Source organism: Polyodon spathula, chromosome 11, assembly GCF_017654505.1.
Source record: "Polyodon spathula isolate WHYD16114869_AA chromosome 11, ASM1765450v1, whole genome shotgun sequence".
Classification (NCBI taxonomy): domain Eukaryota; kingdom Metazoa; phylum Chordata; class Actinopteri; order Acipenseriformes; family Polyodontidae; genus Polyodon; species Polyodon spathula.
In genome coordinates this window covers 39892144-40036322 of record NC_054544.1, presented here as the reverse complement: position 1 = coordinate 40036322, position 144179 = coordinate 39892144, and the positions used below count along the sequence as shown (strand labels likewise).

At 37.9% G+C, this 144179-nt stretch overlaps 2 protein-coding genes and 1 long non-coding RNA gene across 8 annotated transcripts in view; all 3 read left to right on the top strand.

Annotated features, from left to right (window-relative positions):
• The window catches only part of LOC121323039 (transferrin receptor protein 1-like), a 24763-nt gene extending 2396 nt beyond the window's left edge, over positions 1-22367 (top strand). The window contains exons 2-19 of the mRNA XM_041263758.1: positions 2513-2561; positions 3348-3564; positions 3978-4197; positions 5067-5204; positions 5491-5578; positions 6706-6828; positions 7203-7301; positions 7872-8011; positions 9101-9267; positions 10225-10344; positions 10437-10522; positions 10842-10905; positions 11082-11149; positions 13557-13627; positions 14351-14432; positions 14529-14756; positions 18984-19124; positions 19643-22367. Of these exons, the coding sequence (XP_041119692.1) occupies positions 2529-2561; positions 3348-3564; positions 3978-4197; positions 5067-5204; positions 5491-5578; positions 6706-6828; positions 7203-7301; positions 7872-8011; positions 9101-9267; positions 10225-10344; positions 10437-10522; positions 10842-10905; positions 11082-11149; positions 13557-13627; positions 14351-14432; positions 14529-14756; positions 18984-19124; positions 19643-19885 (2328 nt within the window). The 5' untranslated portion in view covers positions 2513-2528 and the 3' untranslated portion in view covers positions 19886-22367. The remainder of the gene's footprint in view (positions 1-2512; positions 2562-3347; positions 3565-3977; positions 4198-5066; positions 5205-5490; positions 5579-6705; positions 6829-7202; positions 7302-7871; positions 8012-9100; positions 9268-10224; positions 10345-10436; positions 10523-10841; positions 10906-11081; positions 11150-13556; positions 13628-14350; positions 14433-14528; positions 14757-18983; positions 19125-19642) is intronic.
• A 10851-nt stretch (positions 22368-33218) lies between these two features.
• On the top strand, positions 33219-131814 carry LOC121322920 (activated CDC42 kinase 1-like). 6 transcript variants are annotated; one of them, XM_041263530.1, is made up of 17 exons: positions 33219-33450; positions 64927-65148; positions 103874-104051; positions 105634-105704; positions 111156-111383; positions 111680-111832; positions 112320-112597; positions 113712-113838; positions 114524-114670; positions 115780-115874; positions 116610-116804; positions 121794-121885; positions 122839-122883; positions 126228-127675; positions 129549-129644; positions 130653-130780; positions 131518-131814. In XM_041263530.1, the coding sequence occupies exons 3-17, from the start codon at positions 103889-103891 to the stop codon at positions 131522-131524; spliced, it is 3273 nt and encodes a 1090-aa protein (XP_041119464.1). In that variant the 5' UTR covers positions 33219-33450; positions 64927-65148; positions 103874-103888; the 3' UTR covers positions 131525-131814. The 6 variants fall into 6 exon arrangements, with proteins under 6 accessions (XP_041119464.1, XP_041119461.1, XP_041119467.1 ...); XM_041263527.1 differs by lacking the exons at positions 33219-33450; positions 64927-65148 and adding an exon at positions 79301-80970; XM_041263528.1 differs by lacking the exons at positions 33219-33450; positions 64927-65148 and adding an exon at positions 79302-80970 and having other exon boundaries at positions 111177-111383.
• A 12036-nt stretch (positions 131815-143850) lies between these two features.
• LOC121322642 overlaps positions 143851-144179 on the top strand; it is a 2400-nt gene continuing 2071 nt past the window's right edge. The window contains exon 1 of the long non-coding RNA XR_005951066.1: positions 143851-144179. This exon is cut by the window's right edge and continues 77 nt beyond it. This is a non-coding gene — a long non-coding RNA (uncharacterized LOC121322642).

Below are 144179 nucleotides of genomic sequence, written 5' to 3'. Positions count from 1 at the left end.
TTCTTCTTCTTCTTCTTCTTCTTCTTCTTCTTCTTCTTCTTGTTATTATTCTTCGCAGTCACCCTTATCCAGGGTGACTTACAATTGTTACAAAATATCACAGTACAAAGTATCACATTAAATATCACATTACAGAATATCATATTACAGATAAGAGCAGAGTATGATAAATGGATGAGAATGATTTCAAATAAGAGCAATTGCAAAAAATAAAAAGTGAATATGGATCCCTATATGAGTAAAATCAAATACAAGATACAGGAAGTAGTTATAGTTGAGAGCAGTAGAAGAATACAGCAAGGTATGGAACAGTTCAGTGCAAGTACTGATACAACTGGGTACCATATAGTGCAGTATAGTTGAGAGTTGTGAGGTTTACAGATGCTGTTTGAACAAGTGTGTCTTGAGTAGTCCTGATGTCCGTGGGTAGGTCGTTCCACCACTGAGGGGCAAGGATGGCTCTGGATGTGGGAGAGTGAAGTTGGGTACAGCTAATATGTCGGTGGTGGAGGAGCGGAGGGGGTGAGAGGTGGTGTAGGGAGAAGTGATAGTCTGGAGATAGGAGGGAGCAGAAAGTTCAATTAAATTGCACAGGATTCTTGGGGTAGCTGAAACAGATACAACAGAAGCAATATTACAGATTACAAACATATGAGGAAAAAATTAATTCAGTGTAAAAAAAAAAAAAAAAATAGGATAATCTTTCTTAGTAAAAACAACAATGAAGAAATTGAGACTCTTCCTTGGGTCTATTCCATGTTACCTGTGTTACAGCTACATTAAGGACTGAAAATCACTCCTCATGGGTTTTTAAAATTGTAATCAAGAAAATGTTCCTTTAGGAATATCTTGGCTATACACGTATAACTTTAAAAATAAGTGTTACAACAAGTTTTCAGCCTACATTACAATGCAGGAGAGTGTGCTCCAAACTGTAACACAAACGTAACGTGGAATGGGCCTTTGACTGCATAGTGATGCTTTATTTGCATGAGTACAATCCGTGGGGTGGGGGGGCACTTTTGTGTGTTGTGCAGAGTTGCTAGTGTTTCATTTTGTTGTAAACTTTGAAATGTACACTGTCACACTATACTGGCTAAATACTTTTAAGTGTCAAGATGGAATGGGTGTATCATATTCATGTAATGCAGGTGTGGTCTGATCTACAGAGGATGTTGCACCATTGATAGTGGGACTTCCTGGTAAGAAAGAGTGTATGATGCAGTGCTACTGTATGCATTTCTTCAATCTAAAACAGACATGTGGTCTGTCGAGTTTCAACGCAGATATCAGGTCTGCCATTCGTTTTATTGAACAGACATTATTATCTAAATATAACTTGGCTCTTTGAGTCCAGTTTTTCTTTCTTTTACGGTAGGTTATTAGTGCAGTATCAGGATGCACAGTGCTGTGCCATGTGGTCACAAATTTGCTGCCTCAGCCTTTATTCTCCTTAAAGGAACATAAGCCTATTTTTTACATGTACAGTCTACATTTATTTTACGCATGTTCAGTATTCATCGTTGTAGAAATTAAGTTTAATATAAATACATGTAATTCAGTTTACCATCTTTTTATATATTTAGAGCAACTTTGAGTGAGATGTCAGGTTATTTCTTTTTTGTTTTAAATTATTATGGTAAATGACTTTCTGTTAAACTGCCATACATTTGTTCTCTGCTGACATTTACCAGTAGTATGATTTTCCTGGTGAGAAATGCAGCAGTTCTAATTGTTCTTTTTTATCATTTCTCTTTTGCTAAAATCATGCTTCCTCTTCAATGCAGAGCTAAATCTTACAGTAGTTCTAATGGTATAATTGCAGCAAGTACAGTATGAGTTTCCTGTTTTTAATACTTGGCAGAAGGATAAGGCTTGTTTGGGCATGCCATCTAGCTATTCATAAATGCCTTTACTTTTATTTTAATTGACATACCTGTTTAGCATTGTTTTTCACATTACCTAGGAATTTTGATAAGGTTATAAGAGGTGCAGAACATTATGAACTGCATTTCTAGCTGACTCTACCAATCTGACCAACGGATTTAATGCTACCCAGTTTGCAGCTTTGCTCTAATAGAAGCTGTGGTTGAAGTTGTCGTTCATACAGGTTGATCTATTTACCCTCAAAGCTATTTTTTATTTTAGGTAGTGGATTATTTTAAATAGAAGCTCACTATTGAGCTGAACTACAGGCACAATGTTTACTTCCAAGTCAGGTTACTTTGTATACTTTTGTTTCTTGTATGCAAAAGGACCGAGTCCAGCAGTTGCTCACATTGTGATTTAGCAAGCAAACCAAACTAGGTGCGCTTGCCAAATAGATCGAGACCACCTGTTACTTAGTTTCCCAAGCAGACTTTGTTGTTCACATTTCACAACAAAGGTACCGAAACATACTGAGTTCGGTCCAAACCCTCTAAACTGTCCCACTTTAAACACAGCCATAATATTACTGCTGCTTATTTTATTTATTTTTTTTTAATTAAGCTATAGCTTTCTTTTTTTTCAGATCCTGTAAGTTTATAATGGATACAGCACGATCAACCCTATCCAATTTGGTAAGTTCTTTTAATTTGTGTTTTTTTTTTTTTTTTTTTTTTTTTTTTATGTACAGTAAATGCACCTTGTGTCATGTAGATGAACCTTAGAGAAGAATATTGAATAATATTTGTGTTATCATATTATCGATATTGCAGATATCTAGAAATATTGTGTATCACCTGTGTTTTGCTATTACTTGTTTGTATTACATTTTCCGTTAATAGATCTTCTTAAAACTTTTATGTAGGGTTGCCACAATATCAAAATTACAGCTTGTTTTATTGAACCATTTTAATTGTACAATTTTATAGAGATTTTGATCTGTAAAATACAATATCTAAATTAGTTTACATTTTTGCATTACGAATGGCAGCACATTTTTTTTAATTTTATTTATATATAACGCATATTTATCTTGGTAAGGCTTAAATGCTCTCAGATAATTTATTATAGGTTAAAGTTACCAGGTAGAACTCACTTTGTTTTAAAACATTTTAAATGTGCTTATGTAATTAGTTATAAATGTATGAACCTACTGTTTAATATTTCCTGATGCGCAAGTGAATGAGTCCTGTGTTTGGGACCTGTGTCACCTCCAATTTCTACAAACCCTGAAACATTTAGGTAACAGTATAATTTGGATGGATAATGTGGCAGGAAATCTGAAAACAAATGAGCTCTGTAATGTTTTTAGACAGAACAAATCTGAAAGAAAAGTCTGTGCTAGCTTATATGGAAAAGTCTTGATGCCCTTTTTTTATTGACTCACAACATGGTGTTCTTTTGCCTTTTCTCATGTATAGTTTCGTGGGGAGCCAAGCACGTATACCCGCTTCAGCCTGGCCCAGAATATGGAAGGTGACAATAGCCAAGTGGAGATGAAACTGTCAAATTCTGAGATGGACGATGAGGTTGGAAACTCCATGGGAGGTCACAGGGAGTCTCGCATTATGAAGCCAAAGCGCAGCCCCAAAAACATCTTCTTTCTGATTGTTTGTACTCTGCTCATCTTCTTAATAGGTAACTTGTAGGTTCGGCAATTGATAAGTAGTTGTAAAATATGAGTTGAGATCAACATTTATTTTATACAGGAACTGCAATTTCACCATACTTAACAGTGTTCATTCCTCTGAACAGTATGTGTCGGTACACAACACTGTAAAAATAAAGAGTGTACTAGGATTACTAAAACTATGGTGGAAAAACAGTGTATATTACATTTGTAATTTTCAATAAAATGGTACCCCTATGCATACTGGGTGGACATCTACAATGCAATGATCCTACAGTTGAAAATCACCACAAAATTCTTCAAGATTAAGACACCACAGATGCACTGAAAAACCCAGAAATGGAATTCTTTAAAAATACATTTAAAAAATGATGGCCACAACATCTTAATAACACTTTTTTTTTTCCCTTTTTCATGCCAGGCTTTCTTATTGGTTATTTATCATATCGCGGGCGAATGCCAACAAAAGATCAGAGCTGTTCCAATGCGGACAGCGTTCCTTGTGGCACCGCTGAGGAACTGCTAAGTGAGGATGGTAGTGATACAACTCTGGAAGCCGCTCAGCCTGGCCTTGAATGGAAACAGCTGAAAGAACTGCTCAAAGCGAAGTTTTTAGAATCAGATTTTGAATGCCGCATCAGGTGAGCCACTGTAATTTCACTGGTATCTTTAAGTCGCTTAACCTTTACGTATACCTGTATACAGTTTAGATTTTATTTTATAGACTACTATTTTATTAATAATATACTTGTAGATTTAGAACTGACAAATGGCAATTCATTTACAACTTAATCCAGAATGTGTTTGCACTGCCCAATATTCTGCTTCTCTTTACAACTTTCTTTGCATTTAAGACTTAAGAAGTACTGTAACATTCTGCTAATTCATATTAAATAGTTCTGTTTAAAGAGAAAGGAATGCATTTTGTTAGCATTCTATTCTGATTAATTTTTTTTGTGTAAAGCATGCAGACTCCTGCCCTGACTGCCATTTGGGATAGTCATGTTGTCTTTTTGCTATAATCATATTGGAAGTTGTCTTCCAAGGTCATCCACTTGCGTGTTCCAGGATACCTGTTTTGACTAGATATTGGCAACTGGCAACATTTTATTGCAAAGTTAATATTCATGCATGTGACCATGGCCATATATTTCCTAGTGTCCTTTTATTATGAGCTAGAAAAATGTTGACACCACATTCAGAACTTCAGTCTAATTGCACAGCTGTTTCTCTGTGCTTCCTCATTATTAGGTGGCCTTTATGTTGTGAAAGCAGTTATAAGATGTGGCTCTAATTGTCCTGATCATGCCATTCCATTACCAATTGCATTGTTATTTCTGTTCATCCTTATGAGAGTCTCTTTACTATTGCTTCCAGTAACACCATTAAAAAGAGGAAGCACTGTAAGTATATGGCTCAATAGCATGTTATTGGGCATGTGTTTTGTTTAAAGAGAAAGCAATGCATTTTGTTAGCATTCTATTCTGATTAATTTTTATCTCTTTTCAAGGGCCTGTTCTGTAAACCGTGAGGCTGGTTCTGAAGGTGATCAAAATCTTGCTTTGACTGTATATAACGAATTCAAACGCTTTGGGCTGCATAGTTTCTGGAATGATGAACACTATGTGAAGCTTCAGTCCCTTGGCAGGTCAGTGTGAATGATGTTTTCAGTTACTTTGCATACACAAGGTATAATTCCAGTGATGAAGCTAATATTACTGTACATTTAAAAAAAAATCAGGGTTGAGATGAGGTATATTTTAAGAAAACTTTCAAAAAAGCAAATTGTCAAATGAGCTGTACCTTTTACTGATATGCATATGTAATATGTACCTTTGCATGTTCACTATGTTAATTTTGTTTGTTTTGACATGATAAAACCCTACAGTGACATAACTATTATTATTTTAATTTTTTTTTTTTTTTTTTTTTAGCACTCCAAACAGAGTAACAATTTTGGGTTCCGAAACAATTGAAGTTCCGAAGGGTTACCTGGCTTACAGTGCTTCAGGCCAAGCTACGGTAAACACACAGTTATATTAAGTGCTTGTCTTGACAAGAACTATACAATGTTTTTGAGTATTTAAAATATATAAGTTAAAATATATATATATATATATATGTTTTTTTCATCTTGAAATTGTTTTGAGAATGCCTGTAAATTCACAACTCGCAAAGATAAGCTTATATATACATGCATTTGTTTTCTGAAGAAATGTTTTTAAAATCCAACATGGCAAAGTGTATTAGCTTATTGCTTGACTCAGTTAAATTGTGAACAAAAGTATTGTGTGACAAATTCACACCCAGGCCTTATGAATTTTGGCTACTTTCATCAGATTTATTCCCACTGCCTCAGAAAAAAAAAGATATGCTATGATGTTTTGTCCCTACACACATTAAATAGTACCCCTCCTCTTTTGTTTGATGCATTCCCACCGCCCCGCCTCCCCCATTTCTACCCTTATCATAACCCCTTGAACCAACATATTCTTTTGCCTCTTCCAGTTGGCCCCAACACCCAAGTGAGTTCCAGGCAAATGATTACACTGTGTAACAAAAAAAAAAACATGTTTTTGTTCCTGGGTAGTAAGTGTTATTTCCTAATTGCTTATGCCTCAAAAGTATAGAAAATGGCTATTATTCCCCACAAACTTTGTTTTTGTGACCAGGACAGTGATATTTCAAAATATCGCTATTTCCAATGGGAAAATGGGCAAATGTGTGTCTTTTTGTTCACATAAAGTCAGAAAAAAACAACATATGAATCCAAATTAACATGTATTCATACTAAAGTAATACAAAGATGACTACAAAAGATTTAGAAGTGAGTAGTTTTTTGAGATTTACAATTATACTGTAAATACACTGTCCTGGTCACAAAAGCAAAGTTTGTGGGGAATAATAGCCATTTTCTATACTTTTGAGGCATAAGCAATTAGGAAATAACACTTACTACCCAGGAACAAAAATTGTGTTACATAGTGTTATGTAACATGAATAAGGAATTTATTGTATTTCAGATTTCCACTTTGTTCCATGTTTGTTTGTAACTTGACTGATCCAAGTTGTTCGACCACTGTCTTTATTTTACCCTGAATAAATGCTTTGCTGTGATGACAATTAATATTTGTGCATACCTTTTGCAGGGTAAATTGGTTTATGCTAATTATGGAAGGGAAGAAGATTTTAAAAAATTAACATCTATGAATATTGGTGTGAATGGCAGTGTTGTCATTGTTCGAGGTGGAAAAATATGCTTTGCCACTAAGGTGAGTTCACTTACCCTTTCCGTTGCATTTTGTAAAATAAATAATTTACTAATGTAATGTAACATTTGGTGTGTGTACACATCGTGCCAGTTTTTATGAAATTGTGTTACCTACCAAAATGATTTTGTAGATGACTGTGTTTTATGATTTATCAGTTAAGTTGTTTGACAGGTTATGTTGAGTAAAAAAATAAAATTAACCTCTGCACATTTCAGTGATAGTGGCAACACCCTTTGACCTAAAAGTAAAGATGCATTTCTCCTAACATCATGCTCTTGGTGAAAGCATTTTTAACAAACAAAAAAAAAGAATGATTTGTAGTTGGTATTATGACTTGAACTGACCAATGACTGTTCTATTTATTCCTATCTTAGGTTGCTAATGCCCAGAAAGTGAAAGCAGCTGCAGTTTTGATCTACCTAGACCCTGCTGACTATGACAACATGCCTGAGGACACAGATGTGTTTGGTCATGTGAGTGCATGTGCATGTTCATTATAGAGAACAATGTATGGGTTAAAATATATTATCACAGACGTGCCGACCAATGAGAGACATATTATAGTGTGATAATAATATTTTCTGACCTATTTATTTTATATATTCTAAGTTTCCTAAACTATACAAAAGTTAGTAACATTTACAAACAAACCACCACCATTATCAGTCTTGCTACAACAAGCAAGTAACAAAGGAGAGTAAATCATTCAAAATAAATTCATTGTTCAGTGTTACCCATTTAAGATGAAATTTAAAAGATGTTTGCCCAACTCTTATTCAGGTATCTGTTGTTGTCTTGTTTCTCCCACTGAACACAAGTAAGGCTTTGAGGTTTATATTAGCAAGTGTTTTTCATTGTTTTTAAAAGAGCAAGACAATGAAATGGCATCTCCTTAAACTCTTCTGTTATTGGACTGAACCTCATTGTTTCCGATTTCTTGTCTTTTATTTTAAATGTATTATTTCTTCTCAGCTGTTCTACTTGTTGTAGCGAGTCATAGTGAGCAAGCGATCAAGGAGATCTTTTAAATTTCTTTGTTACAGGTTCATTTGGGCACTGGTGACCCATATACCCCAGGATTTCCTTCATTTAACCACACTCAGTTCCCTCCTGCACAATCCTCAGGGCTTCCCAGCATCCCAGCTCAGACCATCACAACAAATTCAGCTCGTGTGCTGTTGAGGTAATGCTGCATTTCTTCACATTTCTCTTGTAGTGTTTCAACTGGTACTATACACCGTTTTTTTTACAAAACTCCACGAGGTGTACTGAAACTATTACCTTTAAGAAATTTGAAGTTGGTAGTAATTAAATGCAACATAAAACAATGTGGCCTCTCAGTGTCCTTTGTTTACACAATTATTGAGTGTTGGTCAATAACAATCTGACAGCGTTATTTTTTATATAACCTGTAATGATCAAATAAAATAATGTATGGATATGTGTGCAATTGTATTTTTTTTAAACCCGACCTCCTTATGTTGGACAAACGTCTAGTTTAGCGAGGGACTATTGAATGATTATGAAGAGCTTTTTGATATACACATATTTGAATCTGATGTGATTAAACTGCCTTTCATTATTTATTCGAAAAAATGAAGCATGACTCTCGCAATGCTAGATATCTCGCTAAGATGACGCAACAAATATATAACTTGGTATATTGCGGCTCTCTTCATTAACATATTTTCTCTTCGTGCATACGACGAAATGTATACTTTGCGAATTGTCTCAACAAATATTCAATTATATTTGTGCTGCGACTGGCCCATCTTAGTACATCTACCCCTCAGTGCGGAACTTAATTGTGTCTTTGATTTATTAAATACCTGCCGACAAATACTTCTTAAAGTATCTGAAAATACAAGTATCAGTATACCCATACTAAACACTATATATTGCCTGTTATTTTACTTTCACTTGTTACAGAAGTAGGTACAGGGATTGAACACATGTGCACACATGACATTATACTCAGTAATATAGAACATTTTCTTTATTGTTCTACTCAGCACTCAGGTTCCGACCATATGTGTGGTGGACTATTATCTGCTGAGGTGGGGGCAAGCTAATGTTGCTTGTAATCATGCTCATTTTTTAACCAGGCCTCCAGGGACAAAAGAGTATTGGCCTACTGCACTATCCCTTTGTCACTGGTTGTTTATAATTGAAGAGAGCAGTGCTGTTATCAACCTGGTTCTTTCTCCCTCAATCTTCTGCTATTGCTTTTGCTTCATGGCTACTTTTATTCTTTTATTTTCTTTCTCAACAGTAAAATGAGAGGACAGTCTGCCCCTTTGGAATGGAAAGGAACATTATCTTCGACCTACAATTTAGGAGGTGATGAAAATGTCCAGGTGAAAGTGGAGGTGAACAATGTCGTTGCTGAGAAGATGATCCACAATGTATTTGGAGTGATTAAGGGACTTATTGATCCAGGTAAAAAGCTTTTTATAAAGCTGTCAGTTGTTTCAAGTAGCAACATGTTATCTCTGAAATAATTACACCTGGCCAGTGCCTTCGGCCAGTGTTTACTGCTACTGGCCACGTGTAAAACTTCCCTGGTAACAAGACAGTGCTGCTTCATCATTACATGTATACCATTAATTTATACAAAATTGGTTTAAAAGTTTGTATAGGCCTAGATGTACTAGTATTTCTTAAAAGCAATTTTGGGTAACCTACTATGACAATGGTGCAGTTTTGGGTGGCCAGTGAAAAATTAATGTTTGTAAGTTTTATTTCCTGTGCAAAAAATGGTCTGTAAAGCATGCAGACTCCTGCCCTGACTGCCATTTGGGATAGTCATGTTGTCTTTTTGCTATAATCATATTGGAAGTTGTCTTCCAAGGTCATCCACTTGCGTGTTCCAGGATACCTGTTTTGACTAGATGTTGGCAACTGGCAACATTTTATTGCAAAGTTAATATTCATGCATGTGACCATGGCCATATATTTCCTAGTGTCCTTTTATTATGAGCTAGAAAAATGTTGACACCACATTCAGAACTTCAGTCTAATTGCACAGCTGTTTCTCTGTGCTTCCTCATTATTAGGTTGCCTTTATGTTGTGAAAGCAGTTATAAGATGTGGCTCTAATTGTCCTGATCATGCCATTCCATTACCAATTGCATTGTTATTTCTGTTCATCCTTATGAGAGTCTCTTTACTATTGCTTCCAGTAACACCATTAAAAAGAGGAAGCACTGTAAGTATATGGCTCAATAGCATGTTACTGGGCATGTGTTTATTGGGCAGAATCTGAAGTGAAGGAAATGACTAGGCTGTTTTTTTCAGATGTATTTTTTTTAATGGAGACTTGTGCACAATATTGCTATCGGCAGAGTTAAAACCCTCACTTAATAAAAGCATTTTTTTAAATACATTTCTTTCCAGACCACTATGTTGTAATTGGAGCTCAGCGTGATTCTTGGGGTCCAGGTGTTGCCAAATCAGCTGTAGGAACTTCTTTGCTGTTGGAGATGGCTAAAGCACTTTCAGACTTGGTCGTAAAAGGTCTGTAGAAACTAGCTCACAGGTTTAGTGTTATCTTGCCTTTGCTGTGTGTTTTGTTGTTATAATGAAGGTAACCATGAACAATTTTGCAGATGGATACAAACCCAAAAGAAGCATTATTTTTGCAAGCTGGAGTGCTGGTGATTTTGGAAGTGTTGGGGCAACTGAATGGTTGGAGGTGAGCATGCCTAGATCATTTATCAGTCTTGTGTTTTTAAAAAAGCAGTCCGATTTTAAAATGTCTTCATAATGGATCTTTCCTGCAAGTCCAGTTACAAGCTGTGCAGTTACACTCTTATTTATCATATTCCTTGAGAGAAAAAATGTCAGTTTTTGTTTTCAAAAGCACTGTTCAGATATGTAAGTTCTATAGGTGCATTTCTGGTCTCACGATACTGGGTAAAGATGCTGTGATCATAACTAGTATGTGAAGATGGCTTGAAGATAAACTTTTATATATATATATAACAATAACTTCATGCATGTTATATTTTTAGGGTTACCTGTCTATGTTGCACCTGAAAGCTCTTGCTTACATAAACCTTGATGCTGCAGTGCTGGGTAAGTTTAGAACATGAAATAGAAAGAGGTCATTTTAAAATAATTTAAGGATTGACGGTTTGCAACTGAAATATCAAATATATTTAAAAACCTATTGATTTTATATAAGGAATTATATTTATGTATTTTATTTTTATTTTATTTATAAAAAAAAATTGTATTCATTCTTTTTTTAGGATCTCAAACTTTTAAAGCATCTGCCAGTCCTATGCTGTACACACTTCTTGGAAACACCCTAAAAGAGGTAAATAAATTCTTTTAAAATAATTTTTTTTTTTTTTTAATTGAGACAAGTATTTGAATATTTTATCATTTGCAAAACATAATCATAGCCAACTATATGCAACATAGTAGAACCAAATCTGAAGGCCTTTATTCATCCCAGTGAAGTAACTGCAAAACAATGGTTACCATACATTACTATAACAAAAAATTAGTAAGTCTAGTGTGTATAGATGTGTATTTTACTTATGTCTTTTTTACCTGTTGGAGCTAACGAACATGCAAGTGAAAACTGTCAAATTTAATGAAAAAAATTACTATGAAAACAAATAGTTTACTCACCGTTTTTTCTCTTATTACATTCTACATAACAGAAATTAGGATCAAAACATAAAACAAAAGAAAATCATTTAACATTTCCATTGCAAGTTGGACCAGTGCTGGAAAGCATGAGGCTCTTTGGAGTGTCCTGCATCTGTATCACAGACAGAAGCAGACCCCCGACTCTAATCTGCTTCCCAGATCTGAAGCAGCACCTGCAACACTAGGTAGAAGTCACTATTTGGCAGCCTGGGTTGCATGTGCATCCTAATCTAGACTCTGATCTTACTTCTAGCTGTCACTGTAGAATTTTAATTAGGGGGTCAAAAGCTCATGTTTTGTTTTAATTTATTTTTATACATAGAAATCCTACATAGGCGGAGCTGTCTTTTTTTCATATGGTTTGACAAGGTGGTAAATCTGTTCAAGGCCAAACACGTGATACAAATTTTATAGTTCTGAAATACGTTATTTCTTACACATGATCAGTCTAACAATCTACACTGTTATAAAGGTAGCTTTGTAATTTTCTTAAGTAGGTCACGAGAAAATGGCTGCAGGTACCTTCCACATTTGTACTGTAAACGTCCTTCCATGGGCTAGGATATCTCAGGATTTAGATAGACCAGCGGTACTCAACTTTTCCCCTCAAGATCCATTCCAGTCCAGGTTTTTACTTCAAGCGGGTTCTAATGTAGTTAATTCAAGCTGCTAAGAGGCACCCCTGATATAGACTATAGAGACCTCATTGGCACTGACAAGGGAAATTGGATGCTTCTTTTGCAAGACTTGGGAATCCTTCCCAAAATGAGACCCACAATAAAAGTTATATGTTAAAGACTTTTTTTTAATAAAGATGGGCAGAGTGTTAAAGAACAAACAAAGTAGCTTAATTTAAAAATATATACATAAAAAAATACTATTTTGCTAGCAGGCAAAAAAATTAAAAACCCATTTGGCTTTTACACACAGAATGCAAATGTTATCCTTGCACGCATATTTTTTACACTTTTTATTATGCATCCTATTTGTGTAGCCTTTTATCCTTTGTTCATTATCCTTTTATCATTATTTTTGCTTTTTGTATCTTAACCCTTTCAGGACCAAGCATTTTTTAGTGGAATGCTCCCCCAGGACCAGGCGTTTCCTTTTTGGCCATAGTTATATAGGACTTTATTCCTATAAAGATTCACTAAAAATCTAATTTTTACAGTAGCATCTTGGAAATCGTGTCCTTTTTTTCAGAACACTCTGGGGGAACATTAAAAGTACTTCAGAAACCATATAAACTTTTCTCTTTTTTAAACACAATATTTCATAGTTTTTTTTTTTGCTTTGTTTTTTTGTTTTTTTAAGTTAAGTATTTTTTATTATGTGTTCTGTTTGGAGATGCATGTATAAGAAGTGTTATTCTATGACCCGAGGGACCTTACAGTACTTCCTGAAAGTTTTGTTAAAAAATATTGATGTTTGGGCAAATTACAATTTAGAGTGATTTCAATGACATAATACACATTTATAAACAGTAATGAACACTACTCTCTTTTTTCATTTTCTCAAAATAAATATTTATAAATAAAGTAAGAAAAAAAACTGTACCTGATACATTTAGCTCATGAAATAGTATATGCTTATATCCACTCAGTTCTTGATGTTTATAAATGTTGTAAAAACATATATATTAAAACACATGAGACGGAATAAATGTTCTAATATAATAAGTTAAATACGTCAGATTTACAGTGTTTTCCCTTTTTTTTATTAGCTCTAAACAAGTTCCTGTGATGTTTTGTTTCTGCTTTTGTCTCTGCCTGGGTGCAGTAAACTGCCTCCACCCTTAGACACTAAATGCCCCTAGGTGACATTACACAAAAAAAAAAAAAAAACATCAGGAAGTGAACATCAGTCCCTCTCCCATGCAGTGATATCTGTTTCAAGCTTGTACTGCAAAGTACGGTGGCCCTGTAAGTCATCAAAACAAAGTATTTTTTTTATTTTTTATTTTTATCGTGTTTACACGATCACGGTCCTAGAAGCCCACTTCAGTATGATTGTGTTAACGCGGTCCTGGTCATTAAAGGGTTAATGAAAGTTTGCTGTCTGTTTAGGTCAGCTCTCCGCTGGACAGCAGTAAGACGTTGTACCAAAAAGCTGGTGCTGAGAACTGGGAGAAGCAAACGTAAGATATTTAAAGTATATATAATATGTATATATGTATATATAATTGTTACAGCCTGTAGGGTTTTGCATATATACAGAGAACCGCTTGGCTAATTGTGCTTCTGGTTTATTCTTTAGCGCAAGTTATTTATAGTAGCATTATCTTGGCAGGTACGGAGGCAACCTTTGTCTGGCCTTAAGAAACACTTTTGGAACACAGCATTTTTTTTTTTTTTTTTTTTTTTTTTTTTTATTAGTTTAGAGAAGAGCTTGCTCAATTGTGATGAAACTTTTGTATGACAGTTCAGGACAGTATTAGAGCGTATGGGCCATTTGGAGGCACCTGTCTCATAAATCAGATATTTTTATTTGTGTATAACTAATATCCTGAATTGAAATACATCAGATTTGACATCTTTTTAAGAGAAATAGTTTTTAAGAGTGACAAATGGCAAAAATGAGCCAACAAGTTAACAAGATAAAGTGCTCACCCTTTATAACGCTATAGTGGGGAGCCATAGTTACAATACTGTTCTGTTTGTGTTCCATCTTATAACGAGTATAAAAGGGCTGCTGTAATGGCATTATGGAGCAAATGGGAGCCACGACCCGAACGTGTTATAACTGATTCCCAACTATAATGAGACGTGTTATAATGGGTGAGCATTGTATGTATTTAGTTTATTCTTTTCTTAAAACGTTCATTGTAATCTTAAACCAGATAAAAACATTGTTTTCATAGAATTGTCCCAATGACCATGGATGATACGTCATATGCCTTCCAAGCATTTTCTGGAATCCCATCTGTTTCATTCAAGTTTACGGTACATTTTGAAATGACTCCAAATTTTAAAATTCCCAGTTGATTTATTTTTCAAAGTTGTTTTCAAAAAACTTACAAGAATATTCAATATTTTCAGAATGATGGAGATTATCCATACTTCGGAACAAGAGAAGACAATTTGAACAATCTGATAACACGCACAGGAAACAAGGTAGCCGACATAGCCAGAGCTGCTGCGAATGTGGCTGGGCAGATGGTGTTAAGGCTGACCCACGATCATCAGCTGTCCCTGGACTTTGACAGATATAACGGGGAACTGTACTCGTCTGTATTTAAGATCAATCGATTTGCTAAACAGTTGAAGGTAAGAAATGCTCAGTAGCTAAGATCATTCATTTTTTTATTTTAATTGTACTGGAGAACAATGGAATGTATTTTTTTATAATACATTCAGTAATGTTTTAGTATAATTATATTGTCATAAACCACCCAGCTGCCCATTTATTTTGGCAATTTCCATGTTAAAAATGCTCTTTAATTTTTTTGATTTGCAGATTTTTCATTCTTAGCCCTCAAATAAGCAATTTGGACAGTTTTCAAAACAATTTTTGCTATGTTTTTTTTTAAATACACACTTTTTATTGTGATTTATGATAAACAGAAATACAGTATTTCAATAGAACTTAAATAACAAAATAAAAACAATGTGTTTACAATTGTAGCATTATCACAACACAACATAACATCAATGGCAGCATTATAATAACATTATAATACTTGTGCAGCATATCATTTTTTAGAAATAATTTTTTGTGTGATAGATTTCAAAGCACACGCACTTCAAACCCAAGGCTAACGGCTTTATCTAGCACATATACATCAGAAAACTTGCCTCGCAAATTTTTAGTCACGTCGTATACAGTGTCTTCCCTAGTTTCAGGCATGGATGTATAGCGCTGTTATATGAATTCTGTGAAGTGTAGGTACATAAATAAGTAGGTCGTTTTGACCAGTACCAAACCTGACAAGGCTTCTAACAAACTGTAACACCAACAAATAAATAATGACATCTCCTTGTTGTATTATCTGTAGATACACCGGTATAGTACAGAGAAACATCCTGTAATTGACAAACCCAGGACTGGTAGTCACAAAAAGCTGTCTAACAAGGATGAGCAATAGTTGAAGATAATATCCATAAGAAATAGAAAGAATACAACAGAACTGGCAGAAGGCACAGGTGTCATGGTCCATCAAATCAACAGTACGAAGGTCACTCTTGAAATCAGGACTTAAAGGATGTGTTGCAGTAAGAATACCTCTGTTAAGCAAGGGGAACAAAAACACAGAAATTGGACTGTGGAACAATGGTCAAAAGTGCTTTGGACTGTTGATGGATGAACGACGACACTTTTGACTTCTGCCAGTTCTGTTGTCAATTCAACGCTTATCTTCTTTCTGTTCCATAAGGATATTATCTTCAAGTATTGCTCATCCTTGTTAGACAGTTTTTGGGTCTTCCAGTTCTGGGTTTGTCAATTACAGATGATGGTTCTCTGTACTTGTTGATTATGCTTCGGATACCACACCTTAAAAATCGAGTGATACAAGCTATTTCACTCAGTGTTTTTCCTTTTTTTATTCAAGTCAAGATTGTTATAATAGTAGAAAACACTAGTGGAGGTTTGAATAAATTGTTGATGCTCATAATGCATGAGAGTAGAAAAATGCATCGTCTTAGACTTTTTCCACAACTCTGTCTGTCTGTGTGTGTGTGTGTGTGTGTGTGTGTGTGTGTGTGTGTGTGTGTGTGTGTGTAATATACAGTGGCTCTCAGAAGTATTCACCCTCCTTGGACTTTTCCACATTTTATTGTGTTACAACATGGAACTAAAATGGATTTAATTAGGAGTTTTTGCCACTGAACAACACAAAAAAGTCCATAATGTCAAAGTGAAAAATAAAATTTACAAATTGTTCTAAATGAATTACAAATAAAAAACAGAAAATAATTGATTGTATAAGTATTCACCCCCTTGAGTCAATATTACATGACAATTACAGCCATGAGTCTATTTGGATAAGTCTCTACCAGCTTTGCACATCTGGACACTGCGATTTTTGCCCATTCTTCTTTGCAAAATTGCTCAGGCTCCATCAAGCTGGATGGGGACCTTTGGTGAACAGCAATTTTCAACTCTTTCCACATATTCTCAATTGGATTGAGGTCTGGGCTTTGACTGGGCCACTCCAGGACAATGACCTTTTTGTTTTTAAGCCACTCCAGTGTGGCTTTGGCTATATGTTTGGGGTCATTGTCCTGCTGGAAGATGAATCTTCTCCCAAGTCCCAGGTCTCTTGCAGACTTCAGCAGGTTTTCCTCCAGGATTTCTCTGTACTTTGTTGCCCTCTATCTTCATGAGCTTTCCAGGCCCTGATACAGAGAAGCATCCCCATAGCATGATGCTGCCACCACCATGCTTCACAGTAGGGATGGTGTTCTCAGGATGATGTACGGTGTTAGGCTTGTGTCAAACATAGTGCTCAGCATTGAGGCCAAAAAGCTCTATTTTGGTCTCAACAGAATATTCTTCCACTTGGTCTCAGAGTCTCCCACATGCCTTCTGGCAAACTCTAGCCGAGATTTGATGTGATTTTTTTTTTCAACAATGGCTTGCTTTTTGCCACTCTCCCATAAAGGCCACTTTTGTGAAGCACCCAGGCTATTGTTGCCGTATGCACAGTGTCTCCCAGCTCAGCCGTGGAAGACTGTAACTCCTTTAGAGTTGCCATAGGCCTCTTGGTGGCCTCCCTGACTAGTGCCTTTCTTGCCCTGATTTTGAGGACAGCCTGTTCTAGACAGATTGCAGTTGTGCCATATTCTCTCCATTTTAGTAATGGACTTTTACTTTGCTCCGGGGGATATTCAATGCCAAGCGAACCCATGGGTGTTTATGCACGTTCCAACCAGCAACTCTCAAAAACAAGCCTAATTCTGCTTATTATAAGCGGACTTGGCAACTGTGTAGGTTACCTCAGCCGCCAGTTTCAATTGGACAGGAGCGATCTGAGGAGTCTCGTGCTGTCAGAAATGTTCTTCTTTCTTTTAAATTGTGTTGGATTTCCTGTTGTGTTAAATATTAATGATGCAACCAAATAAAACACAATCAATACATCAATTTGCAATTTTATTTGGTCAGTTCTGAGAGGGCATCAACAACTTGTTGGATGTTGTTGCGCTGTTTTTGTCGATTTAAGCTGGCTGATGACATCCAGTTCACCAACTATATTTACTAACATGGAGGGCAGACAAGCATTGTCTTTGGACATAGCTGGGATCAAAAAAGGACGGGAATTAAATTTTAGACATTTAAACAGCAAGGGTATTCTCAGACAGCTGCTTTAATACTATAACAAGGGCTTAACGCAGTTCATGGTAAGTGGTTTTATACAGAACTGTAAACCCACAAGAGATATACAACATGACAGTCCAGACACAGCAAAAAACAATAATATAAAAAAGCCGCCTGCATTATCATTAAGGTGAACTACACCACTGCTAACCATAAAATCAGCCATCAGCCACTACTTTCTGCCATCTTGGAATCCACAGTAACAACTGACCTGCTCCCTTGCAATATTTATAGTTAAGAATAAATACGCCCATTAACATTTACATTTGAAATGTGGGTTTCCACGCGAAACTGAGTGTGTATTTTTCGTCATTTACACGAGTAAATGAGATTTACCCTATCCCTCTCTTTGGCAGTTTTTTTCAGCCACAAAGCTAATTCTCTCAAACGTGCACGTGCATCGCCAGTTCACGTGTAAATTGACCCACGTGGAAACCCCATGTATGATGCAAGCAAAAATGCTGATGTACTTTTAAAAAAATATTTAAATTGTTATTGATTAGACATCACAACTTAATGCTGAAAAACTTGATATTTAGATTTCTCTAAAGTAAAACGTGAAAAAAGTGTGTTCTTTAACAGTTATCAAACACATTACTTAGTATTTTTTCCTCTCTCAGAAATGTGGTAAGGAGGTTTGGTTAATTATTAAATCTGATAAATCTGATCTCCCAGGAACTCTAGCTGATATACTGCTTTGTCTTTAAACTCAAACAAGTGGTGTACTACTTAGTGGTAAATAAATATAATTGATTTTCAACTGAATCTGCGTATAGATCTGAAATAGTTTCAGGTTTACTTTTAACCTTTTAAGTTAATAGCCTGAATAACAACTTGGGATGGAATAAACTAAACAGATTTGGATCATATAAGAGCATAAACATGTTATTAAATTATTTTAGTTTTGTACCCAAGAAACAAGACGGCAAAAATCCACTACTAGCAGATATCTTTTCTATATGTCCTTTAAATGTATACCAAAAGTTTTAATGAGCTTCCATGATCAATTTCAATCTTTAATAATAATCCATCCATATCTGGCGTTATTGTTCCTTAAAGACTTTGTCAACTGCTTGAAATGTCATGCAAGGATCCATAAAGCATAATGGTTCTACATTTGTAAATTCAAGCACTTGGTAGTTTTGTCTCATGGGGCTGTTCTCTCTTTGCTTTTCCAGAAAGCAGGCTTGACTATAAAGTGGCTGTTCTCTGCTCGTGGTGACTTTGACCGAGCTACAGAAACACTGAAAAACGACATTCTCAACAGCGACCTGAACGATGCAGGAATTTGTCGAGCCATAAACGAGCGGATCATGAGGGTACTTTTATCCCCCCCAATTCTGTTTTTTTTTTTTTTTTTTTTTTTAAATAACACAAATGTTAGTTATTTAGGTAATGTTAATGTGTTGGTACGTTTAGTTCAGTAGCAGTGTGTGCTTAGTTTCTTCAGTAACCAATGCTGCCCCAGACATTGTTGTGTATTTATATTTTTTAGTGTGACTGTTGTGCAGTTAACTCATTTGATTAATTGTTCCGCCACTCCAGTTCAACTTCAGCTCTTAAACTTTAGTCCTTGAATTTGAACTTGTGTTTTATTTTTTGTTTAATATTTTTTTTCTTGAGGAACCGGGACCGCTACTGTATCTAAGGACAGTGGCGGTATGGATTACTGATATATTGTGAAAACCCTTTTGTGCACCTTGTATATAACATGCAGAAACTAGGATTTGCAAAAGGGTGCAAGTTATATTCTGAAAACAGTTTTTGGCAATTGTTCTAGCCAATCTTCATCTGAGCCGATTTTAATTGAATTAACTATTATTTTTCTTTTGAATAGGTGGAGTACCATTTCCTCTCTCCCTATGTCTCGCCAAAGGATACCCCCTTCCGCCACATTTTCTATGGCTCTGGTCCCCACACTTTAAAGTCACTGCTTGAAAACCTTAACCTCCTGAATAGTAACCCCTCATACCTCAACATGGACGACTTGCGAAATCAGCTAGCCTTGGCCACCTGGACCATACAGGGGGCTGCCAATGCTCTGTCAGGAGATATCTGGGACATAGACAACGAATTCTAAATGCTTGGATTGGTATCCAGTGTTTTCTGTAAAGGCAACCCGAGATTGAACCCACATTAAAAAAAAAAAAAAAAGATAATAAGATAAAGTTAAAACTTCTTCTCCCTTTGGAGAAAATGCCGAAGTGTTTTTTTTTTTTTTTTTTTTTTTTGTATTTCTGTCAAAAAGAAACACTTACAAGAGCTAAATCCAACTATGCCTTTGAAAGAACACTGGAATTTAGACATCGTTAACATTCAGTACAGTGTGTGTTTTTTTTTCCCTTATAGTTTGTATTGTTTGAACTGTACACTGAAGAGTTAGCAAAGTTTTTAGCCAGAACTAGATCGAGGAAGAATCAGTAGCTAATATACGTAATTTAAACTTGCATGTGAATTGTTCAATTAGATTTGCATTTAAGATGTAGAAGATGCAGGTCAGTGTTGTAAAATCTGGTGCATTTTATATTGTATGAACAATCAATGTCTCATTGGCCACTGAAACGTTTGACTGTTTTGTTTTTGTTTTGTTTTGTTTTTTTAAACGTTAAATGTTTCAAATTGATATGCACGTAGCTGAGCAGTGCACTCAGCAGTTGGGTTTATTTTTGCCAGTGGGTTTGCATTTCTTGACAGCCTCTTTATCTACATGTTTCGTGAATAGCGAAAACATGCCTGGTGACAGCTATCTGTTAATAAGGATCGAAATGTAAGAAAAGTGTAAAATACACCTACCAAGTTAATGTGTGAAAAGCAGTTTTTGTTACCAAATTTACTGATACCGCATGTGAGCTTTTATTTCCTGTCAGCCAATGTCATTTGGTTAAAAAAAAAAAAAAAAAAAAAAAATCAGGAAACAAATTTCTTCACCGCCTGGCACTGAGATATTTATTTGTGTTCTTTATTTATCAGTGACAGGGTTCACTATAAATAGTATTTTTTAAAACTATTACTTTCTTATATAAGATAATTATCGGAAGCAGTGCCTTCCATAATTATGACAGTTATACTGTCGGTTTAATGAAAGCAGCATCTGCTATGGAAACACACTTGTTACCAAAATGTGCTGACCACAAACTGCAATTGCATGAAACATTTACAAATAACCACATTTAATTGAGTCTAGGTTTGTCTGTGAACTAAATGTAAACTCTTACATATATCTTCATTTTTTAAATGCTTTACCTGCTCAAAAGACACAACTGATTTGTACTGGAAAACACTTTGCTAGTCTTTGAACAGTTTACAAAGTTGAGAAAAATAATTGCAGTATTGCATTTTTTAATCCTGGTTTTAGGTCATTATTTCATTTTTTTTTTTTTTTAAATAAACAATAAGATTACACTTGATTATAAATTGTGTTGCTGGTTCCACCTTTTATACCTTGAACCCTAAACAAGGGAGTTTGTAAAAGAGCTGGCAGTTTCTGGTCAAGCAGTTTTGGTGCATTTATATTTCTAATCCTAAAAACATTATCGGTAGCAGTGTCTTCCATAATGTAAAAAAATTAAGGTAGTTTTTGCCTACCATTGTGTATATATCGGAGGCAGTGACCTTCATATTTCACACTGAAGGTGTTTGTAATTATCGGGAACAGTGTTTCTCACAGTTTTTATATATTGTTTGCATTTACAAACTATTGCAAGGCTTGAAATTGTTTGTGTCTCATCAACATTAACCTAAATGGGTTAGATTTTCCTCTTTATTTCTTTAGGACTCTTTAATTCTAATAAAGTAATCGACTTTTTTCCTTTCTAGATTTGTATGGCTAACCTGTGCCTTAACTAAACTCGTATTCTACAAACCATTGGCAAGAATCCTTGAGAAGCGCAACTTCTGCTTCACAGTGTTGCGATTCCTTTTAATTAAGAACCCCATTCATCTATTCATGTCACGTTTTGAATGCATGTTGGACAGTTTTAATTGAACAGTTTAATCTCCATTTAGACATTGGTTTAACTGTGGTAATTTTGTATCTAAATTGCTGAGGTTAAAGTATGCGGACACTTGAATAAATACTTAAGATTTTTTCTTTTTTTTAATGAAAAATCTGTTAAATGATATGGTATTTAACCACCTGTATCTTCACAGAAATAATTTTAATGTCTGTCACGGGTCAAAAGAAACAGTATTAACTTATGCCCATGTGATATTTGATTTGTAATTTTACATTGAAAATTACTGTTGCATACATGAACTGTAATATCTGTTCTATAATTGTTCTGTTTCTTGGATTAACTTTGTTCTTTGAAATTGTCCAACGGTTTTGCTCTTTGAGTGTTTGATCTATTTGTATGGAATGATTCTTACTATATCTATAAGCTCTGCTATTGCTTCAGTTAAAAATGTATCTGTTAGAGATAAGAGTGTTGAAATTTTAAGTTATGGTGTGAAATGAGGGGGAGTTGTTTTTTTTTCTCTTTTATAAAGTGGTGGTTGGGATTGTGAAAAGATGGGCAATGCTTTACTTCTTGTTTGCAATAAATGCAATATATAACAATTAACCGTGTGTGTTTTATTCTATTCAGGGTTGGGATTAATAATTTTAAAAGCCACGTTGAGGCGACGGGAATGCGTAATTAACATGGTAAGCTGCAGGCGTGATGGCTGCATTTACTAAATCCAACTCTGGTGCAGGTTAAGAGGGTACAAGTGTGACCCCTGCTGCATAAATGAGGTAATGAAACAGGTCTCAAAGTGGTTAAAAACTGGGGCTTCAGAGCACTAAGTACTGCGTTCGAGCCCAGCCTACCTGCTTATTATATATATATATATATATATATATATATATATATATATATATATATATATATATATATATATATATATATATGAAACTGAATTGTGAAATGTCACTTATGCAATGCAGCGTACTTTAAAAGATTTGCACAGCTACAGTAAGGGTGTCTGCTAATAAATAAATAATAATAATAATAATACAATGGCAAATGCTCTTTTTCCCACCCATTTAAACCTGTTAAACTACATAAATTCAAGGACCTCTTTCCACTGTAATTCTAGTGATGCTATATCAGAGGTGTCAAACACAAGGCCCACAGGCCAGATCCGGCCTACATATATTCCAAGGCAAAAAAAAAAAAAGTTCATGTCTGTCGGAAACTGTTTCATCTGTGTGAGATTGTATATGTATTGTCGCGGAGGCCAGCGGTAGGATTCAGATAAAATAAGCCAAACTGATGAAATCGTAGTTGTTGTTAACTGGAATGCAAAAAAATAAGTAAAACAGTGAGTAAATATTGTGGTTTTTTTTTTTTTTTTTTTTTTATTTTATTTTAAATGTTTATTCAAGTTAAAAACTTTATTACTTTATGAAAATGTGTCAATGGCCACTTTGTTTTTTGTGAAGACACAACAATGGCAAGGATTATTTTTAAAAAATGTGTTGTCTACTTTGTTTTAATTGAAATACACACAAGATGTAACCAGTGGCATAGCTAGGAATGTAAGTTTGGGTGGGCTGCAAAATATTATGGACAGGCAATATCTAAGAGGTATGATGTAAAAGCAAACTGGATTGTATCTAGACCATTTGTAAAATTTAATTAAAGTCAGTAGAGATAGGCTACTCACAGTCTCTTCTGCTCAGCTCTTTTACAGCATAGGTCTCTTTCAAAGTACAGGAGAGAGAGTGTGTTCATGTGACCGGTCAACACTGAGGCCCAAGCAGTCCTCTTCACAGTTGAGCTGGTCATTGGGAGTAAGTGTGTGCATATTTGGAAAGATATCCGTGTGGCGCTCTTCTAACACTTCAAGCAGTGTTGGAAATGTTTCCCCACAGTTCATTTTTGCTTAATTTGCTGAAAGAACACAAAATTCAGCTTCATATACATTTACACTGTACAAAGTATTTGAGGCTTTCTCTATGACCGAATGTGTCTGATTTCGGCAAGCATGCAGCCGCGGCTTTCATGAATCCATATATGTGGTTTTGAAAGCGGCAGTTCAATTCATGAAGTTGACAATCCAGAATCTTTCTCAGAGGGCACCCTGATTGATTTTCCCAAAGATGAATTCACATCTGAATCTTATAGATGCCTTGGTAATTTTCTCTTCTGAGAAACTTTCTCCATTAGTTCATCAGTTAACTTCAGCACCTGACTGAAGCCATTCATTTCGTTGCTTCTAAAATCAGAGAAACTCTTTCAGCCCTTCTATTAGATCAATGAAGTCAGTAATGAACAGAGTTGCGTTTTGCAATCCTTTAGTAGCAAAATCACTAACTTCAAACAATTTGCCAAAAGTTACTAATAAAAACAATAACTTTTTTGTTTGAATTTGTTGGAAAAAAGACTGAGTCTCCATTTTTGTTTGTCAACCACAATCTTCAAATTCCGCTAACGGTTCAAGAATGACATCATTTTGCTCAAGTATCTAGTATGTTGCTCACCGCACCAGACTTTGAACTCCAACGTGTGTCAACTGCCCATTCAAGCACAAGGCCCTGCCGCTTGGGATGTCGTTGTTTTTGAATCTCCATAAACAGAGCTTGCCTGTGAGTCCCAGTTATAAAGCTGTGCAGCGTGTTTGGAGTGTGAAAAAAATTGACAACATCTGTAGACATTTTCGACACTGCAGAAAGTACTAGGTTAAGACAATGAGAGTTACAATGGACATAAATTGCTCGTTGGAATTTGCGTTTCAAAATCACACATACTCCTTCTTTATTCCCAGACACCCCATCAAAACTGAAGCCAACACACAATTCGGGATTGAGTTCAAGCGTTTTTCAAAACTTGAAGTATTTTTTCTGATATTCCATTTGCAGACATGCCCGCTGTATTCACAAATCCTACCACTCTTTCTTTAATTACTCCACTGTGCAAGTATCTGACACACATTGCAACAAGCTCTCGTTTCGAAAAGTCTTTACATTTGTCTGCAAGAATTGCATAGTAAGTGTTCGGGGCTTCATGTAATTCTTGTCTGATTTTGCGTAGAATTAACTAAGCTGCAGCTTAGTTTTGTACGACAGGCCTCATCATTTTTCGGAAGCATTTCAAGTCTACTTTGAATTTCTTTGTTATATTTACTTTACTGTAAGTTGAAAAGCACCAGAAAGTTTGAAGCTTCCTGATCTCTGTGTCCACGTAAAGGTATTTGCTGTTTAGTACAGAAAAGTACAATATCACGCACCACTTTAATATGCTCCAGATTTTTATCTATTAAGCATGTGTTCATTGCTTCTTAACTGGTTCAAAATATTTCCACAGCCTGATAACTGACAGTTTGTAGCTTTACTAGACTCATGTTTGCAGCAGGTCTGGTGCACAAAAGCCACTCTGTGTGAAAGTGTCTTCAGAACAAGAGTCACCAAAATGTCTACACATTTTACAAAACACTACGTTTTTAGACGCACTATATTCCACCCACTGATGTTTCTCATACCAATGTGTCACGAAGCTTCGGTTTTTCCGACGATAACAGTAGAAGGGAATGAGTTTAGTTTCAGCTGAATCATTGGTTCATTGATAGTTGACAAATCAGAAGGCCATTTTGTAGTTTCAGTAATGTTAGAAACAGCATTAGCTGCAGCTGTACTGGTCCCTGGTTTATTGTACGTTACCTGTTCATTTGCTGAATCAGATGGAGAATTTTCAGATTTAGTGGAAGACAATGATACATTGGTTAGTTTTGTGGATTCGCTTTTTGTCTGTTGTCTTTTAAAAAAACTAAAGAGACTAGTTTATTTTGACATTTTGATTATATGCGCACGGCTCTGTGTCGCCTGGAGACCACTGTTCACAGCACACCGAATGCGGCAGGGGAAAAAGTGGGCGGTCTGTTGTCACAGAGCTGCATGTACAGTGACTTTTGCTTATCAAGCAGCAAACAGTATAATAACAGCGGGAAAGCGTACACATAGTGTAGTAAATAAAACAAAAAGAGGCAGCTGTAGCATTTGTTAAAATCATGTTTCTATGATAATGCTCAATAATATTCATGTATTTATCTTCACGTACCTTTCGTGTATATGTATCAGATTTCTTGCCATGGTTTGCGTCATAATGTCTTTTAGTGTTGTATTATTTCACAACAGACACATGCTGCTAACATATTCAGCACATTGGCTTTCCATTCATGCCCACAAATGAATACGAAATTCCCCATTTCTCTTGAACCACACGGCACTCTTGTTCCGCCTTTCTTTTCACGGATAAAGACACGATGACACTTGTCACTACAGAACTTACAAATTAGACCTGAAAACCTTTTTCTGGTATCACTGGTGTCAAAACTCGAACCAGCTGACACACTGCCATCTCACCCCCGTGGTCGTCGATTGACAGCAATCACAGCAACATGACAATTTGGGGAATTGATGTGGTGCCCCTGTTGAGTTCTCTTGCAGTTGCAGTAGGAGGAATAAGCATGTACAGTAATCTGCCCTTGACATGACAACATTTGTGAAATGGGATGTTGTGACAGAGAGCGAATGAATCTGAATCAACAATCTCCCTCCCAACCTGTGAGGGCACAATATAACAGGAACTTGACTCACACGGAGTCTGACTGGTACCAAACTCTCATTCCAGGGTCAGTCGGAGTTGGTCAGCCCATCCAAAAAGGGAGCGAAGTCATGGATTGGAAGGAGATGTGATTACACTGTCTACCAAAAGGGGCTTCCTGAACACTATATGTGACAGATGGTAATACGGCAGAGCGATCTGTCCCATATTGTTCTCGTTTACGAAAAGAACCTGTAAAGAAGTACTTTTCGAGAACAGAACCTGAGTTGTCTTGTCTAATATCTGTTGGCTTTCAACATAACAGAGTTGGCTGACAATGAAAACAGCTGTCATCTAAAATTGCATTAGACCCTCGACAGCGATTTTCGGTCAACCATTGTGGTCGCTGGTGAGATGTGGTAACGACAGCACCACATTGCACAATGCACTCGTGAGTTGGACTTGTGTTTGTCGTGATGTGAGCATAAAGTGTGTTTTCACACAGCCCTGTACACATTTTGGACAGTGTTACCTGTATAATAAAACCCTGAGACGGGAGCAAAAAATGGACTCGTCATGTGTAACAAGACATCTCGGTCTATGATAATAAATTCAAACGGTTTGGTCCCACTGGGTGACTAGCTGTGTTTCTCGACACAAAACTGTATTAGTGTCATAATCATTCCTGAGCTAAGACTCGACCTGCACGACGTGCGACGTTTTTGCCACACGATATCTCATACAGCAACATCGTTGTGGTCAAGTTCAGGATATAGCATGGCTGCATTTGAGAATTTGTCTTAAACAGTATTATATATAGAGGACTGGAAAAAAAAATTGCTGTTAATGACATGGTCATGACACCTGCCCTCGTGTATTTTCTGCATACAATCAGGGGCGCTGGAACTAGGGGTGCTGGGGTGCAGTAGCACCCCCTGGCTTTGCATGGTTTCCATCATATACAGGGATTACAGTTTTGTTTAATGGCTTTCAGCACCCCCACTTTAAAAATTGTTCCAGTGCCACTGCATACAATTGCTCGTTAGTACATAACATGTGACTGTTAGTGTGACAGACAGAAAGACATGCATCCCTGTAGCAGTGGGGAGATCTGTGCTGACTCTTTTGGTGCATTCATAGTGCTGCAGGAAGAGGGCAGCAACCTTACAATATCTGCCTGTCAGTCATGCCAGTGACATGGAGAGGTGGGAGAGGGTGTGTTGGCTTTCCCCCTCTCTGAGTGGCTGAGAGGCAGGTCTTGGGGGGATTGCTGGCCCTATAAAATAACGTTCTGTTGTTCCCGCAGATCTGCCCCTCTAGACCGACAACGAGCTAGTGGAAGCGCTGCTCTACTAAACTGTGAACGGACGGAGAAAGAAAATAAAAGAAATAACCCAAAGAGAAGAAAATAAAAATATAGAGAGCAGGGAACCCTTGGGCAGACCCCAACAGTGTATGAGAATAGGTGGAGGGAACAGAGGAGTGTAGGACAGAGATGACAGCTAGCGATGATTGGGGAAACGCTGCAGAGGGCAAGCACCTTTATTTTGTAGTTTTGATTAAAAGTTTTATTTTCTCTTTTTCTTTGTACCTTCTGTTTTTGATTATTATTTGGTTAGGCACCTACAAATGTCTATCCGGTCATGTCTTATTTACCATTGCATGTATCTGAGAACAGCGGACCTCTAGTGCCACCTGCCGGTGAACAATAAATCATGCACCTGAGTGGTGTTTATTAATACAACTTTCTGTCTCCTGTGTCAGTGAATTCCTCACCCTTCCACAATCCCATATTCGGATACTCTCAAAAACGTTCTCAGCAGGTTTCTTTGCTTTTGAAAAGTGGGGAAAGCTTATTTTGCATTGTTTCTCTGCGATAGTGTTTCCTCAGTAATTTTAGTTCCCTTTCAATGCAAAGACGACTACCAATGGCATTACATATGGGATATGCCTGCCCATTGGGTAGGTAAAACTGAGCTGTCTATACCAGAGCTGCCGATAGGCCCCTTCCTGGGATGATGTACTCAATCCCGCCCACCGAGGGGATAAAACTATCATCCAAAGGAAGCCATTTCTCTTTTTCCTTCTGAAGATGGTAAGACCTCTGTGTTGAGCTAAAAGCGTTGATAGAAAAGAGCTTCTCGAGTCGAATCAAGTTGATTGTATTTTCCTTGCATTTATGCTGAAAGCTGTCTCGCCGCTTTCCTGGAATCAATGACTTTTTGAGCCTTTCTGTCTTTCAGCAGCCTCCTTGCTTGCGTGGTAGGCCGCTCTTTGTATCTCTCTGTCGTGTGTGAGCGACTGCCTGTGTAGTCATCCACAAGTCTATTCTTTCTAAGAGTACACAGTTCCTCCACGGGACTAGTCGGGCCTTGTAGAAAAACAGTGTGCTCTCCCCTATACTATCTACTGTGTTTTTGCTGTCTGCTTCAACTCGCCCAAAATGGCTTCGGGTTTGTGTCCTCCTGGTACACACTATGCGCCGACCAGGTGCTACACAGTATGCAGTGCAAAAGGTGCCCATGCTACTCAGTGCGTGGTGCACAGTGTTTGGTACCCTCTTCTACAGCTCAAGTGGGTGAGCGCACGTCGTTCTCACTTAGTCAGTGCTTGAGCACAGTGCAAGCGGTGTTTAGTGTTTGGCCCATGCTCAACACCAGGCCCATATCAGGCAAGTCAGGGTTCCACCCCTGCACAGCCTGCAACACCAATGTGCAGCAAGAGGACAAACATACCCTCTGTGCATGATTCTTGGGCGTCCAACATGCCACCTTGGCCCTCGAGAGGGATGTAGTCTGTAGCATCTGTGAGGCCTTCTAGCCCCGGGTAAAAGAAGCTTGTTTGGAGAGGGCCACGAGAGCTAGCTCCGTGTCCTCTATAGCTGGACCGTCGGTGGCTCTTGGACCCCCAGAGCCCCTCCTCCACCTGTCCCAGGACTCCCTGCTAGGCATCCCTGATGTGCAGGCCTCCCGCAGTCGCTCTCCATCTCTGCAAGCGAGAAGGGTGAAGCGTTCCAAGCAGACGAGGGACATTATGGACCTCAAGGCCCAGATGGCCCAGGTCCTAGAGCTCTTGGCAAAACAGGCACTGGCGACCCTGGCCTCTGTCCAGCCCCTGTTGCAGCCCCAATTGCCATACCTCACCTCCCCCAGGGGAGTTCAAGGTTGATGGGAAGAGGCATCCCAGCTGGCGCAAGAGGACATGCTCTCCATAGCTCCATATTTTTTCTGACATACAGCCAAACTGCCCCGCCTCAGCCTCAACAGCCCTAGCAGGACCCCTGAAGGCTTGCAGCCTCAGACCTCCTTTTCGACACAACAGCTGCAGTAGTGGCGCGCTTGCACCTCAGACTCCTGGGTCCTTGCCACAATGCAAAACGGTTACGCACTTCAGTTTCGCTTGGGACCTCCTCCCTTTCGATGCATCACGAATACTTCCAGACAGACCCTCTCCAGTCCTCGGTACTTAAGAAGGAAGTGGCGGTCTTACTGCGCAAGCGAGCCATTCATCTCATAGACCCCACCTCCCACTGAGAGGGGTACTACTCAAAGTATTTTCTGGTACCCAAAAAGGACGGCGGCTTTCGCCCCATGTTAGACCTGAGGGTCCTCAATGGGTTCTTAAAAGAAAGGAGGTTCCAAATGTTGACGCACGGTCACATTCTCCAGTCTATCTATCCGGTCCACCACTGTGGACTTACGAGACGCATACTTTCACATTTCCATTCGTCCAGAGCACAGGAAGTATCTCCGCTTCTCTTTTCAAGGAAGCATTTACGAGTATGCTGTTTTGCCTTTCAGCCTCTCCCTAGCTTCTCGTACATTTTCAAAGTGTGTGAACGCTATCCTGACCCCCCTGCGACTGCAGGGGATCAGAGTAATAAACTCTGGTTGACGACCACTGGTTGATCTGTTCCCAGTCGAGAGAGGTAGCAGTGGCACACACAGCGGTCATGACAAAGCATCTGGCGAGGCTGTGCCTCACCATCAGTGATGCAAAGAGTCAGCTTACACCGGTACAGTGAACAACGTACTTGGGGCTCCAGCACTACGATGCTTGCATACCTGTCAGTCGACAGAGTTGCAGCTATCTAGGGCTGCCTATCCTTGTTTCAACAGGGATTGCAGGTCACCCTCCTATTGTGCCAGAAACTACTGGGTCTGATGGCTGCAGCCATAATGGCTTTTTAGCTAGGTCTGCTTCTCACGCATACTCGGCAGCTGTACGCTGACGGAGGATGACCTCTCAAGACAGATGCCTCCAGCTTGGGTTGGTGGGACGGATGGGAAGGCAGAGAAGTATGCATATCCTGGCCAGACCGCTGGACATCCCCGCACATAAACATGCTGGAGTTGCAAGTGGTCTCCCTTGCTCTCCACCACTTTGTCCCGGTGCTGACCGGTACTGACCAGTACACATGTGTTGATCCGGAAGGACAACACAACAGTGGTGGCGTATGTCAACCACCAGGGTGGCCTACGGTCCCTGAGGTTGTATCGCATGGCCTTCAGATATTAGCAATGGCTCAGAGGAACTTGCCTTCCCTGCGGGCGACGTACATTCTCAGGCGGTGAACTGGGCAGCGGACCTCCTCTCCAGGAACGGTCCGCATTCGTCAAAGTGGCGAGTCCACTGTCAGATAGTGGAAAGCATTTGGTAACTGTTCGGGAAGGCGCAGGTCAATCTCTTCACCTCGGCAGAGACGACGCATTGCCCCCTGTAGTACTCCCTCCATCGTTTATGCGGTTCACTCGGCCTAGACGCCCTAGCGCACTAATGGCCCAAAGCATTTTTGTACGCTTTCCCGCCTGTAAAGCAGCTCCTGGCTTTTCTCGAAAAGGTTTGGTTAGAGAAAGCATTAGTTCTCCTAGTGGCCCCCAAGTGGCCCAGGAGAGTCTGGTTTTCGACCTTGTGCCAGCTGTTGCTCGGTAAGCCCTGAGAGATTCCACTGTGCATGGATGTCCTCAGTCAGTTGAAAGGCTCTATTTGGCACCTGGAACTGGGCAGGTTCCAGCTATCGGTCTGGCCCCTGAAAGGGGCCGCTGGTTAGCCCTAGGGCTATCAATGCAGTTGTGGGTACGTTGCAGAGCACTAAGGCAGACTCCACTAGGTCCTTGTACACCTATAAGTGAAGGTATTTCCAGGCTTGGTGTCTGGGTAGAAGCCATGACACCATATCTTGCCCTATGCCAATCATACAGTTTCTGCAAGAACTGTTTAATGCTGATAGGTCACCTTCCACTTTGAAGGTGTATTTAGAAGCTTTCCATGCTTGCCATACCCCCGTAGATTCAATGTCTCCGGGAGTGGATTTTTAAGTTCACACCGCTAACCTCTGGGTTAGACAGTGCTTGTGCGTCCTTCATATGCCGCTGTTCCTTCTCCCTCGTGATGGCTGTGGTATGCATTATCCCATACGAAATGTCATTGGTGGTCGTCTTCAAATTAAAAGGGAACGTTACGTTACTTACCATAACCCTTGTTCCCTGAAAGAGAAGATGACCACCAACCATCATGACATGATTATTATGAGTGAATATAGTGCACTTTAAACAATACACTATACAATAATATCGAAATATGGCCACAAGGTGGAGCCACATTACAAACACTGTACATGCAAGCTTTCCTTAAATATTACCAAACACTACTGTAGTTTCATGTGATGCTCATATTTTAGCTCGTGAACTACATTTGCCAAAAATTACTGAAACGGGCTTAGTGGAGCAGGAGTTTAAAGGGTATTCACTGAAACTTGCAATGCCGTTGTAGCCACATTATCAAAAAGCTCAAGGTAAAGCTACAATATAACCTGAAGTAGACATTTTGACTCGTGCCTTTCTCAGTCTAAACAGTGATGATAGAAGAGTGGTATTTTAGTGTTCTTCAGTTTCCTTTATGCAATGTTATTGTTTATTTGTGCTTGTAACTTTTCCATTCATGATGTTTGCATTCATTGTTGTTTGCTATGTTATTGATATTTTTTCTCCGTTAATGCCTATACCGTGATATGTGCGTGAGAAACTTAACAGTCTCAACTAGTTCAGTGTATTATCTGCACCGTAGCAAAACGCAACGCAGCTAAAACAATGCCATTCCTGTGTCCTTCCAACGATCTGTTAGTCGTACACGTGCCTGTCCATCAAAAACACTTCACAGTGGCAGATCACTGTTTTGATTAATTGATCCATGATTCTGTATGAATTCATAATTAGATTATTTTGTTTTGTTTTTTCTTATATACGCGATTCATCAACGGATCATTTGATTTATTAACACAACAATCACACATGTTGAAACGCTCTTAAAGGTATAGTGCACTATGGTATAGTTACACAATACTCAGCTGTTTCTGAAACCGAACACCCATAGTTAAAAAAAAAAAGAAAAAAAGAAATGTAATCAGTAATTATATGTATCACAATTGTATGTGAAGATAGATGCTAGCGTGTTCTTTTTTATTTGTTTATTTATTTATTTGCTTACCAGAGATATGATGAAACTTGTATATACTCAGGTAATAGGAGGGCACGTTAATCGATGTAAACAAAACTGGAAAGCCAAGAAAAATATTTTAAAACAGTGAAAAGAAAAGTATTAAAAAGTCACTTAAAGGAATTCTATTTTAGTATACAGTAGGACACGAGGTCCAAATAAACACAAACGTTAATTAAATATTGGTTTTGCATACATATTGTGGTTGCTTACATCGCTCATATTATGATTGACAGTGGTCATGACAGAGTGATTGGCATTTGTTCTTTAACTGCGAGAATTCGTATGCAAGACACATGCTCCTCATTGCTCCACTCTTTTGAGAATGGAACTTGTTGTGTGGTTGGCACTGTCCCTTTAAGAGTGGGTTTGTGGTTTTAACATGGAGCATGTGCAGACATACTGCTGTGCCGAGTGACGCTTGTAATCCCTAACACGGGAAGAGAGCGAGTAAAGCAGGGAGAGTGGGGGAAACAGTGATCTGATAAGTGAAAATAAAGCAGTTCTTTGAAAATCGGGTCTTACAGGAATCTTTTGACAGGGGCGCGCACAGCAGAACCAAACAAGCAGAGCAAAAGCAATTCAGACGCAACAGAGAAAAAAGGATACGAAACACAACTGACAGGTATGTAGAAGGTAACAAACTGCCGTTGTGTTGTGAAGTGACAGCGAGTGTAGGTTCATATTTATTTTTTCACTATACCTTTACAGTTTATTTATTTCCCATCACTTCACGACAGACACAGCAGAAATGTCACGGTTTGCGTTCTATAACTATTTTTTAAATCGACTGGCTGATTAACAACAGACATCTTCATTTTATGTTTCTGTGTAACTTCTTTTCATTCTCAGGGACAGGTGGTTGCTGTATACACTGTGATAGTATTAGGATTGATATCGTATGTAATTTATGATGACCAAGAAAGAGATTGTATGCGTTCTACATCAACCTCAAGATACATCCTGCTCGTTGCTGGTTCTTCTGTTACTGATTCTTATGCACCTGGTCGAATCCAAACTGTCTTTCAGACGAAAACGCGGTTTTTCTGTCATCATATTTTACCACAGTTGATTATAAACTACCTTTTAAAGTTAAAGTAATATCTGTTGGGTGATGTAGTAGAGCTTTTCCTACGACTAGTATGTAGGCATTCTTGTTTTGGTGGTAAAAGAGGGTGACGCAAGTACGTTCCTCGACGCTGATGCAAACTTATTAATGATTGTCTTAGATGCAGGTATTGGCCACATTATTAGAAACAACTTCTACTTTGTAAAATAACTAATAATAATAATAAAAAACAACACCTTTTTTTTTTTTATGTGTTTCCTTAACGTAACAAAATAACTTGTACAAATAGCATCCCTGACAGATGGAAATCTGCTTGCTTGCCAATAATGGGAAAATACAGTATATGATTTTCTAGGGGGCTGTGCAGTACTGAAGGTGTTCCCTTGGCTGCTGCATCCAGGGATTCATTCTTGATATTACTATGATTTCGTTGTGGAGCTAATCAAGCATATCATATTAAAACCTGGAATGGGAGAAACTGCTATGCAATAGAAGTCTTATTTCCATCCCTGTGCTTCTGTGCCTATAATTGCATCATATTGACAGTTGTATGGCGGTGTGTCTTATACCTGTTGTTCAACCACAGTGAGTGTATTTCTTTCTTGCTTGCATAGTATCTTTCATTCACACTGAACCCATAGTTGTACAGCATTGCAACAAGTGCTTAAAAAATAAGTTGTGATAGACTTCTAATGTTTTGTTAGGGTTAAATTAAGTTTTTCCTGGTTTATAAGTTATAATTCCATTGTGAGTACTACAAAGTTTAGGTCTGGTGTTAAAAGTTCTGTAATCAAGTATGTAGTGAAATATGACTACTACTACTACTACTAATAATAATAATAATAATAATAATAATAATAATAATAATAATAATAATAATAAACAACATCTAAATAAATGTTTTGAATTTTTTCCATTACGTACAGTCAGGCATATATCCTGATCAAAACGTCAGATACCAGCAGTGAGTTGATTTAAATGTGTGTACGTAGGTTATGAAAACCAAGAATCTAATAGTGCATGTGAGTCTGTTTAGTTCATGTCTGTAAAAATATGTAAAATGCCAGGCTGGGGTTAAGTGCTTTTAATGGATGGCAGTATTTAGACCCATCACAGTTAGGTCAATTGAAAAGACACCCGTATGTTTGAATAAGAATTTTTCATTCAGATACCATTTTTATTGTTCTCAAATTTTACCCCCTCCCCATTTGAAATGGCCAATTCTACATGTAACCTCTTGCAAAGCCTTTAAAGATGCACACTGCTTAATTACTGCAATATTGGCGCAACACATAGGTGCTGAAAGCACATTTAAATGCTGTTTTTAAAGAAGACCTTTTCCCAATCCTTCCCTCTCACCAATTGGTTAAGACACAGCCAGAATGCTTAAACTTTCTCATTGTGTGGTTGCCAAGCTCCCGCCACCCCTTGAGTGATCAGAATATTGTAGTTTCTCTTAAAGCACTGACTTGCAAGCAACACTAGGATGCACCAGGGAAGTTATATACAGGCTGGACGAGATAATACAGAACAGAAAATGTATAGAGAGCCAATCAGCAGTGTTCATTTGATACAGAGCTGCAGCATGACGGAAAGAACATGGGAAATGACTAGCAACTGAACGATGATTCTGTACAACTGTTTTGTATTGCACTAGAACGCATTTATTGTATCCTAACCTCCCTGTCGTATAGGCCTAGTCTCTAACCTGGTATCTGGTAGCAGTACCGGGTTTAATTATGGCAGTCACTTTAAATGTGTATGCATGTGGAATACATTATTAATGTTGTAATAATACCTGTTCAGGTGCAGCTGGTGGAAAAATGCACCTGTTGTGCAGGTCTGTTGGTTGTTTTCTTTGGTATATAGCGGTGAAGTTTACTACTCAAACTGATTTTTTTTTTTTTAAACCGGCTTTAAGTTGGGATACAATGAACACATTTGACAAACATTTCATAAAAACTGTCATTGGCAAGAAGGGCAGGTCTCCTTCGTTATTTCACGATTTGATCATTTGCTAATATTGCCTATAAATAGCACATGCACTTCACTGTGCAAGGGACCTTCACTGGTATGAGATACTGTAAAGCCATAAATATTTGCGAACAAAATATCTGGGGAACCACACCCATCAAACCTATTTTGCTCCAGAAATGGTGGCTACCTGTTGCAATATACAATGTATGTATTGTTAGTGGAATTTGATTTTATGCCAAAAGTGTTTGCGTTTTTTTTCATACGCTAAAAACACATAATAAAGCCTTGCAAATATTGATGGCTTTACAGTACTTAACATATTTTGCCGTATAAGTGTGAGTTCTGTTGTAGCTGTCTCAGGCCTGATTGATCTTGGGTGGGAAACATGTTTACAGTGGGAAGCATGGGGAAAAACATGGTCTTGTCATATCGTTTTACTATTCCTTCGTAAGCCACCTCAAAACTGAAATATTTCTATACTTCACTGCGTACAGACTTTCTAGCCAATTCGGAAGTAATTGAATCTTCAACTGCTCTGAAGGTAAATGTTGACTCACGACACCTCTAATTGTATTAAGTAACGTGTCATGCTGAATTTTGCATTATTTTGATATCTGTTTTGATTCTTTAAAAGTACATCTTATTTATAATGCTGAAGGTTCACATTTTAAAAATACATTAATAATAGCGTAAGTAATCACAGAGACGAAATGCAATGAATCGCTGACACATGCGCATGGAAGTAAAATTGTAATTCTTGTGGTCCACGAGAAGCTCATCTGGTAAAGGTACTGGTGTTGTTCAGGGTGAATCATACTGTCAGACAAGCATATGTTTGTGCCCTGGCTGATCTGTTGATCTTCTCTGGACATTCCACACTAAGTATCTGGTTGTCTCTTGTGCTCTTGTGAGTTCGGGAGGCAGGTACTGTCTTCTTCAGCAAACTCAACAAAGAGGAAATTGCCATGGTGTTGTGATTGGAGGACAGGACACCTGAGCAATTGTGGCTAATGTCTATGTTTAGGGATTTACTGTAGTTCTAAAATTGTGCAGAGAAAATAGTGTAAATATTTGCGAACACTACTATAACCGTAATTTAAAAACACTCCATCTTTTCTAAAATATCTATCATTTCTCTCATGCAACCCTTTGACCGTCTAATTTATTAGAAAACTAGATTCAGTGTCATAATTTATTTATATTTTCAGTAAAAGGGTGACTACAGTAGCAATATTGCTTTTAAATGGAGAAAAAAACTCTGTAAGGCAGGACATAAAATAATGGCCCAAGTGGTACAATAAAACATAATGCATTGCATTTATTCCAGGTAATTGTCCTGTAACATTTTAATTACGTGTGTGTGTGTGTGTGTGTGTGTGTGTGTGTGTGTGAGTGTTGTGTGTCAGAGGAAACACATCATTTGATTTAGTATCCCCTTAGTTGTTTGCTTTTCAAAGTCTTACAGGGGCCTACATTTTATACCTTAGTGTTCATTTATTTATAACCCAGGGCTGACCTGGTAGCTTGACACAAGCAGGGATTGCGTTGGTATTTCACTTGTATCTTTAGAGCCTCGTTAACACAGGTTTTGTTATTTGGATTGGCTTTAAAAGATTTTCCACTACAGCCAGCTTGTCCTCTGCTCAGGACAAGAAATCTATTTTTTCGGGTAAACCTGTTTACAGCCTATACGCTAACTGTTTACTGATGCATCTTCAGAAATGTTTTTACTGTATCTACTGTAATAGAAAAAAAATAGGCTTTGGCAACTTTGACAACTCACCAGACAGTCGCACATGAGTCTAGAAATCGCCCTTAACAACAGTCGCACAATTGAAAAACGAACCAGCCTGTACATCACTATGACTGTAGGTCCACTCTACCATCTACGGTATACTGTTCATTAGTCATGGATTACTGATTTTATTGTTGGTGTTGCCCCTTTAAGGAACCCTGAACTCTGCTGCACTGTAGAATTAACTGTGTTGTTGCGTTTTAGCAGCTAGTTCTACATGGTGACAGTTCCAATAGAATCCTTGATTTATGACTGTTCGCCCTTAAACTTGCTGGGTTGAATGATCCTCACCCCATTAATAATGTTTATTTTTGGCAGCCCAGCTGGTGCTACCCTTGGCTTGCTCACATAAATCCATGTTCAAACTGATATTGACTGAAACAGTATTTGTGTTCCCATTCCTATAGGATTTTGATGTTTTGTGGTGTATAACTATGACAGTAGTGTTTATTAAAGAAATTGAACCTGATTCCTGTTGAGTCTGTAAAGTTATATTTAAACATGTAAAGCCTTTTCTGAGGAAATATGTTGTTTTAGGTTAAATCTCATGGAGAAATGTATTAATCATTGAAAGAAAACATGGAAAGACTGGATAACTGAAGCTGTCTTCAACTTAAGCAGAATTTGCAGAAATGTTTAATACAGAATTTAAAAAATGTTCTTGTTTTGTGCATAAGTACTGTAATTTACCACGTGACTTACAGAAGAAGCAAATTATTAATATAAGCAGTACAAACAGAAATATATTGACACATTAAGCACAGCTGTTTAAAAAAAAGAAAGTAACAATACATTTTATTTCAAAGTATTACATTCAAATCTCTGTATTTTAGTCTCAGACGATGTCTCGTTTCACTTTCAAGCACATTTCTGTTGGTGCAAAGGTGAATGCAGGGGAGTCGTTCAATTATCAACTTGTTAGTCAGCAGTAGCTTTTGTTTCTGTTTGTGGTTGAACTGCGCCCGGGCCCTGTATCTATGTCTGGTTTATGCGTAGGTGTGAAATGTGCAGTAACTGCTGCCTCCAGGCTTTGTATATGGGGGAAGGTTTGATAATCCTGCCTGTAAAGGCAGGCTCTGTTCTCGGGACCTTTTGTTGCAGGGTTTTTTTTTCTCAACAATTACTCTGTAACCTGTAAGCTCAAAGATTAATACATTTATACTCTAATATGATGTTGTTGCTGTTTATGAACTTTTCGGCTTATAAGATGATGATTGTGGACATGTCTCTGGAGGTTTGGAGGAATATTCCTTTTGTGATTCTATTCAGCTACAGTAATAAACTATCTTTACTGACACTGGGAAAAGGTTAACTTAGTTATGAGTACAGTTGAGTGATGCCTTAGCCCCCAATTTAAGAAAAAAAGGGAACATAACCCTTTTGAAGCACGTAGAGCCAACAAAATAATACACACACAGCCACTGTATAGGTCTCACAGTTTCTTACGTGAAAGATGCACACATTATTGTAAATTCAATTTTTCGGTGCTGCTGGTGAACAAAGAGATCGACACTTTTTGTTCAACTAATATGATTTCTTCAAAGCGATACTGTTACAAACCCATTTCCTGTTTAACATAAGGTGATTTTCTTTTACGAAAATGGTAGACCTACAGTACAAGATATACTGGAATTATTTTCTTTGCTCTGTTTAGTATAAAGTTTTTTATTTAAAGCAATTAAAAAAAAAAAAAAAAAAAAACGTACAGCTATGGCCAAAAGTTTTGCATTACCCCATGGAATTGACTAATTTTGCTTCATAAAGTTGAATGAAACCTGCTGAATAATGTTACGCTAACATATTGAATTATATACCGCTTTGTAGTTTTCTATATACTTAATAAAAAAACTGAAAAAAATTGACAATTCAAAATCTAACATGAAATAGTGTACTACTATTATGGCTTCCGGTAGATTTTTGCGATATCTTTTTGTCATTTCTTTGATTACACAAAGATAAGGGCACTTTCACACCTAGTTTACTAACAAGTGATTTCAATTGTAATCCACTTGCAAACAGACACACTTTTTGCAAGTTTGCTTCTGTTTGTTTCACACCAGAAAAATTCAATCAAACTTGAGCTTCTTTTAAAGTGTGTTTAAATTTGGTTGGTTGGTTCTCTTGCAGCTTCATCCAGACCTCAGTTCTTTTGGTTTTGCGTTCCACTTTCCAAACACACTCTGCTCTCTTGCTGATTACTAGAGTGTAAGTTCTCTCTGGAAAATGTTTTCCATCATTTTCAACATGGAGAGTAATTTACGTGATGTGGTTGTGCTTACAACATCTAATCATTGACGAAAGAGCATCAAGTATTTCTTAAAAAACACTGTTCTTTTAGAGGAAATTCCAGAAACAGTCATGATTATGAAAAACATGTATGTGTGCATTCAACCAACTTCAATTTAGCTGTTATTGTTGATGATAATAATAATAATAATAATAATAATAATAATAATACACTTTTCTTTGTTTTTGACAGTTTTGCTGTTATGCTTAAAGAACACACTTGCTGCAATACTAATTAAATCTGAGTCACTATTAGCGTCATTTCATTGAATACTACCCTGGATTGTGCCAGCTAGTAAATCTGCCCCATATTATTTTTTCTGTGATGTGCTGTTGTGTACATGTGTGTTGATGTGCTGATTTGTATGTGTGTTTTTTGACAAGCCCTGCGTTGCGTATGTGCAAAAGTTGCAAGACACATTCCTCACTTCCACGATTTGCTTCACTGTTTAGAGCGGTTCGTTTCCAAGTGAACTGGAATACGTTTTGTGTCACTTTGCAAAAAGTTGAAAGGCAGCAAAGTGGCAAATGTACCAAGTCCTTTTCCAAGCGAGCCAAGACCACCATTTCAAGTGGTCTCAGTTCACTTGTGCGATTACGTGGTGCTCAGAGATTTCACATATCACTCCAAGTGAACCGAACCACACTTCAGTCTCCATCAAAGGGTCAAACAAACTAGGTGTGAAAGTGCCGTAAAATTCTGGGTGATTCAAAACTTCAGGCCACAACTGTACAATAGTAGCACAATAAGCTAATTAGTACAGGCAGTGTTGGGTGATGCAATGTTATTGCGAAAACTGGTACACAAGGTATCAGGATATAAAAAATATATTCTTCCCTTAACTACCATATTTGCTTGAGTAAAAGTCGACCTAGTGTAAAAGTCGACACCACATTGTGAGGTCGAAATTCGGGTATATATATTTAGGAAAATGTATTAGATATTCTGACAGCTTTTGAGCGGCAGATTTGCAAAAATAACAATTTTATAAGCACTTCTACCTAGAACTGTCAGGCACGTCATTTTGAAGCATATTACAATATATGATTTTTTTTTTTTTTTTTTTTTTTTTTGTATAGCCTACAATAGTATTATTTTAGTATACAACCCCACCCCCACTTCTTTCCTAGCCCACATGGAAGTATGTATTTCAGTGGAATGTGTGAGGTGGTGTAGTCTGGCTGTAATTCAATGAAACTGCGTCTGTGCTTTACGTGACAGCTCCTTGATGTAAACAAACCTGGGATTCATTTTTTATATGTATAGACAATGTCACAGAACCTTTTTTTTTTTTTTTTTTTTTTTTCTCAAATCTTGAGTTGTTTACGTTTTGATTTGAGAGAAATTGGAAGCAAGCTCTGGCAACGAGAGCATCAGGGATTTGCCCACAACAATGGAGGTGCTGCTGTTCCCCACAGAAGCACTGTGCTGCACGGTCACGCAACAGAAAAAGTAACGTTGTTGTTACACCCCTCCATTGCATTTATGCTGCTGCCGGTCATTGCAATCAGTAATTGTAGGCGTTTACTATAAATTATAACTCTGTTCATGTGTTTGCTCTTGTATTAGTCAATCCCCCAACTTCTGGATTGTGTTTTGGGTTTAAATTTCTCGACTTATAGATGAGCAAATACAGTAGGTCTTTGCAGTCACACATTATTTATTACAGTAGCTGTAAAGCTGTATTTCAGGTACTTGAAAACCACAAGGTTGCTGGTTTGTGGCCAGCCTGTTACAGAGAGCACGAGTACATTGAGAGCACCAGTGCATTTCAACAGTTAACAAATTGCAATTCATTACTTTAACAAAAATGTGCTTCAGAGCAAAATACTAAGGCAGTCTTCCTACATTTACATACATCAATTCAGGTAACATCTTTTATCAGCATTTTGAGGAGCATGCTATCCCTGGAGCCCAGGCAATTTGCCAAGGAAAGCGCTGAGATGCAAAGGTACTATAACTGGACTAGGAGTGGGAGGTAGTGCTGGGTTTGTACCTTAGGCAGAACACAGAAGATTGTTAGGCAGTGTAACAGGGCGAGCAGCCCTGTACAGTGTTTATTTTAGAATGGGGTCTCCCCCTTTGCCCCTGTGTTATTTTGTATTTGCTTATTGATTTATATTTGTGTTTATAGATGACGGCGAACCACTGTGTGTTTTGTTTGTTTATTATTTTGTATGAAGGTGCAGCCATGCATTTTTGTTTTATTGTTTTAAAAATGTATTTGTGGATAAATGATGGCGAACCGCCGTGTGTTTTGTTTTGCAGCGTGGATGGGAAGCCCATCCACATTAATAATTAAAACCTGTGCATTAGGTGGCCATCTCCCGAATTAAGTGATTAATTTATTGCTAATCAGGAGATGGTCACCTGTATAAAAAGCCAGCAGCTCTCCGTGTTCAGAAGTGGAGAACGGGAGAACGAGAGGCGAGAGAGATCGTTAAAAAGAATATAAGGATCAGATAAGGCAGCTGCTCAGCCTGACCTTGGCGTTTATTTTTGTGTTCATGCTTTGTTTTATTTCAAACCTTTTATTTTTGCTCTGTGAGCAAGTGCTTATTTTTTGTTCAGATATTCTGTTTATTTTTTCTTTAATAAACAGCACACACGTCACTGCACCGTACCTTTGTTTTGATTGTGCTTCCTTCTGGTCTGGGTCACCGCAATGCCATTTCCTGCCACAGGCAGTAATGTTTGCCTGGATATACTGTAGTCATTGGTTGTGTTGGAGGCAGACGGAGGTTGATACCAAAGGAGTAGCTGTAAGCAAACAGGCATTAAGGCCTGCTTGCAGTATTAGTTAGACACTGGCTCTTATTGAAGTTTAACAAAACCTCTTTCAGTTTTTGCTACAGTAGTTTTCTCTTACTCTGATGCATTGCTTAAATTCAGTCTCATGGATGCTGTTTGAACAAATCTTTCAAAGTACTGTAAAGAGATGTCCAGGTTACTGGGCCAGCTGTGTGGAGGACTGCTTTTGAGGTATTTTGTTCACCATAAGAAAACTCTGTGGGCCCCAGTATTCATTTTTATTTAAAGTAGGAGGCTAGAAATCATAAGTAGAAGTCAGGGGGGTATGGGGGTCTTCCCCCAGAGGGCGTGCTGGGGTCAGCGCCCCTGTTAGGATGGCTGGGGGAGCAAAGCCCCTCAGCCGAAAAATAATTTAATGGTTTTGCAGGTGTCTAACCCTTAGCGGTCCATTTATTTTTTCAGAGTAAAAACAGGTTCAAAAGGCATTGATTCACAAAAAAAAAAAAAACAATCAGTACTGTATCTACAGCCAAGCCCCACCCCTTGTTCGCTGTATTTTTCACGTACCTCTTTATAGCGTTTTATCATCAAACTCCTCAATAGTGCGATCCAAGTCATTATTTTATTACTATAACATCTCAGAAAGCTCTGTAAATGTACATGCTACAGGATACAGAAGCAGCTACCTACTTTGTTATATCCTTGTTATTTCTGTAATGCATGGGGCTATGAGAAACGTCTTTGTTTTTTTTTTTCTCGGTTTCATTCGACTCCTATCGGTCTCACTCGGCCATTGAAAGGTTTTCTCTGCTTTTTCCGGGGAAAAAACGACTAGAAACCTTTTACTTCTTTTTGATGATGTCGGACAGGGTCCGACATAGGACCACAAAGGGCTAAAACTGCATTTCCTGGGCCTAAATATGTGCCTTAATAGGGCCCCAAAATTCAAAATAACTGTTAATTTTGTATAATTTTAGCGTCCAGATTTAAAGAGCAAGTAACAGTTGCTTATGTGTGTTTATGAAACCAGTCTTACGGTTTAGAGATCTAGTTAAGGTGTGTTTCAATCGAATTACCACAGGTCTGAGATTTAGTTATGAAGATGTAAAATCTCAGTTAATTACCACAGTTTTCGCAAAAAAAAACACAAAAAAACAAAACAAATTTTATGTTTCTAAAAATATTAATGAAACCAACCAGTCCTTGCGTTTGTTTCAACCTGGTCTCACTAAAAAAGCGTCGACTCAGTAGCGTTCCTGGGTGCCCGCTTTCTTGCCCCTACCACAACAGATTGCGGCTGTTTTTACCACAGAATCTTCCGATTTTAATAGGAAATGAAACGGAAATCAGCCATATTCCCCATCACATCTCACACTACTGGAAGCAATGACCTAACCCTAACCCTAAAATTTCTCTCACCTTCAATATACAATTTGATTTAAATCTTAAATACATTAAAAAGTCTTGCATTTACAATGCCATTGTAAAATCATTCATATAGCTATGTGCACCCCCACCCACTCTCACTTTCCAATAACTTATAATTAATGTTTTATTCACATTTGACATGACATGTTTTGGTCGAGCCTTGGTTAAAATGATACTGTAATATACAATTCTGAAAAGAACATGAACGAGATAATGAATTAAAATATAGCTACCTAGCAATTTCCAAAATCAGAAGCAGTTTTGTGAGAAGCAGCAGGGAATATGGCTGATTTCGTTTCATTTCGTATTAAATCTGAAGATTCCATGGTAGGAACAGTCGCGAGGCATTGTGCTAATGGCAGAAAGCGTGCACCCAGGAACGGAAACTGGAAGAAAAATTGCGCCATTGAGTCAATGCTTTTCTAGTGAGACCATGTGGGTTTATTTTTAGTCTTCCAAGATTCTGAGTATAAATACTTTCCCATGGCGCTGTTTCTCATTAACTACCGAGTCTGAGAATACGCAAGAGCATTAATAAATAAAATAATAATAGTTAAAAAAAAATGCACTTGCAAGAACTGCGATTTTGAACACTGTTTATTTTATAGTTTTCAGAAGTTTGTTTCTGTTGCAATTTCTCTAAACATTAACGCGATTTCTACAGTAAGTCGTTTTTTTTTTGTCTTGCGTTTTTAATATTTTTTCAATTCTGTTAACTGTTGCTTGTTTAAAATAAATACAAATAACAATAAATAATGTATTGGCATTTACTAGAACAAAGTAGCTTGAAAGTAAAAGTCCAGTAGATAAATATCAAGTGATAGGTATATGAAATGGAAAAACATGGAAATGACTTCTCAAATGGAAAAGAATAATGTTGAAACAGAAAATCATTTTGGTCTACAAATTACATTTATATATACAAATGGATCATTTTTACTCTTGAGCTTGACTATTTTCAATTATTACTACTATGAATATGATTTTTTCCAATTATGGTAGCTCATTTTACCAATTTTATTTGTAAGTGCTTTGGTGTCTTCAGCAACTGATAGGCATCAATGGGTTAAGACATACATATTGTATATATAATATTATATATAGTATAATATATATATATATATATATATATATATATATATATAGATATATATATATATATATAATATATATATAGTAAAATAAAAATCTGCACAGTTAAATCAGTAAAGAATCTGTCTTTTTAACAAAATTACATTTGACACAACTAAAAGGAGGAATCTAAGCTGCTGGCAACGGGATTCGAGTGAAGTCACAGAAAATGACTGGTGTGTACTGAACAAAACAGATTTTTTATGAAATGAAAAAACATTTTTTTACTATGGAAATCTGCTAACCCTAGTTTTGATGGCAATGAGAGACTGCACTCAAAGAAGAGTCAACGCATACAGTAAGCTTTCAGCTACTGAAAGTTTACAATAAAAATGATGACTAGCAATAAGTTGTGTAAAGAACACAGTCAGGCTGTAGAAATCCAAATTAATGAACAACATGTAAACGCTTTCTACACTTGTTTCTTTTAAACTGTTAAAAGATAATAGCGCTTTACAATAAAATACTAAATGGTTTGTATAGACTAGCTTCCTTTACTTTCCAGTCTAACATAAACACTTTCTTAAACTAATTTAACAATATACATTAACACTATTACAATTGTTATGAGGCTTTTCTGGCTGTCTTACCTGAAATGTTAAACATTAACAAAGGAAGATTAATTACCTGGCAAAAAGGCAATCTATGGGGGCTGTATAGTGACTATACCTGGCGCTTCTCTCTCTCGCTGTGCCCAGAAGACCTTGTACCCCATACACCCCCCCCTACACACACACACACACACACACACACACACGAGCGCTCGTTCTTTATGAAAACTGGGTCTATAAAGGTACGGAATTTGAAAGCAGATTAAATTTGCAGATTGTGGGGACAACATTAGCCCTTAGTTAGCGTGCCAATGGCAACCACTTTCCAACCATAAACCAACGTTTGGCCAGCCTATGCTGACTGGGAAGGCCCTAATAGCTAACACTTTGCTCTGTGTAAGACTACTTGTTTTTGGTGCGCTAGGTTTTTACTAGTTTTAACTACAGTATTATGTACATATTGTAAGGTGATGTGGGTGCTTCAGTGCCAAAGAGTTATGTCATTATGTTAATGTTAATCACTTTAGTAAAGCTGTGGATTTAAGGTGGAAATGCAATCTGTTTCCGGTTGCTTTCTGCACCTGACTGCCCCCCTTGTTCACTTTAATATTCTAAAAAGTGTTATGCTTTTAAATGTTCCTTATTAATTAAGGTGTGGGTGGTATTTTATGTTTCAATATGAAATTGAAAGCTCAGATAAGCATGCATAAGGAACAGAGACAGAGCAAGAACTTGTAACTAATGTACAGAAAATAAATGGTGCACTAACACATATAGCACATTGCCATAAGAATAAAGGTGCTTAGTTTCCTTACTGTGCTGTCAGAATTTATCAGTGCAGTCTTCAAACTGAAAAATAGGATTAGGAATGATTGTAGCTGGCTGACTTACAGAATACAGTAGTCTCTGTGTATAGGAACACCTCCAAAGAGAACACTTTGCTTTAAAGAACAATTCTTGGCACTGATAGCGATTTGTTCAGAACGAATACAATACTGTTTTGTAAAGTGTAAACTCATCATCATCAAACTTAAATTAAAATGGTTTATTCAGCCTTTTCAAAAGTGACTTGTAATCGCGAGAATGTGTCAATGCGCACTAATTGGCTTATTAAATCTTTTCAGAACTGCGATTGTATGTATTCTGATTTCCACGAGTGCACCTCATCGCTACAAAATGGCATGTAAACAAACTGCCACATGCGCTGCTGTATCAGTTGCTACAAAATGTTGGAAATTGTTCGAGCTCTTGAATTTAGTTTGACAGTTTATTAACGTAAGTTTGTCTGTTACTTTGTTTTTATCGTTTATTAACATACACTTGCCTATTGCTTTTCTCTTATTCACTTTATTTCATATGTTGGTGCACGTGCGTTATGACAAGTAATACATATTTATTGATTCATATTGCGTCTGGTGGCTAACTGTCTTAGAGAACACTTCGGCCATAAGAACGCTTTGCTTGCCTCCCAGGGTGTGTTTTCTAAGCCGGAGACTACTGTATAAATATAATAGCAATAATATAAGTTTCTGGTTGTTTTTATTGGCAGTGAAAGATTTCTCATCCAGAATTACACAACCACGGTAACTGTTAAGTTGTATATATAATACAAAATAAATGTAAGTCAACCCAATATTGACATATGCTTTTTTTGACTGTGGGTTCTCAGCTTGGTAAAATGATTTGCTTTACATTTTCCCTTATATCAAAGTGTTCTTTTTTTGTTGTACGGTAGCTTCACATGCAGCTGCAAATGTGAAACGGATACTGCTGGGGTAAGGTTTGGTTTCAAAATGCTTAATTAACTCAGTGTGAAATGTACCGTAATGCTTTGTATAACCCGCACCCTTGTATAACTGTAAGCATTGAGATGAGCAGTACACAGGATATATGTTACATATAGGTCTAAATCAAGTGATCGTACTTGCAACCTTAGCAAAGATCTTTCTGTGAACTGATACTGTATTTTGATAATGGTTTTGAAGGAAACTGTCAACGACACAGAACACGTTTCAATTGCTGCGTTCTGTTACCCAGAGCTTGCTGCTCCGGCTGCTCTTGGCTGCTGTCTTTCTGACCTGTCACTCAGCTTTTAGAGAAACGCCTTCTCCAAACCTTGCAGCTTAGCACACATTTTCAACATGCTATATTTGTCTGGATTATCAACAGTCAGTTTAATGTAATAGATAAACATTAACTTTATTGTAAAATTATACATCACTTATCGCGGATTTAGTACATAATGTTTTATTTTTTATTTTTTTTTATTTATTTAATATAGCGTGGGCAAGGCTGTTCACGGCTTCATTGTATAATGATAAAATGTCATTCTCCTCCGCTAATAAGGTGGCAGCAGTAGTTTTACTGGTTATTTGCATTACGATTAGTAGGTCACTCATGATCTTTGCATCGTCCCTTTGGTTCACAGCCGCAGCCAGCCTCCCGCAGTAACATTTCAAAGCTGCGCTGGGCTATGCAGAATCTGCACAGATCTCTTTGGGTGTTGAGTGACGTCTACAGCGCATCTCCGAGATTCTGTGCAGCACTGCACAGAACTGCGGAAATCTGTGTTATAAGAACACGACCGATGTCTCAAATAAAACTAGCACAGACCCGCAACTGCAGCAGGATAGCCTACTTATTATCAACGTAGTTTTGTTTAAACTAGTTGTAACAGTATTCCAATTTTCTTAGGTAAGTGAAGAAATCTTTTTTTTACAAACTCCACATGTGTAATAGTCATTGGAAGCTTACTTGTGCAATGTCGTAAATGTAAAGTCAGTAACACGTTTTAGTATTAAAATACTTTTTTTTGCTATACATATTTTATTTAGCCAGTTGAAAAAAAAGAAACGATCTCTGCTCTTAAAAAATAACCTTTGGTACATGGTACATATTAAGGTTACCGCGGTATTTTTTTAAATGGTTATCATACCGTGCAAATTTCATACCGTCCCATCCCTACATTGTTTACATAATTACTGCTAATGATTTATACACGTGGAAGGGTGGTGGGTGATTCACTGGCACAAGAGACAGAACAGTTGTACTTGGAACACCACCCAGGTGCCCAGTTTTATTTTCGGCACTTTTACTGTTTTACCCGCAGAGGGCACTGTTGTCCGTGGGCTGCCTATCAAAAATGATAAACAGCACCACGGTAATACCAAAGCTGGTAAATTGAATTAACTGCGGGTGCACTCGCAGGTGCTCAAAATAATACAGAGAACAGAAGGCGAAAAGAACAAGGGAAAATAAAACAGTAATAAACCTACAAATAAAAGGTGCTGCACTCGGCAGCGTTATCCCGGTCGCTGCTACCCGCCCGACCCGGATCACCAACCTACTCTAGCGGCTCCCTGCCTGCTCTAAACAATACTCCGGGTGTCTGCCCAACGGTTCCCCACTGTCACTCTCTGTCTTGTTCACCGCTGTCTTTCTCCCAGATGGTTTCTCGGTCTGTAGCGCTTCTGTACACACAGCGCATCTAAAAGGGCAGACCTGAGGAAACAGTAAAACATTATCTTATAGGGCTACCAATCTCCCCAAGACCCGCCTCCCAGCCATTCAGAGAGAGGGAAAGTCCACACACCCCCTTTCCCACCTCCCCGTGTCACTGCCATGACTCACAGGCAATTGTTGGACGACTGCTGCCCTCCTCCTGCAGCACTGTGAATACGCCAGAAGAGTCAGCACAGATCTCCCCCTGCTACAGCAAGTTATATTTATTTTGAATATAAGCATAAGTTGTATGGTGAAACTAAATCTTAACAGTGTGTACTGAACATCATAATTTTTTGATTGTTTGACTGCCCATCAGAAACTTTGTCACGACCCATATTTGGATCATGACCTCCACTTTGGGAAACATTGCTGTATGGAATTCTTGTTTTCGGTTAGTTTTCAAAATGCTTAGCGATTTTTTTTATTTATTTTTGTGTCACAATATGTATAGTAGTAACGTGACAGTACTTGCACACTTAAGTTGTACCTTCTTTCCTTTGCTTTCTTCCACAACAAAATCCCTTTTGAATTTGTGAAAGGGGTGAACTCAACGTGAACTGAGTAACCATTTCCACTGTTTTTCCATTGTTTATTGTTATACACCAATTTAATATTTTTGTATTGGGTGTTTTATTGTTTTTTATCAGTTAAAAAAAAAAAAGCCCTAGTTATATACAAGCTGTCTGGTATACCACTAGAACATGTTATACAATGGGGGTGCATTATATGAGGTACAGTATGTTAAATGACACTACAAAGTGTATTTTAAGTGTATTTTTTTTTTTTTTTTAAGTGTATTTTTAACACAACAGATGTTGGTATGTGGTCTAACTGTAGCGGACTACGACAGGAAATTACATCAGAGGTTAGGCAATTCATTGTGTCTAAATGCAGCCACTGTTAATCAAACGTTAATAAAACCAAGCATCCAACAGTGTATGTTTTTCTCTTTTCTGACTGTAAAAATATGAAAAAAACTCAAAGTTCATATTTTAATGGTTTAAATGGAAGTACTATTTAGATGCACTGCAATCTATTGAGCCCCAGGTTTTTGGTTTTTTATAAGTCACTGTGATTCGCCTACTTCCTATCTTTTAAGGTAGGCTGTGATAAATGTGAATATCATGCCGACTCACTGTGCAGAGGTGCAGAATCAGGGTGGCTGTCTTGATGAAGTTCTGGGAGCAGTCAGCTACTGGGAACCAGATGAATGGCCTCCTATGGGACTGCAAGCCTCTGTGTTGCTGAAGCAGACAGGTACTCCATTACTCTCTTAGCTGTTTAAAACTAGCATAAAAAGGCAGTTAAGCTTAATAATCACATAGACACAGTATTCAGTGCACTCAATGGAAATAAGGGATAGATTGTTTAAATATAAGTTAGATCAGTTTGTCAAAGAAAGTCCCTGGCTCCCGGTAACAGGAGAGAATTCTGTTTCATGCTGACAAGTTGAGACTGTGCAAATGAAATGATGTAGGAATTAGACTTTTTTTTTTTCTTCACAAGCAATCTCACTTGTCTTTATTTCCTGCATCGTGTGGATTCTTTTTGAGTCAGTTTCAGATAAGCTGCTTCTGTTGTAGCAGGGACGGCGAATGCAAATGTGTTTCATTATTATGGGAGGGAGGCAGTGCGGTGTGTGCAGGCAACAGCTTCTGTTCATTGAACTGCTGAACAAACAATTCTTTCTCTGATGGAAACCCTGGGCAGACTGCTAGGTTTACATTCAGATCTGGAGTTTTTGCTTCATGTTGCGTTATTGAATATCCAATGCAGGGGTCACTCTGTGTTTGTGTTTTATTATTTCCGTTCTGTGTTGAGGTTGTTTATTGGCTTGCTTTATTTGTAAACAGAAACAGATGCTGTCATGCTTCTGAAAAAGGGGATTCGTGATTGGCTCCATTACTATAGCTGACATCTGTGAAATCTGGCCCTTTTTTTTACATCTGTAGCAGTACGACATCCTTGCAGTTTGAATTGGGTTGAGTTTGGAATACAGGCTGGGCGAAATTGATGCAGCACCACTTGTTCTGGTGAAGGAAATTCCATTATGAGCGTCCACATGCAAAAAAGACTTACTGTATGGCTAGACTAAACATAACACAGCAAGGACTGCAGTGTTACTGGATGTGCTTTTATGAAAATGAACAAAGCAATTATTACTAGCAAGAAATATTACAAATTCTGTCAGAACTGACATAATGAAGTTTTTAGTTTGTTAAATTTTACATAACTGATTTAAACATGCTGTCGTTGACTGTAGGTATTTGAATGGAGTCCCTCAATAGTTAACATAAGCTTGTCACAAGTTATTATTATTGGCTGCTGTGTCACAAATTGTTACTGTGTATTGACTCATGGCGTGAAAACAGAGAAATCTCAAATACTTGGATAACACACTGGCATGAATGTTTCATGAAAAAAAAAAATTGGCTCAGTTTTCTTCAGTGGAAGAAATCCATGTTCCAATGATTTTGAAACCTAACTATATTTGGAAATGTTGGAAACTTCATCAGGGTTAGAATTAGTGCTGGGATGAACAAGGATTTTCATGTTTGGATATTCATTCATAACTTAAATATTCGTTCGGATATTCGTTTGTTTTTCAAAAAGTAATTAAAGCCATTATTTATTGCTCTGAGTGCAGGCAGAGACCACATAGCAGCAGGGGCAGGGGCCGTGGCCCCTGTGTGTGTGCCTTTATTTTACAGCAAGACCTTACAATATGTAACACCTCCATCATCTCTGCGAGTTGTTCAGGCTGCCGTGTCTTTCTCTGCCGTCTGCTCTCTGCCATGATGCTCTCTCCAAGTCTGTCTCTGCGTTCAGATTGTTTGTTTTTCTCCGGCTTTTGAAGAGATACTCAGCTGGTTACGCCTTCTTTCCGATCAGAGACACCCTCTGTCGGCTTTCTCCGCTCAGAGCCAACACATGACCTGTTAAGACTGGAACAGGATTTTTACAGTGTCAGACCAGGTCCGATAAAGGACCACAAAGGGTTAAAGAGATGTGAATAATGCAGACAAAATAATTGCAGACAAAATTTTTGGCAGCCTATTCTCTTAAATGTCTGAAAGCCGTAATACTGCTAAAGGAAGGCACACGAAATACTAAAGTAACTGGAAGTACTTCTGTCATGATCAAATACTTTAAATAAAATAATTTTGTTCATTTTATTGTTAAGATTATGTGTTAAATTACTAGCGATGGTGTATTTTGCTTTTTATTTTATTAAAACTTTTGCCTGCGACTGTGAATTGAAATTAGAGACTGCTTTTAATATAAAATATTAAACTGTTCCAATTTAAAGATGTACTGTATTAAATATTATGTTCTTTGGACTGGAATACAGACAGCACTCAGATATACGACACTCAGATACACGTCAGTCGTGCTTAACCCTTAGCAGTCCATTTATTCAGTGCTTGTCAGGTGAGTCAGGTCCAATTTATTTTCACACGCGCTGTTTATTTTACACACATACCTTTTTATAGACGTGCATACTGATAAATCCTCTCCTGAGTACTTGTTTTATCACCAAACTCCTCAACAATGACATCCAAGTCATTGTTTTATTACTATAACATCTCAAAAATCTCTGCAAATGTCTGTGATATTCTTTGAGCGCTGGATGCAGAAGCAGCTATCTCCTTTGTTTTATGTCCATGTTATCTCTGTGGTGCATGGAGCTATCGGATACACTCCTATTGGTCTCGCTCGGCCATTGAAAGGTTTCTCTGCTTTTTCCAGAGGAAAAACGACTACAGACCTGTGCTTTACGTCTTTTTGATGATGTCAGACAGGGTCTGACATCGGACTGGAAAGGGAAAATTGTAATTTAATGGGTTAATCGTGCTTGTATTGTGAGTAAAATCAACCCCCATATCTATCTATCTATCTATCTATCTATCTATCTATCTATCTATCTATCTATCTATATATATCTATATATATATATATATATATATATATATATATATATATATATAATGCACTTACCCATCACACGCAATTTCCAGCTCAGTCACCGTCTTTCTGATGCAAAGTGTTAAAATGTATTTGATTATCCGTCACAGCCCAGGGTTTTTTTTTTTTTTTTTTTTTTTTTTTTAAATCTGTGATCTTGCTTTTGTGCATTTTATTTACAAATGCACTGTGAAATTAGAGCCTTATTGAGCAGCACATGCAATTTTGAATACTGTTTCAATTCTGGATGATATGTTGTTTTTTTTTCTGAATCTTTTGATAAACTGCATTGCCTTTTAAGTTTTACGCAATTCTGTGCATGGGTAACATTTTGATTAATTTTTCTTTTTGGGTCATAATGTGGAATTTTACTGCTTCAAATTATGTGCCAGATTTAAAAGAATTTCTACAAGTCTACAGTCGTCTCTTTTGGTAAATGATATTTTCAGAATCATATCATTCTTAATTAAAATACTGTTGAAAATATAGTACTGTAACCAACTACAATACATCTAAATGAAAGCCTATTTATTTTAGAAACACAGTCCTTTCAGCTATTTTGTGTTTCCTTAAAAACGGACAAGGGTTGAAATGGGCAAAAATAAAATAATCAGATATGCGTCACACTCTTAACTGTCACCTGAAGTCAAAATGTTACAGGGTCGAATATGAGAGTGCTGACTGTAAGCTTATCAGCAAGATAAAAATGAAGAACAGGCCGTTTGTGTAACAAAGTTATAATCAAACGTGTTCAGTAGGTGCATTTTGGATATTTTTTTTTAATTAAATGATAGCCCTTTGTTTTCCAAGAACTTCATAACTGAAATTAACTGAACCTTTTTTTTGGTTATCTTAAAAAAAGCTTGCTATGCGGAACCTGGAAAACACACTAAAATGTGCTGATACAGTTTTCGCAATGATTAGTTGTCTGAGCTTTGCAGAGTTTATGAAATATTCTGTACCGCACTGATGGATTTTAATTGTAGCATTCTGAAAAGAAGTTTAAATTTTGGTGCACCAAAGTTAATATTCCTATTAAGTGTGTTTTGTATGATTCTGTATTGTTATTTCTAGATTTGCAATGCTTACTAAATAGTCCATCAAAAATTGGTTTAAAAAGATTACTCAAGGTTGATTTTCTATAGTGAGATGGGAAATCATATTAACTCAGCATGTGCACTCAAGCTTTTGCATCGATATTGTGTTTCCTCAAATCGTTTAAAAACAGGCATAATGTGATACTAAACAGGTAAGATATTACCTATTTTGAAGCGGTTGAGGATATTAACCCTAATGTTAAAATATTCCAGTAAATTATGTAGATATAGGTAGTATGAATGTGCTGTATTCCGGTTGAACTAGCCAGTTTGTGTCAACAATAGCTTTTCATTGTTTGTTAACATATTTGTTTCCTGTTTCCTGTTGCCTGTATAGCGTTTTTTCTAATTTGTGTTGGAATTCTGGAGGGACCTACTGTACAGTCCACAGCTAAAGTTTACAACGACCTGTAGACAGATTAATTTATTACAAACACTACATAATCAAAGACTGTCTGTCTGTAACTTTTGTGTAGTACAGTATGATCCGTACTAAGCCGATTTACTTAGTCTTTTTTCTAAGGGGTGTTTGCCATTCCACAAGCGTGACAATGTGATATCCTGGTTGTAATTCCACTCATGTTCCATGGAAATGCAGTTACTGTAGTTTTATGGGAGCAAGATAGTTTTTTTTTTTATTTGAATCATGTTACAGTACATAAGGATGTCAATTAAGGGGCTGTACAGTATATGATTCCCTGTTAAATGTCAGTGTTAAGGGCTTTCGAATATCAGTACCACACAAGCATGGAACCACAAACTTCATAGTTAAAATCAAGTAAGATATTTTTGTTTTCTCATACATATCTGATTTTTAACACTGCAGAAATGCAAAATATGATAAGTGTGGCAAATTTGTACTATACAGTCTCATACCACACTTAAACCACAAGTGTTTGCCATGCCCTTTAATTATCTGGGTAATTTGTGCTACATAGGATGAGTGGGGTTTGCAACAAAGACTGTGAGCAGCATTAGTTTCTGTGGTATTAGTGATTGCACAAATTGCTGCAAATAGCAACAATAGTCCAAAACAAAGGATCAACAATGATGATGTTGTAATGTCTAACTATTCATTTAAGATGCCTGTTTCTCAGTAGGTGTCCTGTTTATTTTGGTCAAAACAATTGCGTGTTATTTCTTGAACTAGTTCCTTGTAAAGCAGCAATAATTGTAATAGATTTGCAGCCTTATTCCATTATATTACAATTATAAAAAGACAGATTTTACAAGAATATGTCTGCTTGGCCTGTTTATAGTACAGTGTTAATTAGAAAGGGTGTATTTTATTTAAAAAAAAAAAAAAAAAGTTTAGTCTTAACTGCCCTTAACAAGTAGTAAACGTTGACATGTGTTACGTGACGAGTATTTTTTAAACTGTTTTCAAAGAGAAGCAATCAGGAAATGACAGATGTAAACAAACACAGTTCAGCTTGTAAAAGAAATGTCTCCCACTGAATTGTATATTCTTGTTTACCTTATTACAGGGTGCAATGGTCAGGCTACTGTACTGTTTGTGTGTGAGTGACTGGAGAGCTTCAATTCCTGTGAGCTGCCTGGGGAAGTGGCCTTTGCCAAAGCAAAACCATGGCACTCATTGAACAGCATGACATTGTTTTTACTATCAGGCAGACTCATTGAACTAGCTTCAGAGCTGACGAGTGAAATAGCAAAGTGTGGGTATTGTTCAGTCTCTCCCTTTGAACAGGCTTAAAAACAGTATCAAACAGATTGAAATCCTGCTCATGTTTTTGCTCATTCTTTGCTGTAGTGGAATAGAAAGAGTAGACTGTATTGTACATCAGCACCTACTGTACGATGACTTCACTAATTAGAGGTGTGTGGCCCAAGCAGTGTTGAGCTATACTCTTATGGTTGATCATATTACCAGAACCTCCAATTGGAATTGCAGCCTCATTTACTGGTATGTATAGTTGTACATTATTCAATACATCATTGTCACAAAGATGGCCGGAGTGGGGGACATCCGACCAGAAACAGGAAAATAAACAAAGAGAGAGGTGGAGTTTGGTGGAGCTGAGCGAATGGCTTCGCTCAGCGTTTAATGAGTGAACAGAACAGATAGAAAATAAACGGTGGTAACAAACAAAAACACAAGGACACGGCACATTCGCCAAAACAAAATAGATAAACAAAACGACTATCACTAAACAAAACACGGTGAGCTTCTTTAACGATTATTATTTCATTATTTATTCTCATTACCTCCGTCTCCAATCCCGTTCTCCACTCACTGAACACACAACCCAGAGTGGGTGAAAACATGCAGCTTTTATGCAGCTGTACCAAGACTCGATTGCTAATCAGTCATTCAATTGGAGTCTCGGTACAACTGCACGTGAATTAATAAAGTGCAATTCCCCTTGCTCACATATTATTTTACCTGCACGTGACGTGCTGTACAATCCTCGTGCCTAAATACAAATATGCATTTTAAACACTCGTGTTACACAGACCCGTTTATATCCCGTGTACCAATGACTGTACACCAACATTAACACACCACACGCAACGTATAACAGAAAATACACACAGGGGCGGGCACTTTGTCACAATCATCCATAGATTGTTCAGAACAATATTGTTAGGAATGACCCATATAATTTCAGTTTAAATTGTGCAAATACATTGTTGCTGTACATGCTATTATCATTGTTAATGGTATTCATCCAGTGTCTCTTGGTACAGATAAGTGTTATATGCTTAAAACAGGAATTTTGATTCAGTGAATATGTATGTTCTTCCTTCAGGCATATAAGAATGATTTATGTGGAGAGCGGCATGGTGACAGGCATTTTTCTTTTCTGAAGGAGCAAGGCCAGCCTTTCACTTTTCTGACATAATGTTTGTATTTGGGTTTGGAACACAAACTCTACAGCAGGAAGTCTACAGAGATTGCACTGAGGCAGTCTAAGAAATTGTGTACCGTCCTGACAAAAGCGGCATTGTTTTATGAAGGAGCTGTATCCAGTTTCAAGTGTCTGTCTGTGCTTGAGGTGGGTGTGTGGATTGAATCACCCCAATTCAGCAGCACAGCTAGGACATTCCTGTGAGACACTGGAGTCCCGAGCGCCCATTGCCAGGAAGTAATGCAAGGAGATTTGTAAGTAGGTGCCTCTGGCTAGTTCACCAAGTTAATGACTGCCACATACGGAAAGACTGATGTCATAGATTTCTTTTCAAAAACAAGTATAAAGCAAGGATTCTGATTTTCTTCACTGGAAAATTGCAGTACTGAACTGGGTTTTAATGTATAAAACATTAATAGCTAACGTACTGTAGCAGGCATTACCTGCTGGTTAATTGAATTTTGCAACAGATCGTTGTTTACTATGCTTACTAAATTGCTCCCTCTGCTACTGTTATTTTGTTTAGATGTATTTTTCAAATGTACTAATGCATAGTTGCCACACTAGCAGATGGAGCAGAATTACAATTGTGGTCATTTCTGAAATCACCAAATTCAGTTTTTAGAATTGGGTGAATAAAGAGAATTTTTGCTGGAATAGAAAGTGTGTTAAAACAACAATAGATACTCATTGCAGAGTATGAACTAGCTAGGATTGTGATGTTATTTCAGCCTTCTTGGTGGGCTTTTACATAGACAAATACACATTGTATTTCAAATAGTTGAAATAGAATATGCCTGCACTATACTGTACTAAAATATAGTGTGCAGTGCCATTTAAACGAGGGACCAAGTGAAGCAATGAAAAGATTCATGAACTAGCATTCAGGAACAGTGTAATTGAACTCTTACTTAAACTAATAAACTGCTCAAAGAACAGTAAAAACAAATTAATAAACTAATGCTTTTATGGGATATCTCTGAGTTTAGTCGACAGCTGTGAGCTCTTTTCTACATATAGGTTTGTACCGAATGGAGAATTTACGCGCACATTTAAACATAAACTTATTTTATGCAGTTTGGCACTGGAGGGATTTTTGAAAGCAGTTAAAATGAGTGTTTAATGTCAAATACAGACCAGATTTCATATACAAACACTGGGATAGGAGATGCTCATCGCGTTGCGGGAATCTTTAAACCTATCTTCCTTGAACAAACACCAGAAGCCATTCCAGTCTGTGGTTGTTGAATGCTAGTGGTATTTGATTGCAGATTGGGCAGACAGGGAATGCATCTCTTTCATTTACAAACCGCAGTAAGAAGCTGGGAAGTGGTTTAATATTGGACTGCAAAACAATTCAACAGTGTAGGCGCAATAATGGAGCGGAGTTATGAAGGGCAGCTCAGTCGGGTATAGAGAACACTGGATGGGCAATGAGAAATAAATGATGCATTATTTCTGAGGAGTCTTAAAACTGAAAAGGAAATTAGATTTTCACATGCTGAGATGCAGTGAAATAAATTCTTTAGCTCAAAGTTTGCACTGACCCAAAATATCTACAAGCTACCTCCTGCAGCCTATATGTGGTATCTAACGTTTTATTATTTATGCGTGATTCCGTTTATGGAAGGCTTCCATCCATACATAGAGGGAAGGAGGATGTTTTGGATTTATAGTTTCTTAATTAACATAAATAATGTAATTAATCCTTGAATTTTTGTTTGACCCTTCCCTCTATAAATATAAGATGCTTCAGTAGTTCCAGGGTTTTTTGCCATTGCATTCTATTTTATATGCTTTGGCTGTGATATAGTTTCCTCATGTAATTTTTGACCAATGCATATACATGTATAAAATGCATAGGATTTTGTGTTACAATTTTTATTTATCGCTTTGTTGGGATTTTTAGTTTGTTTTGTTGTCGCTGTCCAAAATGCAGTGTTTTACTGGGGCTTTTATTACCGTTCAAAATATTAACCTTTAGGAAATTCCAAATGTTATAGTAGCCCTACAGGCAAGCAGCTGAAATGTGCGCCCACGAAAGCCCTCCAAAGTGTAGCTTTTAACTGACAAGGAAAGAGGTGTGCTTTGGAGTAGGGCTGGACGTGCTCCGGCTTTGCTAGCTCTGGCTCCAGAGTGGCTCTGTTAGCTCAGCTCCAGCTCCAGGCTGGCTCCAGAGCTGATGAAGACCCCCAGCAGCCCCTGCTCCAACGAAGCTCCACACTGCTGTTCCAGCTGGCGCTGGTGCTGGCTCTGGCTCCAGAACCACTGAAACCTCTATTTGTGTATCTGTGTATTTTCTTGAATAGCATAGTAACCTCCTAATTGTTATTTTTGTAAGTGTTCAATCAGGTTAAACTTGTCTCCTAAAAAACTAAAATGCGAAATCCAGTTTTAAGACAGGTTTCTATGAATATATTTCCCTTGTAAATATGAGGCTGTCCAAAAATTAGACATTTTCTGAAAGCTTACAAAGCATGCTATGGGGTGGTCAAAATAGCCATAACAAAAATGTCATTGATTGCTTACCTGTGTTTACAAAATATGCCAAATAATTCTAAGAGGGTTGTAACATTTTGAGACCTTTTAAGTCTTATTAAGTTAAGTTATTATTATTATTATTATTATTATTATTATTATTATTATTATTATTATTATTATTATTATTCGTTTGTTATGGTACATTTTCTCAGTCTTGTGTGTAATAGTAATATACAATGCAATTAACTGTGCAGTAAAATACATTTTGGTAAGGAAAAAATATGTAGAATAACTGGGATTCATATCAGAACAAGAAATAATTCCCATGTATTCGAAGAAGAAAAAATGTCTTGTCAGTCAGAAATGACAGAGTTGACAGAAATGAGAAATACATATCACAACCTGTTTTGCCTTGCACCAATTTACCACCTTGCTAGAAGTTGCCAACAGTTTCTAAATTAGCAACAGGAAAAATATCACTGGGATGTCTATAGATATATAAAAAGCAGAAGATCAGCACAGCCACTATTGGTCCCGTATTTACTTTTGGCAGTCCAGATTAGGCTGCACATGCAGCACTACCTGCCAAATGGTGATCTCTACACACAATGGCAGGGTTATGCTTTGTCTGCTTTATCTGCCTGAAGTGCACACGTTTGTTGTTTGTTTGTTTTTTTAAACCGTAACTACTGTACGGCATCCTTTGTTTTGTAATTAATTAACAAGGGTAAAGTCAGACCTTTCTTACTGGGATATTTTTCAACATATAATGACTGGTAATATTTGAAAATACCATGTTTGTTCCAGCAGCACAATAAATACAGTGGTTTGTAGAAGTATTCGCCCCCAGGGCTCGCAAAATTTCGGTAATGGTACTTGTCCTTCAGGCAGTCCATTGTGGACATTTGGTTGTCCAAAAAAATATCAAGTTGCCCATAATTGACCAATGGACTGTGATTTGTACAAAGAACACTGTACTCAATATAGGTACAGTAACTCAAGGGTTCATATACTTTTTCAACATCAAAATTCCAGACTTTTTCCAGACTTCTATTTGTTTTTCCCAGACTTGCAATCTAGCAAGAGACAATGCAGGTATGCAAAAGAGTAATATACAATCTAAGAAATGTCCAATTGAGAACTATGTTGCATTATTTACAAAAAGAATATACAAAGTTGTATACTGCAAGTATACTTGAGCCAAAATAGGATAGTATAATGGTACCAATAGTATACTAAAACCAGACAATTTTTGGCAGAAGTATACTTTTTTTGTAAGCCCTCTATTAAATGTTGAACACTATGCGAGGTGAAAAATAACCAAAATGAAATAACAAATGTGCATGCATTATATATAAAAAAGTGCAAGTGTCGTGTATTAAGCATGTAAGTCAAATACTAAATACAGTACACCCTCACTATACAACCCTGTTTGTGTCTAATGCCTTTTGCTCACTCTAGTAAAAGGACAACCCAAAACGAACAATATAAGCGGCTGGAGTAAGTCAAGAAAGTCACCTTGGATAAAGGCATTAGCTAAATTATTAATAATATTAGCACTGTTTTGATTTTCTTCATTATTACATTATTTGTCACTACAACTAATAATATAATATTATTATTATTATTATTATTATTATTATTATTATTATTATTATTATTAATAATAATAATAATAGCAACAATGAGATTGTTAATAAAAGTAGAATTGCAAGTACAGTACCTATTGGTGGCATGCTGCATCAAGTATTCTGGTTGTGTTCTATTTGTTGAAGAACACAGTACAACCCCACACCCACACCCACACCCCCCCCACCCCCAAAAGAAATTTAAAAAAAGCACATCTACAAAGTTTCAGTTTTGTTTCAGTTGCAAATGTTAATTGAAATCTTGGTTCATTAACAAAAAAAATTAAAAAAATTAAAAAATCACACCGATGTTTCTTTGCCTTGCCGTTTGCATAGAGCTGTATGAGCCAACGTCAGTAGCAGGTTTTTTTTGTTTGTTTTTCTTAAAATCAGTACTTAATCATACAATGAAGGCCATATAGCGAGGATATAAATAGTATATCTACACTCGGCTGACGGTTTGGACCCAAAACTGTTGCTGCACTCAGTACTGTAAGTTACAAGAAAGCACCATACATTTAAAATAAAATTACCGGTAGATTTTGTTAATCACATTAAAGAAGTAAAAAAGCAATGTTAACATGATACGTGCTAAATCTCAGTCAGTGATAATAACTATCATATTCGATTATTATTCCTGGGTTGGGAAATAACGTTAAAGATTTAATAAAAGGTAACAAGAAGATAACATAATGTGAATCTTGGTGAGCTGAGTACTATAGCTTGTAATTTCAGTTTGTAACTGCTTAAAAAAATCCTAGCCTTCAGTATAAAAGTATATACTTTGACTATCGTAGTGTTCATTTTGCCCTTCGTTTCACTGGAGCAGACACAGTCACGTGACATCTACCAGTGCGCTGACTAGATAGGATTGCTTGAATTGTCAGGGGTGTTACACGGGGCAATCCTCGCAGGATTTGGTCACAATCAATGTGTACGTGTACGTCCCCCAGGAAATCACTCAAGCATTAACAATGAAAAACTTGATCCCTCTAACCGTGTTTTACCAGGATGATCTGTGAGCAGAATCTCGATTGGGAAACTGCTACTTGATTAAAGCACAGAACATTATCTTGTTATACAAACTTTTTTAATTCAAAGTTGTAGTGGTTAAACTGAACACTGTTATATGAGGAGGAGGTTAAATGTCAGCAAAACTTGCAAAGAAAATGTACAAAATGAAATTTACTGGTTGCATAAGTATTCAGACCCTTAAGTCAGTACTTGGTAGAAGTACCTTTTACAGCAGTTACTGCTGTGAGTCTTTTTGGATAGGTCTCTACTAATATTGCACAGTAGGATGGTGAAATCTTTGCCCATTCTTCATGGGAAAATTGCTCCAGTTCTGGTAAATTTGTTGGTTATCATCTATGGACCTGCAATCTTCAAGTCTCGCCATAAATTTATGATTGGATTCAAGTCAGGACTTTGACTGGGCCACTAAACATAAATTCTCTTCTTGTTCAACCACTCCATTGTGGCTTTGGCTTTGTGCTTTGGGTCATTGTCCTGCTGAAATGTGAATTTCCTCCCCAGTTTCAGAAGCTTGGCTGACTCAATCAGGTTTTCCTGAAGGATTCGCCTGTACGTTGCACCATCTATTCTTCCCTTTATCCTGACAAGCTTCCCAGTCCCTGCTGAAGAGAAGCATCCCCATACCATGATGCTGCCACCACCATGCTTGACAGTTGAGATGGTGTTGACTGGGTGTGGTGCAGTGTAGGGCTTGTGCCAGATGTAACGCTTGGAATTTAGAACAAAAAGTAACATTTTTGTCTCTCCTGACCACAAAACCTTTTTCCACATGTCTGCAGTATAATCTACGTGCTTTTTCGCAAGCTCCTTACGTGCTTCAAGATGAGGCTTTTTGAGTAATGGCTTCTTTCTTGCCACCCATCCATACAGGCCAACTTTGTGCATTGTTGATATGTGAACACTGACTATCATCTCAGACACAGAACTTTGCAGATCTCTCAAGGTCATTGTTGGCTTCAGAGTGACATCCCGAACAAGTTTTCTACTTGCCCGGCTACTCATTTTGGGAGGGCGACCTGATCTGGGTAGTGTCTGGGTTCTATGATGCATCTTCCACTTCTTTAATGATGGACTTCACTGTGCTGAGACTGATGATCCGCGCTTTTGAAATTTTCTTGTACCCTTCACCTGCTCTGTGCCTCTCTACCACTTTATCCCTGACTTGTTTTGAAAACTTCTTGGTCTTCATGGTTGCTTTGTTGGATCACTATGTGAGTTGCAGCTTGAAAGTCTTTACATACCTGAGGGAAATGATCTACACGTTAAACCACTTTGAGTAGACACAGGTTGAAACCATTTCACTAATTTTGTGACCTTTCAAACAAATCATTTGCACCTGAGTTGATTTAGGGCTGCAGTGGCAAAGGGGATGAATACTTATGCAACTAAGATTAATATGTTTTTCTCTGTAAATCTTACTTATTTATATTCTATATGCATTTTTAATATTATCAATGTGGAGTAGTTTGTGTAGATTCTACATGTAAAGTGTAATTTGAAAGCATAGTGGAGTACGCTCAGGTGCCAACAAAATGTGAAAACTTTGCAGGGGGGTGAATACTTCTGCAAACCACTGTATATGTTACACGAATGTAATCAGTGTTCTATAAAGTGCAGTATGTCTTATGATACCTATTGCTGTAACATAATACATTTCATTTAGTGGCCTGTCTGTCACACACTACATTGTAAATATGATAACTTCCTTGAGTTTGTACCAGTCTTCACCAAGCTTTTATTTTATTATTCAATCCTAGCCTCTTATATATGTTTTGGATTACATTTGACTATAATCTTTACCTCACTGTCCACTTTCTACGCAATTATGAGGACCCTCTCTATATGCCTGCACTGGTTTCCATAAAAGGTAATGACTGCAGATACCAGAATACATGATTCTAGCTGATAATTTTGGACTACTCCTTATGTCAATGTTATGTATTTACATTTAGTTATTTGATATACTTTATTTATTTTGTACATTCAAATTTTTTAACTAAATAATTCAGGAAGGAAATGTGCAAAGCAGCACCTGCTCCATGCTCCGGTGCACTCTAGAGCTCAGATCAGAAAGCACTGAAGGCTCCAGGACTCCAGAAAACAACACATTACATAACACTGGAATGGAGGATAGTATGAATGAACCAAACAAATTAGAATTCTTGAATTCTTTTAAAGCCTTTGGCTCCTTCAAAATACCATTCACGTATAGTAGAAGTTAAACTAAATGCTGACAAAACTTTGGTAAATACTGTATAGCTAAGTTATTGTAGATATTTCTCATATCGGTGCTGTAATGCACATTCTGTCCCTGTGAGTCACACTCAACTTCAGGCATTAATGACTGGGAGAGGCTGTTTAAATAATGCTTGATCCTGCAGCTGCTATTGTCGATAGGGTGACTACTCTCTGCAAATGATGTCAAGAATGCACAGCATCTGCTAATTTGTACACTTTATACCAATTTATACATTCTGGTCTGATTTCAATATTATAATAATATATATATATATTTTTTTTTTTCTATTCAGACGTCCTTTACAAGAGTGAAGAATTCTTCATGGACTGGGATATCCATATCACCCTGACAGACTAACACTGGAGGCAGTGGAGTTGCAATAGACCGCAATGGATCGGTGGACTCGGATCCTGATCCGTAGATGAACTTTAAACTGACAGAGAAATACTGCGAATTTGCAAGACGGATTTTGCATCTGGTTTGATTCCGAGACTGCTGAAGAGCTCGGAGGCTAGTAAGTGATCTGCCATTATTAGCAATTTCAGTTGTGAAGGATGAGCAAACAATAATAAATGTTCTCAGTTGTGCTCTTTATAATACAGTAAATATGCTCAAGCACTGCAGTGATGCAAGAGTCTTTGACAGTCACATGTGAGTGAGCGCCTGTTGAAAGCATGAATGTTGTTCAGTGGAGCTCAAAACATAGAGCTGCTATTGATTTGTGCTCTGTGGATGCCGTGCTTGTATGCATTTACTATACCACTGATTTGGTCGGAAGAGTCATTTTCACATAGGAGAAATGTGCAGTAGATGGTGATTTTTAAAAACAACACTTAATATAATTAGTTGGAGCCATTGAAGATGTGCTTTTTCCATGGTAAACTGTAATAAATGTCCATAGTGGTATACTGTTCTACATTATTAATAATAATAGTAATCTTTATTTTTATATAGCGCCTTTCATAGTGGACCACCATCACAAAGTGCTTTACAAGATATGACACCAGGGTGTGTGAACTACGCATCAGTTGCAGAGACACTTACAAGAACGTGTAACCTGAAAGACGGAGCACAAGGAGGTTAAGTGACTTGCTCAGGGTCACACAATGAGTCAGTGGCTGAGCTGGGATTTGAACCGGATACCTTCTGGTTACCAGCCCGTTTCTTTAACCACTGGACCAAACAACCTCCTATGTATATACTGTATTAGACACCACACTGTGTTTGTTGGCTTTCCAGTTTGTTTTTGCACTGACACTGTCCTGGATGATTCTTTAGTTATGCCATTTCTTTGTCTTTGCCTGATGGTGAGAGAAGTTTCCAGTTCTCTTTTACCAACGACAGGAGCCTCTTTCATTGGCACAGGGGCTAGCGGTAGGCCTCTGGGGTGGGAAAGTACCACATATACTTCAGTGACAGCAATGTCGCTTGCTGCTGCTGATCAATATCCGTCAGTGGCTGGCAGGCAGGTTTTATAACTGTACCTTTTAGTGTTTTAGAGAAGAACATGGGGGCAATGTAGGGATGGTTATGTTTTCTACTCCCGTTTTAATGTATAATGAATTACATTTTATTCAAAGTAAAGAAATCTGAATTGCAGAAGGAGGTTAGTGTCTTCACTTTATGATGTGATCATCTTTATTTCCCACATTCAGTCAAAGTTTTTAAATTCACACTTTCCTGTTACATAAGCCACTGTATATTGACTGCTCAGCCAAAAAAAGTGACTGGCCCCAACTGTTATTATTATGATGATGCAGAAAACAATTCAAAATGCTTCCCTGACATGCATGCTTTAACAATGTTTAAATAGACTCCAGTGCTAAGTTTGCATAAGTTTTGCAACAGTTCCAGCACTGGCAAGAGACATCTAGAGTGCATGTACAGTATGATGTCTTAACTCAAACTCCCAAGTTATTTGTTCATAACGTCAACGCTTTGTTTTCTTTTAAAGCTTTTGTGAGCTTTTTTAGACTATATGTTTTGCAGATATGGCTTACAGTACTGTACAGTACAGTGCACCTAGTGAAAAATGTGATCCAGTCTAACTGTCCGGCTGCTGGGTTGATAGAATAGGGGGCATGCCATCAGAGGAAGTGTAGCTATTCATGAACACAGGAGTGCGGATTGAGTTGCCCAAAATAGCAGCCGTGTGCTCGGATTGGAGTGTTGTTCCAAGTGCCTGGAGTTCTTTTAACTACGATTGCCAGCCTCCGAGGGCAACAAGGGATTGAGCCAGGAGGAAGGAACTGGAGGGGAGGGGGGGTGTTTAACCTTTTATATCCCCACCACTTGGCGCTATTGATATCATGGCATGACCCTGACAATGGAAAATGGAAATACTAGAAGACAACAATGTGATGTCAGAGTTCCTGTTTCTTTTGCTGCATGCAGAGTATATATTGGTGTGTGTGTGTGTGTGTGTACTTTTTTTACATGGCAAATTCCTGCCTCCAAAGTGCGGGTTCTGACTTTTTTTTGCTTTACAATTTTAGATTTGATTTGGTTATCAGGGCTTGACCACACACTGTCAGTAGAGTGTTGGGACACCGTGGGGAGACACAAAGTTTAGCGAGTTGTTCAAATTTTCTGAAGCAACAAATAACCATTCCTCGTGTTTAATGATTTAATGCATTGTTGCAAGGCTGTTACATTTGTTTATCTTAGACAATCTAAGTCTTTGGATTAATACATTGCAACTAATATGCTGTAAGATATAGTGTCTATATTGGTAGACATTTGGCAGCCTTTTAAAGGCTTAAACTGATTGAAATCAGCCCGTAATCAGTGATTGGCATAAATCATAAAATGACCTCAATTGCAATAAGTTATATGTGTCGTATGGCAACAGTCAAAATATACACAAAGTAATGGAATTCAGATCTATTTTTTTTCTTTAAATCATCTTCGTAACCCTCATAAACTGTTCCACGTTTGATTCTGGAACTGGAACTTGTATTTATGTGTCACTTTTCAGCCACACAGTATGATATTCGGAATTGCCTTTGAGAATGTACAAAAAACCACACGAAACACCTACCACCAACAGTTTGGTTGATCACCAACCACCAAACACCAAACGAACATCACAAACAAACCAACACAAAAAAAAAACACAGTGTTGTGACAACCACAAAAAACAAAAAATTCCCAAACACAAAACAAAAACCAACAGAAAAAAAAAACAGAAACCAACACAACACTGAACACAAAAACACCAATAACCAAAAAACCAAAAATGACACAACACAAAATTTAAACCTGCATCACTGTTGGCAAGCAACAAAAAGACAATATCCCAAAACAAACAAAAACAAAAAACAAAAAAAAAAACAAACACACACACACCAAAACGAAAAAAACACAAACACCAAAAAAAACACACAACATTTGTTTATCTTAACAACCACATCTAACAAAACCAAAAAAAGACACAAAAACCAAACTGCCTAAGATGCAACCACAGAATATGTCTATCCAATTGGTAACATTTGGCAACCTTTTACAAGCCAAACCAACACAAAATTTGAATCACCAACAAAAAAAACCAAACAAAAAAAACACAATCCAAAAAACCACAAAAAAAACACAAAAAAAAAAAAAAAAAAAAAAAAAAAAAAAAAAAAAAAAAAAAAAAAAAAAAAAAAAACAAACAAACACACACAACAACACGTTTTTTTTAAGTACATGATTTGAAAATAACACAAAAAATAAAATACAACCTCATCCAAACACCCACAAATCACAAAAAACAACAACTAACACACACACACAAACAAACAAACAACAAAACAAACCACACAAACACAAAAAAAAAAAAAAAAAAATCCCACAAAACAAAAAAAAACACCAAACAAGACAAACACACAGCAAACCCACAAAGTAAGCACCAACCAAATTCAGATCAACCCCAACAACACAAAGACACAAACTTGACCCAAAAAACCAAACAAAACCACACAAAAAAACCAACACACACACCAAAAACGAAAAAAACAACAAAACAAAAAAAAACAAAAACCTCAAACATACAACCCAACACCCATCAACGAAAAACAACAAACAAACCACCAACACAACCTCACCCCAAAAACACAACAGAGCCAACAAACCAATTTCAAAAAAAAAGCACTTTACCAAAAAACCTACCCCAAACCACACCATGAAACAAAAACAGAAAAAAACAAACAAACCATACAAAGAAAAGACCAAAACCAAACCCCCCCCAAAAAAAAAAAACACACCACACACCAAAAAAAAGCCCCCACAACCACAACAAAACACTAAAACAAAAAAAAACAAACCAACACCAAAAAAAAAAAACAAAAAAAAAAAAAAGAAAAACAAACAAAACAACAACAAACAAAAAACACAAACAAAACAAAAAAAAAAAAACACACAAAAATAAACAAACAAAAAAAACCAAAACAAAAAAAAATTGTCACTTTTCAGCCACACAGTATGATATTCGGAATTGCCTTTGAGAATGTATTTATCGGCAGATATTAAATAAATCCATTCGTTAATGTGTTGATTTCAGTCACAGCCTTGGTACAGCAATACGGCACTACAAATGTTAATGCCCTGGGTGAGAGGGAAAATAGCTTCCAGTCCACTTCTAAAACACTCAGAGTGGAAGTACTGTCCTTGATCAGCACCCAGTTGCAAAGGTGAGGGAAGGGGAACTTTTCTTTTTTTAAATCAAGACATTACGAATGCCTATACAGCACATAGTAGTTTTAATGACTTTTTGCCCAAGTGAGCGGTTTACCTAAGAGTGCTTCTATGGACCATGAACTACATTACAACCCAAATGGCAGATTTCATTGAGTGCTGTATCCCTCAACCTTCCACCTTAGACAGGGTTTGTGTTGGAAGTTGATAAAGGTGGTTCAAGTCATTTACTGAGAATGTCTTTTGACATAGCTAACAATATATCCTGCTTGGAATGAGTATAGAAGTTGATTAAGACCAGTTCTAGGAGTTCTATGAAAGGTTGCTGAGGAATAATGCGAACTACTATTGTATAGTTGTTTTGATGACAGTCCGGTTTGTTAAAAAGCCTTTGTTGACATCTTAATCCAAGAGAATTATCTGATCTCAGCCTACACCCAGATGCACATAACAGACTGTATAGAAGATACATAGAAGATAATTGGTGGCTTTGGGTGACGCAGAGTTAGAGGAACAGTACTACATGAATATATAGACTATAGTGGGTGCTGTATGATGGCCACTGCCCTTAAATTCATTTTAGTGTGATGTCATTTCCATCTGATACAAAGAAATTTCAGATGGCTGCATCACATCAATATCAATGTCTGCTAATATACTGTATTATAGACTGCTCATCAGAATTCACGTTTCGCCTTCTGTATTCAACCACACATTCACTGTTATATAACCCTGTATTATATTGTGTGTATTTTTCAAAATGTATCACTGTTGATATTTAAATAACATTTTGTTTTACAATTCTCTTTTTTTAGCCTTTTATTTTAATTGTGGAATAATGCAGATTTTTTTTATGGTAGAATTTAATTTTTTTTTTTTTATTGCGGAAAACTAGGATCCCTGTTGATATATCAGAAAAATCACTGAGACTAAAAATACTAAGAATATATCTCCCAATTTGTGCAAATGGCATTGCTTTGGCGAACATTGTTTACCATTGGTCTCAAAATTATTCTGCTAGTGAAGTAAGATGCAGTAAATTGAATTTCATTTTAAGATGGGGTACCCTGATGCAGGCTGCGGAATTGTGTTATATTCAGTCTGGTACTATTAAAAATGCCTCAGTCTCTGAGTGCTGTTGATGGCACTGGAGGATCTTCAGTTTCTGATCGCAACAAAATCCTGCCCTGAGCTCCAGGGTCCGTTCTCATAAACAGGTGTGGTTACTTTAACCTGTCTCTGAGAACTCCCTGGAGTTCCGCCAGACTGATTCATCCCACTCCGGTCGACTGTCCTTCCCAGCCTGCCGGAGTGAAAAGCCCACTGCAGTTCTTACTATTGGTCCCTTGCCAAAATGAGCTCAGAAAGGATTTGTACCTGCAAGTTCTCGATCCTTTAACTGGGAATCCCTTGTCTTGAGGTAGTACTTTATCACTTCTTTGGTCACTGTTTTTTGAAGGGACTAGATGCATGGTAACAAATAAATATGGATCAGGTTTAGCAAGCTATTGCCATTTCAAAGTTTACACCAATGTCCTTATTTTATATAGAAATAATTAACAAGTCCACACATAAGCTATAATATACAGTTAGACTCTTGTGGAATTTATCACACGCACACACACACACAAAAAAAATCCCTAGTAAATCTGATTAGGATACAGAAAATAGTAGATACCATCATCTATGATTGCACCCCTTTAGAACAGTGGCAGTATACGGTAGTAGCAATCATATCACTTACAGTGCAGAACATCCTGGGTGGAGGAAAGAATGAAACTGGAAGTGTTTTTCTCAAAGTGGCATGGAGGAGGAAGGGTGGACTGCTGGGTACATTGAATCATGAAATAATTATTGTGATTCCACCCTGTTCCCCACAAGTTTTACAATTCCTGTGGCTCTTAGTACTGTTAGCTGACTTGGCTTGAGTGTACAGAAAATCCACAATGTTGTATTGCAATCTCATGAGTTGCATGGTATACAAGTGGGAGGGTGGAAAATAGAAGCACCTGCCATACCACTGTCAATAGGGTGCATGGGTACCATGGACAATGTGAGTGTGATCCATTGAGCATTCTTTAATAATTTCCCCAAGTTGGGGGAGTCTCCAGAGTTAAAATCCTCCCTGCAAAAATACGTGGGAATAAAATAGGTGTTAACAGGTGGGAATGAGATGAGAGTGTTTATGTTGGTGTTAGTTGGTGAAGGTATGTGTTTTGAGGAGCTGTGTAAATATATGTCTAGAGATAGTTATCGTTGAGGTGTAGGGGAGTTTATGTAGCCGTGTTTATGTTTTTAAAGCGGTGGCTTGGACTATAACCGCAGAGTTAAAAATATACATATTTATAGTGTTTTGTTCAGGTGTTTGTTTTGGCCGTGTTGCTGTTTGTTTTTTGTTTGTATTGCTTTATTATTTATAATTTAAGTGCTCAAAAGTGCATTTAAACGTGTTGCTTTCTCGTGTCTGAGTTTCCTTCCTCGTAGAAACAGCTTAACAGTGACGTCGTTCTGTCACAGGCAGATAAAGTAAGGACATATTCCATTCACATTTAACACTGGAACAGTGCTCTGTCAGTGTTGCCCATCGTGAGTGTTTGCTACACGCATGCAGGTATTTCTAATGTATTCACAGTGCTATTACTTAAACGGCAGAGGGCTAGATCTAACAAGACAAGGCTCTTCCTTGTTATGGCTCTGGTTGATCAAGTACTAATTTAGAGGTTTGATTAGGACAGACGGCAGTAATCCTGATTATCTGCATCCTGTGATCGGAATTCCATGAAGCCATTTGCAGGGGTTGAAGTTGTTCCAATTTCTTTCATGGTATGGTCATTTAGTCAGTCATTATTCTACATTTCAAGCCAGTTGCAGTGTTATAATAAAAATAATAATAATGTCTTTATATATATAGCGCCTTTCATAGTAGTCTATCATCATAAAGTGCTTTACAGGGGCAGGCTGTGAACTGTGCATTATATGCAGAGTCACTAACAATAGGACATTGATTTAACATCTCATCTACAGGATGGAGCTCAAGGAGATTAAGTGACTTCTTCACGGTTACACAGTGAGGGCATAGGTGGGATTTGAACTGGTGACCTTGTGGTTATAAGCCCTGGTCTTTAGCCACTGGACCACACTGCTTCCTAGAATGGTTATGGTGTACTGTATAGAAAAATTAATACACAAAATAAACTGATATCTATGTTATTAGCCTGTTCTAAAGTATGGTATTCATTTATCATATGTTTGGTGGTGTGACTTTTATAGAGATTAAACTGTATGAATCTGTTGTTGAAAAGGTTCTTGAAAACTTTAATTATGGGCTGCCACCTGGTGGCTTTAGGTATGTCATAGCAGAAATTATTGTACTGTGTACTATATGGTAACATAAATGAACAGAAGAGGGGGCTTTACTGCACATTCTTGGTGCAGCTTTTCACATGGACTGTTAAATAAAAAATAAATAATGATACAAAAGTCAATAGGTCACTTTTTAAATAGTTGACATTTCTTTGTAAAGTGTTTCCCTTGTCACATAATTGTTCCTGCAACGTTGATTAACAAGATCGAGTAAAGTGGTTGTAGCGAATGAAACTTCATACGTCTTGCCTTCCATGCCCTTCCTCACCATGCAGCTTTCAAAGTAGAACATGTTACAAGGAACAGATTTTCATTTTAAACAAATGGTATCTGGCTGGCAATATACTAGGCTGAAAAAATAGCCTCACTTCCAGGAGGTAGGGTTTGACTTTAACTCTTTAACTTACTTTAAATTGTTTTTGAAAATATTTCTATATATATTGGCTTATAAATTTAGTTATTTTACCACCCTCAATTGGGCGACTAAGCCAATGGTTTCTTTACACACAGGAGCTCTACAGTGTATGTATAAAATCCCCATTGAAGATTGGCAACTTCGCACAAGAACACGAACCTACGCTGACTGTACGATTCACCCCGCAGACCACAAAATTGAGTGAATGCGCTAACCTGTTAACAAGACATCTGGTGTCAATCAGTTCTCAATCTGCAACCCAGAAAGCCAGGACAGGGCAGTTCGCTAATGATCTGTCACAGAGCACAGGGATATCATATTGTATTTCTATTTATAAGCATCTCATCCAGTTTTTTCCTAGAAAGTGAGTTGGTAAAGATTAAGGTGTAGGTATTTTTTTATTGACAGTTTTGTCTAGCAGATACATTTTCTAGTAAAAAGAAAACAGAAAAGTCTTACATGGAACAAAGGATATATATATATATATATATATATATATATATATATATATATATATATATATATATATATATATACACACACACACACACACACACACACACACACACACACACACGCACGCACACACATAGTGGCTCTCAAACGTATTCACCCCCCTTGGACATTTTATTGTGTTACAACATGGAATCAAAAGGGATTTAATTAGGGGTTTTTGCCACTGATCAACACAAAAAAGTCCATAATGTCGCAGTGAAAAATAAAATCTACAGATTGTTCTAAATTAATTACAAATATAAAACAGAAAATAATTGATTGCATAAGTATTCACCCCCTTTGCTGTGACACACCTAAATAAGTTCTGGTGCAACCAATTGTCTTTAGAAGTCACATAACACCGTGTAACAAATTATTATTTATTTTTTGGGACTTGGGAGAAGATTCATCTTCCAGCAGGACAAAGACCCCAAACATATAGCCAAAGCCACACTGGAGTGGCTTACAAACAAAAAGGTCAATGTCCTGGAGTGACCCAGTCAAAGCCCGGACCTCAATCCAATTGAGAATATGTGGAAAGAGTTGAAAATTGTTGTTCGCCAAAAGTCCTCATCCAACTTGACGGAGCTTGAGCAATTTTGCAAAGAAGAATGGGCAAGAATTACAGTGTCCAGATGTGCAAAGCTGGTAGAGACTTATCCAAATAGACTCGTGGCTGTAATTGCTGCCAAAGGTGCCTCTACCAAATATTGACTCAAGGGGGTGAATACTTATGCAATAAGTTATTTTCTGTTTTCTATTTGTAATTAATTTAGAGCAATTTCTTATAATCATTTTGTAAGTGTACCCTGGATAGTGTACTGCAGACATGTATTATGAATGACAAGTGCACTGAAGCACATAGCGGGCATTGCATACTGGAGTAAGTACTGTTAATGTATTATTTAATGGCTGTACATTACATTAATATGTCCCTCTTCTTGGGAAAAATCTCTGCTCTTTGATAATATCTGAATTGAGAAAAACAAATTACATTTTTTTACTATAGCAACAGCTAATTCAGTGTGCTTTTAGATTACTTATAACGCTTAAAAAAAAAAAAAAAAAAAAAACAGAAAATCTGTTTTGGTGAAAATGCTCGACTCTAACAAGCATTCCGTGATCCTTAACACATCCCACCCCTCTGGAAAATGTGGCTCAAGAACTGCAGCAAAGCAGGGTCATAAAGCAGCTACTGTATAGAAATTGAAACCACTGCGGTTTTGATTGGAATTCCAAGAAAGCTTGCCAGGTCATGAGGAGAGGAACGTGGCTGTGAGACCCCTTTCTTCTTAGCATATGGAGGGGATTTGAAAATGAAAGGCGATTACAGCTCAGATATTGCAGACACATAGAAAGAAACAGGGTTTGCCAGCCAGCTCAATGTTATAATTGTAATTAAGAATAAAAAAAAAGGTTAAATGAACCTATTTTAAGTGATTTTATATAATTTACATTCTACATATTTGCCAGTATAAGAAAACTGCCTGTCCTACTGTACTTACTGTATTGTAAACAGCTTCCCACCTCCACGTCTGACTCAGTCTTAATAGGACACATACCAGTTTATTACATGCAGTTGTGTTGATAGGATCCATTTTTTATCGGACACAATTCATTCCATTTCCTCACTTATTAGAGGTGATGACTGAACATGTCTTAATTAAACTAGCTGGTAGAAGTCAGCACTGCATGGTGTTGCAGTTGTCGAGCTGTTTGGGGTTTAAACATACTGTATCGGTAAGCAGCCTACAGATAAACATACAGTACCACTTGCACCAAAACTGACAATGTTAAGGGCAAGAAAGTGTTTGAAGCTGTTTCACAGATCTAGTAAACAAGTATTAAGGTCTCCCATACAGGTGTTCTATTTAGTGTTTTCATTATTGACGTATTGGTTCTTGCAGATGGTCATGTCCTCTCAGCAGTTGCTCACAGTTGTTGAATCACAATTTCATCTCCATCCTCCTTGCTCAGTAAATGTTTCAGTAAAAGAGTTACATCAGCCTTAAATCAACATGTGTCTCCTACTCAGAAATGAGTGGGGAAGTGACATCATTGTCATGTGACATTCCTATTGAAGAATTGTAGCACAGTTCTTGAGCTGAAAATGTTAATAATACCAGACAGAAATGCACATCATCTGCCATTGAACGGTAACTTTTGTTTTCTTTTTTCCCTCATGGGCAATATGTTGGTTGTTTTTTTTGTTTTGTTTTTTTTTAACATATTGGGTTTCAATTGATTCAATGAAGCTAACAATCAGACTTGATTAAAAATCCACTTCTGTGAGGTTTCTATCAATGCTATACTTTTGTAATGCATCATTGCTGTCATTGAATGAAGTGCTTTGTGGCTTTATTTTATTCATTCTGTAAAACAAAGTTGAATTGAACATAGTATGGGGCAATTATTGATCACAAGTCAGAATCTGGGATAACTCCATCCTTAAACTCGTTCTTAAGTTTTGATTGTATTTAAAAATATTAATCAAGAGGCTAGTGGAAATCATAAATTGGGTTAATATAGTTCAAGATTGGCCTTTTTAGATTCTAAAAACAGCCAATTTCCTGTACATGTGGAGCTTATGTGAAATTAAAGGCTTTGGAACCATTGATAATATGACGTAGTTAATTGTATTGCTTTTATTATCATTCTAGCTGGCAAGTCCACAGGTACTGTAGTAGAGGTACTTTGGCACTGTATTTTGTACTGAATATATATACACACAATCCTGACAGAAGAGCATTCTGTCTCTTCAGTGTAGTTTTTACAGAGCGCTCAATGCCTTTTAGGGTTTATATGCAGGGAACAGATTTTGCGCAAAAGATTAAAAGAAAGTTTAATTCAATATATATACTATATATATATATATATAATAGATATATATATATATATATATATATAGCACATGTATACTGTATACGCGTCAGCGCTTCTGTCAGTTTTTCATACATATTTATTGTTTCTGCGTAGATAACTATTTAGCATGCTTTATCCAACCAAATGATCTTTTTTCAACCATATTCATTTACGAGCTTCATCTCTGAAGTGAGGTGGTTTAATAAATGACCTTGCAATTGTAATTTCTCTGCAAATGCAAACATCTCAGTACAAAACCACAGTTTCAAAGGGGACAGATATTGCATTACCGCTGTGCAGTCTTTGTGGTTATTTTTCAAACCACCTCACTTCAGAAATTCCGTTTTGAGGTATGGTTGAAAAAGACATTTTGCTGGAACAGTTAATAGGCATGGTAAATAATAATCTAAGCAGAACAGTAAACTAGAAATGTAATTTATGAAGGTACTGTAGATGGTGTAGTATCCCTTTTGATATGGTAGCGCAGTACTGTATATTGATCAGAAAGTGCTTCATTCCATTGACATTCCATTTATTGAAACATTATCTCTGAGCTCTGGGAATAGGAGGTGGGTCATGTATACAGGATATCACAGACTGCTGAAGAATCAATTTTATTTTAGCTGCTTTGGTCAACAAGAACATCCTATTAACAGTTTGACCCAAATTGACGAAATGCACACCAGGCTGCCATGGTGTACATTTCATCTATTTGGGTCAAACTGTCTTACTGTATCAGTTTACAAACACATACATTTGCTACAGTATATTATGGCAGTTTCATTTTATGGTCAAGTTAGTCACTATTTATATACATTTTGCTTTTAGTCAGTACAGTTTTTAGCTGTTGCAAAAAATGGTACTGTGCAATTCTAAAAACACCTTTGGTTGAACTGGAAGTTTGAATATTTGTTTAAAGGGTAGATGTTATATTTTGTCTGTCTGTTACCTTAATTGCCATTGTAGTTCCTGTAAAATGACATCAGTACAAGCAGTACTGTATGTGGGAGTTCATGAATTTTGTTCCCTAAGCTTGCAGCAGGGTTCTGGTGTTAATAAACGGTTACAGCAACTGCTGTGTAGGGAAATAAGTTATCAGACTGTAAAATAGCTGAATTTTATTGTTCAAATAAAACAAACTGGGGAAGGCTAATGTTTTGGAAATGTCCTGTATCCCTTAAATTAGGCATTAATTCAACATCCGAAATGCAGTGGATCTTGTATTTTCAGATGACAGGGTAACGTTTAAAACAGGCGACCCACACACTTGTCTCTCCCTGGAAAGAACATTTAGTCTTTACAGTGGGGACATAACAGTAATCTCCAACTGATTTAGATTGCTGCCTGTCAAACAATATGACTTCTATCACATGTAGAGCATTGTGGGCAGCTGAGAAAAGGTATATTTGGCATCTTCTTGCTGTAGATGTTGACAGGGCAATGACAAATTAGTAAGAAGGCTTCAGTGAGGATGGAAAGGGGAGCTGGAATTCAAAGGAAGCTGAAATTACATAGAGAATGTAAACAAACTGGAAACCCAACACAGTTTAGGTTCTGATGGAGTACAGTACACAGGGTTAGTAAACAGACATCATATTGTAGTATAACATGATATTAAACCTGTAACACGTTTCCTTACAGCAGAGGCTCACTTTTCACCCTACACTTACCGAATCCGACACAGAACTTTATTTTAAGCACAGTTGCACACTTTTATTATTTACAATAATAAAAACAAACAAACAAAACGGCTAAGCCGTTTACCAGCCAAAAACAAAACACTTTCACACAGGTTCACACAGTAACTTTGTTGACCACACAGGTCTCTTCTGCAGCTGGCTCTTTCTCCTTCAGCCTGGCTGCATATGGCTGGTTCTACATCAGCCCCGTGAACAAGCTTTCCCCTGCTTTTATGCAGGAGCTTAATTAGCCTCAGATGCTTCTTATTTTATAATGGAGCCAGGTGACTCCCCTCTGGCTCCTATTACACCCATGGCATTCTGGGAAATGTAGTCCCTGTAACCCCCTCCTGGACTACAGTTTTTCTACTTTCCCATCTGCCACACATCCTCTGTCTTCTCTGCCACACTACATATATTTTTTTTTCTTTTCTACTTGTGGATTTTCTACTTTTATAATTTTTTACATGTCCTAGATTTGCTTATTATCAGCAGATGTGGAAATCATTTAGTCCTTAATCTTGCAGTTTTAAATGTAAACAGTGTTTAATTGTGAAGCGCAGTGCCAGTGGTGACAGCTCCACAGGGAACTGAAGGACTGTGTTGTACATGTCACCTGACAGCTGCAGCGAGCCTGACACCCTACACAATAGGCTTCAACCGTTAGACCAGCTATTGATTAGAACTGATCTATCCCTTTATTTATGTTGTGTAGTTATTATAAGTCAAGGATGCTTTATTCACCAGTATTTCTTTGAAAGGGTAAAGTCGTTATTGTTTACGTACAGGTACAGTACGTGTTTTTAAATAAATGAAACAGTATAATAAAATGGAAAGTATATTGTGAAGAGTACACAGTATAACACAGTACACAATTTGGGTACAAAAATGAAACCTGTTTTGCTTCTTTGTTTTTTCGTTTATAATTGTAATTGTAAATACTGTGCTAGTATGCTAGTCGTGTTGGTGTCTAGTCAGAAGCTCCACTATTTCCAGCCATGAAACGGTTAAGCAAACTGATTTTTTTTTTTTTTTTTTTTTTTTTGCTGGAAGGTTTTTTCATGGAGCAGGCTGTCCGCCCTCAATGTCCTGGCTAATGGAGCATGTTCATTTCATCAGGGAAACAGTGGGTAGCATGGACATTACCTCCCTGTTCTTTTGTGTGTGTGTGTGTGTGTGTGTGTGTGTGTGTGTGCGATTTGTTCTGTGCCTGTCTGCATGAGTCTGTTTCCATCCTTGGCAGAAGATCTCGTCACATCAGAGGAGAAACAAGTATAATGACATTGCGATACACTCCACAACCATCTGGAGAACCAAGTTGTGGTGGTCGTGGTGGGGGGGAGGGGGGTAATGGTAATGGTAGCGCAAGACAGTCATTAAGAAATTCAAATCATATGCAAAGACATGTTTAGTAGAACAGAAAAAACAGGACTGATGCTGTCGTCATGAGCTGGAAATGCACAGGAGATTTCAGGAGGCCGGGAATCAGCAGGGCTGCTGTTGCTGAATGCAATTCCACATAGCAGGATAAAAAATGATGCAGGTGAAGTGAGTGGTACTGCGGTAGCCATCGCCAGGCAATGCTGCACTGATGCGCTCTCTCTCTCTCGCTCTGCCTCCTTCTCCCTGTCTCTCTCAGTGTTTTGAACTGCTTAAAGTGAGGAGAGAACGAGAACGTGGAAGGGAAACAATAATAACATTTCAGCTATGAATTTAGTATAGTGCTGATGTGAAGCTCGGACTGGTTTTTAGTGCAGCTGTGTTTTCAGGGATGGGATCTGTTGTTGGGATGTAAGCTGGAGGAGCACAAACAAACGTCCAAACAAAAGGTTTTCTGACAGCAATTAAGGTAATTTTTTTCAGGAAATGGGATGCTGATAAAGACTGCAATCTTAACAGTAACAGTGATCAGCTTGAGAAATTACGTGATCAATAATAATTGTGTGCATGAATGTACAGATGTATTGCACGTACAGTATTTCAAGTAGTGTGAAAGCAACTATTTTGAACATGACTGTGAAGCTAAATGTGTATGGCAGCGTCTCATAAAGAGAAGCTTTTATCACAGCATCCTGTTCTTTTAATTACGGTTATGTGTAACAACAGTTTTAAGACCTTTGTATGTAGCAATCCTTTTCTAGTGACGGTTGAAGCAAGCTTTACAGTTAAGCAGTCAAGTTGCTGTCAAAACAGAAATCCTGTTGATAAAAACTGGGTCCAGATGTCTGCAATATTATTCACAGATGGCTTGCTGTTGGACTACAAGGAGGTGTTTTGGCAGACATGTTTTTCTCTCCAGACTAATAAAGCTTAACTAAATAGCCACTTTCCCAACTGTCATCTTTTTTTTAATGGTTGAAAGTGACTATTATGAATGTTTTGGAGTTTGCATGAGGCAACAGAAGATTATTGGTGCATTGTATTAGCAAATATAAAAAAGCAACCCCAGAACTCTTAGCCAAAACCGAGTAATAAAATAAAAACTACTGCTGGACAGTATTTGGACACAAATATTTTCTAGTGTTAACCATTTCTAATGATGGTACAATGGGACATTGAAGATTAAAAACTGAGCAGTCACATTCAAGTGTCTGCTTGAGGAAGAGGAAGGGGAGCATCCTAACCAAAGTGGTGAAATAAATCCTCCAATCTCTTCAGGAAGCAGAAAAACTTGAAAGAAAACAAATCCACCAAGGGTGACGGTGAGGACACTTTGCAACAAGAGGGATTGTGTTGTATTGTTTTTTGAATTGAGCATTGTTCGAACATTGTGTCAATTGGAAAAGGATTTGCAGCAGACATGGGGGACTGTTCAGAGTACCAGCGGCTACCAAACAAGGAAGAGGAGGTACAAGCATTATTTATTATATAGTTCAATTATTCAAAACAGTTCTGCTTTCAGTTCCCATTATGTTTTGGGGTTGATTTTAAGGTCTTAAGGCTCTGAAAGGTGTTTTTATCCTTGTGCAAAATCGTTCTCTCCATACTGTTACTGCATATGTATAGGGAAGCAGCTCCCCCATCTTTAAAATGTGTTCTGTGATTGTGCATTTTCTTGTTATGCTCCTAGGTTTTGAAAGTACTTACCAATGAGTCTCGTTAGTATATTTGCTGATATAGATTAAATTGGGTATAGGTTCATGTTTTTAAAAGTCACTCTTACAGTGTATTTTTGTTTTTTTAATTATACCCATGTGTTGATTGGTTTTATTGATTTGTTAAATTCCCCACAGTCTTGTTAAGATACAGTAAAATCTGATTGGTGGTAAATTTGTACTACATTTTTTTGTTTTAGCCTTCTGTGGACTTCCTGTAAGCAAGGCACTGTTGGCTTACGGGATTGTTTACTTTACTGAGGTAGTTTTAGATACAGACATACAAGCTTCTCCCTCCTTGAAGCTGTTTGGCCACTTTGACTGAACAGCCATTCTGCTGCTATCTGTAGGAGCAGGGTGTTAATGCTGTATGTAATCTCGGTTTTAGCTCAGGGAAACGAAACAAGAATTTAAACAAAGAAAAAAAATCATTCAGGTTTCTGACTTCTGAACATTTTACAAAGAAATATCTATGAAACTAGTACTTTCAACTTGGGCTTGTGAGTTGAAAATAATTTTGTGTGTGTGGCTCCCCACTATAAAGGGTAAGCACTGTAATTGTTACAGTTAGTGTATAATGGTATTTAAAACAGGATTCATTGATCCGTCATTTTACATATCCGCCCTTTCTCTGGTCCCACTGGACTATTGTAATACGTTTCTGTTCATTTCACAACGTTTCTGTATGTTTAACACACACACGTGTGTGTGGTTGAGTCAGCATGGACTCTGGTGTCTCCTACTGTAGATCCCATTCCTCGTCTTTGTGATACAGTGCAGTGTTTGTCACAAGGCTGAAAAAGCAGCTGCAGTTTTCCTGTTACTGGATTTCTGCTTAACACAGCAGTCTTCATGTGTGTCGTATTTCCTATTCCAATGGATTTTGCACAGGTACAGTATTTTAAAACAGGTGAAGCAGGTTGCTATTAATGCTGGGTGCCACACATTCTGTGGTGAGACTCGTATCCCGTATTTTGAATTGATTTGGTTCTTAGCCAAAATGTATACTTAGTTTGTGAAATACTGCTTTTTTTGGTAGTCTTGACTGAAACTCACTATAAAGGAAGTCGCACCAGACCAGGTGATATTGTAATTGTGTATTTGTACATGTATATAAGGGTGTCAGTAGAGGGGTTAATCTCAGTATGTCAGCACATTTCTAAAGCATGCTTCATTCAGCCAAAGCCTATACTGTAAAGGGCAGAGGCTTATCAGTTGAAGAACATTCTCCAAACAGCAGACTCAACAGTGACTCAGACCACCTGGGTCTGTTCAGTGGTGAATTAACTAAACCAATGCATTATGGTTTTAATTCAGCACTTGCCTCTCAGGGGTGAACACATGGTTTATTAAAATTTTAATTTGTTGGTGATAATAATAAACGCTGGGGAATTTCATTTAAAAACCAGCTAGTGTGATGTGCAGTTGGACTTCTCTGAAGTTGGTCTAAAGCTCTCCTTTGTGGATTTCATGTTAAAACAGTTTAATCCCACTTTTAAAAGAGTATTACAGTACCACTTTCCTGGGGTGAGCTGGTCTGTTTATGAAAACTCTTTTGCGCCTCTGCTGTGATTAAATGTGGTAGGGCGTAAACATTCTTCACCGTCTGTCAATCTCTGCTCCAATATGGCTTAGGGCGATTGGCTTAGCATCACAGGTTTACCCAAGCAACCATAGCAACAACCATAGCAACAACCATAGCTTAGAGAGTGACATTAGGGTGGACTCTTGTGGAGACCATGGCGCCCGCAGGATTTCCATGTGTGACAAAGTGCCCGCCCCTGTGTATATTATCTGTTTTATGTTGTGTGTGGTGTGTTAAATGTTGGTGTATAGTCATTGGTACACTGGATATAAACGGGTCTGTGTAACACAAGTGTTTAAAATGAATATTTGTATTTAGGCACGAGGATTGCACAGCACTTCAAGTGCAAGTAAAAAGTAATATGTGAGCACGGGGAATTGCACTTTATTAATTCACGTGCAGTTGTACCGAGACTCCAATTGAATGATTGATTAGCAATCGAGTCTCGGTACAGCTGCATAAAAGCAGCATGTTTTCACCCAATCTGGGTTGTGTGTTTGGTGAGTAGAGAACGGGATTGGAGACAGAGGAAATAATAAGTTAATAATAATAACGTAAAGTAAAAGAAGCTCACCGTGTTTTGTTTGGTCCGTTTTGTTTGTCTGTTTATTTTGGCGAATGTGCCGTGTCCTGTTTTTTGTATTGTTACAACCGTTTATTTTCTGTTTGTTTATTTATTAAATGCTGAGTGAAAGCATTCACTCAGCTCCACCAAACTCCACCTCTTGTTGTTTTTATTTCCTGGCTCTGGTCTAACGCCACCCACTCCGGCCGTCTTTGTGACACCATGGTACGGGAATACATTTCTCTTTATGTTTGCGGGAATGGATGGAAACGGAAATGAAACTGGCAGTAACGGGTGGAACTGGAAATAAAAAGTTTTAAATCTCACGGGAACGGATCGGAGACTGAAAAGCTGTGGGAAGAGCAGTACCAAATTAGTTTGTCAGATGAGCTACAAGAACTTTAGATGTTGTAATATTAAACCAATCAATACAAGATGTTGTAAAATTGAACCAATCAAATGTGTACTCAGACAGACAGTATAACTTCTGTATCAACGACACTCATTTTAATTGACACACCCCATTTAGTGATGTCACTAGCCCACCTATTCAATTCAAACTTGCTGAAAGGTATGTCATGCATCGAGAGGTTAAAAGAAAAAATATTTTTGTTTTCTTAAATATCATGGGACGGGAATGAAAAAAAAATCTGTATGGAACAGTACGGGGTGGGAAAAATTCTGGTGGGACAGGGTGGAACAAAAATTTAATTGAACATTTTTTCACGGGATGGGATGGGACAGGAACATTTATAATATTAATTTTCAGTTTTGTTGAAGGGGAGACTTGAAGGTTTGTTTAGTGTTGAGAATGTAGTCATTTTATTAGCCTACTTTACCAAGTACAGTACAGGTTCTATTATTACTACCCACATCATTTGTACAATAATTGTGTACTCATCTAACATAAACTAAACTGTACTTGTGGACTGGAAATAACAAAATACTGCCAGGTTTATGTTCTGTGTAGCCTACTGGATATTTATTGAAACATTTACAATTGAACAGATAATTGCAAAGCAATCCTGGCAGAATGCCAATGAAATGCTGTGGGAATCCTTTTGTTTATTTTATGTACAGTATATGATGTCATTGTTTTTGTAATAATAATAATATTTGGTGGCATTTATATTAGTTTATCCAGAGGTTCTTTTCAGTGCTTACCTTGGATATGTTTAGGGCTTCTGATATAGTAGCTCATCCACATGCTTGCTGAATGGGTTAACCACTGGAGAAGGGTTCTCTCCAGCCCACACTGCGGCACTGCGGAGATCTGTTTGTTTTTCTTTGGAGCTCCCTGCTCGTATAGCACTGCAATGAGCAGTTTCTCTGCATGGAACCAGTACAATCTCCAGCCGCCTGCCTGGTTCTCTCCGCAATGGGGAGCGTGGTGGATTTAAAGAGGATTCTAAAAGCAGCAAGGATTGGGGAGTTTAGCACCTGCTTAAATTTCAGTTACATAAACACACAGGCAGACAAAGGGAATGAAACACAAATATTGAATGCTTTGACAGCAGGTTTTGTATTCATTTTCGTCCTTTTGACCAAGGTACTGTAACCTGTTCTCCTATGTAGTCATGTGCTGTACTGTGTGCTGCAGCTGTGCGATGCCTTGTGGTCATTTAATGTCATTTTGCCCCCATTAGGGAGTAATATATGAATTGTTAAATATTTTATAAGGGATACTGTGTGTAAAATTTTAAGTTTCAGTTTAAGAAAAAAAAAAAAAATTTTGTACTGAGGATAATTGTAAGTGTGTTTTAAATTATTGTATTTGTTTTTGTTGTTATGGATGTTAATTGTTTAAGGTTTGCCAGGTGCTACAGTAAAAGTCTAGAATTCTGTTTGGTATATTGTCACCCATTCTTTATATTGTGCTTTGGATGATGGCTTAAACAAGAGACGTTGATTTTAGCAGGTCATTCTTTTGGCTGATTTCCACTATTACTACTATCACTCTTTTTTCTGGTATTTTATGAAGAGGTTTGCTCCCATCTAGGGGCAGGACTGGGTAACTACTCTTTATACAATTGTAACAAGACCACAGAGCAGGGCTTCCCCAACCCTGGTCCTTGGAACACCATGTGCTTCTGGTTTTCATTCCAACTGAGCACTCATAGTTAACTGACCTCTTAATTGAACCGATAATTTGCTTAATTAGACCATTTTACTTGTTTTAAGCTCTTAAACTGTTGCATGTTTCAAGTTAGCTGTAACATTTTATAAGTAACTTGAACTCTGAAGGTCTAATTAAGCAAATGATCAGTTCAGTTCCGGGTCTAGTTCAGTAATTGAGAGCTCAGTTGGAATGAAAACCAGAAGAAGGGGGTCCCCAGGACCAGGGTTGGGAAACCCTGCCATACAGGAATTATTTAATTTGAATGATTTATGTGATTTTGGAGGTACTGTACACCCAGTTACAAATAGACTCAATAGCAGAGTGTTCAGGTCAGTGGTAGCTTGTTGAGCTATAGTGTGGAATTGACAGGTTACATAAGGTTAACACAATGTCATTGTTTGAGTTGTGGCCCTCGGGAGAGAGTGGCCCCCCACTTGGCAGTAAACACTGCATTTGAAGAAGCCACAGTTGCAGGCTTCAGTGAAGGTCTCTATTAGATAGCCCCCACACAAAGCTATGGTAACATTTCCTAAAATCTGCATAGAGAGTGTTTTCTGCCAAATTCTGCGGCAATGACTTTTTAATGAAAAACAGTGTTAATGAGTATATATGAATAAGAAAAAGTAAGTCAGAGTTAGTCAAATTCATTTTTTATGAAATCACATTACTTAAATCTGAAGAAAAAAACAGAACAAACACATTTGCCATATTTTATGGAGATCAAAGAAGAAGAAGAAAAAAAAACACATACAAAAAGTGAGTTCACTTTAAAAAAAAAAAAAAAATCTCTTACAATACTGACTATTGGATGCCATTTTTTAAAATATACATAAAACATAACAATTCTTAAAATAAGTTAAATACAGTTATGGCCAAAATATATGACTATATTTAATCACATTAGTAATAATAACATTTGCCTAGCAGAATAAGATTGTAGTTGTGCACTGGGATTCAAATTAGCATTGGTACATTTTACAAATGCACTGTTTTACAAATGTGTACTAGGCCTGGAGCATGTTTGTACAAATGTAACAGGGTATTTTTAGAAACATGTCGTTCACCAAAATTTTGTAATTTCAAAATGTATCCACATCAAGACAGCACATAGAAATAGTTTGGAAGCTGTGACAAGTACACCTGATCTCCTGTGTCAGTGAATTACCCACCACCCTTCCACAGTCTTATTTAGCAAAACCCCTTTATCATATTCAACATGAGTGACATTCAATGTGTGATTTGTATAGTACTCACATATTGTCAAACTGTTTCTGTCAACAAACACGACGGGAGAGCTGTACGCCAAACTTTGATAACTATGAACAAATGGTGGCCCAACCTGACACTGGGTACAGGTCTTAATAAAGTGGTCAAGCAGTGTAGCCAAATTGAATACACTGAAATACAAAAGCAAAGTAAGTTGTTGTGACTAGAACAGTACTCTCCTTTTAATAAAACTGGGATTACAGAGAGAGAGAGAGAGAGAGAGAGAGAGAGAGAGAGAGAGAGAGAGAGAGAGAGAGAGAATCCCAGCATTAGGGGGCCCACAGGAAACAAACTCCCCATCCTGCAGTTAAATCTGACCTCTTGGCTCCTGATCAAATACTATTCCATCTGAATACCATAGCGTCTCTGTTTAACCAGCAAGCAAAGCATAGCAGACACTTGCAGTACAGTTCGGGACTGCTGGATGCAAAACCACATAGCTCCAGACAGACGTTCTTTAAAAGAAGTAACACTTAAGCTCCTCCATAACGGGCATGATATCTTTTTTTTTTTTTCCTCTCTATCAAAAGCTAGATCTCGTCTCAAAAGGGAAAAGGCAGGAATACGCTGTGGTTCTATTTATAGTGCATCGTGGACTGGATAGTTGAATTGTAGGAACAACATACTCTCCAGAAAGAAAACAAAAATCCTCAGGGAGAGCCAAACAGAGGTCTGTGTGTATTTAAAGTGGGTGTTGCAACCGCATCAGCCTCAGAACCAGAAGAATATTTAAAGAGTCTGGATTAGTTTAAAGAAAATAAGTCATCTTTGGCTCTTTTCAGCGGCATGGGAATGCAACTGTCAAAGCAGACAGGTTTTTAGTTATAGAAGCGTACATGCAATGATTGACGGAGGAATTTTACCAACGTTTGTGGAAGGAAGGATCAATTTTGTGGAAGTACGCTTCATGTATCCAGAGCTGGCTTCTCCGTTTGAACCATCGGAGAGCTCACTATCGTCAGTGGGGATTCTCAGGCCTGAGCTCTTTCAATTCTTATAGCAAGAGCTGAAACATCAGTTTTTTTTTTTTTTTTTTTTTTTTTCCACAAGACTACACTGCCCAGCAAGGATGCGTCGCTTCGATAAACTCAAGAAATCAATTCCTTTTTTAACACACTTCCATGTGTACAGAGTAAGTTCTCTAATGCATGGTTTACATCTTTTAAGAGATTATAGTCTCCATATTGCAGTATATTGCACAGAAAGTGCATTAGTCTTTAAGGTTACAGTGTCCAGAAATCTGATTTTAATTTTACTTGCAGCAAAATAGAAGGTTGCCATTAGAAAGAAGAACTTGAGTAACTGTGTTGTTATCAGGGCACAAACTTTCTTCCCTCCTTAAAACAGTTTTGATCACTATAATTACAATTTAAACTTAGGGTCTGTTACTGCTGCAGTAGGAGGTTATATATGACAGATTCTGTTCTATTTTAGGGGGCTTATAACGTAGCCTTAACTGTATTTATGAAACTGTATAATGAAAGTACATATTTAAAATAAATTGCCATAATAATAAACATGACTAGAACATGAGTACTTCCGAATAGTCACCATAAAGGTATGGTCTATTGAGGGATACATCTCCTCTCCATGGGATTGCACCTGTACATCACATCAGGTTACAATGCTTTAGACATTAAAGAAAGAACTACCTACTTGACCAAGAGTTTCATTTCCACAGCCTCCATATATACTTTAATTTGCTGCTGGTAGTGCATGACATGTGTGGATGCTACCGTAATGGTCAAAGATTGTTATTCCCCTCAGGGGGAGCATATATAGTGTGCGACCCTGTGACTAAAATTTGCTAAGGACCATAACTTATTGAGTGCATCATGTATTAATCTCGGGGTGTATGGAGACTGACTGGCTGTACTGCATGTCACACTTGCATTGTATACTGTTAAACAAGGGTGTAAAATGGAATTATAGGATGTTTCATTCTGTTTAGTTTCCTAAAACTTGAACATAATGAGATTTTTTTTTTTTGTCACCAAATGCAAAGCCATCATGATAAGCCCTTGGTTTGAGTGCCTTTTTATGATTCACTGCACCATTAATGTGTGATAGACAACATGTGCACCACATTTAAGTGCAAATTGAAAAGATTTTGAATTAATATGGAATAGATACTGGAATTTTACTGCTCACATCCTACTGTATATGCACTATAGCTGACATCTATGTTTGACATGCATATTTGTGATAATGGTTGAGCAGTTTGGAAAAATTCTGACTGTACACATGGAAAACATTTACATTACTTTCAGTACACAATTTCTGTGGCCTTGCCTTTAATTAGTTAGAACTAATTTAATAACATGCCCCACATGTCCCCCTGTGCTTTAAAACATTAATCTTAAATCAATAAACAAAGCTTTAACAGAAATCTAGCTTACATTGTATACATTGGTGTTTAGCAGCACTATTTTATGCTGGTAAAATCTGATTGACGTGAAAAAAAGTGGTCGTTCACTTTGCACTTCAAATAAATAATAACTTAACCAAGTTACTGGCGACTGCAAAATAATTGCATGTTGATTCACCGTACTTCATGATTATACAGAAATGAAATGGAAGTTAGTATTTGTTCATAGTGTTAATGAAACTCTGGGAGTATACCTTTAATACATTGAGCAGTGCACTAATTATATATAGATCAATGCTGCTCTACCATCTGATGAATGTAGACATTTTAACTGTAGTTAATTGCAGTTCATATGTACTTGGCCCACGTAATTACTATAAAAGCTTTTCCAAGAAAATTGCATCTACACTTTCATAACAGACACATTCTATAATTGCTCCATCTACTGTACTGACTGTGTCAAGATACAGCCTCAAATTACCAGTAATGTTTCAATGGCATTTTCAATAGATATACTGTTTCTGGTATTGTGAAAGTCTTCAAGATAATTATTACCCCCCACGGTGAGATAGTGAATAGATGAGCTTGTCACACTTGCATTTTTTACGTGTCTCGAACTAGTCTCATTGGAACGATTATGTCTGGAAATGGTGACCTACAGTACTGTGCAGTGGTTTGGCCTTGGTTTGGCTTTCTTTATCTATTAAAACATTAACGTCTGTACGGTTATCATACTTCCTATTTAGCTCTCTAGAACCGTTCTTTGGAGTCAGACGATGGAACATAATAAATAATAGGCATATTTCTGTCTTGTGATTGAAATGACAATGAAGGCTAAGTAGAAATCAGTTGACACATTCTGTAAGTTCCAACCCATAGTGATGAAATGATCTCCCCCATACTTGCTTCATTACTGGCTAAAAAAAAAACAAATTACCTCAGGTGTCAGACATACCCAAGATGCTTGCATTTCCTAATTGCCTCCCAAAGGGGCAGAGATCACCAGTATGTTGGCTCATGAGAGGTCAGGCGTTCCCAACCTTGCATTCCCCAAGTCAGCGTTAAAAGTAACACAAGCTAAATAATGTGTACAGCTTCCGTCACCACCAGTGAATTTCAAAGGGGCACACTGTACAAAGTCACTTTTTTTCAATTTTTTTAAAATGACAGTTCACAATAAAGACTGTGCCAACTTTTCTTTTGAAGAAAGCAAATGACTATGTTCAGAACATCTTTTCAGATTGACAGCACATGGTCTTTAGCATTGACTCGTTGTGGCTGATTTAGCAAGGTCTTTATGCCAAGTTGTGATTTTATAACAAAAGAAAAATCTAGCTTTCGATACAAAACTAATAACGAACAACTCAGCGGGTTAAGTTGAGGAGGCTGAAGTTTTTGTTACCAGTGTTACATTCACAGTTGGATTTTCCTTTCAGTTTCAAATGGCATGTTTGTGTTTTGTGCTTGGTAAATTTGGCCCATTGTTTCAACTGTTTTTTCCCCAGGATATTGATAAAAGAAGGAGCACAGAGGTGCAGGGAAATGCTGGGAAGCACTTTGGTTAGGAGCAGTTACAGCAAGGAAATGCCCTGCCAAATTAATCAGTTGTCTGTAAAGAAACTGTGAAAGAGTTTTGCTGTGGTACTAGCAGGCAAGTGCTGCCTTTCCTACAGCATAACGAAGTGACCGCAATCCTAAAAGATTGTATTCCTGGTTAAATATTTACAAATGCAGCCTCATTTCATCTGGTGTTTAATATCTTCAAATATCATTATTTATTTATTTATTTGTTTATTTATTTATTTTAACATTTATCTGCTGTTTATGATGTATGCAGAATGTATTCGTCCTATATCCCTATTAACCGTAGAAGGCAAGATTTTCTTCAGCATTATTGCTCAGAGATTGACAAGCTACCTATTAAAGAAATGCTTCATTTGACACGTCAGTACAAAAAGCAGGCATTCCAGGTTTCCCAGGATGCTTAGAACACATCAGCATAATCTGGCAACAAATTCAATCAGCAAAAAAGGAGAGGAAGGAGCTCCATGTGACATTCCTGGATTTGGCTAATGCATATGGTTCAGTGCCACATGAACTTCTTTGGGCAGCATTTGATTTTTTCAGTGTACCGATGACAATAACAAATTTAGTGAAAGCCTACTTTGGAGATTTGCAATTTTATTTTTCAACTTAAGAATTCAGCACTACATGGCAATGCCTAGAAGTTGGAATAATGGCAAGATGTACCATTTCTCCACTGGTTTTTACCATGGCAATGGAAGTAATTATTAGGGCATCAAAATGGGTAGTGGGAGGAAAGTGCTTGACTTCTGGAATGCGACTTCCATCAATTCAAGCATACATGGATGACATGACAACAATAACTACAACAGTAGTCTGCACTAATCGGTTATTGGGCAAATTAACCAATAACATTGAATGGGCACGAATATAATTAAAGGTAAAGTAGTAGATAAAAGGTTCTACATTAATGGTGAGGCAATAACAACAGTGTCCGAGAAGCCAGTGAAAAGACTAGGGAGATGGTACGACGGGGATCTAAAGGACAGATCTCATGTGGGAGAAGTTAGACAACAAGCAGTGGAAGGGTTGAAGAGCATAGACAGCAGCGCTTTACCAGGCAAAATAAAACTCTGGTGCTTTCAGTTTGGTCTACTGCCAAGACTGCTGTGGCCACTGACTGTGTACAAGGTTTCTTTGACAACAGTTGAGAAGCTGGAAGCTTTAATCAGTTCATACGTCAGGAATTGGTTGGGAGTTCCACGCTGCCTCAGCAGAGTGGCACTTTATGGTAAAGGAATACTGCAGCTACCAATCTCTGCTCTAACCGAGGAATTTAAGTGTGCCAAAGTCCGACTGAAAACAGACACGTAAGCGAGGCAGCACCTGTGGAAGAAAGCTGGAAGAAAATGGATGGAAATTGAAAACTGGAAGAGAAAGCTGTGGAAGATGCTAAGGCTGCCCTTCGAATCGGAGATATTATGGGGCAAGTTCAGCATGGAAAAGGAGGTCTTGGTCTCAGTTCAGCTCCTCCTACATGGCACAAGGCAACCCCAGCTCAAAAGAGGAAGCTGGTAGTCAATGAGGTGCAAAAGCAGGAGGAGAGGATCAGGTGTGTAAAGGCCATTTCCCAGGCCAAGCAGGGAGAATGGATGAGATGGGAGAGTGTAGAACAACGCAAGATCGGCTGGTAAGACCTGTAGACAGTGAAACAGAGCAGGATCAGTTTCCTCATCAGATCAACATATGATGTTCTTCCATCACCACAGAACCTAAACCTTTGGGTGGGTGAGGATCCCTCATGTCCTTTGTGTTCATCACCTGCAACATTAAGGCACATTTTGACAGGATGTAAGGTGGGTCTTAGCCAAGGACGGTTTACTTGGCGTCATGACCAGGTGCTGCGATGTTTGGCCTTAGCATTGGAAGACAAGCATAAGCTGACCAATAAGTTGCCACCAGTGACCTGACCAATAAGTTGCCACCAGTTCCATCAAAGCGTTACACACAAAATATAATATTCCTCTGTCCAGGAGAGCAACCACCAAGAAAAGGTGTTAAAACCAAAGCCCAGGACAACTGGAAGTTGCTAGAGACTGGAAGATGCTGGCAGATGTTGGTCAACAGCTTAATTTTCCACCTGAGATTGCCACCACTAACCTTCGACCAGACATTGTCTTGTTTCTGGATCAGTTCCTTGTACTGGTAGAGTTAACAGTGCCAAGGATGCTGTGGATAAGGCGTATGAGAGGAAGAAACTTCGGTATGCTCAACTAGCTGCTGAAGCGGAACAGCAAGTATGGAGAGTCTGAGTTTACCAAGTGGAGGTGGGTTGTCGAGGATTTGTGGCATATGCTACAACCCAGTTTCTCAAAGATATTGGATTCAGTGGCCAAGAGTTGTGTCGCACAGTGAAAAACTTATCTAAAGAAGCAGAAAGGTGCAACAACTGGCTGTGGTTAAGACAGAAAGATTCTGGATGGGGATCTCAAACACAATAGAAAGCAACGCTGATGTACAGGTAAGTAAGCTGGGCTGAGTTGAGTGGGGGGGATGCTGGGACACCAGAGGTGTCGTGAACTAGTCAACAGTGTCCGAGAAGCCAGTGAAAAGACTAGGGAGATGGTACGACGGGGATCTAAAGGACAGATCTCATGTGGGAGAAGTTAGACAACAAGCAGTGGAAGGGTTGAAGAGCATAGACAGCAGCGCTTTACCAGGCAAAATAAAACTCTGGTGCTTTCAGTTTGGTCTACTGCCAAGACTGCTGTGGCCACTGACTGTGAGCTGAGTGGGGGATGGAGGGAGGTTTCTTTGACAACAGTTGAGAAGCTGGAAGCTTTAATCAGTTCATACGTCAGGAATTGGTTGGGAGTTCCACGCTGCCTCAGCAGAGTGGCACTTTATGGTAAAGGAATACTGCAGCTACCAATCTCTGCTCTAACCGAGGAATTTAAGTGTGCCAAAGTCACGCGACAGACACGTAAGCGAGGCAGCACCTGTGTTGAAAACTGGAAGAAAATGGGTGGCAAAGAAAACTGTGGACGATGCTAAGGCTGCCCTTCGAATCGGAGATATTATGGGGCAAGTTCAGCATGGAAAAGGAGGTCTTGGTCTCAGTTCAGCTCCTCTTACATGGCACAAGGCAACCCCAGCTCAAAAGAGGAAGCTGGTAGTCAATGAGGTGCAAAAGCAGGAATCAGGTGTGTAAAGGCCATTTCCCAGGCCAAGCAGGGAGAATGGATGAGATGGGAGAGTGTAGAACAACGCAAGATCGGCTGGTAAGACCTGTAGACAGTGAAACAGAGCAGGATCAGTTTCCTCATCAGATCAACATATGATGTTCTTCCATCACCACAGAACCTAAACCTTTGGGTGGGTGAGGATCCCTCATGTCCTTTGTGTTCATCACCTGCAACATTAAGGCACATTTTGACAGGATGTAAGGTGGGTCTTAGCCAAGGACGGTTTACTTGGCGTCATGACCAGGTGCTGCGATGTTTGGCCTTAGCATTGGAAGACAAGTGTAACCTGACCAATAAGTTGCCACCAGTTCCATCAAAGCGTTACACACAAAATATAATATTCCTCTGTCCAGGAGAGCAACCACCAAGAAAAGGTGTTAAAACCAGGCCTCACCCAGGACAACTAGAAGCTGCTAGAGACTGGAAGATGCTGGCAGATGTTGGTCAACGGCTTAATTTTCCACCTGAGATTGCCACAACTGACCTTCGACCAGACATTGTCTTGTGGGCTGGATCAGTACGCCTTGTACATTTGGTAGAGTTAACAGTGCCATGGGAAGATGCTGTGGATAAGGCGTATGAGAGGAAGAAACTTCGGTATGCTCAACTAGCTGCTGAAGCGGAACAGCAAGTATGGAGAGTCTGAGTTTACCAAGTGGAGGTGGGTTGTCGAGGATTTGTGGCATATGCTACAACCCAGTTTCTCAAAGATATTGGATTCAGTGGCCAAGAGTTGTGTCGCACAGTGAAAAACTTATCTAAAGAAGCAGAAAGGTGCAACAACTGGCTGTGGTTAAGACAGAAAGATTCTGGATGGGGATCTCAAACACAATAGAAAGAAAGCAACGCTGATGTACGGGTAAGTAAGCTGGCCTGAGCTGAGTGGGGGATGGAGGGGGTGATGCTGGGACACCAGAGGTGTCGTGAACTAGTCAACGAAACACAGAGGATGGAAGGTGCCCACTTGAAGACCCCAGGGATGTAACCTCCTTAGCTCAATCCAGACGATTGTCATGCTGATGCGCTGGGGAGACCTCACTGGGTTGATCTCCGGAGCGAGCATCGCAGCCGTTGTGTGTGCTGATGCCCTGGGAAGGCAAAATAAGATGATCCCTGGAGCCCGAATTACAATTCAGCAATCAACACCGGACAGAAGGATATCTACATCATCAGATGCAAAGCAACGCAAATGAATGGAGATGCAGATGGATCACATTAGTTTACTGTAAAGCTACGTCTTAGTTGGTGCTTGTCTTTGCGAGAGCCGAGTTCAAATCAGCATGAAGTTTAACATCTACTCTCATGTAATGGAAATGAAAATCACTCATTCTGAGTGGTTCTGTTCCTCCACTACTAAGTTGTTAAAATGCTCGAAATCTTCCTTTTACATGGCTTTGAACTTGGTTTGAGCGTCAGGATTGAAACACCTTCATTCAAATAATGTACAGTAACAAGAGTTGCAAGGTCCTGTTATCACACGATTTAAATGGAATGAGGAAGGCTGTTCAAAGCCAGGTAAAAGGTTTTAAAGAAAGACTATAATACATACAGTACTCTATAAATGTTCATGTACAATTGGAGAACATTTCTTGGGTAGTACAATAGTTCTAAATAATTTTATTAGAGTGAAAAAAAAAACAGCTATTCCCCAGGTTCAACCTTCATGAATCCACAGATAAACGTGTTGGAAACCCCTATGATGTGAATTCTTCTGATATTATGATTTTCATGAGCCTTTCACGGAATGTGTTTCTCAGCTGCAAAGTTGAGTTACTACCTCTTCTTCTGCCACTTTTGTAAAACTGAAACTGACATTATTTCCTCAGTCATGGCTTGTACAGCTACATGTACATTAATCCAGGGCTCCATTTGAAAAAGAAAAAGGTAATATACATGTAGATTAAAAGTGAAGATTATTTGATTTATGTTTTTTTCAGGGTTAGCTGATCTAAATTGTTGATTTTAAACCACTGATTTAAATCACTTGAATTGTTTTTAAAAAATCATTGATTTAATTTATTTTTTCATGTACTAACTGTGACCATACATGAACAGTTTTAAAAACCTTTTATTAACATAAACATCTTAAACTCTTGCTGTCTATAAACTAAAACTCTTGGGGCTATATTCTGATCACAGCGCAAATGTGATTGTCAGTGCAAACAGCGCAAAGATGTAAAATATTGCACTGAAATGGTATTCTGAAGGCATGTCTTGCCCTGTGTGGCAGGGCAGGGCCCAGCTTGTAAAGTGTGGTGTTTTGGGTGTGGTTGGCAGGGATGGGGTTAATTCCTATCCCTGCCAAAAACAAATGACAATGTGGAAGTCCTGATTGGGAGCAGCCACGTCACATAAAAGGAGAGCAAAGGGCTCCATTTGGGTGAAGGGGGTGGGTGAGTTATACTGTGTTGTTGGTCATCTCTGTATTTTGTCAGTAGTGAAGGCGAATGCCCAGCCTACATTTTGTATCTGTTTAAACCTTTATGTTGGCGTGTGCCTTTTTGTTTTGTACTTTGTGTTATTTAGTTCATGAAATTGGTGCTTTAGCGCTGAAATTGCAGCTTCCCTGTGTCTGAGTCTCCTTCCCTGCCTATAACATCTGGGCCCACAAAGCTATCTTGTCACACCTCGTTATAGAGTGCCTGCCCCATCATTAACATGTTTGCCAAAGCGATTCTGATGACAGTGCAGTGGGGTCCCAAATAGACAATTGAGCACTGTGTTAAGACCCACTGAAACCAGGTTTATTTAGTGGTGCAATCAGGAACTTTAACAATTGAGCACACTATAAAAAGAGCAAAGTAGTTCCTAAGTAACAACTGCATGTGTCTGGACCGACACAGAAAGAGGAAATCAAAGAGAGAAAAGTAAAAGAAAAGAATGGCTGGGGGAATTTTTCTCTGATGTGCTCCATCGCTACATTCTTGTAGTTCACATATTGTAGTTCACATTTAGAGGATCCCACAACATAATTTGCTTTATTTGTGTATTCATTTAAGATTGAGTAATTTAGTTTGGTATGCAGTTTTTTTTTTTTTTTAAATCACCAACCCCGGTGTTTTTGATACCAATTTTAATTTTTCCCCAGAGGAAACGGCTATGACATTTTACTGTCTTATGGTAGAAATTCAAAAAAAGACAGCTGAACTGTCCATTTTACTTTTGTTTTTTCATTTAGTGTTATGGGATTGCTACCTTGTTGTGTTGCTGTACGCTGGTGTAGTACATATCAGTCAACAAGGGACATAACTATAACAATTTGACCCTGGGTTTCTGATTTATAGCAGCTCTTGAGTTATATAAAGCTGTCGTATACAGTTAACTAAATTAATCCTACAGTAAAGTGTTTTTCATGCCCATGCAGCACCTGTAAATCACAATATACGACCTTCTCATTTTCACTCAGGTTAGGAATTTTTTTTAAGTCTCCACAAAGTTATCTCAAGATTCCTAGAGGTTCAGTCAGTCAAAGACGTGACATTTTTATTAACTGCATGGGGGGGGGCAATCTTCTTACCCCATAACAATTAACATATAAACTGGAAGAGGGAGATCAAGTTCATGTTGACCTTGCCGACCCACTTGTTGCCCACAGGAACCATTAGAAAGAGGACCGGCCACAGTGTGCTCTTTGTATTCCAGTGGGGAAAGAAGGTGGTGTGCCACAGAGCACGGTTGTATCACCAGAACTTTGAGAAAGTGCTTAGTTGTGTACTTTTAAGGGAAATTATTTAGCACAGAATAAGGGGCTGGTATGCTGACACAAAGCCCCTTGTCTTAGTTTATTGACCTTCCTTCCTTTCCTACCATGAGTTCTGATATTACAAGATTGCAGCATGTTTCCTGGAACACTGGCTTGGGAATTGAATTTTCCTTGGCAGAAAGGGTTGGTCTGCCACAAAGTAAAAAACAATAAGCTCTTTTTCTGATCATTGCTGAGGTAGAGATGTGTCTACCTATTGGCGATTTTATGTAAAATGAAGAGTTAAGAACAGTTGCTTCAGGTTGGAAAGAAAATCCAGAACTAGAGAGATCCACTTGTAGTACAAAAATAGGCAGACGTCAGCATGCAACAACTGTGTTACAAAATACAACTGCCTATTCTCAGGAGCGTCACAAGATAAGAAAGAAACATCTGATTTATGTGACTGAATTATCTGTTGACCTGAGTGAGTGTTTGGCAATATGAAAAACTAAATATGGACTGTCCACCTTAAACAGAATCCGGTTGTACAACAAAAGGTTGTACTTGGGTTTTTTGTTGGCTTTAAGACATTGGTAAGTTCAACTGTGTAGAATGATGATGATGATGGTGATGTTTCATCTGTATTACATCCTACACAATGGAATATAGCAGATGTAGTAGGATATCACTGTTAGATGTGGTGTATTTAATTATATAATTTTATTGCATGTTGTTGCTGATAAGGACCGCACTGGCGCCACGCTGTCTCTGACTCAGGACCCGCCACCGTTCCGTCTGTGGAATTACTCCCTCATCGCGCACACGCTGGATCTGCTGCTTATTGTATTGAGTGCTATATTGCTAATGAGAACTACATCGCGTCACTCCGTCTCCGACTCAGGAATTGCTGCCTCACTGCTCACACGCCCGACTTGCTGCTGATGAGTTGCGTCGCCACCCATCCTATCTCTGCACACACGCTGGATCTGTACAACTTTTCATTCACATTTCCTAGGATTAAAGGCCCTTGTTCCACCCCTAGTCCCTTTAGCAGGCAACCTATAGAAGGTATGGCATCCTTATCAAAACTCTCTGATTGGTCAAAATCCTACAGCGCTTGGCTCCACTCAGTCTGGGCTCACGCTGTGACTACGTGGTTGTCAAGTGTACTGCAGTGTGTGTGACTAATGCTTTTGCGTTCTTATGTTCAGTCTTATTGTGCATAGTTATAACAAACTAGCATTCAATAGTATCTGATTACAACAGCATACAGTACATAAAAACTAGCATTCAAATGTGTTCAAGGATTACAGATAATACTGCATGTATTTGCCTTTTAATGCAGTGTTTTTACTGATTATTGTCAAGTGTGTAATTCCTGCAATATAATAATAATAAACCTTAGCTAATTTGCTTACAGCAGAGGTGTTCTGTATGTACTTCAGTTTTACTTGTAACTAGAGAACCGCTTTTCCAGTTTTACCAAAACTTTTGGCTATTCGGACCTTCTTAACTTTTTAAAAAATGTTGTTACCTGTAGGTCATGGTTTTTCTTGGTAGATGTACTAAAAGCTCTAATTGTGTAGTTAAAGACATGTCTGGGGATGTACTGTAGGCTAAATTTTCTTTTCATTAAAATATGGGTTTGTTTATTTTTGCTGGCCAAAGTCCTCACAGGAAATGAAACCATTGTTTTCCTGGTACAGTAACATTTTTTAACTACTGTACAATAAATACATCTGTTTTAATGACAGCTTCTATGGCTTTGTGTGTGGGTGAAATCCTTCCCCTTGAGGAAATTTGAAGAAAGTAAAGCTTCAATTCAATTAGCAGACTTGTTGGGGACAACTGTTGGGCACAAAACCTTGCATGAATGGCTGAGCTTTAGAAAGCAGTGTGAAATTGGGAAATGCAGTCTCCATGTGTGCTTATGTGAGGTTTTGAGGTGTTCTTTCTGTAATAAGTTACTTTGTGTGACAATGGTTGATGCCTTGTACCATTTAACAGTGTTTTTCAATGGAAAAAAAACGGTAGGCCTGGGAAGATTGCTTACCCACTACTGTATACTAACTGTACAGTAGGGTTGGATGGGATGGAGTCACAAGGTGACGTGGCCTTGGTTACACAGTAACTAAGGTGGCAGCTGAACCTACTGTAGCTAGGCTTTTAGTCCTTGCTATATGAATACGTTAATAAAGGTTGCAGCAGTTGTTTTTGGGTAGTTTTCAGTATTGGTAATGGCCAGGTGGAAGGAATGGGGAGGTTGAAGAATAGTACAGATAGTTCATTTTAGTGCTCTCCAGTGCTGAAAGGAAAGAAACTCACATTTAAAATAGGTATTTCTAATTAAATATATCTGACATGGTTACACCTGATTTAGTCTTGTGTTTAGTGTTTCCATGTACAATTGTGTATTTTTTTACAGTATGTTTTGTAAGGCAGCTAAATGTAACTTACATATTCTTCTGTATGATTTGTCCATTGCTTCCGTTGTACATAGAAATGCAACATCAACTGCTGGACAAGGTTGAGTTGCATGTAACTACAGTGGCTTGCGAAAGTATTGACCCCCCTTGGCATTTTTCCTATTTTGTTGCCTTACAACCTGGCATTAAAATGGATTTTTATTTGGATTTCATGTAATGGACATACACAAAATAGTCCAAATTGGTGCAGTGAAATGAAAAAAATAACTTGTTTAAAAAAATTCTAAAAAATAAATAACGGAAAAGTGGTGCGTGCATATGTATTCACCCCCTTTGCTATTAAGCCTCTAAATAAGATCTGGTGCAACCAATTACCTTCAGAAGTCACATAATTAGTTAAATAAAGTCCACCTGTGTGCAATCTAAGTGTCACATGATCTGTCACATGATCTCAGTATATATACACCTGTTCTGAAAGGCCCCAGAGTCTGCAACATCACTAAGCAAGGGGCACCATCAAGCAAGCGGCACCATGAAGACCAAGGAGCTCTCCAAACAGGTCAGGGACAAAGTTGTGGAAAAATACAGATCAGGGTTGGGTTATAAAAAAATATCCAAAACTTTGAACATCTCACGGAGCACCATTAAAGCCATTATTAAAAAATGGAAAGAATATGGCACCACAACAAACCTGGCAAGAGAGGGCTGCCCACCAAAACTCACGGACCAGGCAAGGAGGGCATTAATCAGAGAGGCAACAAAGAAACCAAAGATAACCCTGAAGGAGCTGCAAAGCTCCACAGCGGAGATTGGAGTATCTGTCCATAGGACCACTTTAAGCCATACACTCCACAGAGCTGGGCTTTACGGAAGAGTGGCCAGAAAAAAGCCATTGCTTAAAGAAAAAAATAAGCAAACACGTTTGGTGTTCGCCAAAAGGCATGTGGGAGACTCCCCAAACATATGGAAGAAGGTACTCTGGTCAGATGAGACAAAAATTTTGCTTTTTGGCCATCAAGGAAAAAGCTATGTCTGGCGCAAACCCAACACCTCTCATCACCCCGAGAACACCATCCCCACAGTGAAGCATGGTGGTGGCAGCATCATGCTGTGGGGATGTTTTTCATCGGCAGGGACTGGGAAACTGGTCAGAATTGAAGGAATGATGGATGGCGCTAAATACAGGGAAATTCTTGAGGGAAACCTGTTTCAGTCTTCCAGAGATTTGAGACTGGGACGGAGGTTCACCTTCCAGCAGGACAATGACCCTAAGCATACTGCTAAAGCAACACTTGAGTGGTTTAAGGGGAAACATGTAAATGCCTTGGAATGGCCTAGTCAAAGTCTAGACCTCAGTCCAATTGAGAATCTGTGGTATGACTTAAAGATTGCTGTACACCTGCGGAACCCATCCAACTTGAAGGAGCTGGAGCAGTTTTGCCTTGAAGAATGGGCAAAAATCCCAGTGGCTAGATGTGCCAAGCTTATAGATACACACCCCAAGAGACTTGCAGCTGTAATTGCAGCAAAAAGTGACTCTACAAAGTATCGCTCAAGTTTTCTGTTTTTTTTGTCGTATTTCTTGTTTGTTTCACAATAAAAAATATTTTGCATCTTCAAGGTGGTAGGCATGTTGTGTAAATCAAATGATACAAATCCCCAAAAAATCAATTTGAATTCCAGGTTGTAAGGCAACAAAATAGGAAAAATGCCAAGGGGGTGAATACTTTCGCAAGCCATTGTATTTCTACATAACAGTACAATACCATAGTCCCACGTGTATCAAATGAATGGAACATTTGAGTCGGATATTAAATAACCTAATTTTGCCTCGGGGAGCATCAACCAGTTTAAGGCCTTTTCCAAAATTACTTGGTCCTCCCTTATCTTAAGTCTGTAAGTGGGGTTGGGCCTTCTCTGTAGGGAAATGACCATCTGGCTATATCCCACAGGTATGGTAAGGTATGTCCTTTTTTAGAAAAAATCTGGTCTGTGGCCTTTATTCATGGTCTCATGGTGCTGAAAGAGCTGTGGATGGGGGGTATGACCTTCCCTGCAGTATCTGAAACAAGGATAGACTTATAAACCATGATTGACATTTGGTAAACTATGGTTGTTTTATGGTCAGTCACATGGTATAACATTGACCACTGCTACAGCTTTACTGTAGATTCAACAATCTTTATCTTCAATAGTGCTTTTCATAGTGGATCACCATCACAAAGCGCTTTACAAGATATGAGACTAGGTTTCTGATTACAAACCTGTTTCTTTAACCACTGGACCACACAACCTCCACAACAAATCTTGTTGTAGCCTAAAAAGTGCAGCAGTAAGGCAGCTCAGCACAGAACTGATTTGTACAGTTTATACAATCTGTGATTTAAAAATATTAACACAGCAAAAACAACCCCTGCCTACTTGACTTTAGCATCACCCCATTAAAAAGCATTAGGCTTTGTTACCATGTTTGCAGTTTCCATAGTGGATTCAGCTGTGTAACGCTGCGTTTAACAAATTACACAAATCTGTGCAGGCTCCACAACATTCTCAATCCTGGAGTTACCAGTGGGGAGGTAGTAATCAGAAGCAGCTGATGTCCTACACATACTGCTAATTTAAAAATAAGTAAATAAATAAATAGAATACTTTTCCCAGCAACTCCAGGATACAAGCAGAGTAATCCAAGCCTGAACGTTTTTCCAATGAATTGCTGGACATTAAATTAATCCTTAATATTTGAGTTGTTGCTGGTAAGTCTGTTTTTTTTTTGTTGTTGTTTTTTTACAGCTGCATTGAGGTTTTTAAATGTCTGCTTTGTTTTACTGAGCTATTTCCATTTCTATTTGCAAGTAGAAAATTTTCTTTGAAAACGTTATTACAAAAAAAAAAAATTGTAATTCTTAGACAGTTTCCACCTCTCTTCAGTCTTGTCCGAAAGCCATTCTCTGTTACATTACTACTGGCTATAAATACTACTTCAAGATATTTTATACATCAGAAAGTAAATCCTAAAATAACCTTAGTTTCTCTCAAAGGTTTTAATAAAACATATAGAATATGTAACAACTTGTTATTTAAACACATCTGTACACCTTTTAAACAAACAAGTAGAATTTCTGTAGCGCCTTTTATCGCAAGGGTCCTAAAGCACATGACACACACAAAAAAAAAAAAAAAAAAAAAATTAAACCATTCAGTGAAAAACAGTCTATAGCAATCTGGCAGTGTTATTTAATATAGAACCTGCAGTAATGAAACAAACTAAAATAATTTCTATTTTATAAGGGATTATTTGTCTTACCTTTCTTTTATCTTTTTGATATGAAACCTTTTTTTTTTTTTTCACTTTCCTTAGTTTCCTTAGAAAGGTGTCATCACTGCAATGTAATTATGGGATTGTAGTCCTGGTGTTATCTCTGATTGAACTTGACAAAGACATGCAGATCCCAGACTCCACAGAGGTAGCTCGAGTTTAAGGAAAGGAAAGGTCACGTTTATATGACGAATTGGTTGCACTGGCTAATTTATTCTTACATATTTTCATTGTCAGTTTGCAGCCTCGGTTTGGCAGTATGGTAGTAAAGATGTCAGCGCCCCTGATGAGAGGAAAATTTGCTTCCAGTCGGCTTTTAAAACACTCAATTCGGAAGTTAATTGCCATTGATTGGTGCTCAATTGTAAAAGTGAAGGAAGGTCAGATTTTCTTGTTTTGAAATCAACACATTAATACATAGGTGTGTTTTTAATTATTTAATACCTGTCAACAAATACATCTTAAAGGCGGTTACTCGGAAAATGTGAGTATCATCACACCCCTAATACACACAGTAATTATTTAAAGTTTCCTTGTTCTTGTGCATGTCTCTGCAGAAGCTTGGCAGTAGCATGCAGTCAGATGAGGGTACAGACTGGCTCCTGGAACTCCTGACAGAGGTGCAGCTTCAGCAGTACTTCCTGTGTATCCGCGACGACCTCAATGTCACCCGCCTCTCTCACTTTGACTATGTCAAGAATGAGGACATGGAAAAAATTGGCATGGGTCGACCTGGTAAGTATTGGACGGGGCTTGTGTCTGTAATGACCCCGGATTGACACTATAATAACTACAGAACAGTAAGGGCCCTGGCGTGGGTTGAACTGTAGTCTAAGCTACTAATGTGTGCATGTTACTGTATCAGCAGCCTTTATTGTTTTTGTAGTGTAAAGACAGATTTTCAGAAAGGAATAACACCATTTAAACAGTATAAACCTAGCAAGGTATTGCCCAGAATATTATCATTTACAAGCTTCTAGCAGCAAGTTGTTTAATTCTTAAAAAATATCTGTTTGATGGACATAGTTTTTCTTACTTAATTAACACTAACAGTTTATTTTAGTATCTCAAAATTGGAAAATCATTGGTCTGTGCATTTGAGAGGTGTTTAAACTGGAAACACATATAACAGTAAAGTAAAACATACTGAAAGCATAAATGATAATCAAATTCTGTCGAAATCTTATAGAATGAACAAGCAGTGTACTGTACGTGGATCTATACAGCACAGATAGGAAGAAATGGAGAGAACCTTGAAATCACATAAAACAGTTGTTCTGCTGCAGAAGCTTTAATAGAAAAAAGAGTGACTGCCCATGCAAACTGCTTTGTGATTGATATTGGAAGTCAGTAACTTCATTGCTGCATTAGAAAAAGAAATGAAAAATAGACAAACATCTATAAATGAATAATACATAATCATTGTGAGTCGCAGTACAGTAAATGTGGTATGTAGACAGACAGAATCCATATACCCCCTCGTCTGTACTGAAAATGGCCCTGTTGGGGGAAACCACCAACAGGATTAAAGGAGAGCTGAAGGTTGGCAGTATTTAGTATATTTTTTGTATTATTTTCTTGCAAACTTGTTCAACATTATGATTTGTACATGCAGAAATTGACAGATTTGAAGGTACGCATTTATGTACACAGGATTGGGGCAAAGTGCCCCACCCCTGGGCTATTTGTGTTGTGTTGTATGTTACGTATAGTGTGTTAAATGTTGGTGTATAGTCATTGGTACACGGGATATAAATGGGTCTGTGTAACACGAGTGGTTTAAACTGTATATTTGTATTTAGGCATGAGGATTGCACAGCACTTCACGTGCAGGTAAAATGTAGTAACATTCACGTGCAGTTGTACCGCGACTCCAATTGAATGATTGATTAGCAATCGAGTCTCGGTACAGCTGCATAAAAGCAGCATGTTTTCACTCACTCTGGGTTGTGTGTTCGGTGAGTGGAGAACAGGTGTGGAGAGGAGAACAGGTGTGGAGAAGAGAAAGTAAAAACTAAAGTAAATAATTGTGTTGACTCACCGTGTTTGTTTGTCTGTTAGTCCACTGTTTGTTTAAGTGTTAGTCCGTTTTGTTTCATCTCTTTATTTTGGCTACAGTGCCGTGTCCTGTGTTTTGTTTGTCTTGCAACCTTTTATTTTCTGCTTGTTTAATTATTAAATGCTGAGTAATAACAATCGCTCAGCTTCACCAAACTCCACCTCTCCATTTATTTTGTGTTGGTTGCTGTTTCTGGTCAGCCACTGCAGCCGTCTTTGTGACAAGGATTTATTTATGTATATGTTTATCTATCTTTAGGGCAGAGGCGGCTGTGGGAGGCAGTCAAAAGAAGGAGAGCACTGTGCAAACGCAAATCCTGGATGAGCAAGGTACTTATTAGTTTATAGTCTTTCTGGAAAAGAACATAACATGCCCTAACCTTAACGCTAACCCTAGTGCCCATGTAACTTTAGTTGCCAACAGTTTTGTTGCAGAGTAGTAAAAATGTAAATAAAAAAAAACATTTGTAACAAATCTTTCGTGAGGTTCCAACATAAAACCGTTATTTTAAAAAGTCTTGAGGTTGAATAACTTATAAGTCAGGTTAATTGCACTTACGAGATCCTAAAACACTCTTCATTACTAATATTTAAATCCAGAATAAATATAATAATCTCTTAATAATTAATATTATAAATAAATAAATATGTAAATCAGTGATACAATTATTTTTATTGGGGTGGGTGGGTGGGCGATTTACATTTCTAAATGCTGTGTGTTTAGAATTACCCAAATGATAGACTGAACAGCAAAAATGAGGTCATTGTCTTGCCAGAGCCTAAGAACCATTTAATTTCTAGGGCTGGCAGCCACCGGCCATAAAAAAAAAAAGTCTGGCTCTCTTCGCTCACACATCCTACTTACTATTTTCTCTTTTCAGAAGCTGGCATATCTAACAGTTTAGCAAGAGTGTACATTGTTACACCCCTCCAGAGATGGTATCCTCTGTGAGGGGGAGTGTAGTTGGCCAAACATGCTGTATGTACATTATTGCTTATATAGAACCGCTTATCGAATTGTCATGAAACTTGTTAGTAAGATTATTAGCTTAATTTATTGAGTATGTCAAGTTCTAAGGATATAGGGGATTGTTTGTATGTCTGTTCATCATGTATGTCACACTTATATGTTTGCATTAATGTGGAGAATTGCTCGTGAAATTGTGGTTAAACATCCAGATTGCTAATTTTTATTCTTTACTGTTCTGTTACACTGTTGATATATATCGTGGCCATCAAATTGATAGGACTAATTTGAATTGAAAGCCATGGAGGGGGATTTATATTACTGACATAGAATACAGTGCTCCCTCACTGTAACGTGGGTCTGTAACTGTAACACTGTAATGAGCGAAGAGCATTATAACAGGCGGTTGGGAGTTCAGTTCGAAACGACAGACAAGCAAGCCAAGTGCGAGAAGGAGAACAGGTCGGGCGAGGGGAGAAGGGAATGGATTGCCCCAGGTTCGGCTGCCGAAGCCGAAGCTCCTTATCTCCCGGTGAAAACTGCAGCTCCTCTCGCAGGAAAAAAGTAAATACATTAGGAAAGATAACCACATAATAAGCCAGATATTTATTTAGTTATAAAACACTGAATAAGATGTCTCTGTTATAAAGTGCCAGCGCAGCTTTTCTTCAGTTCAGATACGGTATCGAAAGGGAGAAACAGAACCGGAAGTTAGACTGAGAAGTTGTTTACAGTTTGAACAACACTGGTACTGTATTTACTGTAGAAATATTTCATGAATCACTAGTATAGGGAATTGGAGGACCTGCCATAGGAGTGTTATATCCAAGGTGTGTTATAATCGTGAGCCTTATAGTGAGGGAGCACTGTACCGAGCATTAACTGCGTGCAGTAAAAGGTGTCATTTTAGAGAGATACAGTGCCTTGCAAAAGTATTCAGACCCCTGACCAATTCTCTCATATTACTAAATTACAAATGGTACATTGAAATTTCTTTCTGTTCGATATTTTTTTTTAAAACACTTAAATTCATAATCAATTATTTGTAAGGTGACATTGGTTTTATGTTGGGAAATATTTTTAAGAAAAATAAAAAACTGAAATATCTTGCTTGCATAAGTATTCAACCCCCACACATTAATATTTGGTAGAGCCACCTTTCGCTGCAATAACAGCTTTAAATCTTTTGGGGTAAGTATGTACCAGCTTTATACACAGTGTCGGAGTGATTTTGGCCCATTCTTCTTGGCAGATTTGCTCCAGGTTGTTCAGGTTGGTTGGACGACGCTTGCAGACCGCAATTTTCAAATAGTGCCACAGATTCTCAATGGGATTGAGATCAGGACTTTGACTGGGCCACTGTAGAACATTCACCTTTTTGTTCTTGAGCCACTCCAATGTTGCTTTGGCCTTGTGCTTGGGATCATTGTCCTGCTGAAAGGTGAATTTCCTCCCAAGCTTCAGTTTTTTAGCGGACTGAAGCAGATTCTGTTGCAGTATTTTCCTGTATTTTGCTCCATCCATTCTTCCTTCAATTGTAACAAGATGACCAGTCCCTGCTGATGAGAAGCATCCCCACAGCATGATGCTGCCACCACCATACTTCACTGTAGGGATGGTGTGTCTTGAGGCATGGGCAGTGTTAGGTTTGCGCCACACATAGCGCTTTGAATTTTGGCCAAAAAGCTCTATCTTGGTCTCATCTGACCACAAAACCTTTTCCCACATCACAGCTGGGTCACTCTCATGCTTTCTGGCAAACTCCAGACGTGCTTTCAGATGGTACTTTTTGAGTACTTTCTTGTCACCCTCCCATACAGGCCAGTTTTATGCAGAGCTCTTGATATGGTTGACTGGTGCACCATTACTCCACTCCCAGCCACTGAACTCTGTAGCTCCTTCAAAGTGATTGTTGGCCTCTCTGTGGCTTCTCTCACAAGTCTCCTTCTTGTTTGAGCACTGAGTTTTGAGGAACGGCCTTTTCTTGGCAGTGCCTGGGTTGTGTGATGCAGCTTCCACTTCCTGATTATTGATCCAACTGTGCTCACTGGGATATCCAAACACTTGGATATTATTTTGTACCCTTTTCCCTAATCTATGCATTTGTATTACTTTATCTCTAACTTCTGTAGAATGCTCTTTGGTCTTCATTTTCTTTCAGATTCACAGCCTTACCAATGATCCTTCAACAGTGGGGTTTTTATCCAGAAAATGTGACAGCAACTTTAATGGTTCACAGGTGGAGGCCAATGGTAAGGTAATTGTGTCCTCGATAGGGCAATTTCTTTCATCGGTGCAAACTGGGAGCTTCCACAGCACAGGGGTTGAATACTTATGCAAACAAGATATTTCAGTTTTTTTTTTTTTTTTAATTTCCCAACATAAAACCAATGTCACCTTGCAATAATTGATTCTGAGTTTCATAGTGTTTAAAAATAAAATATCAAACAGAACGAAATTTCAATTTACCATTTGTAATTCGGTAATATGAGAGAATTGGTCAGGGGTCTGAATACTTTTGCAAGCCAAAGTATCTCGAATGATTAATGGCAGCCTTCCTTTTGCTTAGGAATGTTTCACCAGCAGCAGTAATCTCCTTGTAATTATAGTTTCATTAAGCAATTTTGGTTAAATCTGCTTCCCTGGAATCTCTAAAGATGATTTGGGTAGAGTTTAGTGGACAACATTTTAATAACATAAAAAATAGAAGGCAAGAGAAATACCAAAGAATATGCCGTTTGGTTTTAACATATTCTGCTGCTCCCTGTGCGCTCTTTTTCATTCCTTGGGTTTGTAGTAATATAACCCTTTGCACTCTCAGGCTTTATTATTTTTGGCCGAAGGTGAATTCTGTGAAAGGCTTCTAATTGCAGCATCTGCCATGACTGGCAGCGGGACAGACAAACAGGAAGTGAGACGATTGATAGGCTTCTAAAATTACATGTGTTTGTTTCCATTGCTGGCAAGGGTCTGGGACAGTGTAATCTGCACCCGCTCTTGTACTTCAACTTCAAACTGAACCAGCAGACTGCGGCCTTCAGCTGGGGGAGCCACACTGCATCTTTATCAGAATGCACTTCACGGTTCAAGGCTCGGACTGCACGTATTTTGTTTCTCACACCTAGCAAGAGGCTGGTCTTGTGTTATCGCCACTGCTGCATCCTTCAGTGCCTCTTCTTTAAAAATAGATGTGCTTTGAGCGCTCTGTACTGTGGGACCTGCTGTGTAGTTCTGGGACTCCTTGCTTCCTGCCACAGTGACCTTTTACTTGGAAAGTGCTGCACCTTGCTGACAATCCAGTATGTTTGCAGTAAAGCTGTTTTAGCTGCTGGGACACATGATTCCTTGAAAATGATCCTATCAGTATATATATATAACCAGTTTGGAACATTTCTGGAATGCTTTTAATGGTAATTGTAGATGTAGGCATAAACGCTGTTGTTAATTATTCAGTGCATTTTGCAATACTGTATGTTGAAGCAATAGTATTTGAAGACAGACTGTCTCACAAAAGACTGATTAGTGTAGCCATTAGAGATAATTTGAAATAGCAACACTTTAAGTGGCATTCAGATAATGCTTAGAGGGGGCATCCCCTTTTTAATCAAGCCAAGTGGGTCAATGGCAGTGTCGCCTAGTGGTTTGTGTATTTGCTTCTGGTTCCAGTCAGCCGGCACCTTAGCACCTCCATCTTGTGGGACTGCATCACCTCACCCTGCAGACTGTTCAGTACATGGATCTTTACGCTTTCTTACAGACAGGGCACCTTTTACAAAGAAACATCTGAAATACAGATACTATTCATTTTGTAACAGTGATTCATCTTATTAGCACTTGTAATTGCAATCTGATTATTGCTGAGGTTTTAGAGTTCAGAGCCTTTCCTGTTGTTCAAGCAAAGCACTTACATTGAACAGAATATTGTGTATACTGCCTCTCCTTGTAATACTGTTTTATTTTCAATTAAACTACACCGCTAAAATATATTTCAAAAGGAATAACGGACCTATTTATAGAAATAAAATACAAAATGGCCATTCCATGAAAAAGTACATTACACTGGTCAAGTCTATTCAAGACTTATTGATGGTCAGATGTCTGTATGGTAAGTTATATCACAAGAGATATCACAATTTATCAATGATTTTGACGAAGCAAAACCACTTGAGGGAGTGTCCTCACAAATTACAATTTAGTAAACCATGACATTCTTAAATTAATCATTTTACATACCAATGGTTGGCTTAGCCCATTAAATAACACTAAACGTTCATAATATCAATGAGGTGAGGTGTGCTCGGTCACATGGGAGCGTTTCCTCAATCTGGAGTAAAAATGAGCTCCCAGGTTCCCTTCATGCCAGCTATTAGATAATGTTGCAACTAGTGTGTTGATTGATTTAAGGAATCCACTAGGAGTATATAAAAGAAGCCAGAGAGGATTACTGGTCCACTCCAGAGGTTAGCAATATTTATTTATTGTCTTTGTTCCTGACTGTTTAGTTGTGTTTTATTTGTTAAACTAAATATACAGTTCATTGTGGGTGACTTCCTGCCTGGCCATCGTCTGTTCTGTCACAGTATTCATCCCACATGCAGAAAATATTGGACTACCAGCGATCACACTACAGTCTTTGGTCAATTCCTTGGTTATCACACCTAAGACAGTGTCATTGGGGGCTGTATGAAAGCATATTTGATTACAAAGCAAAACAAATAAGTTTAATAAGGATAGTAAAGATAGTAGGCTTCCCTACCACAGCTATGGCAAGCACCTGCTTTTGGCGAGGCACATGGAATTACTCTCAGCTGCAGCCTCTGTCTCGCGCTCCTCAGGTGTTCAGCGGGAAGCGGCCTGACTCAGAGTTCCAGCCTCAGCCAGCCACTACCTTCCGCAAGGTGTGCACCCCGCCACCCCAGGACAGTCAGCAGGCTCTCACCTGCCTGATCAGCGAGAAGGACTTGGTGCTATTCGAGAAGCTGGGAGACGGCTCCTTCGGGGTCGTTAAGCGTGGAGAGTGGTTCACGCCCACGGGGAACGTGGTAAGTGGCTCTGCCTTTACCCAAGAGAAAATGGTGGTAAAAATTGTGATGAACATTTATAAGCGATCACAAGGAGAAAAGAACATGTAGTATCCTTAATATTTTTTTTTATAATGTGCTTTTTCTATAATTACTATATTACTTTTTGTTTGCAAAAGATTATTCCATATTAGTAAAAATGCACAAATAAACTGTACAAAGTATATTGTGTAAATACATGTAAATATTTCTGTGTTAAACAAGTGCCCGTTTCACTTGATGTTATTTGGCTGTGTTGTTCATTGCTCTATTATTAGATGAATGTTGCTGTAAAATGCTTGAAAACTGATGTCCTCAACCAGCCAGACACATTGGATGACTTCATCCAGGAAGTGAATGCCATGCACTCCCTCGACCACCAGAACCTGATCCGGCTGTGTGGTGTGGTTCTCACACACCCCATGAAAATGGTAAGAGGAAATGCATTTCAAAAATACACATGCTCACTACACTGTATGCTTTTGCTCTTTGGGCACTATATTTGAAATGTTCTATGCTTGGAATGTCATGTATATGTTGGATTGCTGCTGCATCTGCACCTGTACAGGCAGTCTCTGTAAACGTATTTAGTGCTGAAAGAGTTAGTTGTCTATTATTTTAGTAAGCAGCTTTTATTCAAACCTGGTCAAGAGGAATATGTGAAGAAATACAATAATACTGTTTGTTTCAAGGACCGTGCTTTTAAGTATTGTGCAATATTTAGTTATTATCTCCTGTTTCGATATGTCACACTCATCAGAATCTGGGGATGAAATGAGAAATCCGATTTTTATATTTGGACATACAGGAGATGCTGGTCACGTGATCTATAATTTCCTGATTCTGTTAGTTCTAATTTTGTATTAACAACTGGCTGTTACTAACATAGTATTTTACTGTATTGTGCTTGTTTACCAGGTAACTGAACTGGCACCTTTGGGCTCAATGCTGGACCGTTTGAGAAAGAACCAGGGACATTTCTTAATATCAACGCTTTGCCAGTATGCCATCCAGATCGCCAACGGCATGGCCTACCTGGAGTCAAAAAGGTTCATCCACCGAGATTTGGCTGCCAGGAATATCCTTCTAGCCTCTAATGAACTGGTAAAGATAGGTGACTTCGGACTCATGAGGGCACTGCCCAAGAATGATGATCACTACGTCATGCAGGAACACCGCAAGGTCCCCTTTGCATGGTAAGCTAAGTATTAAATCTGCTGAACCCAGGCAAAGTGAATACTATGGCAAGCCAAATTATCATTTAGAGATATCTCAAATTGCATTTTAAGATATCTTGAAATATTTGAAGATATCTCTAAATCATTTCGAGATATCTCAAATTGAATTACAGATATCTTTAATTGTGCAGTTTAAGATATCTAAAATTCATTTTAAGATACCTGTAAATCAATTAGAGATATCTAAAAATGAAATAATGATATCTCAAATTGATTTACAGATATCTTTAAATGCTATGGAATCCATGTGGATGTTGCTAGCATGGTACGCCAAACTAGCATTTAGAGATATCTTAAAATGAGGGTTTTAAAGATGTCTCTAAGTCATTTTAAGATATCTCTAAATGACTACCTGTTCATTTAGAGATATTTCTAAATCATTTAGAGATATCGCTAAATGGACAGGAAGTCCATTCAAAGCATAGAGCAGTTTCACAGGAAGTTATTTTGAGATATCCTGAAATGGCTTCCTGTTCATTTGAAGATATTTGTAAATGATTTAAAGATATCTCAAAATGCATTTTATAGATCTCATTTAAAGTTCAATTTAGATATCTAGATAGATATCTTAAAATGATTTAGAGATTAAATACTTGAAGGTATTTTGAAGATATCTCCAAATATTTGGAGATATCTAGAAATGATAAAGATATCTTTAAATATTTAGAGATCTCTCTAAATGAAAATTTGGCTTGCCCTGGAATACAGCATTTCTGTGCATACTTTAAATAAAGTATAATGTATATTAGGAACAACCAGAAGATGGCAGCACTGGATACAAAAGAGTAAGTGTAACCCACCACATCAGCTGACCAAAGTCTTATGTTTGAGTTCATATTAACCATCAGATAAACCACTCCCAAATCTTTTAAGAGACGTAGTATTTTCTCTCTCTTGGCTTTTTCTAGTTTATGTATTCTTTGAGAGTGAATTAAAATGAAAAATAGGCTCATCTTGTGCAATGGTTGAGTGTGTGGAATTTACTAACCTTGACATGTGGAATATAATAATGCTAGAGCTAATAAAGTGATTTAATTCCTAGTTAGCACATCTTTCATGGTTTGTTTTGCAGGTGTGCCCCGGAGAGCCTAAAGACCCGCACTTTTTCACATGCGAGTGACACCTGGATGTTTGGTGTGACACTCTGGGAGATGTGTACATATGGACAGGAGCCCTGGCTAGGACTCAATGGCAGCCAGGTACCAGTGTGTGCATGAAGCCTGAGTCTGCTGCTCCTTACTCTTGACAAATTAAAGTGAAGTGCATGGGTGAAGTTTAGTTAGTGCAAATAATAATAATAAAAAAAAAAGTTCTACATATCCTCAGCACATTATTAAACTTACTGTCAGCCTTCTCAACAGCACTTACCTTTATGTCTCAGTACAATGCATGCCTTGAAGTGTGTTGTTGCCATATGACATCATGTATTTGTTTAATATTTATAGTTACCTAAGAATAAATTAACAGTTACACTAATCTTAATGTGACATAATTTCCATCTGTTACAAACTATGTGGTAGAAAGAAATGTCAGCTGGCTGTAGCAAGTTGATGGTTGAAACTGTCAAGCGTTTCCCTATTTCATGTGGTGAACGTGCCCCACTGTTTTAGCTGTAGCTTGTGATTAAACATGATATGGGTGTTTCCAAGTTGTTGTTGGTATGTGTCTAGAATAAGATTGCACATATTTTGACTGGAGATCATTTACTTTTTTTACGGTAATGACAATAGTAATGTGTTCATATCCTTGACAAGGGATATGCATGTTACAAACCAAACAAAAAAATAGTCAAGCCAGGTGGTGTTAAGACTACTGGCAACCTCCATCTGTGATCTGGATATCATAAATAAAGTAAAGCATTGACACTGTTTTGACCCTTTACAGATTCTCCATAAGATTGACAAGGAGGGAGAGAGGCTCTCCAAACCCGAGGACTGCCCCCAGGATATCTACAACGTGATGCTACAGTGTTGGGCACAGAAACCGGACGACCGCCCTACCTTTGTAGCACTCCGAGAGTTTTTAGTGGAGGTGAGGGTCAAGGGTCAAAAAGAATAGAGGGAATAAATATTTTATTTATTTAAAAATAAACAGTAGTTCCTATAATGATTGTACAAGTTTCCAACAGCTTGTAAATAACAGGTAACCTGTGCAGATGAACAAATATGACACCAAAGGCTCACTGCAGTGGACTTAACATTGTTAAATCAAACTAGCCATTATGGAACCTGGTCAAATGATTGGATTAAGAAGAAATGGTAATATTACAGCACTGTCTGTATGTTGGTGAACCAGAACAACATATATTTAGAGAAAAGGAGTACACCTATACTTAGCACTGTTTCATTATTACAAAATAAGCATGTGTAATACCCATTGTAATTCTAACCTTTTCAGATCAAAACATTAAACTGCTATTGGTAAAGCACCAACAGCAACAAGTCAGCACACACTGTAAACAGGTGGTAGATTTCTAAATCTCGCAATTTCTCCTTTAAGGACGTTGACCAAACTAAATATTTCTCATTAATCTTGCCTAATATGTATTACCGTTACTGAGTAAAGCACTGATTTTCTGAGGCTTGGGTATATTCTATTTTTTGTGATGATTTTTTGCAGTTACTATTTTGGTTTTATATTGCCTCATGTGCCTATGTTTAACATCCCTCTAGCTAAAGATCCAGTATGTGAAAATGAAAGACATGGGGGCTGTCACTCACACATTACCTTTTAATACAACAGCATAGTAACTTGTGGTGGTAACAGTAATAAATCTTTGTAAATTTAGTTCAAATATGTTTTTGCTTTTATTTATTTCTCTTCCACTTTTGTTTGTTTCTTCCCACATACAAACACATGCACGTGTCTTGTGCATTAGCACACACATGCACATGTTAGCGCAATTTTACAGTATGTAAAAAATAGATTATCCATACTTGACCTCAGAATTTAGGACTGAATGATTAAATAGGGGGAAAAAAAAAACAATTTCTAGAAAGTATGCAGGCTTTAAATACCCCCCCGGCTAACCACCTGTTCTTTGTGTATGCTTTGTCTGCTTTAAAGTAACTTTTTGCTACAGCTGAGGTGAAGTAATTTGTTTAAATTCCTACCAAAGTCTGTTTATTTATTATCTCCAGACTATGCCAACAGACATGCTGGCGCTGCAGGATTTTGAGGAACCGGACAAACTGCTTATTCAGATGAACGATGTCATTACAATCATTGAAGGCAGGTAGGTATTCTCAGGACAAAAGGTTTTTCAGTAAGTTACAGCAATACACCTGAGACAAAGCCATTTGGAAATGTGCCCCCTTCCTGCCAGCCCCAGTACAATATTTGATCCTTATCCTATCATAAAAGCCACTTGATTGAATTGTAGACTGCAGATGGAACCGGAGGAAGACCAATCTATTGTGACTTATTGAAACAAGCTGACATGTACTGACTGGTTTCATGATGCAGGTGGGAATGTTCTATACAGTAAATTCTTGAACTTGACTTGAAGACCACCCTGTTCTTTAAAGGCACACTGGGTCCTAACCATTGCAGTCATCTTTACTAAACCTGTATATGTGAGTTACTTTCAATGAAGTGGTGGTTAAATTCCATAGTTTCATATTTGACGTTGGCATTCATGTTCTGTTTAGAGGACATGTACTGTCATTTCTGAGCATGGGGTCAGAACCACTCTGTAATTGTGACTTAGAACATCTAAACAACATAGTTTTGGTACCAGAAGCATGATTTTCTCACATGTAGTCAATCCTGCCCCTAAAGACAACTTTGTCTAATAGCCTGGTGGAAGTCTGTTATATTTATCTAGACAACAGAGAAATTAAATGGTGAACTAAATAATAAAGACAATGCCACTCAAAACTGCAGACTTTTAAATACATTTTCTGACTACCCATATCCTGGTTTATTGATACTAATTTATTTCTTTCTTTATTTTTACCATTGTAACCAGGGCTGAAAATTACTGGTGGAGGGGCCAGAACAAGCGCACCCTGAAGGTGGGCCAGTTCCCCAGAAACACTGTGACATCCGTGGCAGGACTGTCAGCCCAAGACATCAGCCGGCCCCTTAAAAACAGCTTCATCCACACAGGGCATGGGGACACGAACCCTCAGCGCTGCTGGGGGTTTCCAGACAAGATCGATGAGTATGAAACTGTATATACTGTACACATATGAATGTATAGGGCTACTTTAAGAGTAATTACATGCACATTTCTTTTGTATTACAATTTCTCAAATAGTGTTAACTGTCTGTCTTCAAATTATTTCACCTGAGCACAGGAGCTGCTCTTCAGTTTGAGTTCCCTGCCATAGACATATTTAACATGGATAGCTTTAAAGAAAGTAAGAGCCTGTGCCATCTAGATTAGCCACTTTGGATCAAGTTTCCTTGTGTTTTGCTGGCAGTGCACTGCTGTGCACTAGCTAGTGTTGCTGCTTATTAATATAATGACACTTTTGATGGTCTAATGTACATTTCATGTGTCTATGATGGTCAACTAGACGTGAAGAGCAGCTCTTGAATGTTTGCAGTAAAAACCAAAAAACTGTAGTTGAAAATGTTAATTTGAAGCTACTTTCTCATTAAAAAGTCATGCATTAGAATCTACTGCATTACTACAGATGCTCAAATAGACCCATGTCCAGTTGCACATTGTCCTGTTTTACACGTGACATGCCAGCACCACTAGAGGGAGACAATACATTATATTTCAGTGCAACAGCAGGTATACGGCAGAGTCAATTGTAATCTGATTTTATAAGATGCATGATTCTGTAACTTTGTAATTGTTAGTATGAGATTTAGTCATACGCTCTAAAGAACAGCATTTTATTTAAACGTGCTTGTGCTATTTTTGTTTTCATAGTTTATATGTTTGATTTCCTAATAATTTCACTCCCGTTAGATATATTGTATTAGTGCTGAAGACGCTGAGTATGACCCCGTTCACACTTACTGAGCTGGCCTTGGGCCGCCTCAAATTTCCGTTAACAGTTGAGGTTTTAGGGGGCCTAAGTGCGTTCACATACGTGGCTCAAAAGGTAGCCTAAATTGCAGCAAAGTGCTTGTCGGGAATGTAAACAGTGACGTAAACACTGCATTCCCAGAAGTTAGCATAATAGAGTGAGCTGGGAAATTCGCAAACGTAAATATGGCCATGGGGTGTAGACTTTCTATAGGCACTGTATACAGTGGCTCTCAAGGGTATTCACCCCCCTTGAACTTTTCCACATTTTATTGTGTTACAACATGGAATTAAAATGGATTTAATTAGGTGTTTTTGCCACTGATCAACACAAAAAAGTCCATAAAGTCAAAGTGAAAAATGAAATCTACAAATTGTTCTAAATTAATTACAAATATAAAACAGAAAATTGCATAAGTATTCACCCCCTTTGCTATGACATACCTAAATAAGCTCTGGTGCAACCGATTGCCTTTAGAAGTACATAATTACACCGCACATCATCCTGAGAGCACCATCCCTACCGTGAAGTATGGTGATGGTGGCAGCATCATGCTATGGGGATGCTTCTCTGTGTCAGGGCCTGGAAAGCTTGTGAAGATAGAGGGCAAAATGGATGCAGCAAAGTACAGAGAAATCCTGGAGGAAAACCTGGTGAAGTCTGCAAGAGACCTAGGACTTGGGAGAAGATTCATCTTCCAGCAGGACAATGACCCCAAACATACAGCTAAAACCACACTGGAGTGGCTTAAAAACAAAAAGGTCAATGTCCTGGAGTGGCCCAGTGAAAGCTCGGACCTCAATCCAATTGAGAATATGTGGAAAGAGTTGAAAATTGCTGTTCACCAAAGGTCCCTATCCAACTTGACGGAGCTTGAGCAATTTTCCAAAGAAGAATGGGCAAAAATTGCAGTGTCCAGATGTGCAAAGCTGGTAGAGACTTATCCAAATAGACTCATGGCTGTAATTGCTGCCAAAGGTGTCTCTACCAAATATTGACTCAAGGGGGTGAATACCTATGCAATCAATTATTTTCTATTTTGTATTTCCAATTATTTTATAACAATTTGTAGATTTTATTTTTCACTTTGACATTATAGACTTTTTCTGTGTTCATCAGTGGCAAAAACTCCTAATTAAATCCATTTTGATTCCATGTTGTAAAACAATAAAATGTGGAAAAGTTCAAGGTGGGTGAATACTTTTGATAGCTACTGTATATAGTGCCTATAGAAAGTCTACACCCCCTTGAACTTTTTTCACATTTTGTTGTGTCAGTGCCTCAGAGTTTCATATATTCAAATTAGGATTTTTTCCCACTTATCTACACACCATACTCCACACTGTTAAGGGGAAAAAAGTTTTTATTGAGAAAAAAAAATATATATATATATATATATATATATATATATATATATATATATATATATATATATATATTAAAAATACAAAACTGAAAGATCATAACTGGACAAGTCTCCACCCCTCTGCGTTAATTCTTGGTGGTCTCTACCAACGTTGCACACCTAGATTTGGCAGTATTTGACCATTCTTCTTTACAAAACTGTTCAAGCTCTGTCAAATTCCTTGGGGAGCGTTGATGGACAGCAATCTTCAAGTCATGCCACAAATTTTCGATTGGATTTAGTTTGGGGCTCTGACTGGGCCACTCAAGGACATTTACCTTTTTGATCCTTAACTACTCCAGTGTAGCTTTGGCTTTGTGCTTTGGGTCGTTGTCATGCTGAAAGGTCAAGTTCCGTCCAAGTTTCATCTTTCTTCCAGAGGGCAGCAGGTTTTCCTCAAGGACTTCTCTGTACTTTGCTTCGTTCATTTTCCCATCTATCCTGACAAGTGCCGCAGTCCCCATAACATGTTGCTGCTACCACCATGCTTCACAGTAAGGATGGTGTTCTTTGGGTGATGCGCTGCGTTGGGTTTGGGTTTCTCCAATTCAAACAGGATTCACTGTGGACTTTCTTGAGTAATGGCTTCCTTCTTGCCACCCTACCATACAGGCAAGATTTGTGGAGTGCTTGGGATATTGTTGTCACATGCACATTTTGACCAGTTTTGGCCATAAAAGCCTGTAGCTCTTGCAAAGTTGCCATTGGCCTCTTGGTAGCCTTTCTGATCAGTCTCCTTGCTTGGCCTGATCTAGGCAGGGTCTTGGTGGTGCCATACACAGGTGGAGGCCCCTTAACTTGGTGTGTGATTTTGAATGCGATTGGTTACACCTGAGCTAATTTAGGATTGCTTTTACAAGGGGGTGGACACTTCTCCTACCAAGCTATTTCAGTTTTTGTTTTCAATTAATTTTCTACAAATTTGTAGAACATTTTTTCACTTGGAAGTTGTGGGGTAGGATGTGTAGGTAAATGTAGAAAAAAACTATTTTAATGCATTTTAATTCCAGGCTATAAGGCAACAACAGGTGAATATTTTGAAAGAGGGTGGAGACTTTCTATAGGCACTATATATATATATATATATATATATATATATATATATATATATATATATATATATATATAATTTTTTTTTTTTTAATCGTTTTAATGAAAGCTGTACGATGAAGAAATACTTACCATTCATGACTGACCCAGCATCATCATCGTCAAAAGTGTCTGTGTATTCAGTGCATTCCCCATTGCTATTTTCCGGGCTGGAGATTGCCGTAGGTTCCATAAAGTCTAAGATCTGTGGTGGGTTTATCTCTGGCCTGCTGCTCAGTAATTTGCAGGTTTTTTCTGAACTCTACTCAAAAAGGCGTATCTGATAGCCCCTTGCACCACAGAGATAACACGGACATAAAGGAGATAGTTGCTTCTGCATCCAGATGAGATGTTATAGTAATATCTACATAAGTAGATAGACTTGGATCGCATTATTGAGGAGTTTGGCGATAAAACGAGTGATCAGGAGAGGTTTTATCAGTAGGCACATCTATGAAGAGGTATGTGAAAAATACAGCGAACAAGGGGTGGGGCTTGGCTGGAGATACAGCACAGATTCAGAGACTTTTAAACCTGTTTCACTCTGAAAAAAAAAAATTTAAACAGCGCATGTAAAATAAACAGCGTGTGTTAAATATATAAATTGCACCTGGCGCGCCAGACAAGCGCTGAATAAATGGACCACTAATGGTTAATTTCTGCATCATTCCAGTTGCTACCACTTAAAACCGACTTTGTTTGATCTACTACACTCGACCTAGTAGGGGAGTGGTTTGAGGTACGTCACCGCATTGACGAGATAAGGCCGGGGCCTGCGTTGGGTTCACACATACAGGTGGCCAGCCCTGAGGCGGCATTGCCTGCTGGTCTAAATTTCACCCGGCCCAGGGCCACCTTTTCATTTTTTGAGCGTTCACACATGAGATAAGGTGGCCCTGGGCTGGCCTAAACTGCAAGTGTGAAAGGGGTCTTAGTGGTATAAAATGAATAACTGTGGCTACACTCAGTTAATCTGCATCAGTAGTAAATGAACGGGTTCCTTAATATATGAGCGTGTGTGTACACAGTGGTAACTTAGTAGCTGTAAAGCCACAACTTCCTATTCCAGTAGATAGATAGGCAGTCCATGCAAAAAGTGAAACGGATAGAAAAACATAAATAGAAGCTCTGCTTTCTCATTGACAAAGAAAGGGGGATGGAGTTACACACACAAATAAAACAATTCCCTCCTTGAAAACAACTTCAGCTGTCGGTTCACAATACACAAATGTTGCAGCCGACCTGCTGAAATGCCTGACCCCAAAACGGTGGTTTTAAAGGCTGTCCCAACCTCACTAGTGTAAAAACAAGGCTTTACAGACATTTAAGTTTCCTCTCGTCAGTATAACAACTTTCCTAATCGGTTTCCTGTAACTAGATAATCTGACCAGAATTGCAAAAAGATTTGAAATCTGAAAGGAAAAAAAGGAACACCTATATAAAAATGTACTATCTGTAAAAACAATGAAGGTAGGTTTCCCAGTGGCCACCCTTGTAAAAAGCACCCCTCTACATGGAGTGCAGAGTCATGCAAGCTGGTTTGAATCTTGTTCAAGCCATGTAGGTGATGCTGCATTTGGACCCACAGGGAGTGTTTCATTGCAAGCCTGCAGAAATCATGGACACTAATTTAATGGAAATCATTTAAATTGCTATTTCATTTTGCTTTCAGCCTGTACTTGGGTAATCCTATGGACCCACCTGATGTGCTGGGAATGGATACAAATGCTGCCAGACCAACTCAGCTTCCAGGAAGGGCAAAAAGTGAGCAACAGTTGGTCAACATGTTGTGTTTTTTTTTATGTAATTTAGTTTAAAATGTGACGTCTGACCTGCCCAAAAAACGCAAAAATTATATATTAAACTAAGCATGTTTAATTTTTATTGTACAAGGGATGTGCGCTTTGTAGCAAAGATAAAAATATGCATATAGTTTTACTTATATTGATGTGCTATAGAAACAAAACTATTGTTATAAAATGGCAAAGGAAGAGGGCTCGATCTCATTGGCTAACAAGTCTTCTAACCTGTGCAGTTATGTCACAACAAGCATTGCTTGGTTCTAGCTTTACAGACATGGGCCATGATTGTTAGGTAGCATTTTAACTGGTGACTAACGTTCGTTTTCTAATTGAGTAATTATAAAAGTGTCTAACACTATTATTCGCTCCTGTAATGCTAGACTATATGGTATTTATTGTTAAAAAAAAGTGCTGCCAAAGTTTAAAAAATATTTTCTCACCGTCAGTGAGCATTAGTAGCATTTTCAATGGTCTTCCTTTTTCTTCTATTAAATATCGATTTGTTTTGTTAGTATAATTTGTGATATAGAGAATTTTCAAGTAAATCGCAGACCTAATGACGTCCTGTGCTAGACCGTTGTAGTGAGACTGAGGTACAGCACGTGAAGTAATTATTAACCAGGATGTAGCAAAAATGTTTATTTTAACAGTATTGTCTTGCAGATAACTGCATATTCCAAACCGAAGTTTTAAACACATTCAAAAAACCTACAATAGAAGGAAAAGGTGGGCCAGTGGCGCAATGGTTGTCACTTCTTTTAAGGTTATACCTGTTAAGTTAATGGACAGATTCCCTCTTTCATTTCTTTTAATTATATCTGCAAAATAATAACCTGTCAACATGTCAACGTCTTCTTTTCACATTCATTCTTTGTTCTTTCTATTGTTGTCTTTTTGCTTACTACCATGCTTCAGAGGAGCCCCCGCCACGTCCCCCTCAGCCAGCCATTCTAGGCAAGAGTAAGTCTGGCCATTCTCTCTGGTTTAGGCACTGTTCCTGCCCTCTGTGTTTCATTCTAGCCCCACTTTTCAAAGGTATATCGTGCACCTTCTTTCCTGATAGCTTGCCGTGCTGTGTGATATGCCTGGTTTGCTGTGAACACAATTCTTGTCTCTGCTAACATGTCTCCCGACCCCAGAGCCAGACTGCCAGCATTTCACAAAAACTGTTATTTTGGTGGTATTGAAATATTGACTTTCTGGTGAAATAACCACACTTATACAACATTCCCAGTACTTTATCTATCAGAAGAACGTAGTAATGCAGGAGAAGAGGCGGCCGTTTGGCACATCAAGACTTGTTCCTTGATAGAATCTAATGGAATCTCATACAGAGACTAGCAACTAATTATTCTAGATGTTTAACTACCTTAAATTCTGAACTCATTTCTAGCAGTGCTCTTGTTCTACTCTGTGTGTATGTGTGTGCTCAGTTGGAAATAGTGCCTATATCATTTGCTTATAATGAAAAACTCTGTTTTGGGCTGGTGAGATTTTAGTTCAGATTTCATTATATGAATTGTGTGTTATTAAACTAATTTTAAAAAGGTGTTTAGAACAACACAATTTGTTTTATAATGTTGCATTAAAGTATCATATTGACACTGAACATTACTTGTCAGTAACTAGGTACAGCAAATGGATCACTGTTTAAAAAGGAAATAGCTCTTACTAAATCTATTACTTGTGACTCAGTTTTGAGAACCAAGGGATTTGAAAAAATGCAAGCTCCTGCCACCCCCTCTGTTTCACAGTTTCAACGGATTTCAAGATTACCATTTTTGAGGGGAATTTTAAACTTGCATTTGAATACAACCTGTGCCAATGTGTCTATGATGATGTTAAGGCAGGTACTTAATCTGTCTTTACAAAGTGTTAAAGATAAATAAGTAGTCATTTAGAGGCTGAATCAGAGAGCAAAATCCAAGCTTTAATGTGCATTGTACAGTGGCACCAAAGTTATTCAGTTATCCAACGTTTTAACATACCAGGGGTCCGATCTTTGAAAGGTTTGCGCACCGCACAGAGGGGTATGCGCGTCGCAAATGGCCGTTGTGTCGAAATTGTGCCAAGTTGCCTATTCGAAACGTCCTTTTGCGCGTCACAATCCATTCTGCGCTGTGCAGAAATAAGATGTATGCATCACGCAATATGGGGGGAGTGGTTGACAATATGCGTGATCCTGGTATATTCGAAGGTATGCGCCAAGCACAACACCAGGTTTGTGACACGCAGAATAAGGACTGTAAAAGGACTGCGTTAACTCCGTGCACAGTACTGTGTACTGGCCTCGGTACACATATGAGGAGCTCAGCAATGAGCAAGTTGTGACCAGGTATCCATGTCTCATGCTGCATGATGACCTGGCCAGAACAAGCCTGCGCAGTCATGCCTTGTCTGAGCAATTGGTAGTGTCTGTCTGTATGTGTATCCTGGCTACCGGGACCTTCCAGAAGGTAGCAGGTGATAGTCGGGATCACCCAGTCAGCCATGTCCTGGCACCTCGACCGGTTCATAACTGCGTCGCTGCAATGTGCTGAGGAACGTATTAAATTCCCCAGTACCAGAGCAAACAGGGAGGAGATAATGCAGGGTTTTTATGAGGTTGCACACCTGCCGCGCGTGGTAGATGCAATTGACTGCACCCATATTGCTAGCCAGGCACCTATTCCAGTTGTCCTGTTCTATCAGGATTCCAGTTGTATTCCGAATAGTGGGAAATTTGAATAGCTATGCCATGCCATGTAAAGACAGTACTACCAGAATACTAGCCCTTCTGAAAAACACTTGTTTTTTTCTAGACACACTAGTCGTCATTTTATAATCTATAATATATAAGACGACGGCTTGTGTGCCCAACAGAGCCTTTGCAAAAACTGCCAAATATATTAGTATTTGTATGACCCCAAACTGGTTGCTGACTATGCAATATCTTCCTATTTTTTAAATTTTTTTAGTAGATCAACAGTCATACCAGCATATAAATATATATATATATATATATATATATATATATATATATATATATATATATATATATATATATATATATATATATATAAATTATACTTATTTAACTAGGTAGTCACATTGAGATTAAAACCTCTTTTACGAGTGAGACCTAGCCAAGCAGGTAGCAGCAAGTCAATTGGACAACAAGAACAAATACACAATAAAATACAATTATGACACAGGCAAATCACATTTAAAACAATAATCAAAATACACAAAAGTAGTCAAGTATTTAAAACAATTACAACTGTTAGTAATGAAATCATGCAGTTTACAAATCAGAGAGTCCGCTACCACAGTAGACTTTGTCACAGCACGACTTATATTTTAAAAAAGTCATTTAATAAAAAATAAAAAAAACAGTATCCAAAGCCTTTTTTTTTTTATTTTGTTTTACTTCAAAAACATATAGCTGTGTTGAATCAGCTTGCCTTTTAAAGAAACCTATATAGTGTTTCCTTGTGATACAATACTGTCCGTGTTCAATAAAACAGTGGCATTTGAAAACTCGGCGCCTAGCTATGGAGCCAATTGTTTTTATTTGAATGGTCCGTATGTATGTGTGCAGGATATATTGTGTGGTCTTGTCTGCTGTCATATCGATACATACTGTGGCGACAACAATGATAGCAGCTTGTCGGGGTAATGCCATTACTGTAATGGTGACTGTCCATCATTCTGCATTCTCACTTGGCTGTTGTGTGCAGTTGGTATATTGGTAGTGAATGCGCAGACGGTTTTGCGAGGCACAAATAAGATTTGCGAATTGCTCAAAAACTGCTATATTCCAATGCTTTGTGCCATTTTGGAATATCTCTCATTTTGTGCCAAAGCACTATTTTTTTGCGAAGCACAAATTTAACGAGGGGATTGTGCAAAGATCGGGCCCCAGGTGTGTAAAACACATGATAACAGTAAATTAACAGGAAATACAGTAGAGCAATTGAAAAATCAAAATAAACTTTGCCAAATATCTGAATATAGGAATGTGTGAGATCTAACAAACTATGACTACATATTTTAGGTAAAATTTACTGGCGTTAGTTAGCTCTGTAGTATTTGCAAAAGGAACAGCTTGAAAGGAATCGTCTTTTTTTGTTGCTACAGTTTTTTTTTTTTTCATTACAAGAAGATTGAAGTGTAAACCTTGTAATGTGTAATCTATAGATTAACAGCTGACCTGTTCTCTAACCGCATTAAATGCACAAACCTTATCAGGTTGCATAGCTCTATTCCAAATGTTTTCACCTTAAATGATTACCTTCTACCTTGTCATGTGTCTGATATAACAGAGCCCTGCTATGACCCTGTTACTGAGGAGGAGGATTTCATGCAAACAGGCTTAAAGAAACTCTCCCTGAAAAAACAAGGACCAACCAAGGGGCTCAAACTGGTCAAACCAGCTGCGTGGGTCACTGGCACAAAGATAATTGACCGGCAGTGTTTTGGGAGCAAGCCAGCAGGTCCCCAAACCAATGAGGTGTCTCTGATTGACTTTGGAGAGGAGATTCCTCCAACCAATCCCTCACCAGTGGTGGAAATACATATTCCAACTCTGGCTAAATTAGCTTTGGAGGTGGACTCTATACTTGACAAAACTCCACCCCAGAGTCCTACCAGGGTCCTTCCTCGACCCTTGCACCCTACACCTGTGGTTGACTGGGACTCCAAACCCCTGCCTCCCCCTCCTGTTTATGACGATGTAGCCCAGGATGAGGAGGACATAGAGGTCTCTTCCATAAACAGCACTGAGCCTGTTCTGTTGGACGGGTCATCAAAATGTGGCACAGTGAATCTCCAAAAACTTAAGAAGGGAGAGAACAGCTTTGGCTATGTCCAAGAGACCGATACAGGGGGAAAGCCCAAATTGGAGGACAACCTCTTCCTGCCCAGCAAGCAGAGCCGACAGACCAACTTCTCAGTGTCTGCAGAGATCTTCGAGGAGCTCCAGCATGAGTGCATGAAGAGACTGAACGTTCCTGTGGTCTCACCTCAACCCTCCCCGAGCCCCACAAACCTGGAGCCCCGCAAGCAAATTGTCTTGTCTTTCTCTGAAGAGAAGCCACAGATCCCGCCACGGATACCCATCCCACCTCGGCCCATCAGATGGAACGATTATGGCCGCTGGTCCGGGGATCTGTCTCCAGCTTCGGGAGGCGAGGATGATAAACCCCCTCAGATCCCACCACGAGACCCTTTATCACAGCCCAATTCCAGAACTCCAAGCCCCCTGAGTCTGAACGTGGGCTCCCCCCAGCAAAGGTCAAGCCTCTGCTCGACAGTATCCTTTGGCTCCTACCTTTCCACCTCCCCAGGCAAGCTAATGCCAACCACCCAGAGCTTTGCATCGGACCCCAAATATGCCACACCCAAAGTCATTCAAGCCCAGGGAAAGGACTGCACTAAGGGGCCATGCATCTTGCCAATTGTCAAAGATGGTAAAAAAGTCAGCAACACACACTACTACCTCCTCCCAGAGAGGCCTCCCTACCTGGACAAGTACGAGAAGTTTCTTAAGGAGACCGAAAACACGGAAGACGGTTCCACCAAACGCAGCACTGCCACAGCGACGGTACGACCCATGGTCCAGGAGTCCGACTTCAAAGCTAACTTCTCCTCCAACAACAGCAACCTGGGGACCAAAACCACAATGAAGACGACATACAGCCTTCAAAAGATCACCTTTGACGGGTCTGTTGGGAAGGCAGAGGGAGCCAGGCCTACTGACAAAATCAGATTGGTAGGTATTGAGAGCTGTGATAAGAGTGCTTGTGAATTTATAATGATGCATCTGTAAAGTCTCTTTCAGAAATACTTGTGGTGTTTAATATATATATATATATATATATATATATATATATATATATATATATATATATATATATATATATACTATCGGAAATATTAGTGTTGTGCATATCTTAAACTACGTACAAAAGAACAAAACAAAAATGTGATGGGAGTCCTGTGATAACCAAGACTGAGATCTCAGTACATTGCTGAGCCTGATTTGCCTCAAATTAACACACTCTTTGAAGTAGTAACAGGGAGAATGTGAACAGAAAGCACTGTATAACATTGGGCTGAAATGAAATAATTGAACCAGGGTTCTCACAAAGCATTTGCAGCTGGGCGGGCCACCCGGCAAAGTGGCTGTCGCCACCCGGCTGAAAAAACCCAATCTGCCCGTCCTGCAGATGCTACTGTGCCTTTAACAATAAGAATTGTTTGCACTTCTAGCAGACAAGATCAGTTGTGCATTGCTGGGTGAAAAAAAAAAATCTTGGAACCACATACAGCTTTGATACGACGTAACACAACATTTAACCAATCAGAGAGTTGAAGGGGCAGGTTTTCTGTGTTAAGCACTTCGAGAGGATAAAACGTAAAAAAAATATTGCTAAAAAAAATAACCAGTTATTTTCAAAGCAAAAATATTGACAATGAATGCAAGGGGGTCAAAATAAGCCGGCGGTCAGCGCAATCCCCCTGCCTAATACTATACTTGCACCGGCTACTTTATTTAAAAAAAAAAAATTAAGATTATTTTCGGGTATTATATTCAGTTCATTTTTTGTCGTATTATTGTACTGTAAGGCTATATATAGTACATAATAGCTATACATATGCACCAAAAAAAGTGTATTCCTTTTGTTGTGATATCGTAACAATATGTACAATAATTAAGCAAAAAAGGAAGTGAAAAGGTTACCATTTTTTTGGTGAACGCCAATAACCCTATGTTATCTTTCCCCAGTCAAACCGTAGAGCGCCTAAATAAGCACGGTTATTTACCATAATAAAAAACACTAATGAAAAAGAAAATGTAGAACAGAAAAAACTCAATACAGGCAACGAAAGACAACACATTATTTAAATTCTTTGTCGTATTATATTTAATGCAAGGCAAGTTTATTTTTCCGTTAAAAGTGCTCCCGGCTATAATGTTCTGCCGCCCGACTGTACAGAATTCCTGGGGAGAACGCTATGAACAGGGTGTCATTAGGTACCAGGAAGCAACAGCAACATGGAATTCTATAGTTGTATTTTAAACATCCATAATTTAAAGTACAAATAAAGCGAAGACCAAATTATTTTCATTACAAGAAAACAGGAACCAGTGCTTGGAAATTGATTTAAATTTTTTGGTTCATCATACAGTATGTGCCCCTAGGCAGAGTTTGGGGTGGAGGAGAATGCACATTGATGCTTGATTACCATACCTGTTTTATAATGTAGTTCGCAACCAAAGGGGTGTTTAAAATAGCTACCCTGCTTGAGAAATGTAATGATTTTAGGGACTACCTTTCCCAAATGTACCTTCTCATTATCTTCCTATAAAATCCTTAAGCTACAATCCTTACAGTAGTTAAATTATTTCAAAATTCCTGAGCAAATAATGAATGCTTTTTTAAGACGTAGATATTAAAAAAAAATATAGGTATCAAGGAGGAGAAGGCCGAGGAGACTAATTATTGCAACTAATTTTCCTAAGACACTGCCACAGGTGCATATGTCTTCATTTCACCTACAGTACCTCTTTTGAGCAGTGGCTATTGCTTTTAGTTCCAGGTCAGACCTTTTCCTCTCGTACCTTCTTGTTTTGTGTTCAGGTGCAGGAAACTGTTCACGGGGTAACAATGGAAGAGTGCCAGGCGGCTCTACAGAACCACTGCTGGAATGTCCACAAAGCTGTGCAGTACCTCAAGGTGCCTTTCTATGATTAGAATGGATAAACAACTGAATGACAAATGTAGTGGTATATCGATTTGTTTGCAGCAAATATTTTGCAACAAGGATAAAATAGTTAAAACAGTCAGAGGCTGATTTGATCAACCTATACTCTGCCAGGATAACCCAGTGTTGGATTTTGTCAGAGCATTTTACAGCACCACACCCTTAAAATAAATGGGTAGTGCAATCCATGTGGATTCCCTGGTGCTGTAAAATGCTCTAACACAAATCAATTGCAAGGTATCCATTGATAAAATGTGAAACATTTGAATTACAGCTGCCAACCATTTACATTTTCAGTACAACAGTGACACCAGCTTGCTCTGTACAGTAAACAACATAGAGTATGACATGTCAAAGGTTAAGCAGTTGTTGTATGCATCTTATTTAGTTATTATGAGTATCTTAGATGGCTTTAAGCAGGTAATATTCCTATAAATAATAACATAAAAATCATGGGTTGTTGTCAAAATGTACACGTTTAAACCAGAAAACGGGCATTCTCAACAGATCAGCTGATTAGACAAAGCTCCTGTAATCGGCTACCATTCAGTTACTGTATTGCTCAGCCCTTTACTGTGATTTTTATACTTTGGGAACACTTTTTGTTTTGATATACAAGTCCCCTGTAGTGGATTGTACAAATGCCTGTCTGAGGTTAACACAAGAGAGTCCACATCCTCCCTTGTCCCAAAAATGACCTGGTCCAAAACCAGATTTTGTTAATGAATCCGCAGCCAATTCCAGATCGCTTTGTTTTGCGAAACCGAGTGAGGAGACCCCAGTTACCACAAGTTTAAAATGGAAAAGCGCTGGTACTGTGTGGGAATACAACGTGAGAAACAGGAATTGTGCAACAGGTAGTAGCTTAGTGTCACATTAATGTAAACTAGCACACCTCAGTTTAATATATCCCCTCCCATCATTATTCAGTTCAGAAACTGCAAAAATAAAATTCAATCTTTTCCGATGCCCTCTTCCAGGTTGAGCAGTTGTTCTGTCTGGGGCTGAAGACAAGAGCAGAATGTCTTAAAATCTTAGAAACGTATGACTGGAATCTGGAACTGGCTAGCTCACAACTACTGGACTCCTATAGCACACTGAGGCAAAGGTATGGGGTCTCATTAGAGGGCATTTTAAATCTGTCCTTTTGCATATATCGCTGCACAAAGCTAAGTGATGTGAATACAATGTATTCTGATCATTCCATAAACCTGGGAAGTATCCAAACACTTCTCAAACAAAGAAACTGGTTTTGACAAGTTTAGTTTCATGTAGAAATTAACAAACAATGAGGGGGAAGTTTCAGTTGACTGTAGGTTTTCATTTGATTATTGTAAACCACTGACATCCCTGCTGAACTTTCTGCAATAGTAGTTATAGATACAGCCCACTCATCCAGGGGAAGGAACTCAAAGGGTTAACCACCTGTCCAGGCTGCTGGTGTAATTGTTGTCCTTTTAGTGTTTGTCTGTTATCTGGTAACTTAAAGTTACGCAACACGTTGCTGTGTGTATCCTTGTATTATTATTAGGAAATCCAGTTGTAAATGTAGTCCGAATTGTTTTGATTTTTTATTCAAATACATCGAGTCATAAATAAACACTGTACCCTTACTTTATCATGAAGGAATAATAATGCACATCAACTACAGAAAGTCACATACAGAACTAGTTGTCTCATGACTAAAGCAGGGCAAAGCTCTGTGCACAACTCTTCTACGTGTTACCTGCTCCTTTTAACTACATTGTCGATATTTGTTTTTATTTTTATTTTGGTGAACTTCCCTTTTTGGCGCCATTATCAGATTAATTCATATATATTGTCTTTTTTTGTTTTTATTTATAGGCGATGACAAACTACAATTAAGAACTGAAATCCTTCAGTTTTTTTGGCACCACTGGTTTTGTCTATGGAATGTGTGGACAGAGAAACTGCTGCTTGACTAGGAACAAAATCTCAACAGGATTATTGAATACAGTTCCTACCTACGTCCTGCTGTTTCCATTTTAATACTGTATATTCAGGCTAAAGGTCAATGCCAACCAATCCAGTATTTCTTCTGAAAAAAGTTCTGCTTGTGTGTGTGTGTATATGTGTTTATGTATGTGTGTGTGTGTACTTCCAAACAGCGTGCTTTATCTGGGATGCTCACTTGTTTTATATATATATATATATATATATATATATATATATATATATATATATATATATATATATATATATATATATATATATATATATAATTATTGTAGCTAACAAAATAATTCCATAAACCTTACCCAGTTTTCACTTCCATTAGTTACAGAGTTATCACAGTGTTTAAAGATTACAGCAGACATTTTAATTTTAAAACAGACTGGTACTACACTAGGTTAACATCAGTTCCAAGTTGGATTGCCTTGCCTTTTCTCCAAGGAAGTATATTACTGCTTTACTTCTGTCTTTATTTCAGCCCAGTCTCTTGGGTCAAAGCATATTACTGGCTAAAAGCATGTCAGTCAAGAGGGGAAGCAGCTGATTGGTTATTGACAGGAAAGAAGGGGTGAACAGCGTAGTACCAAATCCAATTTCTTTCAAAACTGCACATTTGAGACCTATATAATTAACTTGTGTGCATAGCTGAGAACATTTGGGGAACTATTTTGTTAGTTCCAATCCCTTTAAGATTATTTCTCGTGACAGAAATTGCTGCAAAGAAGGCTTCTGCCAGGTGTTCTGTCTGGCACATCTGTACAAAGCTTCAACAAAGATTATTTTAATAAGGAAGTTGTTTGCTTTTTCTTGAATTTGCCTGTTAGCTTTGTTTGAAGTCATGAAGACTATAGTGTTCTTACTAAAACCAAAAGTAGCTTTAAATGTAATTTTAGTTTTATTTTATGATGCTGTCATTCTAAATGGAATCTGAATCTTTGAGCTTGCCATGCAAATCCTAAATGCCTGGACTGAACATACTTCCTCATTCCTTTCCACTAGCCCCACCCACTCTGCAATGAGATGGACAGAGAAGGCGGGGCTGACAGAGGTCATATTGTCACGTGATTTGATTGAAAGGAGGAAATCTGTTCAGTCCAGGCACTTGGCATTATTCAAAGGAAGTTCAAGAAAAGGGGAAATAATTCAGTATTGGTGCAACAGAATACAGGAGCGCTTAGAACGACTGCAAGTACACTAAGCTAGTAAGGAGAAATATTAAACAGCAATCAAAATTACTTTTGAAGCTACTCACTACTTAATACTGCATTTGTTCTGCAGCATAAGAATTCTTACAAGATAACTGGTGTGACTTAGATTCACCCTTATCCTTTAAGCCAGCATTGTATTTATCTACACTCCCACACACATCAAAGAAGATCAGTCAGCATAGACCACATTATGGAGCATAGTATATGTAGAATTGTGCATACATACAATTTGAATTATTGCATTCCAGGGATGGAAATGATACATTCCATGTTTTAATATGTGCTTGATTAGCCCCATGTCTTTTTTAAAACCAGGAATTGATCAAACTGCTATGCATGGGAGTTTTATTTCTATCCCTGAATTTTGCCTGCTATTGGAAGATATTACTTTACATTAAAAGCAGTAAGGTAATGAGACTGATGCACTAGCCTTTCACATCCAGATTCAAATCATTCCCTCAGTGGACATTAGACAACATCACAAGACCACCTAATAATCTGGCACCATACAGCACAATGTTAGGCTCTGCATAAGGACTGTTCAGGGAGTGTTCAGGTCACGAGAGGTTTGGTGTAAACTTACTTTACAAATTCAGTTATTGCCTTTAATGACTTTTAACCAACCAAATTAGTAACATGCTAGACAAAGCAGGGTAACACAGGCATCACATCCTTTATAATTAATGCCACCCGTGCAAGTATCTCGTCTTGCAAAAAGACAGACATAACTGAAGTTTCATGCCCCTTTAAGCAGTATTAACGGTAGTCTGATAAATTACACCTTTTACTGTGACCTACGAGTTACGGGGGGGGGGGGGTTTCCCACCTGTCATGACATGTTCAGTCTCCAGGTAATAACCCACAGTGCTCCAACATCACCTGAGGTGGGGTGTGGGTTTGCTTTGACTGTTTGCAGTGTTTTTCCTTTCGTTAATCACATGGTTGAGGTGTATGGCTTGACATTGTAGTACTGCCGCTGCAAGTTTTAAAAAAAAGCAAGTCTGTATGCTCTCAGTATATCACCAGTACACAAAGTGGGATTGCTTCACATTGAAGATTCATGATACTTGCAGGCTTTTGAAAAGTTTGCCCTTTTATTTGTAACCCAGTGTGGCACACATCACGGGAACTTAAAATATTATTGTATTGATTTCAGTCTAGGTAACATGGATTTGAGCATCTAAACCTAACTGAACAACCTTTTGAGGGGCAGAAATCTGACTTTATTAGGTTTTAACCCTAAAATCAAAACCACATTTTGTTTTAATATCGTAATCCATGACGTATTTTATGCATTACATATATTACAGTACAATCAGATGCTGAATAAAATTGCATTTAAATAATATAAAAAAGGTACATTCCTTCTATAAATACAGAAAAAAAAAACCTGCAAATTTGTTTAACTGACTTAAGTTTGTTTAACTGACATGGTGACATAACTGAGTTATGTCGCCATGCCCAGATAAGTTTAAAGGATCTCTGTGACTGGCACTACTTAGTAAGTAACCTAGGGAAAGCAAACAAAAAAAATGTGTAAATCATCTCTAAATACACTTTCATGTTTTCTGTTTTATAAAAAATATATTTTTAAACATGCACAAGTTTTGACTTGTAAGTTACTTATTTAAAATTGTGATTTAATAATTGATTTTTTTTTTTTTGGCTTCTGTAGCACAAATCTAAAAAAAAGCCTCAGAAATGCCAAACTCTATTTAGGATAAAAAAAACACTCACACGTTGAACAATAGGTATGCCACAGTGGGTTAAAATAATTACTTGTTTTCAAAACTTGCTTTAAAGCTGTACCATACTCATAGACAAAGGATATTTTATGCAGTGTTAATTTTCCTTCACTTGTAAATATTTGATCTGAACCCAATGTCAGTTTTCAAACAAACAATATAGGAGATTACTTGGATCTTATTTCATTCAAATGCAGCAACATTTCTTGTATACTTTGAGATTTAATATTGTATACTGTACAAGGGTATACAATATTAAAGGGTATTTATAAGATGGGCTCTTTCAATGTAGATGTACTATCCATATTGGCTGGGTGTTGTACATTTGTGTTGTACTTGTATTTTTTTCGCTGCTATTGTTTTATAATTAGTTCATTTTGTATTTGTTAACCCAGGTAGTTATTTGAGTGCAGTGCAGGTACATGAACAGACCCGTTTTATTTATTCAAGGAAATGTTAAATATTTGTGATTTTTTTTTTTTTTGTTAACAACAAATAAAGAAATCAGTTGACGGAGTTTTGATGTATCATATGCCATATGTATAATGTGTGAAAGGGTTAATTATATTGTGTAGGAAATGCACAAAAAGAGAATGCTGCAAACCTTAAAATATATAATCTATTTTTTATTAAATATGAACTGTTTTGTATCTGTTTTTTAAGTGCATGTGTGTTATGTCCCCATTGCTTGGCTTGGACAACTTTGTTGAAATGATCAGGGCTAACTGGGTCACTGCAAGCTTCATGGGTGAATTTGTGTTACGGTTGTTCTTAGTTTGCAGTTTAACTTCCTTGGTTATTCCACCACAGCAGGGCAAACATACCTGAAAGTAAGGCAGGCAAATATGTATATAACTTGTGCTTAACAAGTAACGTGCTTCTTTCAAAACTTTGTGGCCGATACCTGAAACTACACGACAGGTACAACTTATGAAAATGTTTTGTCAGCTGCAACCATTTCAGATTTAAGCACAGTGTCATAGTGTGTTATGTACAGTAGAACATCACTTTCACAGCAGAAAGTATTGTGGTATAGCATAAAAACAGGCTTTAAAACATTTTCTTACCCCTCATTAGCTTTCTCACAAGACACAACAGTATTTCAGCCCCATACTCCACAAAATAATTTACGATACAATAAGTGACAGTAAACATTTCCCAGGACTTTGTAAAAATGCGTACCCTCAGGAAATTCGTCTAATCTGAGTTTGTTTTAACAAGAATTCACTGAATTCCCTTATTGTATAACCATACAGATATGTGGATATATCAGGATGGGTGGTACAGTAGAACTTGTCCAATCCAGCCTCTCTACAGTTTTTGGGTCTAGTATATACAGTATCTGCTTTACTTTTGTATTTTAACTCGAACTAAAGTGATACCCATGAAAAACAAATGCAAATCCCACAGTTTACAGAGCACAGAAATAAAATATAAAATAATAAATGGTGATCACCATGATGCTGTTTGAGATTCATGTAATTTTATGTACAGCCCTGTATGGCTATGTAAAGTTTAGGTTTTCTGATTTTAGTCATGAATCTTTTGTTTTTTTTTTTTTTTTTTTTTTATGGTATTTTAATGTAAAAATAAAATAATATATTTTAAGTGCAATTTCCATGAATATGGCAAACCTCACTCATGAGAAACTTCTAAACATGCTAACACTGGAGATGTCTTTGTTCTAAACATGCTAACACTGGAGATGTCTTTGTTCTAAACATGCTAACACTGGAGATGTCTTTGTTCTAAACATGCTAACACTGGAGATGTCTTTGCATTTATGTAAATTGCTGCATCATAAAGATGGGTAGAAACATTTTGCAGTCTGCCTGAATATTCTGTTTTCCCTGGTAAATTCATTCAATGTATTTATTCACAAAATGTGACTAGCATTCATGTTTAGAGAACTATTAACATACATTTCCAAGCTTTCAAGTCTATGCCTACCTGCATTACCCATATACAAAACTGCATGTGTTGAAATGTTATACACTGTAAAACGTTTGGTTTTGTCAGTGTATGAAATGGTTCTCTTGGCTCAGTAGGGGAACATACCTCTCTCTCTCTCTGTCTGGGAATCACAGGCCCCCCTTGCTTGTATAATCTAGCCCCTAGGTGATTTGGCCATAGGCATGGAAAATTCTTATGTGTAAGACATTAATTACACAACAAAACTGTGTTTTCATTACATCACACTTTAGTTTCAGATTACGTTTTAACATCTTCTATACACGTGTTTGTAAACGTTTTTACTGTTATTAACAAAGAACAAAAAACCAACTAGATTCTGTCCTGTTAAATTAGACCCCACTGTTAGGGGTAAACTTTTGTTTATCACAACATTGTACTTGTTTGAAGCTTTGTCACATGTTAAGGTGTCTTAACAATGCCTTGTAAATATAACACTGTGTTGCATAGCCTGTCAGTATTGTTATTAACTGTCCAGTATTGTTTCTAACATCCTTAGATTTACATATACATTACTGACTGTTTAAAACAGATCATTAAACTAAAGTGCATTGATAATAATAATTTGTACTTCAATAAAATCCATTGAAGTAAAGTATACAAATACAATTGGGTGATAGTATTTTATTATTATTTAGAAATGATATTGACAGTTATTTTATAAGTGCAGGTTTGTGTCAGTTTAATCTAAATTATAGACAGGCCCTTTGAAAGTACAGTTCAGTGCCATTTTCATTCAGTGGAGTAGAGAGGCAATGTTGTGCTGAGTTGAATTCTCACAATGCAGGGGTGACTTGCGATATGAGAGGCAAGGGCTCACAAATATTTTACCATTTACAAAATTAAAAAAATACAATTTTTTAATCAGAAATAGAAGTACATTTGCTAGTAGTCTTGTGTCTCTTATTGTACATGTGTGACTATCAAATCCCATGTCTAATGTTGCCAGTTGTCTTGGTCATTATCAAGTACATGATGAGAAGCCATCAAACACTGTTCTCTTGCTAACAGTGTACCATTTTATATTTACATTCTCTGATCCCCTATTACCTACATGTCCTGTTATTGTGAATCAACATTCTCACAGACATGCTCTACTGCGCTAGGCAACCAAATGCAAAACCTTTTCTCCTTATCAGCCTGTGATAGGGTGGTGTCAGAAAGGAGACTCAGAGACTAGAAATGCTATAGTTGAAGCGCTCACCTGTATTTATTTATCACATAACACAGTAAAACTAAACAAACCACACCACACAGCACCTTCACTAACACTCGTGGTCACCCTTTAAACACACCTTTTGCAGGGAGGAATTTAAGCAAACCTTTCACTTTTTACTGATTTCATGAAAATATGATTTTCCTAAAATAACATATTGTAACATTGCTTGTAAAATGAAAGCAGGCTGCACACAGGCAGTAGCTTCGTGCTTGAATTCAGCAGTTTATTAGCACAGGACAAATAACACGCCAAAGCAAAACAAAATGACAAAGACCTATCTGTGCTAAATTCCAGTCTGCCTCTCGCTCTCAGGGAGACAGCCTCTGTCACTCACTTGCACAACTTCGCTCCATGCACTAATATTTATTTCTTCACATTAAACCACACCTTCCTTCAACAATCCCGGGCATGCCATTCAGACCCCAATCTCCCGCCAGCATTCTGGGGGTACAAATTCCTGTACAGGATTGGTGAACCCGGATAGGCTGCCAACCAACTCTCCTCCCCACCCTTTCTATCTGGGGTCAGAGCACGCCAAAGAGGCACTAATTAACTTAATGAATTAACTAAGCATTTTGATTGTAAAATTTGGTAATGTTAGTAACTTCATTTATTTTATTCTTTTCAGAAAAACAAGAGACAAAAACTGCTTCATGTATTTTGGGTTGATTGCTGTAAAATTCCTGAAACATAAACACATACAGTAATTTTGCAACAAAAATAAAATAAAGGCAAATTGTGTAAATCCCAAAACTAGTACAAAAGCAAAAATATTTGAAAACTAAAATTAGCACAAGACTAGCACTTAATCACTGTCTTATGCTGATGCGCCCTCTTCCCTCGGGCAACAGTCCAGTTTACTTATCTAATCAATGTTAATGTTGTTATCTCCCAAATAACTAAGTAATTTGTTCTCCTTATCCTCCACCACACCTTCCTTGTATCTGAGTCTGTCACGATTTCGCAATTTTGGAACACAGTTTGGAAAAATAACAGGTTGCATTCTAGTGAGCCGCTTCACACTGAGTAAATCACACTACGCACCACTACATGCTAAATTCCATGACAAAATTGTATTTATTTATTTATTTTTTCTCATAGCCATCTTGGATTTTTTAAGTAGGCATACATGATCAAAGCCCTGTTCACACTTGCATCAGTACCATACTATCACAGTTAGTTTCGGTATAGAATATACCGGTACGAAACCACTTTCTGTCCTAACTCACTTTTCAATACCGGTACAGTACCGATACAGTTGCGATATACCTGTCCACATTCATCTCTGTTTAAATCAACAGTGTTGGGGTTCTGAACTCGTTTCCATGACGACCGTTGTCACATCTGTTAGAAATGGATCCGCTGTTATATAGAACAGGATGTTTTGCTGTCCTGTCCATGTACAGTATTTTGTTTTGGCGTTCAATCATCATTAAGAGACAGGCAGAACGTGAAAGGATGAGATGAACAAAAAGGCGAAAAACAACTGGCCGTCTTTAAAAGCATGAAGCTGCAAAGACAGCGGGCTTGCTTCACGGCTTTAGGAACGCTTTTTTTTTTTTTTTTTTTTTTTTTTGCTTTTAGATACTCCCTCACAAGGGACTTTATTTTAGAGAGGCACTGCACTGCAGTACACTTTACCTCATAGTCATCATCACTAATTTGGCAGAGAATATTTTCTCACATTTTTGGTGTAGCCACGATAAACGTATTGCTCACTATAAAATGTAAAGTTGTTTAAAGTATTTAAACTGTGAAGCAAGATGTGCTCATGCTTCAGAATATTAACTGTATCAATGCCATGTCGGTTTTACCTGCCCACACTTAAGCTGTTCTGACTTGTATCGGAACAGTACCGGTACGAAACCTGCTCTTTTTTGAGTTTTCGGTACGATACCGTTAAAAACTCCAGTGTGGACAGATGTTTCAGTACAGTTCCGCAACAATACCGGTATAAAAATGCTAGTGTGAACAGGAATAAGTTTTTGTGTTTTGAGCTTCCATGTGTATTGGCTTCTACATTGCCTTTTTAGCTAACGCAATATTACGTTTCAGGATTAGTTGATCTGAAGTACGGTAAAAGTGAAAGATTTCCGTAATTTATTTATTTATTTTATTTTAATAATTTTTTTAAATGTAGTCATTGCCAATTATTTTTTTTATTTTCTCCCAATTTGAAAACGGCCAATTATTATTTTAGGCTCAGCTAACCGCTACCACCCCTGCGCTGACTCGGGAGCGGCGAAGACTAACGCACGCTGTCCTCCGAAACGTGTGCCAACAGCCGACTGCGGATTCACCATCCAGCCACCCAGGAGCTACAGCGTGGGAGGACAACGCAGCTCCCGGGCAGCTAACAGGCAAGCTCTCAGGTGCCCGGCCAGACTACAAGGGTCGCTGGTGCGCGGTGAGCCGAGGACACCCTGGCCAAGTCAAGGTGGGGTGAGGATTGTCGAGGAGGAGTGAGGTCTGATGTCTGCCGATGGAGTCGAGGAGGGGTGAGGATTGACTAAAGGAGAGGTAAAGATTGACTCGAGGAGGGGTGAGGTCTGGACACCATACGCAGAGCTGCTTGATGGGTGTCAACAAACAATACATTTTTTAGAATATTTGAAATCCTTATTCTAACTGTAAATCTTTTAGTAACTAACCATACAGAGTAGAATATTAATCAGGTAAGAAATTAAGAATTCCCAAAAATATAGATGGTAAAAAGTATTGTTTTTAATTGAATTGCTTATGTTTTAAATTATGTTTTTTATTCGGAAAACTATACTTGACCTTATCTATGAGGTTTTAGGTTGGGTTTATCATTTTTTGTTTCATTGCTAAGTTGCCTTTACTAAAAGGAAAACGAAACCTCTAATGGGGCTAACATTATGCATTGGGCTTGTGAAAAAAAAAAAAAAAAAAAAAAAAAAAAAGTTTGACTGTGGGGATTAGCCCAAAATCCTCATTGGTAAACATTTTTTTAAAATGCTTGTAACAGGACCAGGAGCCCTGTACATGAAAAGGGGGCAGGGCAAAGCCCTGTGCCTATAAAGTATATTTGTTTTGTATTATTATTATTGTTATTATTATGGTTTATTATGTAAACGTAACAGCGTAGCAATATTTATTTCCTTATTGTGTTTGTGACTTGTTTTTGTTTATCTTTTTTGATTTGGCTGTGAGCAAGTCTTTTTGTTTAAATATTTATTTTTTGTGTTTAAATAAACACGGCTCCACAGCGTCTTTGCCCCTTAGTACCTGCCTGCTTGTTAATGTTCCTGCTTATGGCCTGATGTCACCACTCAGCCAACCTTGCCACACTGATGCATTGCCTTTTTTTTTCAGCCCTGACATTATTTTTTTCCATGATGCCGTGGCACAGGGCAACGATCCAAATATAAGAGATACAAATAAGTGTACTTTTATATTGTGCTTGTTTAGTGTGGTAGAGCTGTTGTCAGTCTGCTTTCCTTTGTGTTGGGGCAGCCAGGTGAGACAATTTGGGGAAACGCCAGGTGAACTGGTTCTTTCTCTCTCAATTGACAGTTTTCAAATTCTTTTGTATTCAGGGGCAGCATATTGTTGGGTGACGACAGAGCTAATATGAGTTCTTGTGACACAATCAAAAGACCTGTGTGTTTACAAAAAGTGTAACAAGGCCCGGATAAAACATTTATTTTGCCTAACCGAGGAAAGAAAGCATTTCATTTTTGTTTAATGCTGTGGTTGCATATGAACAATAAAAGTGGCAGACCTGTAGTAAGAAATACAACTTTGATCAGTCTGTTGATTCTCCACCACTTTGCTCTGTCACAGGTGTGAATAAGACATTTCTGTTACATTTTGGCATGTTCTGCATTGTGTTGAGACAAAATGTTAATAACTAGCAGGCTGTTATATACCCTGTTTAAATTACTGGTTTATTATTTAGGTTAATCTGTAGGTATTAACACTTTTAGATCACTTTTTTTTTTAACTCAATATTTAATGTCTGGGTTCTCGAGCTATGTTCAAATGACGCTGATCTATCTTAGTAAAATCAGTAAATGCATGTTTGCAATTCATCAATACTTGTAATGACATTGAAACCAATGTATTCTTTGTTTTTAAGAGTTACAAGCTTACAGTAGCAGAAATTACTAAATCCACCTTGACTAGGTTTTATTTAACATCCTGTTGACTTTTCATTTAGAGTGACTTAGAGTAAGTAGATTAAAATGTGATCGAATTGCTCGCTAACTGTACTATAGAGTTTGCAATCATTCTTAGTTATCCTAGGTTGTCTCAAGAATCAAGTCACATGTAATTAACATACAATATTGGAGCAATGGAAGCAGAAGCACTCAGAATGCAAGCATCACAGAATAATAAGGGAACTGTTAAAACAAGTAAAATGACATTTGAAGCTACTTGCTCTTCTGCAAGCTGGTCTGTGTACATGCCGGCCAATCGTTTTTGCATTCAGAATCAGAAATCGGAAAACGATTTGGTTGGAATTGATTGGTTGGAATATACACGGACCCCAGGCTGCACACATTTCTTGTTTCTCCTGCTCCTCAATAGCATTTTGTGTGCAGGCGGTAGATCAGTGCCACAATTGGTCAGATTCCTGCCGTACAGTCGTATGAACATGTTAACAGCTTTAACAAATAAAGGCAAGCTGTTATCATTGTTGAAATTATCATTGCTTATCCATTGATGATAATCTCACTGCTGAAGACATGAACATGGAACCATTGAAAACATGCTGCTTGGAAACAAACGTGAGTTTAGCTTCAAACTAGGAGCTTTGGAACCTCTTGAGATGAACCAGGTGTTCTGACATCTTCCACATTGATAGATGAAATGGTAGCCATATTAGCCCAGAGGTGATAGACAAAGAGAAGGAGAAGCGATACCTTTTATTGGACTAACTAAACAATAATTTACCACACTGTGTTTACTTTTGTGTACATGCAAAAAAAAAAAAAAAAAAAAAAAAAAAAAAAAAAAACAAAACATGTTATATGTATATAAGGAAAAGGCAATGTAAGTACAAGTCCTTCAACTGGATGGAAAAAAGCAGTGCTGTAAAATGGCTGTTATAAACAAGTTGTTTGATTATTTTTTTTTTTTTTTAACAATTATTCACATTTTTATATACCTACATTACCTTTTTCTTTTTGTTTTTTCACTCCTTTTGGTACATAGCAGTTTTTCTTTTTCAAATGATATATAAGGCTGACACCCTAAGGTTTGCCATGACTCGATTCCCTATTCACAACTGTTAAGACGCATTTACAGTGACGATCAAGATTTCTTCGCCAAAAGTGAGGAAATGTGTGTGTTTTTTGGAAATTGTGGCTTTCTGGCCAAGTCCTCGCCAAAGCTAAATCAAAATAGAAAAATGCTTAATAATAAAAATATACAACACACAAATTATACAATCCCTCTGGTCCTCACTTACCACCCTACCAACATAAAGATACAGATCTACCCATCTACAGCACCCATTTTCAAGTCTCCCCTTGATGTCATATAGAAGAGACAAGAATATAAGAGAATATGTGGTACACAGTGCTATGTGTCCTTCTGGAGAACCTTTGAAAGGCACGTATCCATGTAATAGACCACGATGTAATACCTGTAAATACATTCATTTTGAAACAGAGATTAGATGTATTACATCTTCATTCAACAGTCATCAACATTTTATACGTACCTCTAAAGGAATAGTCTACAGCATTATCTGCAAGAAATGCAACAACTTGTATATTGGGGTAACTAAAAGGCGTTTAGAAGATTGGTTTGTAGAACACTTAAGCATTCACATTAACTGCTTTGACCACGCTGCTGAAGACATCACAGTTTGTGTGATCAATCAGTGCTATGGAACACCTGTTGCTCAGAAAGAAAAGGAATGAGAGTTTATCTTAAAACTGGGAACTTTGGAAACTCTGGGAATGAACATTATATTCTAATAATCATGACACCATCCACAGAATTGTTGTATAACTACAAAGCTTGAATAATAACAAGTTTACTGCACTGTGTTTACTTTTCTTTTTAAACAGCTGAAGAAGGGGTTTTGCTCAAAACTCATGTTGTATTTTATGTGGTTGCCATATTTACATACTGGTACGCTGGATCCAATAAGGATTTGTAATAATCCTATAAGGATATGAATGAATAACACAGAGCTTCAAATGGCACATAAAAAAACACAATGAACAAACGTAAATAACTTTGTGAATTTTTAATGAGTACACAGTATACTTGCAGTGGTTCAAAGAGACCGTTCACAATTATTGAGCCGGCCTTGGGCCATCTCTGGGCCGCCTCAAATTTCCGTTCACAGTTGAGGTTTTAGGGGGCCCAAGTGCGTTTACATATGTGTCTGAAAAGGAAGCCTAAATTGTG

What these genes read in the sequence shown, in the direction of transcription:
- LOC121322920 (XM_041263527.1), top strand. Translation starts at nt 80,923, where the DNA reads ATGGGGGACTGTTCAGAGTACCAGCGGCTACCAAACAAGGAAGAGGAG. An exon ending in GCAAATCCTGGATGAGCAAG is followed by an intron (nt 105,705 to 111,155) that starts GTACTTATTAGT and finishes TCTCAGCTGCAG; the next exon opens with CCTCTGTCTCGCGCTCCTCA. An exon ending in ATTACAATCATTGAAGGCAG is followed by an intron (nt 115,875 to 116,609) that starts GTAGGTATTCTC and finishes CATTGTAACCAG; the next exon opens with GGCTGAAAATTACTGGTGGA.